Genomic DNA, 135,877 nt, shown 5'->3' on the forward strand with positions numbered 1-135,877 from the left:
ATCAGTCACTATATAGCACAGAGCCTCCAGCTTAGCTTAGCATAAAAAACATGGAGGCACACATTCCTGGCACATGGCGTCCTTATATGAATGCCGTATTTCTACCTGACATTTGTTGTAAAGAAAGGTAAAATAATTGCCCCTGTGGGACCTGTCTAGTTTGTTAAATCCTGTTGTGTGTGTTACAAACTCTTTTGCAGTGTTTTGTCTTCTAATAATCCTTAAATTCATTAATCTATCACATCAGGTCCTGATCCTGTTTCATTGTCTCACACCAGTACTTCAACAACACACTCCCACCAACACAGCCCACTTTTTTATTACAATGGACTGCTGATTTGTCAGCTTTAAAAAAGTGCCTTCTTGAGGCTTTCAGCTCATGTCAGGATTCATGCTCGTCCTAAATGAGTAGCTATGTATTTTCTACTGGTATTTGTGGGAGTTTAAATTGTTAACTACTGCCTCCAGGAATTAGCTGCATACCTGCACTCTCAACACACCGACTAGGGTTCTCACCTTTGTCTGCCTACTGGCATTTTATCAAACTAAAGCTGCTTTCAGACATGCACTGAACTCTGGAAAATCTCCTGATATTCCTCCGAGGGGCTCTATGTGAGAACTCAAATGTCCGAGTGAGAGGCTTTGGACATTCTCCGGAGTTTCTCCTGCCAGTGCCCTAGTAAAAACTCTGGATAATGTCTGACCGAGCGCATTTGAGAATTCAACAGGAAATCACAGTGAGCGTGTTGATGACGTTTTTTAACACGCGGTGGACTCAAGACAGAAAAAAACAAAATTGAATACAAATATCTCAGGACTAAAAAAGAGGAGTCACACATGTAGAACACACAGACAGAGATGTGAAGAGAGTTCTTGGTAATAAAGGAAAATGCAGCTGTTGATGTGCTATAAACAAAAACATGTGATCTCCACAGTGGATTTAATATGCTCCGTCCTGCCTCTGCATGCTTTGCCACTGTTCAGCTGAACACTCCGACTATTTATTGGTTATAAACACTGGCTGACATGTTTTCCCTTTGAGGAGCAGCTGTGTGACACTGTTCAGTAACCACAAAGTACAAATCAAGCCATATGAAAAGTTCATTTTGTGAATTATATTGTGACTATATCATATTGTGAGTATTGCAAAATGTGCTGAAAATGTTCGAAAACTAATAATACACAACGTGAAATAATTTAGCTATTCACGTCCTTATTGTCCTATTATTGTTATTGGTGTAGCTGCAAGATAAATAATTATCTTTTACTCATTCACTCACATTACATTGTACTTGGCATTATTTTCAATGATAATGCTAACCATTTTCATTGATCAGGGTTATTGTGGTACATTAACAGATGACATCACTTTAACCCAGCACTGAGGACCTTCTGCATTTCTCAAATTAAATAACTATATCCTTAAAGGTAATTAACTGTGATTTTAAACTCAAAACAACAGACAACACACATTATGAAAATTGATCTGAGAAACCCAAATAATAATCATCACATAAAGGGTTATTTCACCTCCACGAAGTGCAATTATAAATACATTAAATGTTTCTTTTGTTCTCCCCCTTTTGTTGGCGGTGCACAGCCATTGTCTTATACAGAACCTCCAGCATTTCCCATTATGCTGATAGCCAGCTCTCTCCAGAAAATGTAAAACAATGCTTGTGTCATTTATATGTATTTGTGTCATTTATGTATAATTTGATTAACACAAACATTCATAAATACAACCACGTGAATTTATGTGTGAATATGTAGTGGTTTCATTATTTTTAATAATTGTCCATCAAATGCACACTTGACTTTGATCCTTTTTGAAGAAAGGTCAAATCCCAAACTAGGCTAAATGTGCCCATGCTCTTTATAAGCTATTAGATATTATTAGATTTTAGCTGATGGTTAAGTGTGTGTGTGTGTGTGTGTGTGTGTGTGTGTGTGTGTGTGTGTGTGTGTGTGTGTGTGTGAGTGTGTGTGTGTGTGTGTGTGTGTGTGTGTGTGTGTGTGTGTGTGAGAGAGAGTGTGGTACTGGTCCTGTGCTGGATAAATATTTATCAAGTGCTTCTGCCTCCCAGTTAAACACACTCCTGATAGAAGGGATAGAGTAGGAGTGGAAACAGATATTGAAATGGTGGAGCTGGGTGTGAGAACTACAGCTACAACTGAGGAAGCCCTCCCTTGGACAGCTTTTTTAGGGGGTGTGGGGAGATAAACAGAGCAGCCCAGGGCATGATGGGAAAAAAAGCTTTGTAATAGCAAAGCATATTCTCCTGTCCTCAAGTGCAGCTTACCATATTTGCATCTCAGCTGCATGTGCTTTGAAGATTCAAGGATTGCTGTGGTTCTGGACATGTAGCAGGTTTTTCTGTTCCTTTATTGACAAACAGTGTTGTATGTACATGTTGGCACTACTGTACTGTATATGTTTAAACTGTGATATGTACAGCCTGAATGATGAGTCATGAGTTAAATTGGTTTTGCTTAATCATCATTTCACCTTTTGTTTATAGTGTAAATGGTCACACAGTCTGTGCTCTTGAGGATATGTGGAGCATTGCATTTGTTTATTTGCCCTGTCCATGCGAAATATAATGAAAGCAAAGATTTAGCCGCTGAGTAATTAAAATGATTAAGTATTGAGAGACTCATCGTCTGCCATTACAATGACAAATCTCTAAACTTAAGGAAAGCAAAATATAGAGTACCTTCATGAGGAGGGCAAAAAAATCAAAGCAGTAAAATGAGGAATGTTACCACCATGCAGAAAATGTGCACATTTTATGTGCGCAAGTTAATTATGCCACTTCAGAGGAGCTTGTGAAAGGATAAGGAAAGCTGCATAAATTTAGCTGTAATCCAGGCAGGCAGAACTCATTTGCAGGGATGGTCTTATCTGGGCACTGCAGCTTTCTCACAAAATTAACCTTGGATATTTGGGCCCAATTCAGCCAGCGTTTGATTCTCTCTCTCTCTCTCTCTCTCTCTCTCTCTCTCTCTCTCTCTCTCTGTGTGTGTGTGTGTCCCCACCCTCCATCCCCCACATTACTCACACACATTGCCTGCATAAACCCCTCCCCGTATGCCATTACACCCCTCCTCCCCTTCATACTCCCTTTTTGTTTATCTCTCTCTGTATGTTACAATGTGTGAGTCAAAAGTTTATTGTTTCAGTTTGTGTTGAAACAAATATGCATCTAAGAAAACCAGATATATTCCCCAAGCAAATTATAAATATAATAACAAAATAACAAAATAACATAATAACATAACATAACATAATGAAAATTAAGCAATAATCCATATGATGACAAAGTCTGAAAAGAGAAGGACCTAGGACAGAGCCATGTGGAACTTACATGAACTGTAAACAAAAGAAAGTAAGTGTAAAACAGTATACTGTATATTTATATATATATATATATATATATATATATATATATATATATACAAGTATGTGTGTGTGTGTGTGTGTGTGTGTGTGTGTGTGTATGTGTAATATATCATTTAATTAATAGGCTATCTAGCAGTCTACTGCTGCCTAGCAGTCCCTTTGACATTCATTGGAGTACAGTCTTTTTATGTACAAGACGTCTGTAACTGGTATCAGCAGACGCTAAATTTATTTAGTTAAACAGGTTAATACGATATTTTTAAGGAGTCTGAATATTGGTTTCCTTCTAAGAGTAGTCAGTCAGATCTCACTTAATGTGTAAATAATCAACTGTATTAAAATCAGAGTCAAGTGGCACAACAAATCATTTTTAGGTATTTTTTATCTTTTTAGTGATTCATGAATCTTTATACTGTGTTTCCTCTCCCTGACAGGAATAGTTCCCCATTGGGGCATATTGTATCTGCCTTGATCTTACAATCAGTGCTATCATACAGTATGGTGCTGTATGCTGTCAACTGTATTTAGTACCAAAGTGACAGCAATCATAAAGTATAATAGGCCGTGAATAAGTCATGAGCTCACATGATGCAATAAATCTTGTCAGCATCTGGGCATGGACCCAGTGAACTTATATTAGTTGCCTTTATCACTGTAATTGAGTTCTGCAAGAGAGAGACACTTTCAAGGCAGTCAAAATTATTGAATTGTCATTTGTCTTGCTGCAGAAGTGTTTTTCCTCTGATGCTGACAAGGTAATCTTCCTCGAGGTGCTCTGAAAGCAAGCTATTTTTCTGATGCTACCCATAATCCTCACTGCTTGCTCTTCTCACATCATTTTGGCAGTGCGTCATCAGGAGACTGATGGTTCTGACAACGTCACCTGTCCCCATCTGTAACACTAATGTCCCTGTCAGGTGTTGCCAGCAGAAAACATAAATCAGCCCCTCTGCCAGGCTGCTAATGGGACAACTCCTAATGTATGTATATCCCCACTCACATTCATTCTGTATGCTGGAAACATATGCTAATCATGGCTTGATGTCCGTGCTGCATGAGGCTTCAACGTCAGCCAAAAATCTAAATGAAAGATATTAGCTCTCACATTTATACTCAAAGTATACCTGAAGTTTTGTATGTCTGTCTTTGAATGAATCTTCCATTTTGAATTCGAGATATATCATACAAGTAGCCATGTCTAAATTTCACTTGTTACCTGGTTTTAATGTGGAAGATTGCGTGAGACTTACCAATCAAAACATCTACCAGTGTCTCATAGATGATCTTGCCTAGCTATTTTAGCCGTTTTTTTAGCTCAGGTTTGGTGTTATGGCCTGCAACATTACCCTTTTGTTGATTCTTGGTGCTTTTATCAATCTGTTTTCCAGCAACAGCAGGTAGCCGTTTTGGGTGAAATAATCAAACCTTAAATGCTTCTCATATTCAGATTGTAGCCTCAACCAATTATCTAAATCAGATTTTAGCCTCACATTTCCCCCTGTTTCTGCAGATCCCAAAAAATCGTGGAAAAAAGATCCACGAAACCGTGTTATTGTGTTTTCTTGCTTTTCAATTGTTCTCATCTTTACTCCATTCACAGGTGTATGTAACCGCATGAGGACTGAGGAGAGGACTGCTTCCTGTGTTTACTAGCTTATGTCTGCTAGCTGCCTAGCTGTTGTTACCTTATTCGTTTGGAACAGTCATGTGTGATTATTATTATTATTATTACAACCATCACTACTTGTCTTCACTAGAACAATATCATACATTTAAGATATGCTGCCCCCAAGTGGCCAGAAACAACAGAAAACACCTTAAAAACCGAGTGTCTTTATCTTGACATATGTCGCTTTTAGACATGACCTCCGTCCGGAGAATGTTCAGAGAATTGGGTCTGGACTTTCAAAGACGTTTGCCTTTAGAAATGTACAATGCAGCAGGAGGTGCTTTGCTCAGATGATTTCAGAACAACACAGAAGTGTCCAGAACGTTCAGGTGAGGGGTGGCACAGCGTGTAGGGGCAGGATGTAACGTATTCATTCTGCTGCGGAGATCACGTGTTTTAGTTTACACCACAGTGAAACCGGCACCGACTTTTTCATCCGGATATATTTGTTTTGTTTATTTTTTTTCCAGTTTTGCATTTGTCGCGCGTTAGAAGCATCATTAACACCCCCACTTGCTCTGTGTTCTCACATTGGCTCCTCAGGATTTTGATCGGTCTTAGGACAGTCCACAGAAAGTCCGGAGACTCTCACTCAAACATTTATGTTCCCACATACAGCCCCTTTCGGAGAGAATCTCCGGAGTTCTGTGCATATCTGGCTTTACAAATCATCCCAATACATTTGTTACATACATTTGTCATCATATCAGCAATAGCTTTTGTAGTTTTGCTGCTTTGCTTCCTCACATACAGCTGATATTGTTATTTAGAGACTTACTCACAACCAGTAAATGCAGAACAGTCACTGCTTTGATCCCACAGGTCAACCACTCACCTTTAAGTGCTTTGACATTTCAATTCGCCTCTTACCTCAGAAAAGGGTCTTCAATCAAATGGACTGCTTCCAATCCTCTCAGAAATTTCTACGTTAACTTGTATTTTTTTGTTTTAATTGTGATACACAGGCACTGTGGCTTCCACACTGCTGCCTGGTCTATTCATCAGGGAGTTATTAGTCACCATATGAGCTGAACTTCATTCTGCTGGAAGTGAAAATTCATTCCTAATCTTGTTGAGAAATTGTATGAACTCAAAAGAAGATTGTTTAGGACATAATGTTCGACATTGGAACATATTTGCTGAGCATGACTTCATGACAAAATGAAAGCTTGTCTGAAGAAAGATCCACCCATTAAAGTTATTTTCTATGGAGGTACAGTACGTGCATAGCAATGAAAGGAATGAAGACAGTTCCTCGCAATTTTTTTCTCTAATTGGACTGAAATTAAGTGGAAGAAATTGTGAGACAATTAACTGTGCTTTTTTATCAGGGTTGCACAGTCTGAAGGAGGTTCAGTGGTGGCCCGCCTGCGCTGCCAGCCACAATCTTTCCCACTGCTTTTCACAGCCTTTGTTTATCTCATTTTTCAATTAACCTCCACGATTTAACTCCCTTCATAAAGCCGGGTACATGTTTGCTCCAAAGAACAAATAAAATGGTCTCTTTCTCTCTCCCTCTCTCTCACATGCGCTATCTTTTCTTTTTCTGTCTCCGTCTATCCCTCCGACTCCCCTCTCTCTTGGCTGCGGTGTTCTTTCAGCCCAGGATGCTGAGCTTCACAGCGCCTTGCAGGGTTTTAGCAGGCATGAGGCTGTATGTGTCAGATTAAAGAGAGGAAATCTGTGGCGTGCAGGGAGAGCTTTGTAGATATGGCAATTTGGTGATAACTTCCTCTTCTCTGCAGCCTCCCTCCTCCCCACCTCCCCCACCCCTCTACCGCGTGCCTTCCATTTGGAAGAGACCACTGGAAGGAGGGCGATCTGCTGCTGCTGCTGCTGATGCTGCTGCTGCTGGAAAGCCTGGACAATCTTTTCCCCAGATCTGGTCCATGCTGCCAGTTATCAGACGGATTGGAATGCATGTTTATTTTATTCTGACTGTCTCCAGCTTTTATTTCGAACCAAACTGATGATGAAGTTTAAACTTTAATTAAAACTTGCTACAGACAATCTGTCCAACTAAAAATGATTTGCAACTAAATTAGGATGTGTCTCTCCCTTACATCGATACCTTCAATCAAGCCTATAGATTTTAAACCACTGCAAAACAATGCCACCTAACCTCAGAGGTGAGGGATCACTCCTGCTCCAACACTGGTTCAAAGAGATTGAACCCCAGGACACAAGTAGGCTACGCTGTGATTCATCATTACTAATGAGGAAGGAGGCCCAGGAAATACACAGCAAATCAAAATGAATTAATTGCCTGAAGAACATACGGTAGTAGAATAATTGCATTGCTTGTTTTCGGTGTCACTTGGGTGCCATTCCCTTTTGCAATCAAAGGCCAGTTTGAAAATCAAATAGACTACCATCTTGGGGCTGCACCACTTCTGACAAGGCTGATTGAATGAATGTATTACCCAGTGCCCAAAGAAACGCACATTGTTTGTCACAGTGCCCCTCCCCATTCTCCTCCACTGTAGGGGGAATGTTTATCAGTGCAGCAGGTCCATGGTTATGGATGATACAGGCTCGATGCAGCGAAGTCCCACCCAGAGGAGCCCGAGTGCTGCTTATTTCAGCAGAAAGCTTCAGTGGAGAGAAGGCATTTAGCAGCATAAGCACAGGACATGGTGGATGTGATGTCAACAGAGGGTCTTTAATAGATCAATCTGACCCCCACAGATAAATATGGGGTTTTATGATCTTGAACAGTGCACCGGTCCTGCTCCCACTCAGCAAGTCTGAGATTCTGGAGGAAATTGCCCTCAAGAATTAAAGGTGACGTGTCTGGTAAACATTCGAGGGTTGTGATACACAAACCATCATTCACTCTCAGCATGTTCATCAAATGATCCTCATTCAGTAAATATTCTGGTACGATTTTGAGTAAATGTGTGTTTGTTATATCAGTAACATCTATCACACTGACATACGTTCACAGAGCACTTTATTAGGGACATCTGTACACATGCCTATTCACACAGATATCTAATCAGCCAATGATTGGCAGTGATGCAATACATAAAAGATTTTGCCTTTCAATAACTCTGTGAGGCACGGTCACGACTGGCCATTGGTACAATCCCAGAGGGCTGCTGCATCAACTGGCTTGACCTGCAAGTGTGTTTATCAGGTTTCCTTAAGTACCCGTCATTCGGGCTGCCCAAGAGAGTGTGCTGCCAATCCTGATCAAGTGTTAACCCCCACCCTCACGACCTGATCATTGTTTTGGTAGCCACTCCATGTCCTCGTTGTTGTTAAGGCAGGGGAATTCCTCCCTCACATTTATAAAGCGAGGTGGCTCCAGCTCTGTTCAGCAACGATGTAAACGTGACACTTTCCGGGCGGGTGGACACGTACAGTTTCACCCCTCTTCCATGCTGTGCAATCTTTGAAAGCAGGCAGGTGACCATCATGGTGCTATTAACCCAGAAACACCAGGGCTGTGTCCCAAATCACCTACTAATCACAATAGGCCAATAGTCTACTGTATAGTGAGTTTCGCCATTTTTTAGTGGTGTCGGAATGTTTAGTGAAATGCTTTATATGCTATAAAGGGCAATATTGTATTGTTTCCCATAACATATCATGAAAAATAGTGTCCAACCGATGGTCACTAACCGAGCGATATAGCTATACCATCATGCTTTGCTCTTGCGGCAGGGAGACGAGAGGAGAGAGGGCAGAAGGTACAGCCCGACCTGTCGTACAAATGTAAATACGAGCAGAGCATCACAGCACAGACTGCGACAAAAAACTTTTTTTCTACATTTAAAGATGGTCAATAAACATGTTTTTTACCTAAACATTTAAAATTTACTGTGGGATATTTCATCGGCCAAATTTGTTGTTGTTGTTGTTGTTGTATGTCATAATCCTGTGACAATTACATCATTACCGGCACAGAGAAAATGTGCTGAGTAGTGTCCAAACGCGTTTTTTTTCTTTTTCTGATAAGCTCACTATATAGAAGCTGCTTTATATAGAAGATATGGTATAGGAGTTAATGAATGAGTGGGTGATTTCAGACAGAGCCAAGGACTACACCTCAGTTTTATAAGCTACACACACAGCACGGCTATGCTAACAATGCTAACTCGCTGCTAGCTGGTATGCAAGTCCACTGAGTGTGCTGTGCTTGGGGCAGGGAGAGTGAGCGGAGCACTTAAGTTATTTTTACAGACGCCCATTAAAATGTGGTATTTGTAACATACAATTAGAAACAGCTACCAATTTATAATTAGAAAAAAAATGAAATAGTGCAGCTTTAAAGAGAAAGTAATACAGCGAGTCTAAGTTCCTGACATAGTTTTGTGCCCCCATAAGATTTTGTCATAATTCAAATTGCACATGATATTGTTATAGCAGATATCGCATTAAACTTGTAGTTGCTTGGTGAAAGTGCCTGGTTACTGATCTGAGTGTTTAAAGTCTCCCAGCTCTGTTCACACTGATTCTATTCACGCACAACCAGTGAAGAAGAAAAAAACTGCAGCCAGAGACTGATTACCACTCAGGCATAATCCCCTTTCCCTGATTTCCCCTGATTTTGCTCTAATATATATGTGTATAAGTATATAATAGGAAGGAATTATTCAAATAAAACTGCTCAGTGGAAGTCTGTTCTGTTGCCACAGGCGTTTGGTAGGGAGAGAGGGGAGGAGAGACGAGGGAGATAAATGGGAGGAAAAGTATTGAAATGGGCTCCAAGGTTGTCGCTGATATTTCCCCTCTTCTCTAGCTGTCCCGCCTGCCTTCTCTCTCTCTCTCTCTCTCTCTCTCTCTCTCTCTCTCTCTCTCTCTGCTGCAGTTTCTCCGTTTCCTGTACGATGGTCGACATCTTAGCTTCTTTAGCTCATATCCTAGTTAAGCTTGGTAATTGACTCTGGGCTGTTTGGGCTGATCTCCTTAATCAGACTCTTGAGCAGGGAGCTCTCAGCCTGCCGAGCTCACACCCCAGCTTTGAAGTGATGACTGATAGGCCGCCGATAGTCGGTCGGAGCAGTTTGCATTCATTTGTAGGAGCGTCCGCCCCACATCAACATGGTTCAGGAGACAGGGAGCCGATGCTTCACGTGCAGGTGTATTATAAAGAGAAACAGCCCTGGAAGTGATGGGCGTTATATTATCGTTATAGTGTCCTTGCCTATAGATCTGCAGTAGATTTATTCCTGCTCCGTGCTAGGAACAGCTCCACACAGCTGCCTTGTCTTGGTCTTGTTAGCCTGGATTACAATGGCAGGCAAGGGGCCTTGATAGTAGTGAAGAGGAATGTAAAATGTAAGGCAAATTGACACATACAAGAGAGTAAAATACAGCAGAAATGAATGTTTCTCTTGTTAATACTAATACTAAATCACTGGATTACCTCTATGAAGCCCCTATCCTTTCAATTTGTATATTTAGTGGTGAATACAGAATGCAGTGATAACCACAAATTTACCTGAAGCTAGATAAGTTAGATTCTGAGAGTCCAGATTTTATTTACATTTTTTATATCATTTCTTTCCTTTTTTTTTGGAGATTATACTTTAATGTATGCATGTGTTGTGTATGTGTATTGATTAGGTTTTTGTTTGTCCTATTATTGCCTTACTTACAAAAGTATTCATCCATTTTAATTATCAGTTTGTGCGTTCAGTCAGTTATTATGCATTTGTTCATTGGGTGAGTTACTGATACATATATTTACATCTCAGGTTGGGTTTAGGTTGTAAACAGTATGTGAACACCCCAGCTAACGACTTACTGAAGTCATGTTGTTCAGATCCCATTTCATGACAACTTCACACCTGAAAACCAGGTCACTCTAAAGGGTTGTCTGAGTTTTCCTTGCCACTGTGTAATTCTTATTTATCTCTTTTCATATCTGAATCTTCTATTTATTCAGTCAGACATTCATTTATTCATCCTTACATGCATCAAAATTCATTGTATTCATCCATCCATTCACAATTTATTCATTTAATCATGCATTCATCCTTGCATTGATTCAACCATGTATACATTTATTTTGTCCATCCATTTAAATGTCATTTACTTATTTTAATATTCGTGTAATGTCTTTGTGCCCATATTAGGGCAAAGACACACAAAGGTGACAAAACAATGTCAACTCCTCTGCAGTTCAGTGCACATTAAGTGTTAACAGCCTCAGAGCTAAACCCACGTGGGTGTATCAAAGGACCGTTAGTGCCACTTCATACAGGTATTGGTGATATTTTGTGCATGTGTATATACAATATTTGTCTATTTACACATGTATATTTATTTACTTTAACATTGCATAAATGAAACAAGTTCATACAGCAGACGAAGGCATGTTGCTGCTGGGGTTGGGTCCATGATGATGACGTTGGGTGTATGGTGGTGATGCTGGGTGCGTGGTGATGATGCTGGGAACGTGGTGGTGCTGGTTGTATGGTGGTGATGCTGGGTGTGTGGTGATGATGCTGGGAACGTGGTGGTGCTGGGTGTATGGTGGTGATGCTGGGTGTGTGGTGATGATGCTGGGAACGTGGTGGTGCTGGGTGTATGGTGGTGATGCTGGGTGTGTGGTGATGATGCTGGGAACGTGGTGGTGCTGGGTGTATGGTGGTGATGCTGGGTGCGTGGTGATGATGCTGGGAACGTCGTGATGATGCTGGGAACGTGGTGGTGCTGGGTGTATGGTTGTGATGCTGGGAATGTGGTGGTGCTGGGTGTATGGTGGTGATGCTGGGAATGTGGTGATGATGCTGGGAACGTGGTGGTGCTGGGTGTATGGTGGTGATGCTGGGAATGTGGTGATGATGCTGGGAACGTGGTGGTGCTGGGTGTATGGTGGTGATGCTGGGTGCGTAGTGATAATGCTGAGAACGTCGTGATGATGCTGGGAACGTGGTGGTGCTGGGTGTATGGTTGTGATGCTGGGAACGTGGTGATGATGCTGGGAACGTGGTGGTGCTGGGTGTATGGTGGTGATGCTGGGAATGTGGTGGTGCTGGTTGTATGGTGGTGATGCTGGGAACGTGGTGATGATGCTGGGAACGTGGTGGTGCTGGGTGTATGGTGGTGATGCTGGGAACGTGGTGATGATGCTGGGAACGTGGTGGTGCTGGGTGTATGGTGGTGATGCTGGGAATGTGGTGATGATGCTGGGAACGTGGTGGTGCTGGGTGTATGGTGGTGATGCTGGGTGCATGGTGATAATGCTGGGAACGTTGTGATGATGCTGGGAACATGGTGGTGCTGGGTGTATGGTGGTGATGCTGGGAATGTGGTTATGATGCTGGGAACATGGTGGTGCTGGTTGTATGGTGGTGATGCTGGGTGCGTGGTGATGATGCTGGGAACGTGGTGGTGCTGGTTGTATGGTGGTGATGCTGGGTGCATGGTGATGATGCTGGGAATATGGTGATGATGCTGGGAACGTGGTGATAATGCTGGGAACGTGGTGATGATGCTGGGAACGTGGTGATGATGCTGGGAACGTGGTGGTGCTGGGTGTATGGTGGTGATACTGGGTGTGTGGTGATGATGCTGGGAACGTGGTGGTGCTGGGTGTATGGTGGTGATGCTGGGTGCGTGTTGAGGATGCTGGGAACGTGGTGGTGCTGGGTGTATGGTGGTGATGCTGGGAACGTGGTGGTGCTGGGTGTATGGTGGTGATGCAGGTAGAAAGGTGTAGCGATGGTGCAGCTTTGTGTATAATCCCTGATCGACAAAAGCCCTGCCACTGGCAGTTCATTTTGCCTCTGTGGTATCAAACTGTGTTACCACCTTCTTCTGCAAATGACATGCTGTCCCTCCAAAGATGTTTATAAAGGGAGTGATAACAGCTCCAAACATCTGGATATTCTGTTATCCCTGTTATCATTCTGTTATCGCTACAGTGAACGCTAAGTGACGTGAAAGTAAAAGGTAACAGGTGAAGAAGTTGTGCCCAACATTTGTTTTCCCTCTTCCCAAATATATTCATGTGTAAAGCGATTAATATTAAATTATTCTTTACATTCATTGAATATTTATACAAAGAGCACCTTAACACCACTTCATATAGAACTTCATTGTCGAGCTATGTGTAGGGCTGTTTACTCCACTATCGCTCTCTCTCGCACATTAACACATTGACCTGTCACAGTCATACTTACCATCACAAATTTCCACCAGCATTAATAGTCAAATAAAACGTCAATTAAGCTTTTTTTACTATCCTCGGTAGGCAGGCTGGCAGAATTCAGCATAAACACCCCTCCCACCCCACCCCCCGACCCCCAGACCCCCACACCCCCACCTCACCCTACAGATCAGCTCCAAAACGTAATCATCTTGAGAAACCTTTGGAAGTAATAATCCCACCAAGTTTGATGAAAACCTGCCCATCCATTGTTGACTTAATTTGTACACACACACACACACACACACACACACACACACACACACATACACACATATTAACAGAAAGGGGAGAAGACAATGCCAGCTCACATTATAATGACCACAATACGGGATGCTATGTAACAGATTTCAAATGTAATTCTTCGTTGACTTGATTTTAGATTGATATATCTATGTTATTTATTGAGTCCTCTTTTAGAGGCAGCAGATAAATAACACAGGCAGGTTGAGACATTGCCAGTTCATGACAGATGTGTCCAGGGTCAGTTGCCGAGCGCAGCACATAAAGGAAAGCTCCCAATGCTCACTGTATGTTTGGAGCCATTTCACTGATGTGTTGTAACATGGAAAACACTGCTGCAGCTAATAAAAGTAATAGCTAATGGACAGGTTGGATTTAGGGAACATAATGAACAGGCATTCACAACAACAGTATTGTTTGGCAGTGCTTGCTAAAGTGCTACAGCTTCATAAAATCTTCCCCTGGTTGATTTTATTAGCTGCAGCTTCGATCACGGACACATTTCTTTTTTTTTAACACAATCTCATCCCACCATCAACTGCATTTCAAAACAAGATAACCGTTCATTCAGGGTTCTAATTACACTGGTTATTAATAACACTGACAGGCACCATCAAGAGATGCCTCTAGCTTCCACTGGAAATAACATGAACAAAGGAGGATGTTACCCTCATATTTTCACTGGGGAAGGGGGTGGATGTCATGTGACTTCTGTGGACGGAATAATGTCGTTCAGAGGAAAGCAAAAGCAAAATATATCAGGTTAAATTCCTTATGCTGACTATATGATACACAATTTTCTCTTTTAGTTCGTCGTGTGTTTTTCATCAGTACTTTTCATGTAAGAATGATTTAAGGGGGGGGCGACAGCGTCATGTGACGCTACAGCTGTGGAGCCAGGGAATGAACTCCCTTTGGAAGAGCTGTCTAACAGTCAGCAGATAAAGAGAGAAAACAAAGCTGAGGCGGAACCTGCTGCCAGCACCAAGCTTTACTCCACCTGCCAATTAACTGATTGTGGGCAAGTGATCAGCAGCGGCTGGCACCCCAACCACTTCTACATCTTCCGTGTCACAAACTGCTTAAATCTGTTGTTCTCCCCACAAATAGAAGTCGACAAAATTCAGTTTCCCTTAACACACATTTACGTTCCTGTTTAGAGGCAAACGCCGAAGCTGCTGTTCTTATCCACAGCAACTGACAGGTCCAATAAACTTTAGAAAGTGACTGAGCCTTCTACAGGCAGCATGACAAAAATATGAATGACACCACTAACATTTGTTGTACAATACTTTTCACATCTGGCCACTCATTTCTCTAGTTTTCATTGAATTTCCAGTGAACAAACACACAAGGTACAGAGATAAACAGTAAACTGCCCGATGTAACATCATAAAAAGTTTCATGTGAAAAGGATTATGACATGGGTTCACTAGTTTTCCTGCAGCAACATCAGTAAATGCATTCCCTGCAGGTGCCCCCGCTCGTGTACAATCCCTCTGTCTGTACAAAGGCAGAGTTGGAACTGACTGCAGTTGATTTTCCGTGCATCCTGTTTTTATTGCATATTTAAAGTTTGCATACTCAAAATCCTGAATGGAAAAAATCTTGAAATATCACATAAAATATTTTTACAGTGAGCTGGGGTGAAAAAGTATCAAGAATATAAAAACAAAGTCATAACATTCACATAGTATTACTATAGTGTTCACTATAGCAATGCATGAAGAGAAAATAGTGCCAGATCTGTGTCAAGCTTTAAGGAAACCGGACTTTATAATTAATGCATAATAATAATAAAAGGTCATATTCCCATGATATTTGATTATATGATATTTTTTACATTGCTTTTCACCGTTGGATGTGTGGTTTGTGTTCTCTTTTAGGACATGCTCTCTCATCATTTTCTTCTTCAGTGGTTTTAATGGAATCAGCAACACCAACAGTTTGATATCTGCTATTGTTGGCAAAACAGCAGTGGAGGGTAAAATGCTTTCATTCACATATTCCACGACTGATATTGAACAACTGTCAACTGTGAGGTTGTAGCAAACTACTGGGATCTTGGTAGATTGTAAAGCCAAAGTTACAATGTAAAATGATTCCAGTTCCACTGATCAGACATCTGAGTAACAATAAACACTAATAAATACAGACCTGCATCAGTAAAGACGTGGACACGACATGGCTCTAAAAATAACTCAGGTTTCAAAAACGGCTTAAGAATAAAATCTAAGTAAGACAACTCAGGTTCGAAATGTTAATTGCACACGCAAAGCATAGAGATTGATGTCTAGGCTCTGACTCCATCACTTTTCCAGTTAAGATTATATTAATATAATGAGGAGTGATGAGCAAATGTATTTAACCCCCCCTGTTAAAGCCTACATGTGGATGTTGGGGCGGTGGAGGGGCTGAATGGAGAGGCAGCTAAACTGATGCAGGGCAACAGAGGCATTGAAAGGGAGAGATGGGAAATCTTTGCAGCTTAACTAGACCACCAAATTGGGAGGGTGTGTAAGATAGAGGGCCGTGGAGAGTGAGGCATGTCACACGATTAGAGCAGCGCAGGTGGAGTTGCCTGTCTGGACTAGCGTCGTGTTTGTTAGGCCTCAAGAATGTATATGGTCTGCCACACTAGCATAAACTGCTCCGCTTTGTTAACCAGCTAGTCACTAAGTCTGTCTGTACACTGGTGCTGAGCAGGTGGCGTACAGTGGGTTTATAAGAGCTGCTGCTGGGAACAAGGTGGAGACTGAGGTTGTAGTTGAAAACTGAAACAAAGAATTGTCAGTTGATCCATTATGAATATAAATATATGTATTAGTGCAGCTTTGGGATCCAATGTATTTTCTTCTATTTTCTTGTTTTTTTCTAATTGCATCTTTCGTTCGAAATTATTTTCATAGAGATACTTCAGTAGGAGTATTTCATATATTTTTTGAAATGTTTTTCACCCCACAAATGTATCTGCAGAGCTCTTTTAGGGTCCTGCTCCCCAAGTTGAAAAACGTGCTTGAGACAATAATGTAGGCAGATGAAATTGTCACTAATTGTAACAGAACAGTTAAATAAATAAAAAGGGACATTTCTGCAGAAACTATGGGAAAGTCATGACCCCAGTATTTCAGGACCCACATCAGTCTGACAAGGTTAAACGGTTTTCTTAATTAGGGTTGGGGGTGGTGGGGGGGACAAGTTTTTTTTTAATCGTGTGTTGAGATAAGCAGCAATTTTTAAAGCCTGTGAAAAGGTGGCTTAGAATCTGAGAAAGAAACCATATTTAAGTATTATTGAACTCTCATGTGGGTGTTACAACTCAACTGATCTGACTGTCACCTTCTGGTTCTGATCCAAGTGTTGATACTTCCTGATCGGTGAACCCAACATCTTCTGTTGTAACTCCCAAGTCATGTTATATGTTGATGTCGTATTCATTTTCCTATAGTCAGAAGCTGAGGAAATGTGTTTTTCTGGGCCTGTATGTGTGCGTGCGTGGGGGTTAAACAGTTCTGCTTAGTGAACTGAAAATGTGAAATTAACAAGTGTGTGTGAGAGAGGATTTCGTCCCACAGATCAGTGGAAGCATGGCACCGTGTGTAAATTCTGTGATGCTTCATTCTCTATCGGTACGTTGAGATGTCGGGGGGGTTTTTTGCTTTTTATTTGCTCTGGCTTACATCAGCCTTCAAGTTAGCTGTTAGTTCTACTGCCCTCTGCAGGATATCCGCACACACCACATATAAACATGCACACACCACATATAAACACACACACACACACACACACACACACACACACACACACACACACACACACACACACACACACACACACACACACACACACACACACACACACACTCTCTTCATCTCATTCAAAGTTCGGCACAGACCCATGACAATTAATCACACAATGCAACATAACACACGCTGCATGGTGTTCCTTGGGCCCCTAAATGGGGTAAATAACCTCAGCACTCACCATGCAGGGAGACGTTTCGTCAAACAAATATGATCAAAACAAAACTAATGACGTGTAAATTGTTTATGATGTACTCTGAAATGAGCATGGCCCAGCACAATGTCTGGGAGTAATCATAGACACGAGAGAGAGAGACATAATCAGGAGGAAATGAATATGAACATAGGCGGAGTGCACTCTGACACTCTGCGCCGTGTTGGAGCGGTCTGAAGGTGTGCGACACAAATGTGTTGTGTCTGACAGCGGGGAAACATGTGGTCCCTGCCATTTGTGCTCGGTGAGAAAAACGCTGTTTGAGGAGCAAACAAGTGACAGATGTGAAAAGTGCTCCTCCGTTTCGTAAGAGAGCAATCACAACACTGAGGGAAGGGTTCTTTGTGAGAGTGGGGAGCTCTGCTGAATGTCCTGACCTGACTGATATTGAACAGTGATTCAGTAAATGAACTCCATCATTACAATACATTTCAGGTAGTTAACACACACTGGTTACCAACAACAGATTTGTACAATACACACACAGGCATGTACAGTACATGCAGAAACAACAGCTATATTAAATACATAATATGTCTGTATTAAACAATACATGTTATGTTCACACTATTTATCTGCAGGCCTATTGGAAATTACACGATTTGTTCAATATCAATACAAATTTAACAAACAGGCGGCCAGTGTTCTGCAGCAGTCAGTGTGTGTGTGTGTGTGAATGGGGGAAGGCGGCGTCTTAACAGTCAGTCTGTGGGCCGAGTTGGAAATGTTTTCCTCTATAGTCCTCAGATAAATTACAGCAGTTGTCGCAACTGGGTCAAACTGTGAGTAAAGATGCCTGCCAGATCATTTTCATCATTTTCATCTCACCGTGTTGGACAGACACAGCCACACAGCACAGGAGCTCATGACAACAGTATTCATAGAATCACTTCCTATTTAGCAAGTTGTTGCTCAATGTAAAAGCATGTTCATATTCTTGCTGTAAAACTTTATGCCGAGTGGAATAACAGAGCTTTTATTTTGAAAAGTCGTCAACTAGGGTCTGAAGATTGTGTCATTTGCTCAGACCCCTAAAATAGCCAACATGCAATGTATGAAAAATAACAGTTTGATTTAATAGGATTTGATTTGTTTTAGACTTGCAACTCCTGCAACATATAAAAGACACACACGCATCAGTAGGGCTCCACACAATTCAATCAAGAATCAAAAGTAAAGAAAAAGTCCCAAAACAATGTTAATTTATATCAGTCAAATTAAAAAAGAACCTAATCTACACAATTAATCAAAACTAAATAAAGTCTAAGTAAGTCATAACGTGGGTGCAGATTAAATACAATAAACTAAAATAAACAGGAAATAATAGACCCACATAGATTAGGCAGACATGTTGTAACCCAAATCAAAACAAATGAATAAAGGAAATAAACGCCCCAGCCGGTGGAATGACCATGTAGGCAAAGTAAGGCAAAACAATGCAAGGAAAAGCAAAGCAGTAGCGCACTTGCAGCCTGTGATGAGGAGCTGAAGCAGCTTTCCAGTGAAGCGGGCTCAAAGTCCCTAGGATCATACATGAACCTTAAATTAAATCAAATTGTGTAAACACAGTAAATCTGGCACCACAGCGGGCTGCATACCGATTACTCAGTAGCATCCGTTGGCTCAGAGGAGAGGGGGGAGGAGAGGGGGGCCTGCGGTGCACAGCCGTACTACCACCTACAACAAAGTAGGTCTGCTAAGTAATCACACTGCACGGGAAGAGTGAACGTACCAACAGTGTCTTGAGGATCACTTCTGGTGAGGGGGGGGATCCAACTGAAACACCTACAAAGTCATAGGCTTTAATGAGGAAAGACCGAGAGAGGAGAACAACGTGGTACGAACATTTCAGCCACTCTCATTCATACCTGCGTAAAGGCCGGAAGGCAAACGGACCGGAAACGGGGTGTGCCGTCAGCGTCAGGGGAGAGCTCAGAAGACAGCTACTACATATAGTGTCCCTGTACTGTGATTGGCTGATAAAACCGAATAATCGATAGCACAAAACCCTATTCTGCCACACTAAGTTCCTGATTTTATAACCACGACATCATCTCACAGAATTGCTCGATTTGCTTGTAAAATCATTGCTCAGACAGAAAATTTGAACCCTGTAAAATCTCTCTCTTATTGTGTGTCTTCAACAGCGCACAGCCTCTGTCCAGCTAACAAACTGCTACTCGGCCCCAGAGTCGAACAGAGATGAAAGGTGCGCCTCACTGCTGCTGACTGTCTTCACCAGAGAGTGGTGTACGTCTGCTCTTTTGAAAAAACGTCTGTGAATCTAGTGTCAAAATCACTATGTTGGCAACACTCCCTGTAAGTTCCCCCCTAGAGGATGTGGAGAAGCAAACCTGTGTATATATCAGTGTTTAAAGTGCATTGGCACCAGTGTTGGCTCTTATCTCCAAAAGCTCTTGAATCTCATTGTACTTTACAGGTCGACATCTATGTTGGTGACTTCTGCGTATTGCTCCTCTTTTTCAACGAGAGATGTTTGATTTCCTTTATTTTATTTTTTTCAGTTTTACTTCTGTCTCTCTACTTGAGACATGAATCATTGTCCCAGTAGGAGTATTGTCTAGAAACATTGTGAAGATGCCCACTCGCTAGCTGTTAATCCTCCCAATAATCACCTGCTGTATTTTCACTCTGGCTCACTCTGCCTCACACTAGGGGTCTGGCCTGAAAAGCAACTCATGTCAGTTCAAAAACCAAGTCCTGAAGTCCAGTGAACTCTCAGTAGACCGATGTGATAAAACTGGGATGAGGCCCAGTTCAGGACAATTGCAAATATAAGATCTGGCGCTTGGTGTTCCGGAGAGGAAAGTGGTTACAGCAATTTCTTAAATGGAATAAGTTTGGAACCATTAATATCTGAAGCTAGCATTTGAATAGTCTTGAGATTGAACAGAACGAACAACTCGCCCAACCTTGAGGTGATGGTCTACAACAACAGAGACCACATTAGGTTCCACTCCTGTCAGCCGAGAACATCTGAGGCTGCTGCGGACCCGTACTCACCATCAGGGCTGTTTATCAGCACTTACACCCTCTAACAGGATTAGCAAACAATCAGCTGAAGGCAACTTTCAGCCTCAGTAACTCTCACTAAATCCTTCTTTTTGCCACATTTTCAACCTGTTGTGTTGAAGCGTGTGGTGTTCCCACCGCCTGGTGGGCTTTGAGCAGGCGGTGTTTAGCAGGATCATTCTCCAGTGTGCTTTATTAGAGATATTTTCACAACTAAAAGCCCATGAACACTTCATAGTAAACAATTTCTTTTTCTTTTTTTTCAGACAGACGTGATCATTTTACTCTGCAGTCATCTGGAGGTCATTTCCTGTTGCTTCTGTGTAGAAGTAGTTTAACACGTGCACTCTGGAATTCATTACCAAGACTGTATCTGTTCTCACAAGAAAGAGCACAGAACATTTACACAATGTGAATATTAAAAGCTATTGTCTTTATTTCTATTTGTGACTAATGGTGTTTATTTTCTTGGATTGATATAGAGATATCACATTATTGGACATTATTATTCGATGTTGAGGACCCATCAGCCAGGCAAAGAAAAAAAAGATGAGATAAAAAGTCATAATTATGATGCAAAAAGTCATATTTATTAGATACAAGATCATAACCATCACATGAAATTCAGTAAGTCATTTAAGAGATAGTAAGTTACAATTGTGAAATAAAAAGTCAGAATTATAACATAGTAAATAATTCATATTTGTGAGATTTGAGTCTTAAGAGATATTAAGTAATATCTGTTAGATAAAATGTCATAATTATGACATGAAAAGTCAAACATATGATAAAGTAATATTGATGAGATAAAATATAATAATCACAAGATAGTATAACAAATATTTGGTCGTAATGATGACATGATGACATATATGTGTTTCATTCAATGTCAGGAGGACATGCTTTTTTTGTATTTATGATTTGCTTAATTTGTATTAATATCTTGGTTCCAAGGTCGTGTGGAGGCCGGAGGTTACACTAACTGTTTGGCTCTTGATCACCTCCCTGACAAGGACCCTTAGACTGATTAACTAACCAACTATAGGAAGAGTCGTCATGGTTTCAATCTCCCTTCATTCACTGTTGTCCTGGGAACAATCAAAGCTTTAGAAATGTTTTACCTTTGCTCTGATCTTTGCCTCACCACAGTTTTATCGCAGTCATCTATACAGACTTCTTCTGACTTTGTGGCCTGGTTTTTGTCCTGCAGGACCTTGTATATTGGTCTGCTTTTCTAAACTATTCTCAATTCACTTTGGCACAGGTGGCCTTCGGTTCATAGGTTCACAGCCAAGGGTATGAATATGAGATTTCAGTATTTATCATTAATAATAAAAAAAAAAAAGTCACTTCATTATATTTCATATCATCTTGAGTGCTGACTGGGGGGGGGGAAACATTTTTATCCAATTAAAAACCTAAGGCTTTTATAAAACACAATTCCTGGAAAAATCTAATTAAATCAAAATGCATGTAAAATATTCATATGCTTAAAACAATCCATTTAAATTTGAACAAATTTCCATAATTGAATGTTGTGTAGGTCATTCTGAGCAGATGGAGCATGTCAGCACAATGTGACTTCTTACAAAACCTGTAAAACATTAATCTCAGTTTGAAACTTTAAAAGACTCGTAAATATCCGGGAGTGAACGTATTTGAAGGAGGAAACAATTTAAAGGACAACTGATTCATATCTGAATCGTCTGCTGGTCGTCAAGCTCAACATTTATCATTATTCTGATCCAACTCTTTCCAAGAAACTATTTTCAAACATGTTGAATTACTTTTATAAATAGTGTTGTCCTTAAAATGAACTATATGAGTAACATAGTGGTAGTTTTAGTGGTTGCAATGAGGATCAAGTCATAACATATCTTTGACCGGCAACTCAAAAAACATTATTGTTCCAAATTCTTCCTCACTACATGTTCGTCTAAAAGCAGTTTCCAAAACAAGTCTCTGATAGTCACAGTAGTTTCATGTATTGTACCGATATTTGCCAGGGACCATGTGGGTCCACCCCATGTGGGCCCCCCTCACACAACCAAAGCAGTGGTGCTCTGCAGCCGCCGTGCGACGTGAAAAACCAAAGCCAGCCCCTGCCAAGACGGTGAATTACCAGAGCTAATCCCACAGACGGAAGCTGCGGATCTTACAACAGGGAACAAAAGCTCTATTTCCTCTCTGACGGGGGCACAGACACAGCGGAGGTTTAGTAGCGTCCTCAGGGTGCTGCCCAGGAGGGTTTAAGACAGGACGGAGGTACAGACACAATGTTTTTAAGAGAGATGATAAGAAAAAGCTGTGGACTAAAGGAAAGCAAAAGAAATAGGTGAAGTATCAAGACAGGTTTATTTGTTGTAACCCTTTAAGGGGCCACATTATGATACCATAAATCCTCCTGAATTATTGTCAAGGACGTGCTGATAAAACAATGGAAACAGTCACAAAACTAAAAGCACAGACACTGATTATAGTCAGTATAGAGAATATTTATTTAGTCGAGCTTGGACCAGAGACGGGAGTCAGATGAAAGCCTGCTTTTCTGTTCAAAGTTGTGTTTTCCCACAAGTCAGCTGGTTCCTCAAACCACAGAATCTGTTTGTAACAATGTGTAACTCGATCAGACTTGGAGTTGTTGGAATATTTTTCTAAATATTTTTTTGTAGGAATGCCAGAACTTTTTGCACTATTTGCATTATCTTTTAGGCATCATGCCCTACTAGAGGCAAGGCTACCCCAAAGATTGTCAGAATGCTCCTCTAAATTAGTATTTCAAATTAAAAGACAATTGGTATCAATTTTGTGTGTGTGTGTGTGCGCGCGCGCGCATGCGCGTGTGTGTGTGTGTGTGTGTGTTCGTGTGTGTGTGCTTGCATGCATGTATGCCTGCATATGTGCGTGTGTGTGTTTGTGTGGCAAGAGAGTACATACAAAAATGTATTAAGGCTAAACTAACAGGTTTCTTCATTACCTGCTACTGCAACTTTTAAAAGCTGCTATTATCACATGAATATAAATCTACATCTCAGCTTCACAAACAGAATGCACAACCGAAATGTTGTTTTTTTCTGAATTATTATTATTATGATTATACTATTATTATTATCGTGGTAATTAGCGGACTTCAGTTATTGGTATAGCCATATTATTCACTTTTACTTTGCAGAGTGGAGCAGACATACAGTGTATTGACCTGGTTGTCCTTTCCCATTCCAATGCTCCAATCCAGCTCGTTTTTAATGCTTGTCTTCACAAAGGTCTCAGAAACGCACAACAGAAAAGCACTGTGTTGCTAAGTAGTTCTCCGAAAACATTCACTGTAACCCAACACAACATCTTTCTATTAAATCATGTGTTGCAATGTGCAGCGTTGCCAGAAGCTAATTTACCATGCACTGCTCTACCTGTTTTGATATCGATGTAAATGGCTGCGTCTGAGGGCTTGAGGAAACATGATTTCACCATACAATCTGTGAGCGCAACAGATGGATTTTCCCCTCCAGGAGCTGAATGAAGAAAAAGAACATTCAATATGTAATTACCTTTCCATAGACATCGTCACGGTCTTGTCAGGAATTCAATGTGCACCCATGACACTGGCGGTTTAATGCAAAAGAAATAAATGTTTGTGTGCAGGAGGGCAAGGACCACCTCAGCTGTTCATCATGAGAAGCAGGTCCAACCTCCATCTGATACTGGGAGACGTCTCACCATTCCAATGACGGTCGGAAGCATGCACACCCGCACACAAACACTCTCTCCCTCTCTCCCTCTCTCCCTCCCTCTCTCTCCCTCTCCCCTCCCAGCTACAGATATGTGGTATTTGTAATGCTTGTGTGAGACTCTGTCGCAATATATTTTTTATTCTTATTAACTGCAAGGGTGCAATTTATTTTCCTCTCAGGCGATGAAGGTGGTTAGTAGTGAGAGTAACTCTGGTCGGAGCTGATAAGCTGCTGCTCAGACGCAGGCCTGCCGGAGGGACCAGATTTACCAGGAAGACAATGTCCACCAGGTCAGACGCACACATGCACAAAACCACAGGCACGTGTGCACACTCATTTGTATAAACTATATGCTTGAGAGGACATAAGCTACATTTCTACAACAAACTCTAACCTTTACATTCAGAAGAAGAAAATCCCTGTGGTTTTCAAACTGGATCTGCTGTGAAAAACAATGACATTGATTTACTAAAGCCTATTGTCAACTAACATGGGGGTCAGTTGCAACGTCATAACAGCACAAACCTAAACATGGTGTCAAGAAGTGGACTTTCCATTTGGCAGTTTAGTATCTATGTGTAAAATGAGCTGTCTGATGAGTTTTGCAAGTTTTTTCATTTGCCAACGTTATAATGCAGAAGCAGCAGTGAAAAGCCATGGCCGTGATCATACCCGACCAGCTTGGATGACGGTGAGCAGCAATCTAAGTGCAAAATGGGAAATCTTCTGCGATTATGTCCTCACAACGCGGCTGGTGGACAGACCAGGGAAGGTCCGGGCAGCGACTCTGAGCAGTGACGTTGGAGCAGAGAGGTGACATGCACCCGAGAGATGAAGAGCGGTCATACTAGACTCATTTGAACAACTTCAAACCACCTAAATGTAGGATATATGAGCGCTTCATTTTTGGCTGCTGCAAACAGGAGGAAGGTTACACAAGTTTTGGGACTTGACTCAGGGAGAAAAACACTACATCTGAATATGGAGCTTCAAGAGATGTAAGGATATCACCAGCAGAACCGTGTCAAGGTCAGCAAGGTTCTGAAGAGAATCTGGTCATTAGCTACAACCAAGAGACCGTAGCTGTCTGTGTTATTGAAGAGAACTCAGAACAGACCATAATAATCACAGGAGATTTACAATCAACAAGCCTTGATTTGCATAAAACTGGAAAAGGTTACACAGTCATCTCAGAGAGTGTTTTCATCAGTTCATAGTTACACAACTTGTCTTGTCTGTAGTCACAAAATGCCCAAAGCTTAATGTGGTTGGAAAAAGAAACCCAAGGAAAAACAGCTGAAGAATAGTTGGAAATGGTAAAATGCATACATAAGGCTTTTGTCATCTACCACCTAACACCACTCAAAGAGTTTTTGTTTTCAGTACATTTTTTTTGCCTTTCACACACGCATTCATACAGAGCATCTATGTGCAGCCACAGCTTGTCAGGGGCAATTTGGGGTTCAGTAGGACACTACAGCATGCGGAAAGGGAAGACTGGGATCAAACAAACGATCTTCTACCCGCTGAGCCACAGCCGCCGCTCATCTCGGTTGAGTCAACCATATGCAAAGCAAATGGCACTTAGTGTCCATGGCAGGACACCACAGAGGAGGCTGCATCACTGCGTGTCTGTCAGAGCCCGGAACGCCACACAATAGAGATGCTGTGAATCTAGCTCAGAGAATTGTTCAAAGGAAGAATAGAAGAATGGTCCTGAACAAATTGTTCTTCCATTAAAACCCTTGTGTGGTGTTCCGGTCTGTGGGACCCGTTTTCAATGTTTGCTAAAAGAAAAATGCTGTGATTAAATATTTTTTTTAACCTCAGACTCATTGGCCTTGGCTCATTTTCTGTGATGAACATATAAAAGAACATATTTTCAATGACTGTACACTGTACACCCCACCTACACATTTATATTACATGTGTGGTGTTCGTGTCCACTGGACCCAGGGGTAAGAAAAGTGTGGAAACTGTACATTTTAAGAACCTCTGCTCCCTCATTCCTGCACATTCTACCCTCTGTCTTGCGGGAAACATTCTATATTTTCTCTCACACTATCCCAGTTGCAAATTGGGGGCGGGATACAACAAATACATAGCTTTGACCGTGTGGCTCCTTATCACAATCGATGAAGACGGTGAAAGGATTCTCTGCTCAGAGGGCTTTAGAAACATTTTTTGATGAGAGAGAAGCTTTGGAAGACAATGAAGAGGAAGTGTTTTCAGAATATGAAGATCATATTTCTGTCAATTCAGAGTCTGACAGTGAGTTTGAAGAAGAGGATGAAAATGACCATCGGCCAGCTCCAAGAAAAGCCTGTCCGCAGCCAGCCCCAGGACCCGCCCATCAGCAGCCAGCCCCAGGACCAGGCCGTCAGCAGCCAGCAAGTGGAGAAATATGGATGTCAAAAAATTATCAAATTGAATGGTCTTTTTGCCCAAGGAATGAGCCACCCCGCATGGCTACCAATGTAATAAGGATGCGACCAGGGCCAACACGGATAGCGGTCACTCTTTGAACATTTCATCCCAGATTCCATCCAGAAAATCATTCTGGATTGCACTAATTTGGAGGGACAGCGTGCTTTTGGAGAGAGGTGGAATGAGATGGACCAAACCCATTTATTTGCATACTTTGGGGTTCTTATCCTTGCTGGAGTTTTCAAATCCAAGAGGGGAATCCACAGAATCCCCAGAAACTGGCAGAGAACAAGCGGCAGAAAGACAAGCTAGCTGCCCTCAGGACAGTGTGGGACAAGTGGGTGCCCCGCCTCACCCTATTTTACAACCCTGGGCCTAATGTCACTGTTGATGAGCAGCTGATGCCATTTAGGGGCCGCTGCCCCTTCAGGCAGTACATACCGTCTAAACCCGCAAAATACGGAATCAAGATCTGGGCTGCCTGTGATGCTGCTTCATCGTATGCATGGAACTTTAGTAGCATGGAACTTGCAAGTGTTGCTCGTGTCGTGTAGCCTGCGAGAGTGTGTTCAATTTCTAATTAAGTTCCAAGAAATAAACATCAATACTGATATTTGTTTTTTCCACCCATATCTTGATTGTAATTGATGTTTCTTTTATTAATTGCATTTTATCACAAAAAAAACGAAAAGCACTTTTATTCATAAATGTGATTTAACAGGGGTAAATGACAAATATTAACCATATTAGCTGTCTATATTGCTTGTGATTGGGATAAAGTAAACATCTGTTAAGTGTTTTACATAAATTGTTATAGCTGTATTGATTGAAAGACCCAATAAAGCATCACATTATAAGCAGCGGCTGGATTGTTCAGGTATTTACAAACCATCGTTTCATTTTCAACATGCGTTGTCACTCGCCTCCGTTGTGGTTTTATTTGCGTTGCAGCTTTTGCAGTTGGGTTGTGGCTCTTTCATTTATGTTTTCCATTCATGCAGTTGTGTGAGACATCTCGACCAATGTAGATTTGAGTCCAAAGGTTCACTTACTTGTTAACTAGCATTGGTGTATACAAACAAGTATAAAAGATTATACTTGTTTGTGCATCAATGTTAATGGAGAAAACTAAGTAATTCCAAAGAGTTTAAATGCTTTACTTGCAATAATGAGTTTATATTTTACTGCTGTGGATCGTGCTATAAAGGTAACTCTTTAAAGACATTACTCACAGTTCTATCACCTAATTTACTTATTATTAATGTATAAGTAAAACAACACACGCTTGCACACTGACACAAAGCTCATGTATATCACTTTGACATCATGATGACGGAGGTAATTAACGTTCCTGACGAGGTAGAAAGTGATGATGATTACCTTACATGGTTTATGAGCACCACCAGACTCAAACGCTCCCAAAGTCATGATTATTCAGTTGTGCTGACTGTTTGTTCACACAAAGAGGCAAGAAACAGCAGCGTAATTATGAGGGAGAAAAACTACAGTTTGCAGTGCACAGTCAGGAGCACAGAGACGTCCATAAAGTGAAAGAAGCACTGCGCTGTCGGGATATGACAGCCAATCCATCAGAGAAATGGAGGCTGTGTCTAAAGTGCCAAGGAGACAGTGTCTGGAAGTTTTATAAATAGTTGCACCTTTTAAAGGAAATTGGAAGTTGTCAGACACATGCCATCTGCATTTTTTTTTGAGGATATCTCCAGTCGAGGCAGTCTTTGAACATGACTGAAACATCGTAACATGCAAAGTGGCAGAGCTGAAAGCCTATCTGGAAACGATTGGATCTCCCGCCGCACTGAGAGGAGTCTATTCACGACCCGGTAACACAGTGTCAAGATGCCAGGACTAATAAACAGACTTTCCATGACATCTATTAACCTTGCTTATACTTGTGCTGTGTATGTGTTTGTGTGTGTGGGTCCTAAAGTTTGTTGTGAACATCTACACTGATGAGGACAGCTGAGAAAACTCCTCTTAAGGGGCTCCTCCTTGATGTACAAAGGGGGGCAGTTAAGGGTTGGGACCTTAGGACATTTTTTTAATTACATTTTATGAAAAAGTCGATATAAGGAATTGAGCAAAGAGCTGGAGCAAATTAAAATATGTGTTTGAGGGGTAGTGAACTGAGCAATCGACCAGTGTATACGCTTTTGAGACGTTGAGAAACTGAGAAGCAACGAAAAGCTGGAGCCAACCGGGGCCTGTAGTACGAAGCAGGACTTGTAGTTATCGAGGTGACAGGTCCAACAAAGGCTCACCATCTTCATCAAGAGGAGAATCCAAGTGAAATGTAAAGAGTTTTCCATTATTGTCAAAACTTTACCTAAACACCAACAAGACTGCTATTATTATTATTATAGGCATTTATTTAATTCTTGTTATCCTTCGAATAATTACATTCATAAAATAATTTTAATTGTATCAATATATATCACCTTATATAGAAAGTTTTTACCCTGTTAACATCATAAAATATGATATTTCTCCTTTTAGCCACGACATGTTCATGTGTTTCTCTTTAAAACAATTCAATATAGAAAAATATAACAAAACATTTAGAATATGAAGACATAAAAGGACAGAAAGTGCATGTGTGGGGCATGTGTGTTTCTACTCAAACTTACACACGGATGAAGCAGAAGAGTCAGATTCATATGATGACACCTTATGAATGTGTTCCTCCTCATTGACAACGAAGTTTGTCCAGTTAGAGAGTTTGGTGATTCTGATGTGAACCTTCATTGAAGCCTCCTACAGGAAAGTAGGCAATCATTTGGATCATAATGGAAAAATGTGCATTTAGTTGTCTAGAGAAGATTCCTGAGATCTGACGACCACTGTATTAAAAAGTAGAACGTCTTATTCTGTGTAAATCAGATTGCCCTATTAGACTGAATTTGTACCTGTGCTGAAGCTTTAGTGTTGTCCCTCAGTTGTGAGTCGCTTTGGATGAACGTATCTGACAAATGAGCAAATGTAAATGTTAGTTTTGGTGAGAGCTGAAAAAGACACTTAAATATAATTTGTTTGGCGGGCCTCAGAAGTAATTGGTTGCGTACCAGTGAATATATTATTGCATTAAGACATCATCAGGCACTGCTAGTGGAGTGGTGATACAATTCACTGTCTAGAATGAAATGTAAAAGCGCTTTCACGAAAGATACAGTATATGCAAAACATGGTGTCACATGATTTACATCATATGAATGGCTAAATATTCCAATTTAAATGCAAACTCTTGGGCTGGAGGGGGCTGTACATCAACACAGACATTTGGTACATTTTACCACAGGGCGCATAAATAACGTCCAATGCAATTACTCCTCTTCAAATGAGGTTTTAAACCTTACTTGTCATGGTGCGTCCTTATAGTAATGTTTTTATTTCCCAAACCCTGTGTTATTCTTGCTCTCAGTGTAATTGCTTCTGTCCTCTGGTTCATCAAGCTGACTGATATCTGAGGTAGGACACTCCCTCAAGATCTTTGCTCTCTGCATCGAGCCTGCACAGCTTTTTCTCCTGCTCCCCTTAAAATCCAACTTCACTCAAGCCAAAACCATCCACTTCTGCTGCATTTCATTGTATCCGTACGGGTAGGGGTCATAAATGGTTGAGCTTAATTGTCAGTATCTTTGCGCACCTTATTTGTTCTTTAAAATAATAATAATATAATAATAATGTATAATTTAATCATAATTTATATAGCATCTTTCAAGAGACCCAAGGTACTTTACGTGGGTCGCTAGGGACCAAAAGAAAAAAGAAAAGAAAAGAATCCACTCAAAACAGTAGAGAAATAAGCAGCACTAATGGCAGGGTGCAGCGACAAAGGCCTCGGTGAACAGGTGGAGTTTGAGGAGTATTTTAAAGATGTCCAGAGATGCAGCATTGCAGATTTCAGCGTGGAGAGAGTTCCAGAGGGTGGGGGCTGCGACACAGAAGGCTCAGTCTCATAAGGTTCGCTGTTTCAAATGACTCAAGCATCCAGGATGTAATTTTCAATGAAATAGAGAGTAATTTATATCTATGTATTCCAGATTAAAATAGTATCACTGTCACGCCTGGCACTCCTGAACAATGTGACAAGCCTGGCATTACTAGATCCTGTATCTTATTTTATTTTATACCTTTTTATGACATTTACTGTCATTTTCACTTGATTAGCAATGTCTCGTTTCTTCATAAGCTTCCTAGCTATGTATATTTGGGTTGGTCTAAATCGAGAAGAAGTCCTGTCCAATAACACACAGTCACAGCCCAGGAGTGCAGGCAGGTGGTATGTGTTCGGGTTAACAGGGTGGAAGTACGGATGTCGGGATGAACCCATTTTACGATAACCACGGTTTCATAACGTCTCGGTTTCATAACCATAACAATTGTAAAAATTACGATATCCAACTATGGTGTCCTGCCTCTCGTGGGTCACGTAATTTGTGTGTCACCGTGCGGTGAAATCTCTCGCGAGTCACATTTTGTGTGTGTGTGCAGTGCGCTTGTTTGTGTGTGCGAGCCACTTGACTGAAACCTTAGTTGAGAAGAGGGAACTGAAGTAATTTTATTTCTACCATCACTGGACAAAAAACTTCACAGGAGTTCACAGCAAGAGGAGAAAATCCTTGATTACTTTCGGTTTCTGACCAGAAGGAGCGGCTGACACTATCCAGTAACGATAATCGTGAAAACCGTGAAACCGTGATAATTCTTCTGCCAATAATCGTGGCACCAAAATTTCATATCGTGAGATTTCAGGGTGGAAGTAATGGCAAAATACTATTTCCTGAATATAATGGTTCCAACATATTTTATTCTTATTAATGTTATTTATGTTTATATTTAGTTTTGTTCACCTATTTCCAAATGTGCCATCAACATGTTATAACCACACAGGTACACATTCTCTATTTCTATTCTATTGAGCTTGTTTGGAATACTTGTGTAGTACTAGTAGTAGTAGTATCTTGGTGAGGACATCATCATTATATTAATATCATAATTTTGAAGCACAGGAGATGGTTATGAATGAGTAAAAATGGTCTGATGTTCTGCTAATGAAGGTCATGTGATATCATCGAAAGCTTTACGTCATCTTGAGGTGAGATATTCCCACACCCTCAGTCTGGAAGCATGATCATTTCCATTTGGACCTGAAAGGAAAACAGTACACATTCACACCTCATGTCCCTCGAGTGAGTTCAATGCCAAAGGTTGAAGGAGAACAAAATAAAACTTTGTTCAAACAGAAAGCAAAGCAAGTTTTAACATTCTGCCCCTTGTGTGACTTTGACCAAAAATATCCAAGGTATCAACCGTGCAAACGTTAGATGAGTGTGTGTGGAGTGTGTGTGTGTGTGTGTTTGTGTGCAGCCCAGCCTCTGACTGAACTCTGGTACTCTATGAAGCCTCAGTGCTCAGGTTGAAAATGTTCAACTTGCATCTCTTTCCTCAGCACCCAGGCAGACTCAGCATCTTTCCATTCCACTTTGTCTGTGTTAATGATGCCTCCAAAATCCGCCTCTCATTCTGTCTCAGCGTTTGGTATTAACCCCCGACCTTGAACTGGGTGTTCACTTGCTGTCGTTGAGGAGACTGTTTGGATTTCACTCTTGGGTTTTGTTCCATGAATTTCTGTGGAAAAGGAATAAAAAAAAGGATTCACCACTTGAACACTCAAATGTTATTTGAATGTTCATGCCATGAGACTGATAAAATGGTTAGGTGGAAAAAAGAAAAAAAAAAAACTCGCTCCACATGTTCGCTCAGCACGATCCCTGTTCACAATCTGCATCATCAGGAGGCCCTGTCATTGCCATAAACACACTGTGTGGAATTAAATGTCCCATCTCACCCCCCCCCCCCCCCCCCCCCCCGCCCCTCTCTTTTCTCTTCCATCTTTTCCAGCACCATCTCCTCTCTCCATCATTTTTCTCTGCTCATCCCAACCGGTCGAGGCTGGTTTTGCCAGAGATTTTTGCCAGTTCATAAGGTTTCTCTATTATCTTGTAAAGGTCTCAACCTTACTATAAAGGGCCTGGAGATAATGTATGTTGTGATTTGGCGCTATACTAATAACGTTGACTTGAATTGAACCTAATGTTAAGAAGCTAGCTTTCACTGCACTAACTACTACTCAGGGATTGAATAAACTCCTATTTTCTTGGGAAAACGTGACCGTACAGTGAGTGTAATTCTATTAAATTCCCGCCTGGACTCACAAACAATAATACATTGATTCCACTTTCAGACCAACTGCTTGTCATATCCCTATAAAAATTATCTCGCTTCATCACAGGCTTGATGTTGATCAGAGCAACAGCAGGAGAGAAAACGATGAAAACGCTGATAGTGATGATGACATTGATGGCTACCACGATATCCGCAAAGTGTTTTGATGCAAGCTGATTGGAAAAAAAAACCTTCCCCTCTCCAGCACAATACAGGGCCATTTGTCATCAAGCAACGACAGGTGTAATCATCCTTTTTGTTTGCCTGGCCCATCAGTCTTCCCCTTACCATGGATCAGGATCAATCTAGGCTCATTTATTTTAATCGTTTCTTATTTGCTAAATTGGCAAAGTCAAAGGAGGACAACAGAAACAAAGCACATTTTCAACATGAGCCCAAGTGCAAGTTTATGTGACTGCATCATTTAAGGAACTTTCCCATTTCTTCAGTTTGGGGGATTATACATATATATATATGTGTGTTTGTGTGTGTGTGTGTGTGTGTGTGTGTTGGTCTTATGTTTAAGAGTAGGCTTAAAACCTTCCTTTATGATAAAGCTTATAGTTGGAGCTGGTCCAGGCTTGTCTTAGACCTGCTCTTAGTAATGCTGCTATAGGTCTAGAAGGTCGGGGGACACATGACACACGGAGCTTCTCTTTCCAGCTTCTCCTTCCTCTTCTCCCTCTTTATCACATCAAAGAAATGTATATCTCATCAATACATGTTACTGACTTGACTTCTTCCCCGGAGTCCCTTTGCCTTATCGTCCGCAGATCCAGGGCCGCGGCTGAGGCAACATCGTGGATTATGATGGTGGATTGCAAATCAGAGATCGTGATCATATTGGAGGGTCCTGTATCATGCTGGCATCTGATAGTGGTGGTGGACCACGATCGAGGTGGCAGCTGACCATGGACTATGATTACAACAAGACTGCTTGATATATAATATTTCTCCTCAGATACTCGACCATTACTGACAATAACCCGTTAATTAATTTACCTTCCATTATGCTACAAACTGTTTATTCTAACCAATGCTGTAAATACCCTTATCTTTCTGATTTTCTCCATTAAACGTGGCATCTGTCCTGGGAGAGGGATCCCTCACATGTCCCTCTCTCTGAGGTTTCTACCTTCTTTTTACCCTGTTAAAAGTTTTTTTTTAGTAGTTTTTCCTTACTCTTGTTGAGGGTTAAGGGCAGAGGATGTCACACCTTGTTAAAGCCCTATGAGACATATTTTGATTCGTGAATATGAATAAAAACTATGCAACCGATTTGCCTGACATTTTGTGAAGCAGTGGGGAGAGACCCATGGTAGAACCCTTTGAATTTTGGTGTGGAACCAGATGAGGGTGTGGATGCAGGAATCTTCCTAGTGAATTTAAATGTGGTTTCATAAAGGTACTGTATGCATGATGTGCACAGTGCTATTGTAGTTGTTTGATGTATTGGGATGCATTACATTGTTTAACTGTTACCCAGGAAACAGATATAGTCAGATATAACAGTGTATAAATGTTTATCATTGTTAAAAAAAAAAAAACATGTTTATTTGATATGTTGTGACACATGTTCATTTAAAAGCAACCTGTAGACCTGGGGGTGGTTTGAAATTCTCATGTAGTGATTTGTCACATAATTCTTGTTCATTCATGTTTGTCTATATTGAGTTTGTTTTAGTCTTTTTTTCTTCTTTTCTGTTGCCCTGTTTTTGTTGTTTGTTCTTTTCACTCTTTTGTACGCCTCGACATGGACTGAAAAGCCTGGGTTATGTAATGCAGTTGATATCAGGGTACTGGATTTTGTTGTGCCAACAGCCAATATTGAGTGCTGAAATCTAAAATGTCTAAAAAGGGGGGCTCCAAGCTGAAGACCCTGCAGCCGGCGCAATGGCACCGTCAGCGGTGCGTCAGGCAGAAATGCCAAGCCGGCGGATCCACCTGTGCTTAAACCTCCAAACTGATTACTTATATTTTTGCAAACAAGCCACAGCTGAACACACACATGGCTGTATATTCATTAATTCAACACAATTTAGAAACCACTTTACAATATAACACTCAACATTTTAACCCTTACATAATGTTTGGGTCCAATTTGACCCTTTTTGACATCTGATAGTAAAGTTTAACATTACAAATACCCTAAATGTCATTCTCTCAGCCTGACATTTGATGACATTTCCTATAATGACCCAAGATACACAAACATTTTATACTTATACTAGACGTAGAGATGCTAACTTTTTTTGTACATTGAGGCTGTTCCAGGTCAAATTTGACCAGTATCTATTGAAATGGATTTTAGAGCCACCAGCGTCAAATCAAGGAAAATGGTGGTTTTAGGGAATCTTGAAAGTGTGAACTGTACGTGCCATGTCTGTGTGTATTTTTTATGGAACAGTGATGACAGAGTTCAAGGGGGACAGTGACACTCTCACAAGAAGTGTCTTTGTTCCCAGCACATCTGCCCAGGTTCCCTCAGAGACAGGCACCTGCTGGTCTTTGAAGGGTCATGGGGGAATCGCAGACAGTGAAACAAGAGTTACCCAAGAGTAAAACAGCATAGGAGTGATCATATAGTCATAAAGAGGTCAGAGGGTGCCTTGACTAAGACACGAGATCTGCACCTGCAAGCACAAGCGATCTAATAATAAGCTAATTAGAATCCATTTATTCTGAGCTAACTGAGATCAAAGAGGTGTTGGGTGCTCATAAGATTCTAAAGGTACGTGAGCTGCCATTTCAGGGACTGAGGTTATGGCAGCAAGTCATACTGTGCAACAGGCCCTTGATCCGATCTTCCAAGATGAGGAAGCAGATAGTGATTAAGAGGAGGAAGACAACATGGAGGAAAACTCTGATTACAGTCCCTCTGACGAAGATGACTCTGAGGGAGAGGAGCAGGCAGCAAGGGAGACATTTATGTCGAAAAACAATGTTGGTCCTCACTTCCACATCTAATTGAAGGCAGGATGGCAGCGGAAAATGTCATTCGAGTGACTCGGTTTTAACGATTATAATGGTTGTACATGGTTATATAATAAATCCCAACAGTTCCAGAATATACTTGCCTTTCTCACCTTCAATAAAATGTATTCAAATCATTATGGCTGTTATGTTTTCATGTCTTAGGTAAAACAGGACATGATATTGTGTGATAGTAGATGTTTTTCTCTGAAAACAGGTGGTGTAAAACCTAAAAAATACACTCTCCCTGCTCTTTGAAACTTCAATTAAGGATAAATCATCACTTTATTAATGTCAGTTAGGCTATTTATACATTCTAAATAGATCTGTAGTTCAAAATATGGCATAGACAATTTTTACGAGGGCATTCTTGGCCCGGGTCAAAAATGACCCGGACCATACTGTGAAGGCATGAAATGAATGAGTATGTCAGGGTTAAAAGAATAGCAGCTGTAGTGATTGAAAAAGTCATTAACATTCCTCCACTGCTGCAGTGGATGAAGTAGAATAGAATCTATATAATACCAGATAAAGAGTAAATGAAAAAACAGGGCAGTGGGTGCTCAATAAAATGGTCTTTGCTGGTCTATCAATCTATAACCTATGTTTCTTTGTGATAATATCCAAATTTTGATTCATGTTCAATCACCACTTCAATGCTACAGTCACAGGGTATGTGTTTACAAGCATACTGGTTTCTTTCTTCTCACTTCAATTGATTCTTTCTCAGCAATTTTTACATATTTGGGGCTGATGTGTCAGATAGCACTCTCCACCACCATCAAGAAAATAACACATGAGGGAACATCTTTTGAGAGAATGTTGTTCATCCCCCTCAGTCAAGTGTCTGAAGAGGCTTTGGGGACTCTGGAGTTATGGTTTGTTTTCTTGGTAATCATATTGAGACACTTGTTGTTTTTTTTTCCTTTAACTTGTAAACAGCTGTATTTGACTCTAAAGGATTCCAATACAAAATTCATTAGAGAGACGATTTATAAGCTCTTCTCTGTTATTGGTTGTAGAATCAGGTGGTGACACCGTTCAGTCTTAAGCTTTCAATCATATCACATATATAATATGTGTTTATAAATAAAATATATTTTATGTTTATGAATACATATATTGAGCTGTCTTTCTATACACTGATGTTGTGTGGTTGCAATAATATATATGCAGCCTTACATGTAAAAATTCTTAAAACTAAAACATTAAACAATACATATATATGTTTTTTAAAATATATTTCTAGGCCTATATTGCTTGTCTGTTTTTTTTCCTGTAATCATCCTGTAGCTTCATCCTTTACTGTCTGTCCCCATGGCAACAACATCCAGTCGTGTGTACGTCACTGCCGTGTGTTCCATTGTCCACATAACATGCTGCTAACAGGAGACCTGCCTCGTTCCTTGTAGTAAAAACGAACCACAGAGTGAGTGCTGCTTTCCACGCTGCAATTTTCCTCTTAGATTCTGTACGATTGTGTGGATTTAGATTTGTCGTGTGCCGAACAATAACATCATTTCCAGCCTCGAACTGCTGCTAACTAGCAGCTAGCCGGCTAAGCTAGACCAGCAATGCTTTGTGACGAGCAAGTGCTGTTGCTATTAATGCAAACACTGATGTGTTATACATGTAGTGTGTAAATCCTACCCTTTACTTTATGTCCATGCTCATAAATACGTGAAACGGCCTCAACGGTTTACATAACAACGCTGTAATTTGAATGCTACTGTTACAGCTAACGCTAGCTACGAGTAGCTAGCTCCCCTGGTTGACGAGGTGAGGGAACGACGCTGCTTGAAGCAGATCGAATAACTATGTACGCTGCAGCTTTTGAGGTCGACATAGTCTCCGTGGTTAACTTCTGTTTGGAGGAACAGGACTTGGCTAACAGCAGTTTGTAGTGTAGTGCTGTGCAGTTGCTCGATAGCTGCGGAGCTACAGTGGTGCGCTCTGTTTGCTAACACTATGCTAACGCTAAACGTAGTGTTCATGTGAGGAGCGTTCGTGAATCTCATCAGGCTGTTCGGCGAAATCCGATCAAACTTTTTTTTTTACCTTTTTATTGAATGAACCATAGTGTTTCAGCCTCACGTTTGCACGGTTTAAACAGACATCTGTCGCGGGGGCTGTTTGCACAGGGAGGGAGAGCGATCAACACCCAGCACTCACAAAGCACTGATGGAGAGAGAGCTGGCCAGGGTCTGACTCAGGACATCGGTGCTCAATAATAGAATTAAGAACAGGCAGAAGAACTGTAAATGGCAATTAGGAAGACAATCTGACACGGAACACCGTATTCCACAATCCACAGAGAGGTTTGGTGTTGCTCAGGATGCACCATGTACCATCGGGGCCACAGTAGTTATACAGGGAGGTTTAGGCTGCAGATTTACCCAACTTTGAGAGAGGCATGGAGCACAACATGGCTGATGCTCTCACCATGTGGTATTCTGGGTTGTATCTGCTGTAGTTTAACCCAATGTGAATCTGCTGGCACACACAAACAATACTAATATCCTACTCATGTCCACTGGCACATATATTCCTTCCCGCTGACCCACGTGTTTATGCTGTATGGTTTGTCATTGCTGTGGGCCACTTGGCTTATCATTATTATCATCACGACAGATACTGCCCACCACTATCATATACTGATGTTATATCATTGTTGTTTTAATGTCATATGGTCATCAGTACTAGTATGCCAATTTGACACGCGTTCTGCTTCTGCTCTTCATCTACACATACGCACTGAAACAAGAGGCTGCAATTTGTGTTTCAATGACAGTCACTGCTTAACCAACAAGTATTGTTTAAAACTGGTATCCGATGCCATAATGTTACACTGGAGGGTCGGTGTTATTTGCTGCTCGGACATGCGTTTGCTCAGACCTTGTTTTCTGCGATTCTCTCCTGTCAGTGGACCGCAGTTTGAAGCGCCGGCAGGTGAAGCCACTCGCTGCCTCCCTCTTAGATGCCTTGGATTATGACAGCTCAGATGACAGTGACTTTCAAGTGGGAGATGCCTCAGGTAAGCATGGACTGTGAAACATCCTGTCGCCTTTTAAGTTGCACAGTATGTCATTTCATATTCTTACGAAACATCGCAATATATAGCTATTGTGTACACCAAAAAATGGTTTCCAAACATTTAGCTTGCGACAAGAGTCTGTATCCTGTGATGACCAAAGTTTTTTCAACATCATCTTCCTGGCACCAGTTTTAATGAAGACCACATTTTCCACAATTTTGCCAGTGATTTATTTACTGATCTTTGTCTAATGTAGTTGTCTCTCCAGTCTCTCAAGCACCTCTTGTCCATTACACCACGTTTATCGGGGCCAGTTTAAACTTCTTGTCGTGAGTTGTGGGTTCACTCAAGCATCGGCACTGAAGCTTAGTGAGTAGCGATCTGGAAAACTGCCTACCCTGCACTTTGTCCAAAAAGGGCAAATGCAGACTCACCAATAGTTACCTGATTAATGGAAAATGGTAATGTGGCAGTTTTTCTGTACAATATGTTTACCTAGGTTTTGGGATTAAAGTTGATTTATGGAAGAGTTCCCCTCATTTTATAATCAAAAAGATAAACTGTAATTATACTACAGCTACTAAGCTATCGTTCCATTTTTCAAAGGAGGATAAAACAGGTTTGGACCTGTGTGTGGAGACAGTGTTTACATAGTAAATGTTAGTATTTATATATATATATATATATATATATATATATATATATATATGTATATGTAAGTATTTTTATTTTTTTGCGTCTGTTGCACGTTAAAAGCATGGAGACTACGGAGTGTCTAGCTGGGACATTTGTGATAACACATGCACCTCCTTCGGAGAAAATTATGGTAATGAAAGGGCAATGAACTTTTCCCAGTCAGCATCTGAAACCAAAGTATCGGACTGGATTATCTTCTTTGTATTAATTTGTCATGTGCTTGTGGTTTATTGGTTAATTTTTTCAACTCGTATTTTATTCTTTTTTGAACACTCGGCTCTATCACTGATATCTTCAACACACAAATATAAGAAATGTGTTGTTCACTGCCCTGCCCTGGCTGTGTCAGTTCAGCTCACCTTCACAGCAGCCGCCCCTCACTAAACTCTCATATCAGCCGACATTTGTCTGTTGTTTTATTGCATTTGTGCATCATCTGTGATGTGAAAACAGCACAGTCAGAGAAAGGAGGAGTGTGAGTGCTGTTCGTAGCTTAATCATAAAATCCCAGTGCGTCGTGCAGCATTTGTCCTGCCTGGCTGCTGACCACGCTGTCGGCCCAATGCTCAGTCATACCGGGTGGCAGTAAGGGAGGTTGTACCCGCGTCTGGTACAGACGTTGTTTTGCTGACTTCATTGAAAGTCAGCACCAGAGTAGAGATGGTTGGAGAGGCCAATGGAACAAACTGCCCTGCCCGTCCGTGTCCAGGGTCATGCTGCCTTCCTTTTCCATCACCTACTTACAGTGGCAGGAAAATGTCGGTGAATCTGTTTTCCTGCATTGATTGGTGATAAAGTGTGCTCTGGTCTGCATCTGTGTCGCAAGTATTGACACATACAATGTGCTTAAGCTGACAACACACAAACAATTCTAACTGTACATTTCATTATTGAACGCACTCACTGACATTGTTCTGTATGACACACTGATGTTGAGTTGTCACATCTTATAACCAATATTGCAGAATAAACAGGTCATTCTTAACGCATCACTAGTTTTTCTTGCCCCTGTACATCAGTTAGCTGAGGTTTGTTTCGTAAAGTTAACACCCTGCTGTGTTGTTTTCTTCTGCATTGCTCTCGAAAATATGCAGCCAAGTATAGTCTTCTTGACTTTCCCTGTGTCATTTCGAGGCTTTTCCAATAAAAACTGACACTATGACCACAGCTCTCTGATAACATTATCAGGATGAATCGAGGGAGCAAATGGCCGAAGGGGATATCATTACATGAGACACAAATATTCATACAGGATAACCTGAATAGAATTTGGTGGTCAAAGGTCAAGGTCACTGTGATCTCACAAATAAATGTTTTCCTTGTGAATGCAATATCTCCGGAACGCATTGAGGAAATTCTTTCACATTTGCCACATTCGCTTGAAGTTGGATTTCAATTTTGTAGACAAAAGTCAAAGGTCAAGGTCATGGTGGCCCCACAAAGTATGTTAATTGAAGGAATGTCTTAAAATTTGGTACAAACGTTCACTTGGACTCAAAGATGAACTGATTTGATTTTGTTGCCTGGAGTTCAAAGGTCAGGGTTCAATGTTCCTGTGAATGTAATAACTCAAACCTGACTTGAGGAATTGAGGAATTTCTTCAACTCATCAGTTGTCACCTGATCAAACGTGTATCAAAGATGAAGTGATTTCATTTAAAGGGCAAAAGGTAAATGTCACAGTGACTTTATATAAATCCGGAAAAAATAGACACATGTAGATGCAAACTAATCTGGTTGGTGGAGGCATATAACCACAGTTGAATACAAAATATAATTAAATTATAATTAAAAATTATAGTTTTAGTTTTGAGTTAAATTTAAAACCCACCTGCCTACACAATTCCTTACAGATGCTTGAGCAACAACCAAGCCTTTGAAAATGACCCTATTCCTACTGTTCTAATCTGTTTTGATTCATTTGTTGTTGTTTGGTGTTCTGACAGGATCAGACGGCACAGGCAACGGCAGTGATGAAGAAGGGTCTAAAGCGAGTGCTGCAGGTACAGAAAGCGAATCGGACAATGTTGCCTCTGCAGACGATGGTATAGACGAGGAGGAGGCCAAAGACCTGGCTGCTGATGAAAACTTAACAGGAGATGAAGAGAAGACTAAACAGCAGCCTTCGTCAGACAGCCCAACCAAAGACACCCCTACTGTCCCCCCGCTTAAAAGCCGACGCAAGAGCAGGAAAACATCAGAGCCTGAGCCTGAGACGGAGCCCGAGCCCGCTCCAGCTGCTGATACCGCTTCCACTTCGGGCTCTGGCAGTGTGAACACTGATGAGAGTCAGGCAGAGCCCAAGAAATGGAATTTCCGCAGGAACCGTCCCTTGCTGGACTTCACCACAATGGAAGAGCTAAACGAGATGGACGACTATGACAGCGAGGATGATAATGACTGGAGACCCACAGCAGGGAAGAAAAAAGGCAAAGCAGCTACCCAGAAAGGGGGCACTGATGAAGAGGAGGGTGGCAGCGCAAGTGACGATGACGACGACGATGATGACGATGATAATGATGATGATGACGATGACGACGACGACGATGACGACGATGACAAGGAAGATGGTGATGACAACAACAACAACAACAACAGTAGCAGTGATACTGACAAAGAAGTGAAGAAGCCCATGAAGAAGGCGAAGAACACCAGTACCTTCGATGAAGAGCTTACGAATGACAGCATGTCCCAGGGAAAGGGCAATGAGGTAAAACTCCAGTCTCACAAAGACACAGTAAATGGAATGACAGATGTTTGGTCGAGCGTAGAGAGAATTTACTCCAAAGCAGATTTAAGGCTGCACTATTCACTGTTTTCACACTAACAGTGGGTCAAATTGACTGTGCAATATGGCAGGCATCACTTGTGGAGACAAACACAGAGAAACACATGTTTTAGCTTGTTTTAGCTCATCTTTTTGATTTTCATAGGCTGCAAGCTCCCTCTCATCAGCCTTGTTGCCAGCAGGAATAAAACAGTGCTTTCATAAACAAACTGTCCTCTACCTGCCGAGCAACAAAGAGCAGATAGGCACATTTAGCAATATATATTTTTCTTAAGAAGTGGAGGACAGCAAACCAGGGCTCAAAGGATAGTGGCTGCAGAAGAAGGCCTCACTTTTTACAACCATGTGGTACAGTCATTCTCCTTCAACATCCACAGCTGTAGTTCCCATGAGCAAAACACCTATCCCCAAAATGCTCCCAGCTGTTCAGGGCTCAGAGTAAATTTGTGGGCTCACTCATCACTCCTAGTGTACGTGTTTGTGTGTATATCTGTGTGTGTGTTTGTTCGTTGCTCATGGATGAGTTAAATGCAACTCTGGTCATATATGATTCTATATAAAAAAGGGTTATTGTTCTAATAAAAGTTGTTCAGGGGCTGGGAAATTGTTTCCTGCCACAATACTAGAGCAGCAAACAAAATACTTGTCAGACATGTGAGAACTGTGGCTTTGAGAAGTTAAAAGTATCCTAGAAAGATTTACATAGAACGGCCATTTTACCAGAAAACATGGAACTGCAGCAGTGTCACAAAATCACATCTGAATGATAAATATAAAGAGCTAAAATTAGCTTTGAAACCATGGTGAGATCCCTAGTCTTGTTTGCCTGTTCCCATTGCAGATACTGTATTTGCCTGAGAATTATAACTGACCCTTTTTTAAATTAATAATTATATCAAGCAACTGCATCTTTTATTTTATACTTCTTACATGTGTCTTTCATTTTGGATTCCCCAGGATGCCTTGCTGGACCGGTCCCAGACCTGGAGCACTCAGCACATCCTCATCTGTTGTGTCTGTCTGGGGGACAACAGCGAGGACGCAGACGAGATCATTCAGTGTGACAACTGTGGGGTCACCGTGCACGAAGGTAAGCTACATAGCTGGTTCAATGCATCATTGTGTTGACATATACAGAGTGTGCCTAAAACCATAAATATATGTCAGGCAACAGTCTGGTTAAAGATACCAGGTCCCTTAAACTAGAAAAGCTACTAACAGTGAACTCTGTGAGTACATTAATGATTCAGAGACTTAATGTATCTGGAGTTGGCTTGTTAGGCAGTCCATATTCCCAGGCTGTCTATCAGCACTATGAAATTACCAGATAAATGTAATTTATTACTTCATAAACTTTGACTGTATTGCGACTACATGTGTCTTCACATATAGGGCCTTGCCTTGCCACAGTCTGTCACACCACTGTCCAGTACTGGAACACAGGCAAATGCATACTTCCGTTTTTGTAAGTTTCCAATTCATACAAACAGACAGTGATACACATTTTACTGAGCAGTCGCCCTCTCTCAAGATATCACTTTTTATGATTTACTTTTTATGATTTTATTTTTATGATTTTATTGTTTATAGATCTCAAAATTTAGTATTATTAAATTAAAAATATATTTGGCTATTGTGCCTTTGTATTGTAAGAATTGGTCAAAAAACATAGAGGTTTAAACGATTCAAATATTTATTTTTGCACATTATGTCTATAAGAAGGCTAACCAATTTGATAGTCAAACCAATTTGCCATTTACTGACAGTTTTTGAATGTTCAGAGGGCAAATCGCTCTTTCTAGATGAGGTTGTGAACTCTCTGCCATAGTTACTAAAAGGCCAAAATGAGAACTCGCTTTTTCACAATCAAATGTTGTTCGTTTTTTTTGACAAATGTTAATACAATCAAATTTGGAATATTCATTGACAGCCCTTCTTCACCCTTATTTCCTCCAATACATCCCTGTCCATTAAAGGGACATTTAATTTGCCACAAAAAACAACCAATCAAACAACAACAAAAAGAAAACTATGTTATTACCACTTTTGTAGTGGTATACATGTAGATGGTTATGATTCAGTATATTCAGGTTTTGAGACTTAAGTCCTGACGGCAGAGTGAAAAGCCTCCAGTCACATCCAGCTGCCTTCTAGACTCTCAGTTACATGTCATTCAGCAGCTGTGTAAGCGGTTCAGAGAGCTCAGATACAAAAAACAAAAACTATGGCAAGAATTTTCCTGACTGTAGAAACTAACTTGTATTATTGCATACTTGGCTGCTGACTCACACATGTATTCCCCTCAGTTCTCGTACTTTGTAGTTTTAAGTATTGCACTGTGATCTAAGGTGTTGCTAGCAGTAATGAATTCAGGCCATTCCATGCATTTATTTTGAGGAGAGCTGAGCTGGAAGTTTGCCACCCTGAGATCGAGCTATTTGATTATGAAGAACTGCTGCTGAGGCAGGGTCGTTTCACCTTGGCAGTGGAAGTGTGTTCTTTTCTCCAGTAACAGCAATTGTTGATGTGGCCATGTTTTATAAGAAATTTATTTTAGTTTAGAATTTCCTGTGCAGGAGCCCCTACCCCATGAACTGAATAAACAATGCTTGGGTAAAAGTGTGTCCGCTGACATTTGGCGTACTTGAGTTGACAAAGTACCGCAGTTGTTTTTCTTATGATTTTAAATTCACCATGCTGATTCTACAATCATTATGTATGTTATTATTTACACTGAGTTAGTGTAATAACAGCTAGCAAAACAGCTACCCGGTTAGCATGTTAGCATCTGTTTTTCAAACAATGGCTTGAAGTCACTGGTTTATCACACTCAATGAATATAGAGTGACTAACTCACAGTTTCCCCTACTTTCATTTAGCATCCACTGCTCCAGGATCAGGGCAAACACATTATGAATTGGGTATCCTTGTACCATACTGTATTACCCTGCTGCATGTCCTCCCTCCTCACCCTGCTGACCTGCGCTCACTTTACCCGTTAACAATAAACACCATCACTAATCAGAAGTTATTAGGGTCTGAACAGCATTGAAGTTTACTTTGTGTCACGAGAAGTGATGCGCACAGCCAGGACATCAGGGTTTAAGTGACTGGAACAATCCGGATTCATGATCCGACACTGTCGATTAATAACTGACTAAATGATTGTTTGGTTTGTACGAGGAGCGACAGAGACAAGCAGAGATGCACCTCTGCTAAAAAGGTGGACTTAACATGTGAACTAGGTCTATCAGACAGAGTTGCTTGTTTAAATTTAAGATGAGGTCAAGAAGGACTTTGAGGTAGGGATGAGGGATGAGCTGTCGGTATATGGAGTCAGTCTTGACCCTCGACTCCGCTGCTTCACTTTGTTCTTGTGTTCACACCAGTTTCCTTACACATCACTCCTTCTCAGAAGAGAAGAGAGGCTGACATGAAAGGTAGGCACTCAGGCCCTGGGTGAGAGATCAAAAGATGGAGTGAGCAGGTGTCCACAAAGCAAGCATGTACATGGAGCACATGGAGAAGTTCTGTTCTAACTGGCCTTTCTAACAATTATCAAATGCTTGCCAGTACAGCTTTTTTACTTTTCATAATATTATAAAAGAGCCCTACCTTTTTGTTATGTGTCATTGCTTCATAGTAGTGCTGTGGAGCCTCATCCGGGAAGCCTAGTTGGAAATTATTATCTTGAACATTATTATTCTTAGCCTCTGTGTCGGGAAGAAGACAAACATCTTAGTACATCTGAATCATTAAGAGTACAGCATGTCTTTTAAAATTTCAAAAGTTCATATTTACAGAGATATTTATATTGTATAGATACAAAAATATGGGTTTGTTGTATCCCTAATATCACCCTTGTTTGGGAATTTCCCCTTTTTTCCATAGTTCTGAGTATTACATTTTGTATAAAGTATAAAAATGGAGATATACGACACATAAAGTGGCTTGTCAAGGTGTTGTGTCCACACAAGCCTCCAGAGCAGCTTGAGTTCTCCTTGTCATAGATTCTCCCAAGTTTGATATTCCCTCATTTTGTTTGGCATTTTCATGTGGAAGAGCGTGCTGTCCAATATAGGTATTCATTTGGGTGGAGATCTGATGAATGAAAGCCTCAGCACGATTATGTCATTTTCTCTCTCATCAAACTATGAATGGCTCTTGTGTCTGTATTGAAGCATCTGCATTTATTTTTGGCTTTTTACTCATTTATTCATACAATGTATGCTTGCTCATCCCATGGACAAACAACCCCCCTCCATTACCTTTATTTAATGTCTTTATGCACACATGCTTTTATATTTCTACTTCTGAATGTATCCACCTGCTTTGTTGACGGCAAGCAGGAATTTTCTTGTATTCAATCTCAATGCAGTTAAAAGTACTTCTCCTGGTTTAGTCGACTGTACCTTACCCCTTCTTTTTTTCTGCCAAGCTCGTCATTTCTGACAAGGATAATCTTTCCTTCAGGGATTATGAAGCTATCCTGTAGTCATCACTTTTTGTCAGCTTAGCTCATATTAGCCAGCAACCCGTGGCTTAACGGTCTGAGCTTTGTATCTCAGTTCAAAAGGAACATCGAAGATTTGTGCCACGGTTCAGCCCTAAGACGGTTAAGCCAGTATGGTGGTCATTCATAACCCCCAGTTCCACAGTTCAAAGTCCAATCAGTGAAGATGAGGCACCCAACTCTTGCCAAAGGTATTCCAGTCATACCTGTTTACTATATTGGACCAGCACCCTGCTCTTGCCACACACTGTGGACGAAAAATTGAGGTAGAAATAAGCAGTAGTTACACCCACATCTTGGGTAATTAGATTCTAAGTAGGTCTTCTGTTTTGAAGGTCAAGATGGAATCCAGCTGTGACATAATTTGCCCTGTGGAGTAATCAGTGGCTTGATTGGTTTATCTCTTTGAGTTGACCTTAAAGAACGGACCAGAAACCTGTGAAAAAACTGAAAATACCCCCGGTCCCAAAGAGGTCAAAATTAGTGATTCTGCATGACACACAGCAAGAGGTCTCTCAATCAGAAAAGGACATGAACCCCCAAACAAAGTTAGAGCGAAATAAATAAATCCGTCTGCCCCAGTGTTTGCTTTCAATTGGCTGCCCAACTCCCCAGTGTGGCACATAGTGACGAGCATGCAGAACACTGAGCTTTTTGATTTGTGAGTCTTTCCCATTTCTTAAAAAGCCTGAAGGCTGGATGACTGAATTAGGAGTTAGAATGTTATCTCCCCTATGGAGGCAGAGTACAGATTGCTGCCCTCATTGGTAGGGAAGAGCACGTTTGTCTGGTGTAATAGCTGCCATAGAAACCACATCATCCTCGTAATTGTTTAGGCAACCTCAGAAAATTAAGAGGACAACATTGAAATGCTTTCACTTTGCTTCTTCTTGCTTCTCTAAGGCTACATTTTTTATTAAATGTTCGTTTTGTGGTGCTGCAGTGTCACAGGAGATTGACAGCTCTGCACAGAAAGCTGTTGGATCTGTTTCCAATTGAGAGAGAGACATACTTCCCTAAGAATAAAAAAAGCTAACCTTTTGGTTATATGTTCTGTGGAGTACAGTAAACAATATAAAAGGGTGCAGATTTGTGTCAATTGAATACACATTATAAAGCAATGCCAGTATTTAACTATAGTGATTGGTCCTTAAATTGTAGCAGCTTCAAGACCAGCTCTCAAAACGCTAAACCAGAACAAAATTCATTTTGCACTGCAAAGACAGTCTAATGAAGGTAAATTTTAGTTTTGTATTTCCAAATGTCTGTTGTAATTAACAGCAAAGCTGTAGGAAGAGAGAAAGAGTAACATAGGGGGCAAGAGAGCTGCACACGGCTAGGGCAAAACACCAACATGTTTCATGTTATTTTGAGAAATGTAAAAATATAGTATGTTGGGGTGTCAGAGTCTATCTCTATGGCTTGGCTGGCCCGCAAATTATATGAAAATGAACTTTACTCTAAATACAAAATGATAAGCTTAGCTGGAACCCCTCTATTCTTATTTTGTATATTATTGTCATGGTTCTGTGCTTTCAAATGAGCTTCTCTAGCCAATGAAACACTTAACTCACTGGCCAATGTTTCTTTTGCTTCTTGAGTGGTAGTGACAAATTGTGATGTTCCCGTTACTGCTCTATATGAGAGGCGATCAAATGGAAAATAGGATGACTGATGTTACCTTTAATGAACAATTTAATTGACGTTGCCATACCGGCAAACCCTTTCTGTGTTTCCAGGGTGTTATGGTGTTGATGGCGAAAGTGACTCGATCATGAGCTCAGCCTCTGAGAATTCGACCGAGCCTTGGTTCTGTGACGCCTGTAAAAACGGAGTGACTCCGAGCTGTGAGCTGTGCCCCAACCAGGATGGCATCTTCAAAGAGACGGATGCTGGGAGGTGGGATACAGCAACACACTGACCCGGTGGTCAGTTGCCAATTACGAGGCCAACTAGTGGAACGCGTTCAGAAACAAATATCACCTAATGACCTTCACTGGTCAAAATGCTGCAGGCAGCTAAAGGCTATCTAAATTGTATATATATTCAGTGCATGGGAGAAAAGGAAGTTAGAGAGAGAAAGAACTGGTAGAGGAATGAGAGAAGGGGATGGAGGGAAGAGAAGAGATAGAGGAAGAAAAGGAGTGAGAGAAAAGAGTGTGTTATGTGAAGCGTGGAGACTTCAGCCACGTTATCGCTGATAGTGCTCCTCAGCCAGGCTGCACCCGAATTTACTACTTCACTAGAGCATGAAAAACACAGCAAATTAAACTGTGAAGCGGTTGCTTGCCAGAGATGGATATCTTTATATTGGACTTCGGATTCTCTTCCCTAAAGTCCGCATTTGAAATTGTGTCACAGCAAACTGTAGTCAAGAGTCTGGGGCTACATAAATCTATGAATCCATTTCTTTTTGAAGTGTCTGGGCAAGTCATTGCAGCCAATTTCATGATATTAAGTTTCTTTTGTTTGCAGTAATCCCTACATTGAATGCAAAAGTATCCATCATCATAGATTTTGATCATTTTAAATGACATTCCTTGAAATCAGCATGCAGCATTTGATTTATTTTAAATGACACCTTTGATGTCTTTATTTATTTATCTTTATCCTTAAAATAGCATTGAGGGATGGTCCTCATTTACTGTGTTGTTGAGTAGAAAATTACTTTAAAGATACACAATAATAATAGATGCAAAGTAAAAGAAAGAAGTATAAGTACAATACATACAAAACCTCTTGTGAAAAATCTTCAAATCAAGATTTTCTTTCCTACTATGTATTCTGTTTCTCTTGACCAAACCTGTTCATCAGTCAATTTGATTTTCTTTATCTCCGTTTTCAGATGGGTGCATGTGGTTTGTGCACTTTATGTTCCTGGAGTAGCATTTGGAGACATTGATAAACTACGACCAGTGACGCTCACAGAAATGAATTATTCAAAATACGGGGCCAAGGCAAGTACTCTTTTTACATACTGATGCAGCTTATTGATGCATAGCTTCAGTTAAGTTTTACTGACAACTTTAACATGCTGCAGGACCCAGTTTCAGATGTCCTTTTGGATTACTTTATCCTGACTTTTATTTCCTAATGCACCCACCAAGCAATTTAGTGGGAACACAACTCTAATATTAGCCAGAGCCTCCCTTTACTCTCAACTACACTTGCTGCCAATCATCTGTTCTACCACATCCTAAAGTGTTCATGAAAGAGAGTCTTGCTTTGTGACATGGAACATTAGGCTTCTGGAAATAGCCATTAGAAGATGGTAAACTGTGGCCATGAAGGATTGAACATGATCAGCAACAATACCCAGATAGACTGTGACATTCTAACCATTAAAGATTGGTATTAAAGTGTCCACAAAAGGCTGCAGAATATGGTTTAGTGTTCCCCATATCAATAACATTTCCAGCAGATGAGTGTGAGATGTGAATCAAACAAAGAGGGATATTTGATGTTTTAGGCACTGAAAACAAAAAGGTTTAAGAGGCGACATGCAAACAAGCAACTGCACAAATTCCCGCGGTCATTCTCCAGAGACGTTTGTCCAGGGGTGGCAACATTCACTTATTCTTCAGCCCCCAACAAATGCAACCTCCCAAGGAGAGCACAATTGCTTCCACACACTTAAGCTGCCAAATCTGGTGTGTCTCCCATCTAAGCATCTACCGAAACTAAACTAAACCCAACCTGGCCAAGGGATCCAGTGGAATCAATAGTGTATGCATGAGAGAGGAATGTGTGTAGTAAAGAACTGAAAAGGAACCAAAGCACCATAACCAGGCAACTACTCACAGGCAGGAAGAGAGCAAGAGAAACCCTGGAACCAGCAGCTTAAGCTTTATAGACTGGGAACAGACAAACAGATTATCAGTACAGGCAGCATGCCATCACAAGGTAGCAGCAAGGTAATGTTAGTCGAAGAGAGAAATCTGTTTGCATATGGTGGGAAAGCAGGTGAAATGTAAGTTGAAGTAAAATTATGAACTGCAGTCTACAGTTACATAGTTGAATTGTGGCAAATGCTTAAAATGCTACTCTTCTTGCTGCTATACACGACAATGGTGCTGAAAGTGTGTTTGGACATTTTGAACGTCAATTAAAGAGACTTGAATTCTAGTTTCCAGGGCATATATTTGTATAAAAAAGCAATCCGTGTGACGATGGGAGACAAATGTTAAACGTTTCCTTGTCGCAGATGGCACTTGAAGTCTCTCTCTGTTGAACTATGTTGCATGTAGGAATGCAGTTTCTGTGAAGATGCCCGTTTTGCCAGGACTGGTGTGTGCATCAGCTGTGATGCAGGAATGTGTCGGTCCTACTTCCATGTGACCTGTGCACAGCGGGAGGGGCTCCTGTCTGAGGCTGCAGCAGAGGAGGTAAGCAGAGCAACCTGGATATTCAATACATGATAGCATATCACTTTGTGAGGTGTTAAGGGGTTTCAGTGTTGAGTGATATGTTGTTGGTCAGCTGTCGGAATGACACACTAAAGTGAAGCAATATTCTATCTGTGTTCTCTTCACGTAAAATATTTCAGGTGCAGTACCACTCAAAACTGATTGTAAGGCTTTTATTAGCTAAACTTCTGTCCCACCTACGAAAAAATCTCATCTTTGTTAGATTTACACATAGGATGAGTAATCACAAGAGATGTCCTACCTGAATAAAATTACTCTACCTCTAACAGACACTTTGGACATTCTGATTTAACTGTGAGTGACTCATCGTTTGGGGTATTGGTTTATCAGCGCTAACAGAAATGTTTTAAGTTCCAGCCGCTCTGAAAAACTTACACGATAATGTGATCATGCTGATTTTGTCTGTCAGGTCACTGCTGCCTCAGTCCTCCAAAACGTGTGAGCTAAAGGCAGCGTGATTAAAACATTGACCACTGTGTCCTCTATGACACCTTGCAGTGATTCTTGAAGCAGAGTAACATTTCAGCAACTATGATACCTCACCAATTTAGCCGATATGCTGTTGTTTTCATTTTTTCAGAATAGCCATTGGCTTGCTGGAACTTTTAATTACTGGACACAAAGGTTCAGGTTATCAACAAGTCAAACTGTTGAATCCATCCACTGCAGCACCAACTTAAATGCTTCCAGGAAGCCAAAAGCTGGAACAACTACTTCTGCGTTTGTTCTTGTGACTCAGTGAGAAATGGAGGCAGCTTGGATGTGAAAGTCCGATGCAATAAAAGCTGTCCCTGTTTTCTTAATTAATTAGTCTTTCAGTTTTATTACATTATTGTATATAATTTCTTCTTCCCCAGGATATTGCAGACCCATTTTTTGCGTACTGCAAACAACATGCAGACCGCTTTGACAGGAAGTGGAAAAGGAAGAATTATCTGGCCTTGCAGTCCTACTGTAAGGTCTCTCTGCAGGAGAGAGAGAGACAGCTTACTCCTGAAGCTCAGGTAAGGTTCATTCACTCATATCGGCTGCAACAGCCAAAGCCCACAACAACTTTTCAAATGTGCATCCGTGTTTGTGCCTCAAGCCATTTGCCCAAAGCTTGGCCATTTTGCTACTGGGTGAGCGTTCAGTGGGGGAGTGGAGATTAGACCAAGGGTTGGCTTTGCAATTTATGTCCCAGTTATATTTATGTAAAACTGTTATTTCATGTTAGAAATTGTGACACTCAAATTGTATAATGATTCTGAGGGGCGGGGGTGTAAAACATCACTATTTCATCACAATCAATATATAATAACAGGGGAATAGTCATCCGTGGACAAGCAAGAGAGAACAATTAAATCATGAAAATCCTAAGTATGGTTTTTATTTGATGGAAACAAGTCTCCTTAATTATCTTGGTTATTGTTAATGAAATACAGATCATATGAAATCACAAGAAAATGCAAATAGATTTGATTTTAGAAGTTTGGTTTAAAGTGTTGGTCTGACAAATCTCAGTTTCGAGATTCTACAGCCTTAAACACTTGGCCCACCCCCTCCCTCCCAACAAGAATCGAGACAACCTACCCCTACACGAGAACACGCAAAAACGGAGGGGAAGGGCTAAGGGGTAGGGAGAAGGGGTTGAAATGGGATTGGGCCTTAGTCTATGTAATTGTGTGTCACACCTGCAGGCCCGAATCACCACCCGCCTGCAGCAGTACAGGGCAAAAGCAGAGTTGTCCAGGAACACTCGGCCTCAGGCGTGGGTGCCCCGGGAAAAGCTGCCACGCCCTCTCACTTCTAGTGCCTCAGCCATCAGGAAGCTGATGAGGAAGGCAGAGCTGATGGGCATCAGCACCGACATCTTCCCAGTGGACACGTCTGACACCAGCGCCAGCATGGACGGCCGCAGGAAACACAAGCAGCCTGCCCTCACAGCAGACTTTGTCAATTACTACCTTGGTAAGGACTCATTTATTTGCCAGTGTTCTTTTGTCAGTTATTCTTGCATAACGTGGGGTAGAGATGCCTCAATGTTACTGCTTTCAGACATGCACTGAACTCAGCAGTTCCTCTATATTCAGGTGCATGTGTGAACGCAAATGTCCGAGTGAGACGTTCTGCAGTCTTTGCAGACTTTCTCCGCCTGGCCGCCTGGTATAATGTCTGAAGAAACCCAGGATAAGACACTGACGTCAATAGAGTTTCTGGTGTTATGAGCTGACACCGGTGTCTGTGAAAATCACATGATCTCCGTAGCGGAGTTAAAACGTCACTTCATGCCTCGTTCTGCTGCACCCGGCTGCTCCTAATGCAGAGGATTTGTTGCTATTGTGAACGCGTCTGGGCAGAGAACCTCCCACTGTGTTGTGCAGGTGTGAAAGGCAAATTCTGGATAAACTCTGTAGCCAATTCTCCCGATTTTACCCGCAGGTCATGTCTGCAAACAGCTAACGTGAAAAATTTAAATAGAAAGCTCTGCTGTCCTCTTTTTAAAGTCTTGTTTACAGTGAATTAAAATCCTAATTGATGCTGTAGCTATCTACAACCAGACAAGAGCGCATAAAGAACATGGCGTGGAAATTGATTAGCTTGGATTGGTAAAAGGATTACTAATCAAGGCAAACTGAGCACACTGTTTCGAGCCTTTTTGAATATTGATCTGGCTTTCAAAATATTTTTTTTTTTCACAAAACAATGAGTAAAACCTTTTTAAAGATTAAACTTCACTTAAAAAAACAGAGTGTTTTATCTTAGTATATAAAATAATTGAATCTGATGCATTGTTTTTTTTCCTCTTTTCAATCGCCCTTCATTGTCTTACAGAGCTGCTTCAGGAAGAGCACTGAGCTTAAAACATGATTCTTATGTCACTAAAGCATCCATACCTAATTATTATTTTAATATGAAGGTAAACTTTCCGATTTTGAGATCCAAAGAGCAGGAATAATCCTTGGTGTCGTGATTGAAATTTTAAGAAAGCTAAACACATCTATCTAATACTCTATAATGTTAATAGGTTATTCATCATTTTCTCCCCCAAAAGTGATTATTTTGCCAAATGTGGAGCAGACGCCATGACAGTAACCTTGAGAGCATACTCTATTAGCCTGCAGCAGAGCGCCTATCTGCCATCAGTACACTCTCTCATGTGCTCTTTCTTGGATATAGATTGCGATCTTGCTATTGATTTTTGTCCCATTGATATTCAGAGCGGAACATGCGAATGATCCAGATCCAGGACAACATCTCCGAACAGAAGAACTTAAAAGACAAGCTGGAGAGCGAGCAAGAAAAACTGCATGTGGAGTACAACAAGGTGAGCAGCAGAATCCACCCTCGCCCGGTTCATTGTTCAAATGTTTAAAAACAAATTGCTTATCTGAAAATTTAAATGGACATTGATTGTGTTATTGAACTATTATGAAAGTAGATAATAATTCATACACTCATAATTAAACATATAGCTATATAAACCAAGAATTATCACCTGAGAGGACACCTGTGTCGTTATTAATTATTATTAGTTATTATTAAATTGTGCTACAGCCACCTGTGTCATACAGTAATTAAAATGCAGGTGAAGTGACATATTGATTAATTGAGGTTCATTGTGGCTTATTCATTTCATTTAACTACTTTAATATGGTAATTTGATATTATTTATTCAAAATCTAATCAGAGCAATTATACAAAAACAATTCAGAAGAAAATCTTATTCTAATAACTATGTCTATGACAGCAGCTCTGCAACGCAAGGCTCAAGAGTGCTCTGAACTAAAAGTCACTGTGCCTGCATGCTCTGTCTACTTTGTTCGCCATCTTAGTTTAGCTCATTAGCATTTTAATGTTTGCTGAGTAGGACTAAACACAAGTTCAGCTTGTGCAGGAGGTATTTAGGATCATACACCAATGTGCAGGGAATTCTGACCTGATGATGGTGCAAGAAAATTCAGAGAATCAGAGTTCATCTTCATGATTGATTTTGCCTAAGGTTCACGATCTACAATATCAATCCAAAGTCAATCAATCAAGCAAATTGTATTTGTATAGCTCATATTCACAAATCACAATTTTCCTATAGTAAGCTTAACAAGGTGTGACATCCTCTGCCCCTTAACCCTTAACCCTCAACAACAGTAAGGGAAAACTACCAAAAAACAACTTAAACAGAGAAAAAATGTAGAGACCTCAGAGAGAGCTGAGAGTGATGGATCTCTCTCTCTCTCAGGACAGACAGAAGTGCAATAGCTGAACACATCAACATAATTACAATATTTACAACATTCATGAGAAAAGAGGTTTATCAGTGTTTAAAGTATTAATATTAACGAAAGGGTCTGAGAGAAATTAAGGGAGCAGCAATGACAATTGTAGTGATGGCAGTATTTCCATTAATGGAAAAATATATGAGTAGGTTTATTGTATATCTAAGCAATCTAGTTGTAATTGTAATCCATGATAAGATACCACCACGAACCACCATCTCGATCCACGATGTGGCCGCAGCCCCGGTCCTGGGTCTGCAATGATAAAACACTACGACTCTGGGGAGAAGTCAAGTCAATAACAATTATCTATGAGGCGTTAATGTTACGAAGAGGGAGGAGGAAAGATAATTTCCATGCGTCATATGTCCCCCGACAAAATTTAAGTCTTTAGCAGCATAACTAAGAGTTTTAAGCCTACTCTGAAACGTACAGAAGGTGTCTGCCCCCCGAACTGAAACTGGGAGATGGTTCCACACGAGAGGAGCTTGTAGCTAAAAGCTTTGGCTCCTACTCGACTTATTGAGACTCAAGGGACAAGTAAGCCTTAATTGTGGGAGCACAGCGCTCTATTGGTGTTCATTTAAAAGATCAAGGCAATAGATTTGGGGTGAGAATGTTTTTAAGACGAAACAAAATCACTGTGTTATTTGGTGAGGTGTTTTAATGGACAATGTTCAGCTCAGCTTTTAAAACTGCTTCACCATATTATGGCCTCACTCAGCTACATGATAAAACCCCTGTAAATCCTGGGCCCGTCTCTCCTCAAACATGACCTCTGCGAGGAGGCTGCCGCTCCATCTGTCAACATGAGTAAGGGAATACGACAGCAGAGTAAAAGTCACAAGAGCTAATGTTGCGTTCAGTCTTCTGCCGTGCGTGTTAAGAGTTATTAATGGAGTGTGTGTTGCTAATTGCACTGCTTGAGTTGGTTTTACATGGCTTTGGCCTTGGAGAAAATGCCAGTGATGGAATTTCATTACAAGTCTGGCTTTAACTGATATATAGTCACGGAGCCCAGTACAAGGTTTACCCGTGACACAAGGCCCGACTCCTGCACATCATATGTAATGTTGACATTAAACAGTTACACTGACTGCAACATTGGTTCAAAGGTTCACCTGCTCCACTGTATAACATTTATACGACTTATAAGGTTTTATAGTCACTTATGTTTATACCAAGCTGTGACCCTTCCCATTACTGCTGTACCCATGTGACAGTGAGCCAATTAAATCAAAGCCAGGGGGGCAGCATTTTTATTAATCTTCCACAAATCCAGGAGGGTTTATATTTATGTGGCTCCTCTGCCTGGACGGTTAACTATAGATCTATTGTAGTGTAAAATCAGTTTGCGTACGAACAGTACATAATGTGTATGTTTTACAATATCTGATTGTGTGTGTGTGTGTGTGTGTTTGCACTAAAATGGGCTGAAACATTGGTGTCCTTGTCTCATGTTGTCTCCTCTCTTCCACTGCAGCTCTGTGAGTCTCTGGAGGAGCTGCTGAATGTGAATGGAGAGCTGCGGGGTGAAGGCCAGGCCATGTGGACTCTGCTGGGGGACATCCTGGGCCAGGTACTACCACAGTCTCTGTCTCTCCACATACCATGTCCTCTTCTCCTTTCACCTCTAACCGCTCTGCTCAACACTCACAGACTCAGTGTTGTGAACATTTGAAGAACACTCTTCAACACTGATGTTAGACCTTTTTTGCCGGTTGCAAGTAGCAACATGCATGGCCAACAGTGGTGTGATACTGAGGTCTGTAATGTCAAATAAAGGCAGGTTGCAGAGTCCTGCACAGATCCAACCTATTACTTGAACTTATTTCTAAATCAAATATGAGTCCCATGACCTGACCCATAATTGTAATGTTAATTTAACACTTTAAAACTTGTCCAAATATGGGTTTTAAAGTTCATGCAGTCATGGCTGGTCTGAAGTTATCTGCAGTTTTGCATGAAGTCCTCTCCCACTTTTTTCTTTTTTTTAATGCAAGTAACACATGGAGTTTCAGTGGGGGTCTTGAAAAGTCTAAAAGCCTTAAAGTCTTAAATGTGTTAAAATAATACAAACTGAGTTTGTAATATCTCAGATATAAACACGCTGTAATAAGACTACAAACATAATCAACATGGAACTGATAACTGATTCTCGAAGCACCCTGGTCAGAATTGTTTGCTTGGATTTGGGAAACATGGACACCTACTGTCTCTGCCTGTTCTGTTTGTGAGATAAACTTGGCGTTTTAAGGGTTATTCTCTACTAAGCTACTTCACCTTATCTTTACATATTGGAAAGTGAAAGTAAAGCTGGGACCCTCATATTCCTTCACATCCGTTGTATGTGACATTGGTTTTATATTTAATTGATTCTTGTCTTAAAAAGGTCTTTAAAAAACCCTGGACACAAAGATCACAGATTTTTCTTGTATCCAAAGTGACTCTCTGTTTCTATCAGTCAGCTGCATTCCACCTCTTTCAGTTTCCTGTTTTTGCTCTGATGTTCTTTCTCCCACTGGCTGCATTCAGTTCATATAAACCTGCTTCTGTACCTGTGATGTAATATTAACTTATTATTTTAGACCCTACAAATAATTTCTGTGCGATACCTGTTAGGACTCCCGTGGTGTTCATAAAAAAATAATTTTATTTTGTGCTAACTCATTGACCTGTCATTTTCCATAAACTCACACCTGACTGTGAAGGTAAAATCGGTCTTCCACTTCTTGTTCCTATGGCAACCAATTACCAAGACGTGCCACAAAGGTTTAAGAGCTATTTAATGTCTGAGAATTACAGAAATAGACTGAGATCTCTTTTTTTAAGGATATAACAGACTCAAACTTGAATCTACTCACAAAGACACTGTGAGGATTTTTATTGATTTTTATTTTACATATAATTTCAAAGCTCCCGCTCACAGCTGATACCGACAATGTATTGAGCCATGTGTTTACCAACAGTCTAACCACTGAGTTGCACATTAACAATCTGTAGGTTTTCACAATTATTTATTGTTTAACATTGCTATTTTTACAATATTGAATTACAGAATTTATATTATAGTACAACAGTCAACTGAAGACATATAAGAGGGACATTTTACAATCTAAAAACATGTAGCGGCTGTGGCTCAGGGGTTAGAGCGGTCGTCCTCTAACCAGAAGGTCGGCGGTTCTGCAGCATCTTATTTTTATATTGGTTTTCCTCATTTTGATTATTTCCCAGTCCTTGTATTTTATATTAATGTTTTATTAATTTAGCAAGGATTGAAAGGTCATTGGTAAAAATAGTTAGTTTTTTAGGTTTAGCAGAGAGCTTTACCCGGAGGATATGCTGTTTGAGTAGGTGGACAGTTCATTATTCTTTTGTAGAGTTTAATGTGACTGCTCCCCGTCTGATCTACAAGGAGAGAGCTGCTCTTCCACAGCAGTCATAAGCAGCATTGATCATTAAACATGCAGGGCAGTATGACAGGTACCAGGGAGTCAGGGAGAGGTGAGGGAAAGATGAGTTGCTCGGCTTCGGAGTGTGTAGAGTCAGAATTTTTGTAGTTTATTTCAGTCAACTGTTCAAGCAGCTCTGAGAGGAGAGAACAACCTGTGCAGCTCCCAGGTCATTTCAGACTACGTTCACATTCATTATTTTTAATAAGTTATAAAAAAAATCTCTGTCCGTACTAACAAGCCTGAAATAATAATAAAAAATAATAGTAATAATAACTTTATTTGTATAACTGTCAATACAAGTAACAAAGTGCTTTACAACAAACAATGTGAAATTCACAAACAATTAGAGTAAAGAAATATTAACAAATAAAGATACAAATAATGAAAGTCATAGATATCTTACAATAAAAGTTTGCTATAGAGATGTGTCTTAAGAAGAGAGATAAAATAGGTAACCGATTCTGCTAGTCTGATCTCTTGGCAGATTGTTCCAAAGGGCCCTCACGGCAAACATTCTATCTTCTTTGGTTTTCAGCCTTGATTTTGGAATGGCTAGCAATGCTTTACCAGAGGATCTCAGGCTGCGTCCTGTCTCGTAGCGAGATAAAAGGTCAGAGATGGGGCGGCGTATAGCTCACCTGGTACAGCTGCCGCCCCATCACCCGTAGCGACCCGGGTTCAAGTCCGACCCGCGGCCCTGTGCTGTATGTCTTCCCCCACCCTCGGTCTGCCCCCCTTCACAGCTTACTCTCTCTCTCTGTCCTCTCGAATATATATATTTTAAAAAGTCTGAGATATAGGGAAGGGCCAGCCCATGTCTGGTTACATTTTTGGGATAGTGTCAAAAGCCGAGCGCCAGCATTCTGGACTAATGGTAGATGGTGGATTGATTTGATTGATAAAGGGAGTTACAGTAGTCGAGGCGAGAGGAAATGAGGGCGTGAATTATTTTTCCAGGTCTGTGTGAGAGATAAAAGATTTAACTTTGTGCAAGTGCTCCATGTCATCACTGGGTGATATGCTCATCTTGAACGTTGCTTATAATTGTATTTATGTATTAGTAAGGGATAAACTATAGTTAAAAATTAAACATAAGTAGCTTTTGGTGCAATGGTTGTAGCGAATGATGGCAACATGCATGATCAATAAAAACAAGGATCAGAACATAGTTTTAACATATTAATCTTAGGGTCCACATACTAGCTTTCCCAGATTTTTCAAAAGCATCTCACAGTCCCCCTATAAATATATTATATTGTATTTCACAGCTAAATCCCTAAAAAGCCTCATTAAAAGTAGAATCGTTGAGAGTATGAGCCTTGTAGATAAATGGTGAGATGATGTTAATATGGTGGCGAGGCAGCAAAATGGACAGGAACGAGAAAGAGACTGGCAGTGAATCTGCAATGACCACCATAAATCACCTAATTATGAACACGCATGGTTTAAGTAGCAACATCAGTCACAGCACGGCCTGCTTTTGTGCCATCTATCTGCCACATTTTCATCTTCTATTTGTCATCCTGCCTGTGCATTTGCAGAAATTATTGATGTCCCCAACTGGGACTCTCATCCCTCTTCCAGTACACAGTCAGTGCTTTTGTTCCTTATGCTCTTCGAAGTTTAGCACTCCTGGCAACTTCACAAAAAAAATTACAAAAAATAAACGCACACATCCTCATTTTCCACCAACCTAGATATAACGCTTTGAGGCTCAAACAGCTAGGGTAGGAACAGTCATATGTGTGCACTCTACTTCTGTATTGATCAGTAGAAGAAAAAAAAAGCTTAATAGACCTTCAAGCAGATATGCAGGGGTTTAATCATCTCATGCAAGTCGGGACTCGAGGCACACTAAGGGAGAACAAGAGGCCAAGACCATGACAGATGGAGGTGGAAACAGGTGATTTGTTTGTGTGGCTGGATGGGCTGAGATGCCTTCCAAAACAACGCCAGGATTTACTCCAGTATTGAACTACAAGGGCCTGGGTGTCTGTACAGTATATGTGCTAAAACTAATCTCAGTAACTCCTATTGCGCCCACATCCCACGTCTTCAAGTGTCTATTAGTGTGTTCACTGCACCTAGTAACCTCAGCAAAAGAAGAGGCAAGAAAATACAACACGGAGACGGCCTGGGCATCTCGCCAAGACCTTTTCTGCAAATTTGCAAATGCAATAACACAACGCTAACCACCTGTAATGGTTCTAATCGGAAAGAAGCTAACTTCCACCTCAGTTACATGAGAGCTGCCCTACATATTGCAAATGTTATTGTAACTGGTTTCTCTTACATTTGTGTGTTGTGTATATTGTCGTTGGCAAAGTAGGAATAAGCATATTTGTGTGGTTGGTGATTGTTTCTCAGCCATGATGTTGGTAAAGCTCAGTCAGACACTGTCGCTGACGGGTGGTTCAGAAACAGGAGCATTGGATTCATTCAAACTGCATCAAAATCTATAAGTGCAGCCAGGGGAGCAAGATTTTTGTTTCTATTATCTGTACTACTGTCAGATCAAAATGATTTAGCAAGTATGACAAAATTTTACTTTGTAAATGTTCCCTACTGCACCTTTAAACTAATCGTTGATCTAAATAATATTCCATTTTCTATGGATTGACAGATCAGTGTTTTTGTCTCTTCTTTAGTGGAGAACCTGGGCTTTTGAGCTGTTTCTTGTATATGTTGCAAAGAAGAAGCTGATGTTTATTGGAACCAGAACATTTCTCGAATGTGCACGTAACAACAAACAGCAACACTCAGACAGGCTTGCTTCAGTGCCTGTTAACCTTTTCTCAGGCAAAGGTGGAGGCTGAGCAAACACTAATCATTACGTTTCAGAAATGCCTCTTGAAAACAACGTTACATTATCAAGCAATCATAAAAATTGCATTTTTCCTCCTTGTTAAAACAGTATTATCGAGAAATTTAATACGTAAAGATGAAGGAGCTTTCTGTCTTCAAGTGTTTTTGAGTGTTACTCTGTGCAACCACTTGATATTTACAAGTTTACTCTATTGAATATGACAAAAATGCTGTGAGCCACAGAATGTGCCCAGTTTGCTCCTGCACTGTTGTGTTTTGATGTGTTTTCCCTGAGACACTCAGCAGAGTGGCAGGAGGCCACACAGCTTAAAGCTTGTCTGTGTACCCGACTGCCTCCACTCACTGTTTGCTGTCTAAAATGGACCTTTAAACTTCTTCATCTGTCCGATAAAGCATGTTAACAACGTTGAAGCTGCTCCATATCAGCAGCAGAGAGACTTTCTTGTGGTTGGATGCAGGCAGACTTGCAGTCCTGGTTGGGGAGATAACCCCAGTAGCCCCTTGTGCTTTGGTCACTGTGTCCCCCCCATCTATCAGGTCTCCCTGCGGTGACACTCCCTCTGTGCTACAGGCAGAGGGAACATGCTCAGATTAGAGCTTCCTCGGGGGGAAACTTTGTCTGTTTAGTGTCACACTTGGTCCCTATGAGATAAGTTTTCTAATTAACCCGCATGGCAGCAATGCACCTGAGATGCAGTGAGAATAAACAGACTATCTGCTGCTCCTTTTCACCTGCCACATACAGCAGGTTCCCCTCTCAACTCTCCACACAACTCTGCTGGAAGGGAACTTTACCGACTCTTTATTTGGACTGTCCAAACTCTGTGCTAACAGTCAATAAGTGTCACTTGATTCTTGTTGAATCTGTATACATCAGTAACTTCAACACTTACCTGAGCAACACCAGCATATAATTTCACTTTTCTTCCTGGGGTGCAATTAATGATGAAGGATAAAGTTTGTTCTTTCAGCGGCACAAACTCTTCCTAAATCTGATTGGATGAGCAAACTACTTGTTGAGCTGTCATTGGTTCATACTATTTCTGAATTGTTTCTCCCAAGCTATCCATGAAAATCAGGCTAGTGACCATTGGTTTTCGTTGTGGGATAAAATGATTCCACTACATGGGGAATGATAATTCTTACAAAGCACTTGGACTGCTAAACTCACTATACATAGTCAGTAGTGATTGATTTTGGACAGAGCCCCAGACACATCTGAAGGATAATAAAAGCAAACAGGATGCGCCAGACCACAGTGAAGTTTGTACTTTTAGTGGGGTCCACATTTAAAACATACACTCAAATATCAAACATTTAAAACATACATTACAATACCAATATCAAACATTTAAAACATACGTTACATTACAAATATCAAAAGTTAAAATACATAAAAATAATGATCATACAATTTTACATTACAAATATCAAACATTAACATAGTGGTTATGCAATTTTACCTTTGTCATGATATAAAACACTGATATATCCAATTCCATAGAAGCGAAAACTGCAAACCATGTAAGAGAATACTACACATTTTTTTGTACAGTACATCACCATCTAGTGTCACAAGTATGCTGTTCCCAAGTGTTTTATTATTTGCTTTTTGAACATACATTTACGTGTCACGTTTATGATTTCTGTTGGTAGTAGGTTCCATGACTTCATGGCTCTGTATCCCACAGTGCGTTTAAGAAAATTGGCATTAGCTCTGGGGAGTGAAAACCTACCTTCTATTACTCGTCTAGTGGCATAGTTATGTGAGGCTACATTTTTATTTAGTTGCCTATACTGATCTGCTGGCGTTTTAGACTGCAAGAGGCGCCATGTTGATAAAAGAAGTGCAGCAGCCATCCTGTCTTCAACTTTTAGCCAGTGGAGACTGGCATGCATACTCTGTATGCTGGTTCTGTAAGGAAGTGTCGGAATAGGCTATTGAATACTGAAAATAAATCAGTTTTTACAAAATTTTCACATTGTGGGTCATTTATGTAGACTGATGAGAGAAAATGGCAATTTCACGTAATTTATTACTGATTGCTTTTCATGGCTGTTACATGAAAATATTAATGAAACTGTTTTTTTGATTGTTTTTTTTAGAAACTAAACACTCCAGCTGTTCTGAAAGCCCCAAAAGAGAGGAAGCCCAGCAAGAAGGAGGGAGGAACCCCAGGGAAGTCATCCAGCCTGCCAGCAATCCTCTACAGGTGAACACACAGCGTCCAGAGGCATGCTAGGGCAAAGGCAGATTTAACCATGATGATTAAATGATAAAGTGATGACAGTGAAACCAGGGTGCACTTGTTTAATGTGCTGGCTTTTGTAGAATATCATGAAATGCCTGGGGCAGAAACAACATGCTTCATTGCACATGTCCATCATTGGGCCTCATCCTCAAAACATTCTTCAATTCAAAAATGTCCTAAAAACCCGAAGAAAAAAATTAAGATTCTGACCTTCACCAACACAATCCATGCACACTCAAGAGCAAACATACACACATCTGAGTGCAGAAATATTTGTGCAAAAATAACTGGTATTGTGTAATATAGGATTTAAATAACAATAATATAATATATAGTAATTATGAAAACTATAATTATTTTCATTACAAATTTCATTTAGTAATACTTCATTACAAATCAATTATATTGTTTGGGAATCATGAGATCTAATATCAATGATTGCATGATCCTATTTACAGGCCCAAAGTCGGCCTGTTTCTGCACATTAGGCCTACTCACACATCTCTGCTCAAAGATACTGCCAATCATGGCGTCTTCTGTTGTTGTGATCCTCAACTGATGGCGCACCAGACAGTGCTGTCTGTCCAGTAATGATTGTTGAGTCCGGCTCTCCACCACTTTAGATTTTCCTCCGGACCTTTTTAAATTCTTTCTCAACTGTGCGCCCACAGCCTTGCAGTCTCATGCCCTTTCATAGAGACTAGTGGGCGTTCCCGTATGCTAATTAGGAACAACTAGCACTCATTTTGATTTAATGAGGACAATAAGATTCATCATTGAATACAGGTGAGAGCAAATCTGTGGTTTAAGAACGCCCTAAATCTGATGTTTCTCAGGAACTACTTGAAGAGAAACTCATAAGTGAATGTGTGAGTTTGTGTGAGTTTGTGTTTTTGTATTTAGTAAGACAAAAACATACTTTCTCAGATGCACATTTTATGATTAAATGATGGATTGTACCTCAGCATCTGATCTGATGTGCTCCTGCAGCTGTGGCATCTGTAAGAAGAACCAGGACCAACATCTGCTGGTGCTGTGTGACACCTGTAAGCTTTACTACCACCTGGGCTGCCTGGAGCCACCACTTACACGCATGCCCAAGAAGACCAAGAACAGCTACTGGTGAGACATTGAAACACACTATGCACAGATTTTAATCAAGGAATCCACAGGAAATAACACGGCCTTTACATTATGTGAGCTTAAAATCTGAATTGAAAATTCTGTAGAGTAAATTGTCATTAGCTGAGAAGTTTCAACGTATTAAAGTGTTCTTAGCTCTGTACAGACCAGAAAACCACTCTAAGCTTGAGGTAACAGCGGCATAAACCAGACTGCTCTAAGAAGCCATTTGTGAAGGTTACGATTCCACAGAAGCAACATTTGCATATTAATGTGGTGCTCCGGGAGGCAGAGGATGTCATGATTGAACATGACAGTGAAAACGACACAGTGAATATCAGAGGAACAGGGCAGGTAGAGGCAGGGCCACTGTATGTAAGCTGTGGGTTTTTTTACACAAAAGCTTTAACACAACATACTAATTAAAGGACAAAAAGCAATAGATATACAGTTCACACCATATATATTTTAGACAGTTAAACACTTTGTTCTTCAGACTTATTTTCACTAAATTCAGTTTGAAATGAAATAATAGATAATACTTTAAAGTGACAAGTGTCAGCTTTCATTTGAGAAGGTTTACATCAATATAGGAAGAACGTTCCTCAGTTTATAAGTTCAAAGGTAGTCTCACACATAATGAAAATCATCATATTTCATACTTGGTGTAAAATTCCTCTGCGTTCAGTAAGGTCTTGTCCCTATTCACTCCTCAGCCCTACCACTTGGCCCTACCCCTTAGTTTTGTGCGTGGCCGTGAAGGGGTAGAGTTGTCCCGTTTCTCTATGTGATGTAGGGGTAGTGGCCATGTAGCCCTTCAAACAACCCTTAAACCGTAGTGTATTCAGGACCCCCCTAGAAACGAAGGGATAGAAGGAAATACCTTATATGCTACTATAATACTTTACGAATGAACAAAGCGAATCAAGATGGCCACTGCTGCAGGTAAAATGCTCAGAAATCTAAGTATGAAATCTTGCGAAACAACCACACATTTTTTTTAAAACCCTGCGACCCTTATTTTAATCCAGTAGCAATGGAAATGTCATTGAATCGCTCTGACAAAGGTCACAGAAAAAACTGCTGTCAAAACGAGCATGTAAACAGAGTGAGAGTAACGTCTGTAACTCCCGTGTCCCGTATGTGAATAAAAAAATTAAAATACTCCTCCAATCATGTTATAACGTTTTTAATACTGGGCAGAAGTTTCTATGGACAGGATAACATTACAGTGAAATAACTGAAGTATAATAATGTTGGTTGATATTGGTTGTTAATATAATAACGTTAGTTGATATTGTTTGTCACTGTCATAACGTCGGTCGGCTGCTGATGATGTAGCGAGTGATGGCCTTATTATTAGGGGAAGATTAACTCGCCCTCTCCCCTGTGGCTCTGTTTGGAGGGGGACACTCCGAGCGAAGGGCACTTCATATCTAGGGGTAGGGCCAAGGGAGAGGAATTGGGACAGGGCCTAACTGTCTAAAGTCATCAGTCATCAGCAGACACATACCTGGTGATTCTCTCAGTTTCACTTCAGCCTTCTTCAGCTCTAGCGGCCTCTTGTATTGATGTGAAAATAAAAAAAGAATTCTTCTGACAGTTCGAGTCACAGAGCACTTTCATTACGTGAGTGTGAACCGGGTTTGATTCTCATTCTCCATCAGATTTGAGCCGTAATATATCGCGACGTTAGAGTTTGTTTATTCATATTAATCCTGACATTTGAGGCCAGGCAGTGGCAGTAGGATTATCAAGTGATGGATGCGGAGATGGGAGAAATGTTAGAGGCTCTACTCTCGATTACAGTTCCTTATCTAGAGAGGAGATTTGGTGATGAAAGAGGAAGAAGCATTTCCTCTTGCTCTTGTAAATTGAAGAAATGCAGAGATCACTCTGCAGTTACATGTCAGGATGTGTTTGTGAGTGTGTAGCGCAGTTTGTTTGTGCATGGACTAAGTCACTTGCATTCAGAAGAAAATGAGCACAAAGCTCTTTTCATTTATTAGAAACAATTGTAAATAATAGATGTGTGGATGCCAGAATAATAATAATTATAGAATTGAGACTGTGGCGTTATGTCACACAAACAGAGGAGGCAGAAACTTGTTGTAAGGCAATGCTCATTCCCGGGTCTCACTTTGACTTGATGCAGTAAATATCAGTATTATCTGGTTGTGTATGGGCAAGGACCTCCGATAAGGTTTGTTTATAGTTTCCAAAGGGTAAAACAAATCCAGGAGGTGAGGATGTTTATCTCCATTTCTCTTCACCTTGTGGATGAAAGGTGATGGGATGTGTGATCCATCGTTGGCACTAAATCACAATGACGACTCCCATCTCCTCTCAAAATATACTACAGTTTCCGAAAAGGTTTCAGGATTTGACCTTAGGACTTAAACTAGAACTTTAACTTCAAGTACCCTTACAATGCAGTGTACTCCAACTCTCCTCCAATAGATTCTACCTGGAGGAAGTTTATAAACTTTTTTAAGAAAGATTCCACTTTACTTTATGATTTGTGAGTATTAATCTGTTGATCTTAATTTATATACACTTTGTATTAAGGCTATTACAAATGGACTTAAAGGACTTAACAGTTAACCCAGGTTTAGTTCCTGGTACTGTTAGTCCACTAGAAATCCTTATTCTTCACTGACAGCAACAACATCACTGTTCCTCGTCCTCATCAGTTTGTCATTAAGAAGACACATGACAGTGTATGTGAAACTGTATGTTTCTGAATGGTCAGCGCTTATTCCTGATAGGAGGCCTAAGTGGATAGTTCACTGAAAAATTTAAATTCACTCATTATCTACTCACCACTATGCCGATGGAGGCTGCATAGCTGTTTACCCCTGACACTCCAAAAGTGTTTTGTGGACTCAAACTCTTCACCCCCCACTCCATCGGCATAGTGGTGAGTAGATAATGAGTGCATTTTCATTTTTGGGTGAACTATCCCTTTAAGTGCTTGTCTGGATGAAGCTTGCTTTCATTTTAATTATCCCAGGTTTACTGAAGTGTTTCCCCTAAATAATCTAGACTGTGGCAGCCTACCATATTTTAATTCGTCCCGCCAGAGATTCATAATGAACCAAAACATTTATACACTTCTCATAATAACAGATAATAATAATAATAATAACAGTGTGTGCAGCAAGTGTAGTAAGTGTGCAGCACTCTTTGCTGTTCTGCCACTGCATGCTCACACTACCGGATACTTGTGTTATGGTCCATAAGGTTTTTAATGTCCAGGCAGACAGTCAGACCTCATATTTTCAGCTGCAGTTATGACATGAATTGCAGTTCTCTCTTTCACGCGAGAACTTATCTTTCACTCTTTAGTCTGTGTACCTTTCACTGGGAATCTGTAGTGTGTGAGGGTGACCTTCAAGTGCATACATGTGCATCCCCATTACCATAATAGATTGAATTAATACTGTGGGAAACACTGGCCTGACATCGACAGTCATAGCACCATGCAACAAACATGGTATAATTGACAGGGCAGTGTTTCTTTTACTGTGTGCTCCTGCTGTATATCAACCAGTGCATGTGTTTATTATACATTATCACGGATGGAAGGATTGATTCAGATTTTTGCTTTGCATACCTCTTATTTAAATACATTATCTCGGTGTAAATAAAAAAAAATGTATATGTCTATTACATTTCTATCAAAGAATGAAAACAGAAATTTGATAACACTGTACCGTCTTTGTCATCAGCTCATCTTAGCACAAAGACCAGAAGCCGAGGGAATTTGTTGTATCCCTATAAATATCCCTAATACACGTCTTGGATTGCTCTATAACACTATCAGAGGACAGTGTTAAGTATTTACAAGAACATTTTACGACATTAGCTGCTCTCTTCCTTCCCCTCAGGCAATGCTCCGAGTGTGACCAGGCCAGCAGTGATGAGGCCGATATTGCCATGGAGACGCTACCTGATGGCACCAAGAGGTCCAGGAGACAGATCAGAGGACCAATCAAATTCATCCCACAGGAGATGTCGCCAGAGCCCAAGAAACAACAAGTGAGAAATGTTAAATGTGATCAGCAGAAACAAATTTCTTCAAGAAAACCTGTTGTTTTTTTTGACTAAAAAGTTATGCATGCAAGTTAGCATCCTCTAATCTAATCAGAGTTTTACTGATGAAACTGTTTTCTAACTTATCGATATTTATTGATTTCCAATAATTAACTTGAGTTCTCATTAGTCTCAGTCTTTTCTTAAGGTTATCACAAAGATGCACAAGGTGGTAGTTGTTCCCCAGAGCTCAAAATCAACATTTGTAAGCTTTTGTTGCAGAAGGCAGTGTGGCGGCATACAAAAGTCAGTAACGCACAAACTCTCAAACTAAACAAAATCTAGAAAACTTGGGTGTTATCTTTTGCGGGAGGGTCGGCGGTCAGACGATTTTATATAATCAATCTTTAGGGCGTCCACAGTCTACTTTTCTTTGTGTAAATCAAGACATTAACACTCAGTCTGCCCCAATAATGTGGACCCACGCTGCGTTCACACACCAAATACTAGATCCGTTGTTCCCAGACAAGGGGTCAAGGGGGTCGCAAAGGAGGGAGCTGTTGCAAAAATCAAATAAATCAAATTCAATTCAGAAATGGCATATTTCAGCCAAATTTGTTTTAAGCTAAAAAGATAAAATATATACTTACGTTTGGAATAAAACACTAAAAATGTAATCAGCCTATCAATTTTCTTGATCCCCCTGAGATCACGACTTGAGATGGGCGGTCAGTGGTTGCATGTCTGTGGCACTGTGAGCTGGACTAGGTATCTGCTTGGATCTGCAAAATGTGCTCATGTCTCCATCATAGTCCCATTCTTGTTTGACATATTGAATAACTATTCAAATACAGTGAGTGGAAACATCCCCCCAAAAAATGAAAAAAAAATGATGCTGGGACTCATATTACCTTTTATTTACTGAAATTTACAAAGTATCTTATATTCAATGATTTTTCTGTCATTTATCTGCAGAATTGCATTTATTGATATGACTTTCTGTTATCATAGCATAGGCATAAGTTTGACAGCGGAGATATTGATAAATGTGTATTGGGGGCAGTTTACGTTCATCAACAACATAAATAATTACCCATCAAAACTTCCATAACGTTTTTACCATCCTCTGTCAGAACTCAGCGCAACATGCTCAGATTGAACCGATATCCCAAGTATACAGAGATGACAGATGAATGTGTAACTGGTCAAATTTCTAATTGCTGGTTAATGGTTAAATGGTCACTGATTGACATCCCTAATGTCCATCAATCTTAAGAAGGTTTGTTGGGATTCTACCAAATAATCAAAACTGAATCCTTTTAATTTATCTGTTCGTCTTCAAGATTGAGCAAAACCCCAAAATCTGACTCAATATAGAATAATGACAAGCCAACAGATAAACAATAGATATGTTCATAATTTTAGTTACACGCAAAAAGAGTGTCCATGTGGCCATAAATCCTCTGTTAGTTTCCACGTGACTTTTTCCATTGTCCATAAAAGAGCGACAGCGTGAGGACTGTGTCGGCTGGTGGTGTAATTTTTGTTGTCAGCTGTGAGAGGGAACAGAACCCTCTTTCCACCCCTCACTGGCTCTCACTTATCTCTACCGACCATACTCTGATCTTGTGATACTGAGCTGCCTCCTCGCTCCCTCAAGAAAAACCCTCCAGATTGATATCCGACAGCCTGCTGTTGAGGAGGGGGTTGGTACGAGGGGGGTGGGGGTTGTCTGTCACTTCTCTTTTGTTTTTCCACTGTCAGTGTGTGACCCGGTGCCACTCACCTGGGATTTGAGGGAACTTTTCTCTTGTAACTGAATGCTCACAGTGGCGTGAGAGCCACTGAAGCTGCTCCAGTCTACAGTCTCTTGTTACAAATAGAGAAATTAACAAAGTGAAGGAGGAGTGTCCGAGACATTTCTCCACACTCTGCACTCTATCTGTCTCAGAGGGTAATATAGAGTAGTGTTGGAGCACAGTGGCAGTCTGGGTTAATTTGTTTTTCTGTTCAGGTTTAGAAACCTGCGTCCAGACATGTGCTGAGGACTGCTGGAGCTCTCAGGGATTAGGCAGCTTCTTTTTTTTTTTTATGGAGCCACAGCCACTCGGGCGAAGTACTTCAGTGCAGCATTTATCTTCAAATGCAAGGCGTGCAATGGCAGCTGCTAAAAGGGCCCTGCTTTGCATGTTTAATGCTTTTACCAGGGCACCCAAGCGCTGGCACTTCTCTAAAGCCATGTTTCAATTTATCAGGACTGGCTAATCGACCTCCTGCTGGCCTCCGAGGCTGCCGTGTGTGTGTCTGTGTGTGTGTGAGTCAGGCAGTTCATATGTCCGATAGGACTGTGTGCGTGTATGCGTGTGAACACACATGCATATCCTGGCTAAAAAGACTAATATGGCCCCAGTGCTAACTTAACAAGTCTGACTGTTACTCATTGCCTGTAGTGAGTACTGCCTACTGGAGTAAAACCTGTAAAGTCAACCTGCGAGCTGGATTTTATTTTTGCATGTTGTGTGCGTACTGTCGCAGCTGTAAAATTAATGCACCATGAGACTGTCAGATTTTACGCGGCCCTGCTGAACGTAGCCAGACTGAGCTTCATTCAAGCACAGTTCATTAACACACATTTGTTCTTCAGTGTGGGAGATGTAAGTGAAACATGACCTGTGCTTTGGGAACTTTATCATGGATTAGTTTTTAATCCTGACTGTTTCTCACTGTCAGTAGGTTTAAGTCCAACTCATGCTCCTCGGGCTTAAATCCATCAGTGCACTAGTAAAGTGACGGCTGTGAAGAGATAATTCTGAATATGAAAGAAGTTAAACAATCAAAATATGTCCAAAGAAAATTGTCAGTTTCGGGTTTGAATAATACACATGAATTGTGTTTACCATCGACCCTGTGTGTTGACACGAATGTGTGTCTTACTGTCAGTGATACATGATGCATCACTGAATGAAAACATGAAGGTGAAGATTTCATAGAGCAGATGAAGCTTTATTTGATTATTTTTTGATTATTACTTGAAATAACAGGAAACATCATTTCAAAAATGTTTGCTTGCAATCTTAGTTTTGACGGAGACAGATTTCTTTGTGCTGTAAATGTATTAATGAAAACTAATTTTTACAGCTGATTCGTTTTCACTAAGACTGAGTGACATTTCATATCAAAGTTTTTTCATCCCACAAACAATTAATATATTTCACCGCTTGATTATATTGGACAATTTTCAACCGCTTCTGTCTATTGGTCTTTGACTTTGTTTTACTGTTTGGGCCCAAGTGATGCAACGCCACACATAGAACCAACACAATTTAGGATTCCTATTGATCAATAATCAATATCTGTCACTGATAAACATTCCCTGAGAAATCAGGGTATGGGTGAGGGCGAAGGAGTGGGTGGGTTGATGGCGTTTTTTACATGCGACAGTTCAAGAAATTAAAAAAAGAAATTTAAAAGCGGTGCACACATTTAAGATACCGTTGAGGATGTTAAGAAAGCTTTTGGTGATGAGAGCCGATGTCGGTATCAATTAGCAGTAAACCAAAAATACGTGATCTCACATGATAGTTAGATCCTGCCTCCGCCTGCCGCACCACCCCTTGTCTGAACACTCCCTAGATGTTGTGAATGCGTCTGAGCCGAGAATCTCCCGCTGCGTTGTTCATGTGTGAGGGACAACCGCCAAAGAAAGTCTAGACCCAATAATGCGGACATCATCCGGAGGTCATGTCTGAAAACAGCAATTGTGACTTTGCCATACACTTGTAAATAAAGATAAACAATAGGTTCAGACGGTTCAAGGTTAACATTGACATCAGTCCTGAGTGATCCAATCACAAGTGGTCAGCTGTGTTCAGTTTTAAACACACCCATGATCCATTGAGGACACATATGAGATCTGATCACTTAGACCACATTCAGAGGCGTCTGGGATGCATGTAGCCACATTGTTTTTGTTATGTGAACGCAAATGCATCCTGGGGGCAATCTTTCACATTTATTGCCCATTTATTGACTCAGCCCCTCCTGGCTCCTCTGTCTCTCTCACTCACTCACTCACTCACTCACTCACTCACTCACTCACTCACACTCACACACACACACACACACACACACACACACACACACACAGAGATAGATATACGTGTGAACGGGACCTTTGTGACAACGAACATGGGGGCAGCCGCTCCATTTACAGCAGTTACTGTACCAACAATGAGGGTCATAAAATCTATAGTTTGGAAAAAAATACAAATGGGCAAACCTAAGAATCCACAATAAAGTCCTCTCCCATGAGGAGGAGTTCAGTCACCTTTGCTTCTTTATATATTCAATATTAGTGTCCATGACTTGATCCAGGTCCGAATTTGTGGCAGGATTGAAAAATGTTGTTCCAAACATGAGTGTAACAATTGTTTAAAATCATAGACACAATGTAAATGCTACCATAACTGCCTTCAGTAAACATAAGGGGGAGTTGTGTCACAGCTTTTTTATCCACCTCATCATTTAGTATTTTTTTTTAATTGCCAAATAATTCTAATGATTTCAGCTGCAGTTAAATGGTTCTTAAAAAGAATAATATGCAGAAAAGTAGAAATGAGTGAATCTTCTTCAAGACTGGATTGATGCAAGGATATCGCCATTTTGTAACGTGTATGAAAATTAGAGGGAATTTAAGATAGAATTTAGGGTTCGAGAGCTAAGTTAAGGTGGAAATGAAATGCTCCCGCTAATGGGGCCTGTTTTGCTGCTGCAGCAGTCCACCACAGTGCTCGCATCAAAACCTCCCATATGAACATATGCCATTAATCATTTAGAAATTAGGAGAATTAAGTTAATATATCTAGTTACTGCCGCTTCCTATGCTCTGTTAATTTCTCTAATCCTGTGTGAAATGATTCATGCTTGTTAAAGATGCACTGATGTACTTAATTAAAAGATTGATTTTGCCTGGTACTCATAAACTGCCTGCAGTTTTAATTTCCTCACCTGAGCAGAGCCTGAGATTAGCTGTGCAGTGTGGCTGAGCGTCATTCAGCTGAGCCAGCTCTCACTGGCCTTATAGATTACCTTCACAGACGCCACTTTAAAGCCGAAATTATTAAATAATGTCGTGCCTTTTGTCTGGTGCTGCTTTTGCATGAGATACGGTGAAGGTCTGCGGCTGCCAACTGGCAGCATTCTTACAGTTAGCATTCTTAATGATAAGTGCTCCATCTGGCGAGCAGTGGCGAGCCAAAGGCAACAGATGGAATTGTTTTCACAATCTGTTTAAATATGTTGTCGATTTTTCTAGCCCTTTTAAACCCTCCTTAGCAGCTCCAACACTTGCTTGCTTGCTGAAAGGAGGAGGTGTTTGATTTCTTTTTCCTTTCATGCTCTGTTCTTTGTCCCTCAGACCTGTGCGGTAGATGGTGGCATTGCTAGAAGTTCATCCAGCACTGTTTAGTTTTCACAGAAATAATGAAGTCACATTCTGTGCCACAGCATGAGCAGCAATGCAAGTGATTTGCTGTTAATGCTGCTGAGTGTGGCTGCTTTCATGTGTTCAAATCAAGAGATTAGTGGTTACAACACAGAGGGGCGCTGAATCGATCAGCTCAGCTCCTCACAATCTAGACCACAACATCTTCGCAAGTGTTAAATTGTACAATCGCATTTCATGTGAACACATATATTTACTCCCACTGACTGAGTGGAATGTGCCCCTCCCAATATAAAGGCTTCAGAAGTGGGGGGGCAGTGAAGTCAAGGTTTTTTTTTTTCTGTAACGGAAGCGAAGAACAAGACCACAGCTGCAGACATTTCATGTCCACGAAATAAACAACGAACGCTCAGTTTGTCAGAATAGGGTGCGTTCATGTGTTCAACGATCATGTTACTCATAGTAGGAAGATGATTGTACAAATATGTTTACTATGAAGGTTTACATTCACTCTTCTGCATTACTACATTTATCAGTGCTTTACCACCCACAACTGCTAGTCGCATAATGTGAACTGTGCCACCCACATGTTTCTCCCTGTGTGTGTGCATTGTAAAAAACAAAGCAAGGATCCACTTTACTCCAAAACCCAAACAGAACCCAAACTGAGAAACAACAGCTGTTAAAGGTCATATTTACAACACAAAAGATGGGGGACATTTATTGCAGAAAAAACATGAACTATCTAACTATTATACAAACCAGTTCACTTACACACCTTGTAGGCCTGCTCATTATCAGGTAGGTTTTGCCCCTAGACAACTCTGGCTTCATGTTTTACGGAGACAGATAAGTGTCTATCACAGAAGTACTTGTTTAAGCCCTGAGCTGTGTCTGCAGAGCTCCATCTCGGCTCATAGTCTCATAAATCATATAGAATGGGGTTGTTGCCTGAGAAACAAAATCCTGGGCAAAAAAAGTTTCTAGAGAAGTCGGTGCAACTTGCAAAGCTTATCACTGTGAGTGCATTGTAATAACCAAAGGCAGCCTAGATCATTATTTTTATCAGCTCAGACCTTTGTCAGCCGCACAGTCAGGGGACACTGTTTACAGAGATTGTGGAGAGTAAATTAAAACTGAAATCACAAAGATGAAAATATTACACCTATGCTCTGATCCTAAGAAGTTGTTTAGCCACAAAGCTGAATGAAAATGTAACTGTGCAGTGCATTATGTTTCTGAACTCTGCTTAAAAGTGAAATGTTTGTGTTTCACAGAGAACCAGAGGACAGAAGAGGAAGAGAGTTCCCATCTGTGAAGACAAAGAAGACAAAACAGAGGTTTATCTCTTTATGCTGCTATTCAAAGACAATGCTGTTGTTGTAGTTTACATGCTACTGACATATTCTGTTCCTCATGAACCAGTTCAGCTCTGGTCAGAAACATCGCTCATGTTTAACCCCCTTTACTTTCTCGAGTTATAAAGGTTTATTTGTCTCAGGCCAATTTATTTCCCCATCATGTTTTCTCTTGTTAAAACTAAGATATCGGTTGATGCATTTCATCAACCCCTGTCAGCTCAGTAAGTTTTTGGTATTTGTCAATATTAAGTCAGAGAAATCACTACAGTGTAAATGCAAAGCAAAAGCTCCAGCACTTTGATCTCCAGTCTTAGAGGTTACACCTTTAAACTGCAAAGCTGCAAATCTAAGTCCATAAATGTCAGTTTAACCCTAATAGTCACTTTGATGAATTGAATTCAGGAATTGTAGTTTCTGTCATTCCCCAGTTTAACATATAATTTCTGTTTACATCACATTCTCCAACAAGTGCCCATCCAGCTCTCGATTCTAATCAGCCGTGTTTCCATAGGAACCACTGCCACGGGAACGCCGTCAGCGGCAGTCTGCACTGCAGAAGAAACCTAAAGCCGAAGACATGAGAACCGAGTGTACAACCTGCAAAGGACCGGGTGACAACGAAAACCTAGTGAGGTGAGAGAATGTGTGTGTGCGCGCGTGTGCATGCTTCCGTGTGAGCAGGGAGGTGGGGTTATTTTACATGATGTGTGTGTGTGTGTGTGTGTGTGCGGTGATGTGTGTGTGTGCGGTGATGTGTGTGTGTATGTGTATCTCATGAGGCAGCCATATCCTCCTGGTGATTAAAGTTCAGTCTTCATTAGGCTCTGGCCGCCTGTGCTGTGCAGAACGAGGGGGCTGAGGGTATCTTCTCCGTAGGCCTCCTATATTGACCTGCCACATACATTTGCACAGTTCATTAAGGCCTAATGAATAGCTCAGTTTATTCTGCTCCTGCCTTGGGATTTCAGGTGTCAGGCATCTAATAAACAGGATTCTTTTCTGATATTGGAATTCTGTGGAGGGCAAAAAAAATCTAGATTACAACAGGCACCCAGTCAGCCCATTGTCATGCGATGAATCTCTTACACAAAGATTCTCTCCATTCTCACCAGACCTCTGACTGAACAGAATTCACAACCCCTTTATGACTTCTGGAATGACTGTGTTGAAACAACTCACCATTTGAGTGCGATACTCTTTCACCATTTTTTCCCATCCTACAGATTGTGTAGTGGCAGTCAGAACAACAGTTAAACAGTTATTTTACTTATTTGACTACGTCATCCGCCACCTTTCTAACCACTTTTGATGCAAACTCATCACTTCCGCCATCTTTACATGATGTTTTTATAAATCCAGAGTGTTGTACATTCTGCAGAGCTGATTGCATCACTTCAACAGTCCTGCCATGCTAACACCACTGCTATCACTTAAATCACAAATTCAGTCCAACTGCGTCGACGTTTTTCAGTGAAAACTAAATCTCCCTTTGTTCAAATCTTTTAACAGTTCAGCAATAGAAATAACATAATTCAAATTTAGTGACTCAGCAGAAAATTAAATTGCCTTCTCTAATAATTGTAGAATCATTTAAGTTGCTTTTTTAAGCAAAAATCAAATATTCTCATTATTGTGTGATGTTTTTTATGCCAAGTGATGGACCAGTTTATCAGAAAACAATCAAGGGATTAATCATATTAATCCTAATTAATTTTGCAGCACTAAATCCCCTCATTTACAGGCAGACTGTTGGTGTCAGATATTTGCAGGAATTGTCAATTGACTTTGCTGTGTTTTCTTTATCCTCTCACATTAAAGCAAAGGCAACGACACAGTAGAGGCACTTTGAATCAATCTGTGAACATGTTTGTGTAAAATGGAGAAACTTCAGACCAGCATCATCAATCAATAAATCAATCAAATTTGATTTGTATAGCCCATATTCACAAATCACAATTTGTCTCATAGGGCTTTAACAAGGTGTGACATCCTCTGCCCTTAACCTTAAGGACAAACTACAAAACAAAACACCTTTTAACAGGGTAAAAAGAACGTAGAAACCTCAGAGAGAGGGACAGAAGTGCAATAGATGCCACGTGTAATGTATATGTAGTGTAATGTAATGTCATATGACCCTGATGTCGTACTAAATGAAATTAACGCTGTCAAACTGTACAATATGCTGAATTTAAGATGTAAGGTAGGTCATTTCACATCCCACCGCCCCCCTTAGTTTTACCTGCCTGGTGTTATCAGCATGCCTTTATTTTTTCTTGGCTTATTATTTAAGATAATTCATTATTATAATATTGTTTTGAATACTGTTTTTTATCCACGATTTCACATATGAAGTCCTCTGTAAGCCTGCTTTTTGAGTTGTACCTTTTTTTTATTCAATTGAAATAGCTTTAAGTTAAGGCCACTTAGAGATAAAGGCAATGGTCAAATCTAATCTGCACAAGTGAATAAATACCTATTGTAAACTTAATTTCTATCCGTACAGTGACAGCTTGTTCAGACTTTTTAAAATGAAACCGTGTCCATTGAAAGACCATGAAAACACTCGAATACCAACGTGTTTGTGTTGTACTTGTCGTGCTGTTGAGGCAGCGTTTAAGTTGTGAGGGTGTTGAGGTGTCGGGTTGTGAGGTGTGCTGCCCTGACTCTTTCTATCTTTGCATTGCACAGGTTGTGAGAGCCGGGGCAGCCACCTCACCTCCCATAAAAACTTGGGACAGATGACCGTTGGCTTAGAGACAGAGAGAGACAAATTGAGGCGTTTGAAGAAAGGCGCTCGGGTCAGGCTGGAGAACGAGACCGTCACGCCACCCTACAACCAACTCTGATCCAAACTGGACCAACAACTGTCCAACGAAAATTCAGTGGAACTGTCTAAATCTAAATTATGGAATCCAAACCTCCAAAGGTTTCTTTAAGCCAATAATGTTTGGTCTATGTTGAATTCTCATCTGCTTTTTATACACCACAAGTATGTTTTTTTGTTTTTATTATTTTTTCTTTTTTAAACAGTTGTGGCTTCAGTTGCATCTATGCAAACGTCTGCATCTACAAAGTTCTGAATAAGTGAAAAGGGGTTTTCTGTTTTTACAGTTCATGTGTTGAAACATTTTGGTGACTAAACATAAAACCGTTCTGCTTGTCCAGTGAAGTTAGAACCAACAGATTGATGCAACTATTTCATATATATCATTTATTAGACACTGTGCCCTGTAATCTTTAAAAGTTCCATCATTGCTTCCTTAATGTTTTATTTTGAAATAGGATGTTGGGGTATTAGACAGTGTCAGTGAGCCATCAGTCTTAAGTATATACCAATGCTCTGTCAACTATGGTCCGATTGCTATGGAGTACATGTTACACAGGCAGAGGTTTCACAGTCAAGGTATAACACCTACACACAGTGCAACATAAAGTCACCACTGAAGATCGACTGGTTTCCAGGAAGGTCGCGATTTTTAGGTCTTACGATATTTTAGAATGTGTTGAAATCTGGTTGTGCATAATTTATGAATGGCAGCTAAGTTCCATTCTTTACTCCGTGGCAAACAGAGTGGCTTGTTGGTGGTGTTGCAGTGTGGAGGCACAGCAGAAAGCTCAAGGAGCTATAAAAGTCACCGCTTGGCTCTCTGTGACAGCAGCTGACTTCCGACTCCTGAATCAACCCTCTCTATGCCTCTAGGCGCTCGCCTGCTTCTCCCACACACGTTGAAATACCTGAGATCAACAGATTTCTTTTTGTCATTGCTCTCAGTCTGCTGCTCTGCACTTGTGACCTCCCCGTACGACTTCTCATCAGTGCCAATCAGTAGTATTGATTGAAGTCTTTTTCCACCCAAACACTCGAAGAATTTCAGTGTGAATTTGGTTAATTGCAGACACACTTGAACCTAGTCTTTCTAAGGTGTGAGTTTTGTGTTGTGTTTTTTAAGTAAGCGAGGGACCAGGAGTATTTAGAAAAGTAATTGTTTATTGGAAAGCCAACTCTTTCTCGTCTTAGCAGTAAAGTAATGCTACCATAAAGCATCTGTAGTAGATACAAACTAGTGTAGTTAGTGGTAATAGCACCTAAATATTAGTCCAAATGTCTTTAGTGTCTTTAGGCATTTAGAAGTCTTCCTCTGTCTCCATATCTTAAAGTGACAGTTAAACTGACACGTCCTCAGACAGAAACCAAGCTTTGTCTCCACGTCCCTGGTGGCCCATAGTCAGTGCTGTCAAAACAGCTACTTGCTGCTCTGTCAGGGCTCATGACAAGTGTCACATTCTGCCCTCATGTGTCACTCTCTCGCCTATCCAGGGCCCAGTATGCATGCTTTTGGGAGCAGTCAGACTCGTGCGGGTTCTGCTGCCTTTTGCTTCTCCGGTGTGTGTGTGTCCATGAACACCACCACAGTGGGTTCGTCCTCAGAGATGAGATGCAGAGTGACTTGCTGACTCCTGACCAGTTCTCTCCCATCACTCATATTCAGTCTGTCTCAGAGACCATGTGCCACTTCTACAATGCATGGCTTTATCTGTTTACCCAGATCTGTATAATAACTCAAAATAAGTGACGTGGTCTTGTAGAAGTTGAATGCCAGGTAGTTACGTAGAGCGAGGATGTGTACAGTATTTATTGAAGAGGCCAAACGTGTTCTTTTCTTTTTGTACCTTCATACTTGATTATACGTATTATCATACGCTTGTGTTGTGAACAAAGTTGAACTCTGATTTGTGGTGTAGCCTTGAAGCGACGACCATATTTTCTTTTAATTGTCAAACATTTGTTTACAGACATGCTTTGGAGGGAATTTTTCAGACTAATGTGTACTGTGTTACTGTGATACTGTGTGAAGTAAGAATATGAATGTTGCTGCTGTTGTGTATGTGAAGTGTCTCAGCCTCTGGCCTATAGCTCTTGAAAATTAAGCGGAGCTTTAATAAACTCTTGACTTTTTCACCTTATTGCTGCAGTGATAAATGAGTGTCAGCCAGCTAATTAATCGTTCTAAAGGTGCAGCGGCGGCGGTCCGTTTGTGCGTGTAATGCCCTCTGTCATCTGTGATTTATCACCTGGGAAGTGGCCTTCTTGTTGGGAAACGTTGCCTCTCAGCCCTCAGTACGGTCTAATTCTCTAATTCGAGTCTTAAAAAAACACATCTGAAAATGACACTTAAGACATAGGATACTAAAGCTGACAGTCCAAAGATGAATATGAGAATTAATGAGTTCTAAGATATTTATCAAGTCATGTAATGATGGAAAATGACAACACGGATAATGCAAAGGTGAAGGCACCTGTGTGTGAATTGAAAGTAATAGAAATATTAAAATTGAGACGTCCCTGTGAAGTCATTCAAATCCTCAATTTGGAAGATATAGAAGCTTGAAGATGCTTTTTTTCATACCCAGCTAAGAATCTGTCTAATTTAGATTTAGAAATAATAATAAAAAAACAGCCTCCATACACACACAATATGTTTAGATTCTACCCACAGATTCTCAAAGGTTTTTGAAAGTGGTTCATGGTGGTTTTGAAGTTCTCGTTGAAATATTGTCCTGTTGTAAAAGTCAGCCTGTTCTCACTTTCATTTGCTTGACCGACTCAAGGGAATTTGCATCTATTACTATGCACCGAGTGAAAAAAACTCATCTGTAGCATGTTGGTTGGCCGTTGGATAAACAATGAAATTGAACTGAACCAATATAATCCAATAAATCTAATTATTTTAAGTCAGGCTCTAAGCTTAAATGTGCTTGGTAATAGTGTCAGAGTGAAGTTAGAAATGATCCACGACAAATTGTATGGCATCAGATCAGCTTGAATGTTCATTACTGCCCATGGAAATGTTCCCCAATATTCTCAGCACCAGCTCTTTTTCTGGAACAGAGTTTTACCAGTTGATGGAAGCCAAAAGAAGTGGCTGTTGGACCTAGTGCATATCTTTTTTTGGGGGGCTCTTGAGATATTTTGCTGCTGTCCACAGTCGAGTATAAAGCCAACATCCACTTGCAACTTTGTTTTTCAAGTGGATGGGCACTTTGCTCTTTAAACAGCTCTGGGAGAAGACGGAAAGAGACAGATTTTGGTTTTCAGCAAGGTGTCTGCATCATTTGGTGGCATCTCTAAAAGATGGGACCAACTGACCGTGGCAAACTGTAGATGCCCCAATCCCTCATCCTCAACCCCAGGGTCTCCGGGGACTGAACAGCAGCTGACAAACCATGAGATGAGCTCAGCTACAGCTGGTTCCTGGTTAGGGGATGAGACTGAGGCCACGAGGTGCGGGAGGAGGAGGGGCCCAGGGATAAAGAGAGAGAAAAGCTAGCAGGGAGGTTCTGGAAAGCAGTAACCTTTCCGATGATGAGTGCGTTTCCCATTACTGCTCTGACACCGGATCCGGGGAGATGATTTAATGGCGGCATTTTGTTTTTGCTGACTTCACCCTTTTTCCCCCCCTATTAAAACAGAAAACACAAGAGCTGGTACTGTGGCTGTGTGGGAAGTGTGGCCAAGCAGCTAAAATCTATTACTCCCCTGCTTCTTTCCCCTTCTCTTTATCCCACTGATTCTGCCACAGTGTAGCTCTGCTCAAATACTTCCTGGGGTACATGCTCTTCCCTCCTCCTCCTTTAATGGTTTCTGTCTCATCCTCTCTTAACTGCACTCTTTCCTCCTACCCCAATTTTTAATCATTACACACAGAACATGAACCACAAAAGCCGATGGGTGCTTTATATATCTTAATTGAGTGTCTCATCATAGACTTGTTTTAAAGTTGCAGTGTGATACAAGCCGCGTGTATTTTCTCTTTGAATTTCTTTAGTGATACTCTGGTAGAGTAGACCAAGTTTTTCGGCGAGGTCAGAGTCTCAGTGTATCCCACGGAGGTGAGGACACGGAGGCGCTGCTGAAATCGAGTCTTCTCAAGCGTCGTACTCAGTTCACTGAGGCCCCCTGCTGGAAAACATGACAAACTTGAGTCAGACACAAAGCGGCAGGAAACGACTGTAGAGATCCCTCTCTTTCCCTTCCATCCCCAGCTGTGAATGAGTTGTGTCCAGATGATCTAATAGAGGCAGTCGCTCTGCCTGGGCTGTCTCCGTAGGTCCTTCTTCAGCAGTCAATGCGTTACTTCCCCGTCTTGTAAAACAATGGCTCTTTTATAATGTTGCAATGACCCAACAGTAAATCAAAAAGTAGGGGCCTCACAGAGTCCAATAATGCACTCCTTTCTACAGAAAGACACCAGCGCACTTTGTCATGGATGAGAGTCAATGGGTAAGCGCTTTGTGTCATATTGATTCCTGTCACGTGAGCAGTCCCAAGGTAATTGCATTGCCCACTTGTGATAAATTTACTGCCTTGTTTCAGCCACTTTGTTGCAGACACCAAGGCTGCAGGAGACAAAAGAAGTTATTGACGCCACAAACCTACTGTCGATACACGGGCGCAAAAGTGAGGGTACAAAGCAGTGGGGAAGCAACAAGCAGCGGTACCTCCATAGGTTTTATATCTCATTAATCTGTGTTTCAGCGATGTTGATTTGTGTCATTGTTTTTTGTAATCTGATTTGATTTAGAAAACAAATTGGCAACATGAAAACCGAAGTATAATATACAAACAAAATATCTCCTACTTAATAGGTTCAGGCACAAAGAAGCTAATCAGAATAGTTAAGAAAGAATTGAAGAATGAATAATCCCTTGACAAATACACATTTCACTGATATGTTAACATGAAGTGACAATAGTTACGTTTTTTACAGTCTAGAAAAACAAAATCTTTCTCTTACAAATACATTTTTTTGAAATCCAAATGAATAACTAAAACAAACTCATTTGCAATTCGGTCCACTGAAAGGCTTTGTTCAGGCATTTTCAGATTTAGCATCATCGCATAATTGTAACATCTGTCCACATGTAAATCACATGTAACAATTTTGTGCGTAGCTATTGATTACAGTGTAGAGCAGCTAGCACATCTGTTGACATGTGGACGCGTTCGTGTCTGACAACAAAAGGGAAGCAGCTGTTCTGAACCTCTGCGTTCAGAGGCGGTGACAAAAGGCCCCCGGTCAGAGGGTTGGGATGTGATCATCTTTCCAATGGGAGTGCATGTGTTGGAGCAGTCTCAGAAAAACCATTCATGGTGTTACACCAGGACTGTACACAAACAAATGACAGGAGACGTCTCATTTTCCTCTACATTTGAAATTAATTTCATGTAAATCATTTGTTTGAACACAAAAAATGTTTGCTGGGAGCACTTCCTATCCTAAACCTATTATAATGTCACTAAGTATTAGTACAATTTGTTGCTTTCCCCTGCTTCAACATGTTCGTTGTCCCTAGTTGAATTATCTTGTCATACTCAACATACTCAATCTAATGCAGTTTTATCTTTGTCCTCATCAGTGCGAGTTAGTTGTAGTGATACATCAGTGAATATTTCTGCAGGCTATATGAATGAATGGATGCTCTGTGCATTTGCTAGAGTGATGACTCTTTACTCTTCCTGAGACCTAGACAGAAATGTGACATCGGTGTTGAAGAGGTGGATGAGATCAAACAAAGTCGGCTCAGATTTGCAGGCCATGCGACCCATTCAGCGGGGGAACGGGTCCCAGGGTGATGCTGTGGGGGGCGGAGGGTCTGCGAACTTTACTCAGAGATTAAACACCAGATGAAAGTGGACACGAATCGTCAACTGAGAGCAACACGTGTAGCGGACAAAAGCGATCAATCATGTCCCCTCCACCACCTCACCTCCAATAAGATTACATCAATCAATAACCTCTCTTATGAGTGATTGGATTTGTCAGCTTCAAAAGTACAAGGTGTGGTGTGAGGTGGGGTTGGGGGGGGGTTGCTCAATTTTCCCAATGATTAAAGCAGGGCCCAATTGCTTTGATAACATCAAGGACCTTGCAGTGGCTGGGTGTGTAAGGGCAGTGTTTGGAAGCAGATAGAGGCGGGTGGTAAGGCTGTGTGACTCAGACACTGAGAGGCTGAGAACATGCTACGCTGAACAGCCAGAGAGGCTCCAAATTCACCAGCCTCCAAGGGAGCAATGCTGAGACAGCAAGGTGTCTTTTATGAATCAAACACTGGCCAGATGCATGTTTCCTCACCACCTGCATAGTCCAACGGCCTAATGCTGACTGCAACCACAGACTGTAGGAGAGCGTGGACAATGGCTGTGTTCAAAATCACTCACTAATCACTACAAGTTTGCTATTTTTCTAGTGCTGTCCTCATGTTTAGTGACATATTTCATAGTATTCTACCCAGTGGGGATTCTAGAGTCTATTGGGGACCAAATCCCAAATTCCCAGGTGGGCCCCTTGAACAGCATTTGTCAACATCATGTTATAGATAGTATTACACCGACGAAGGGTAGGAAGTGTAAATCTTTTTTTGATTTCAAATATTTCACTTACATAAGTAAATTTTTCAAAAAACAAATAACATTAAAACCTTCTAATTTTCAAAATATAAATATAAAAAACAATAATAACCCACATTATAAAGCCAGTGCTCATCAACACTGGCATTATATAGTGTTGATGAGCACTGGTGCTTAAGGGTGTTGATTCAACACTAACATGCTAGCAGACCAAAAGTTATAGCCTGTTAGCTAAAGGCCTCAAGAGAGATTGACCTGAACTGGGCGATCTTCTTTTGGGACAAAACATCCCTCTGCCAGCTTCCAGCAAGATAGGATTGTGCCTTTGGCCCAGATCTCCCTCAACATCTTCTATAGCCTCCTGAGAAGTTTGAGGCATTTTTTGTATACCTTATACGGTATACCGCTTGGGCCTGGGCCAGCTGAAGCTTTGGCTTTCCGGATGATGGCTTGAATTTCCTGTAATGTTCGCTCCTTCACATTTAGCACAGTTGATGGTTCTCCAGGTCTGCGAATGGTCGGATTGGCACAGAGTTCTTGGCACCTGCCTGGATCATTGTGAGCTTCTCATAGGAACTCCTCTACCTCTGGTCTTCAACTGGTTAGTATGCCAGACTTGGGCTGGCTGGCTGGCTTTTTTTCATTTTTCTTCTTGCTTGTTAAGTTCTTAACATCTTCTCTTTCAGCCCGGCGAGCTGGTTTTAAATGGCTTGTTGAGCGCTTTTATCTCCCTTCTCAGGGGGTGCATCTCCCCTTTTCTCCTGTTTGGTTGCGGTGGTGGTTGGGGCTGCCCTCTCCGCTTGAATGGGCCAAATTGCTCCTTGATTTTTCTGTGGGCTGGACCTGTTAGAGCGGTTTCCAGGATACCGTCCAGGTCTTCGTCGAACTGTGTCCACATTGTGTCGTCTGCTGATCTAGGCCATTTGATCATGTCTTTCCTTGACAAATGGATTGGGGGAACCGGAGGGGAGCTCACTTGGTCTAATCCCCGCTGTCACTCTCAGGACTCAGGTGCGACTCAGGTGCATAGACATCTTCAGCTCTGTGCGGTGCTCCCTGGCTGGAGACACTGCTGTTCCACACATAGACTTGCTCTGGTGTATCTTGATCCCTCTGATGTTTTTGAAAACTTTTCCACAATGATATCTTGCTGTGAATCCCCCCCCCCCGGTCAGTGTTGTTTGCTTCAGCTTTCATGAAAAGTAATGCACAAACAACAGTTACTTACCTAGCAATATATAACTTCGTTGCGCATTGCGCTCGCTATGTTGACAGGAAAAAAAGACGAGCGGAGAGGGTGCAGAACGTCTCTCTCTCTCTCTCTCTCTCTCTCTCTCTCTCTCTCTCTCTCTCTCTCTCTCTCGTGATTGTACTCCTCCTTATCATTATCAAAAATATCAGAATTATCGTGAGGTTGAAAGACAGACAGGGTTATATTTATTATTTTATTATTTCCAATGGCATAATTTTTTTTTTTTATGACCAGCACGAGACAAATCTGTGAGTTGTGGCAGTAGAATATGTCATAAAAGCAAAGCAGCGCATCACAGCACAAACTGTAGTACATTTCTACATTTAAACATGGCCATTTAACAGGCTGTTTGAAATATTAATATTAAGTGTAAAATAAATATTTAAAATGTATTATTGGATTTCCCACTAGCCAACATTGTTGTTGTTGTACGTCATAATCCTGCGACAATGACACAATTAGCGGTTCAGAGAAAATGAGCCGAGTACTTTCATAAAGTGTTTTCTTTTGCAGATGAGCTCACTATGCTGCCCTTTACATAGAAGTCCCTATATAGTGAGAAGGGGCAAGTGAATGAGTGGGTCATTTCAGACACAGCTGATGTGTCCTTGATGTAAGATTTAAGTAAGATAGGCATTCGATGGCTCTTAGTTGGAACAAGCAAGCAGTAACCATGATTCCTTTGAATGTTGGGCTAAGACACAATTTGTTCAAGCTAAAATGCCTCAAAAAGTGTGTCCCTTGTACTTGTATGAACTGCCCAGCTGTAAACCTCAGTTTTGCAGAAAAAGAGGTTTGAGCCCACCCACATGGATAAATGGAGATTAAAAACCACATTATCTCACACATAGAGAGACGAAAGCCTGTCTGCATCAGTGAGCAGTAGGTGCTTTCACTCAAACATCTTCCCCATGATACACAACAGCCATTACAAAGGCTTCATTAAGGTACAGTAATCAGGGCAGCATGTGGGCAGTCATGACAGTTTTTTGCGTAAATGAAAAGAGCACTCCTGTGAAGTTTGGAAGGTCTTCGAGAGTCTCCAGCAGCGAAACTGAACAGTTTGTCCCTTTCCTTTTTGCCTTAGTTGGAGATTCATGTGAAATCAATTGCCAGTTTGTGTGCAACAATGGGAGTGTGCTCATTAGTGGAGCGCGCGCTCTTTGGTCATATTTCTTCTATTTGCTAGGTGGCCAGAGGGCACTTTAAATTCCCATCGTTCCAGGGCAGATATGCATGCTCAGCCCATCCAAGATTCTTTCTATGTGTGTGTGTGTGTGCGTATGTGCGGGGCTTGCAGTAAATGTGTGAGAGAGATCCACCTGCTTCGGCATATTTGAGCTTATGTGCAGCAGCTGTTTGTTTATGCGCCTACAACTCATAAGATGCCAATTATCTATGCCAATTAAATTTCTACTCTGATTTGAGTAAATCTACCATGCTTAATGTGTAAACACTGCAGGTATAATATTATACCTGCTTTGCAGCTTTTTTTAGTCTAGTGCCAGAGGGCTGCATTCCATGACTTAATGCGAATTAGAGTTTAACTATTCTCAGTCTAAATGGTGGTTAAGTGCCCACCGTTGGTTGATCATTCTGGTTTATTACAACCCAGGTGTGATCTTTGTGTTGTGGCCATCGTTCTTAGTGATAACAAGTCACCACATTCATCACAGAGATGTGCGATCATTGTGTCAACATGAACAGTCATAAACGCACCCCCAGGTAATTGTTTAGCAGAAAACGATCGTGATTGGAAATGGACTGTTTTTATACAGAACTCTTCTTATCGCCCATTCTAAGCACTTTACAGTACAATATCATATTCAGTCATTCACACACACACATTCATAAACTGTCTGCACAGCCATCGTGGACAACTTGGGGTTCAGTATCTTGCCCAAGGGCAATTCAGAATGCTGACAGGAAGAACACTGAAGAACACTGAAGAACCACAGACCTCCTGGTTAATGGACGACCTTCTCTATGACTTAGTGTTTTGCAAGGCGGACTGCTCTGATTGGTGAATCTTGCATGAAACCTCAGTGATTGGTCAAATATGTCGAAAAGGTGCTGTGATTGGAAAAAATTGCAAGGTCGCGCAGAATGAATTTGTGTTGATTATTCTGGAGTGATATTGTATATTTTATACGTTCTTTCAGCAAGTCTGTTTTTGCTGTTATTGAGGAAAACTCTGTCTCATAGTTTATGAACAATAAGGGTAAAACTGTATTTATTAAATATTAACTATGTGTGAAGGTACTAGCTCCTCATGATTCAAAGTGAACAAATTAAAAATGACCCTCAACAGGCAGATCATTTCCTCTTTGTTTAGACTGAAGGTGAGTGTCAGCCTTTTTGTCAAAGAATGAGACACCACTGCCATCCACTATAATGCATTGGTCTATAGATCCATTAGATCTGGTACTGTCAAACTACCTAATTCCTTTCTGCACACACGTCCAACACAAAGCTGGCTTCACTGGTAGCTGATATCCAAATGCTATCTGCCATTAATCATTTACAGACAACTTCTTGGACAAACTGTACAATGGGATTTCACAATATTCATCCTGAAACCACGGCATGAAAAGCCTAAACAATCCCAATAAAATGAAACAGAATCATAGTGAAGGAGCAGTGATCCCCTGCTGATTCTTCATTTTATTAACTGAGGTGAGGAGGGGGGGATCAGCAGCTTCTTAAATGCCGTTACTCTACAGGGGTCATAGTGGTGTGTCTGTTAAAAGGAAAACATAATTTAAAGGTACAGTTAACCCAATTTTTTAACACCGTTCAATTGAATTGCTTAAATATACTATATTTTGCACCTTAGATCCATCAAGTAAAACCCAAGGTAACCATGGCAACTACACTCACATCAGTTAATAGTCACAGTAAAAAGTGTACCTGTAGCTATTATCTTCATTTTAATGATGAAGCGTTTCTCATGCAACATATTTTTAGCTACTTTTCCTTCCAGGGAAGGGCTCTCCCACCCATGACCTTACTATCACCATCGACAACTCTGTGGTAGCCCCCACCCAGACCACAAGGAACCTGGGTGTGACACTCAACAGTCAACTCTCCCTCACCGCTAACACTGCTGCAACAATCCGATCACGTTCATACATGCTGCACAAAATCGGGAGAATACGTCCCATTCTCAATCAGGAGGCGGCAAAGGTTCTGGTCCAGGCTCTGGGCATCTAACGCCTAGACTACTGCAACTCCCTCCTGGCAGGTCTGCCTGCTAGTTCCATCCGACCTCTGCAGCTCATCCAGAATGCAGCAGCTCGACTGGTCTTTAACCTAAGTTCACTCACACTACACTGCTCCTCCGCTTCCTTCACTGGTTACCAGTGGCTGCCCGCATCCGCTTCAAAACACTAGTATTAGCGTACCGTGCTGCGAACGGATCGGGTCCAGTCTACATGGACATGGTCAAACGTTACACCCCAGCCCTTTCACTCCACTCTGCATCGGCCAATCGGCTTGTTGCTGCCTCACTGCGAGCTAAAGACTCACTAAACACTAAATAACGACTGTGTGCTGTCCTGGCTCCTAAATGGTGGAACGAGCTCCCCATTGACATCATGACAGCAGAGGTTTTTAGTTGCACTTATAAATTGCACTTACATGTAGCACTTGTAGTTTGGCTTTTTGAAGACTAATTGGACTTCTTGCTGTTCTGGGTTTGTACCCTAATGGTTGAATGCATTTATCATAAGTCGCTTTTGATAAAAGCGTCAGCTAAATGATACTTAATATGATGTAATTTAATTCTTACTTATCCTTTAGTGGTAGTCGGGGGGAAAGGGCCAATCACTCTCTGATTTGACCCATAAAAATACTCCTAGCAGTTACATGTTATTATAAGTTATTATCAACCCTGTGCACAGTACTTGAGTTGGAAAAGGAACACTATTCGAAAATAGCAAAAACAACAAAACCAATGTAGACATGGAGAGAACATGCAAACTCAACACTGGCCTTGGTCAAATATAGCATTCAAACCCAGAACCTTCCAGCAGTGAGATGAAAGTGCTAAGCACAGCCCTACCGTGTCACCCAGTTTACATGTTATAACACATGTGTTAATAATTGACCCTGTTCACAGTTTTAAATATGTATTTTGTAATGGCAGATTATGGGGGAAATTATGCACAGGATTATTTAGATGTTAAGCACATACAATGATTACCATTTTCTTGATTTCAGTTTAGCATCTTAGCATGCTAACATTACCCTACAGCCGAAGTATTACTCAGGACTGCTTTATATATGAAGTTGTATTGTGGGCTAGTGCTGAAACAGTTGACTAATGGATTGGATTGTTTTGACAGAAAATGTATTGAAGACTACTTCAAAAACTGCTTAAAAATAACAACATAATAACACTAGCAATATTATTATTGATAATAATAGCAATTTATTAACAATGTGCTGCTCAATGTGCGTCACAAGAAAAGAGGAGGTAGGAAAACAGAACATATTAAGACATTGACGGGCATTCAAACAAGAACATTTTAAAAAGCTCAAAAAGGGCTCATATCATTTAAGTGAATTCATCATTAAAAGTTGATCATCTTTGGTTTTTCAATTTGTTTGGTCAGAACAACACGATGTCATTCGGGCTCGTGAAACATCCAACAACAGAAGAAGATTGGTTTAAAAAACAAACAGCATTGACCCACAATAAAATGGGTCTGAGAGAAAAAGAGGAAATTGACCTGTGGGAGAGCCGATTTTTTTTCTTTTAATCACTTATGAGGCTGACTGCCCTTCAACAAGCTCCCCCAGCCCGGTAAACACACACACACTCCACAATTAGAGCCAGTTATGTCCTAATCAATGAAGCAGATTCACATTCTTCAGTGGAAATCTGATAACAGCGATAACAGCCAGGAGGTCAGCCTGAACCCTCTCTATTCATCTCCATTACTGAGGGGTTGGAAGACCGTAGTGACAAGTGTATCCACCTGGCTCAAAGAGACGTTTTAAGGCCTTAATAATCTAACCAGGACAGAGTTTGAAATCAATTGCAAATGTAAAATTATTAATGAGCACCACGTGTGAATGAAATATCAATGTCAGACTTGCGGTGCTAGGAAACCTGCCATTCCACAGTGGAAGACATTCTCACGGGTGAATTAACTTTGAGACCCTGTGGGGTTATAGTGTAGCTTTTATCAGATTTATTTAAAGATTTATTCAATTGAATAACTGAATGAAATATCTCAACAGCTATTGGATAGATTGATTGAAATGTGGTATTGATTCTGTATTAACGTCTCCTTATCACTTTGGTGCAGGTCTGGAGTTGAAGTACTCGTGACTTTCCACTTGTTTCAGCTGTACCTTGTGTTGTTAGACAGCTACTGCTTCTTCTAAAGCCGGGCAGACACTGGGCATATTCCTTAATCTTCTACATCGTGTAAGCTCACACGGGCGCCTGTGGCTCAAGGGGTAGAGCGGGTAATCTCCCCCATTCAGCTTGTCGAAGTGGCCTTGGGCAAGTGACTGAACCCCAAATTGCCCCTGACGACTGTGCCGGCAGTGTATGATTGATGTATGATCGACAAATGCTGCACATAGATGCACTGCACGAGTGTGAGTGTGAATGGGTGGGTGGTAAAACTGTACTGTGAAGTGCTTTGAGTGATCATCAAGAGAAGGGAAGTGCTATATAAATACAGGCCATTTACTACATGTGTTTAAGTTTATTCAACCACACAACTACCAATGTTGAACAAAGGGTAAAATAAGAGACAATATTGTGTTTTTATTCTGCAGCGGAGTTCAGATTTATATCACAGCAGAGTCTCAGTCAGGATTGGACTTTTACTTGCATCTAAACTGATTTAAGTTGTCAAGGCAAGGGGGAGGTTGCCTAGGACCTCACAAGCTATCCTGCGATTGGTGTAATGATTTCCTTTGGGGTGAGTTGCCCTAACTGGAGGACAATAAGATTTTGTTAAAAGTAAATGTGTGTCTGAAACAGTGGCATGTGGTCCTATTAAAAACATACAGGAATTTTCCAAGCTATTTGTAGTTTTCTATGACGTTAAGTATTTGATTTGCAAGATGATTATGTATTTATATATATATATATATATATATGCATAAGTATCTCAGGTGAATAGAAATGCATACATTCTGTTTTCTTCACATTGATAGTTAAATTATTATAATTCAACCAGTCATAAATATTGTCGACCATTTGTTGGACTATTTGCACAAAGATAGTCACTGATATACCAAAGAGAGAGTAAACTCCCTTATTGCAGGTTTAGGGGGAAATGTTACATAAACAATTCAACCACCTATGAGGAGAGCATCTTTACCAACGACGAGTGAAGTTGAAGTTTGTTGTGTCCACTGTATCCAAGACTTCGCAGAAATAAAATAGAAAGTTCCAGTGACAGGACTGTTGTTGAGTTAGGTACATATTTGTTCAGTAAATGATAATAATGCAGACATGGTTGATTGGGTAGAGCAGGAGCTGCTGAGGAGATAATTTCTTTCAAGATGATTGTTCAGTTGGTTTGAGAGAATCTTTTCCAATAATCGTATTACCAGGAGAATGGTCTGGAGTGGCCTCTAATTCCAAACACGAGTTGGATCCTCAGATAATCCGAGCTTTTTTTTTGAGACGACAGGAAAGATAGAAAGACTGATACACAGATTAATCAGATGGTGGGAAAGAGGAATAGAACTGTCAGCATGAGTCTTAAAGAATTTCATATGTAAACCATAAATGTCACACACATGAGAATTATTTTAAAGAGTTCAATGTATCAGACTACTCATTCTGTTCAACCTCTGAGAAAAAGAACAGGAGGTAAAAGTATACAAGTTAGATGCTGTTTTTTAACAGATGTAACACAATAATCATCAAAAGCACTTGCAATCTTTTTAGCTTCAGCGATTAGAGAGACAATAGGTGTCCTTCATAATGTTCTAGAAAATGATTTTGTTTTTCGTTTTTGGTGGTTCTTTTTTTATGAAGACAGCCGTAGCTGCTTAATTCAGCAGTGCATTGGTTTCTGATCTCTGGGAGGATTCTGCAGCTACCCTCTATTTGAGTAGCTGCAGAATTTTCTGAATTTATCCGTAGTAATTTAGTTTGCTGAGATTGTACCTGCAGGCAGTGGGAGGTTAAGTGTGGAGTGGAGATTGATGGACAAAATGGCAATTTTGTCCATTTAAAATTAAATCTACAACACAATTAGCTACTCTACCAGTGGCGAGCTGAAATTGGGTTATGCCATTGTCTGAAGAAATAACTAATTTTGTCTGCTCTTTTTCCATCAACAAAAAGCTGAAGCTTTTCTTTTAAAAGCATTGTATTCCCTTTTTTTCGCCTCAATAGTATTGTAGGAAACTTTGTCACAGTCATTGTTTAATAATCATCAGTGTGGTTTTTGTCATGTAGAAAATGTTTGATGAAATTAAGTTTTGTTTACTGTGTCAGTCGACTTGTGTGACTGGCTGCTTGCAGGGTTGCTGCAGCCTCTTATTGGTTCCACACTTCCACACTCATATATATATACTGTAAAATTGACAGTTTAGGATACAATAAGCTGCCTTCTCGTTCATTTCTACACATATTAAACCTGCACTGTTGATTTTCAAAGTGTCTGTTAATACTTTACATTGAATTCAGTATATCATCATTCTGTGCAACCTCTGGATAATAGCATGGTAATCGTCTTCTGCAGGCATGTTGTCTGTCAGTGTGTGTCCTCTGTGGTCTGACCCATGTTGAATCATCTGAAGACAGAGGCTGTCCAGTGTTAGGAGACCTGACAGGCACTAACAAGGCCTGTATTTATCTGGTCACTGATGTGAACCATTGCACATTCAATGGCCGTGTAAGGTCAAGGGAGCGGAGGCATTAGAGGGACTTTGCAATGCATTAACAAAGTCTGACCGACAGACAACTGGCTGCCTTGTCACCATCCATCAGTGCTCTGGAGCTGGCCTCGTCACTGAAGGAAGACCGTGGCTTTATTTATGTGACATGTAACATGTGCCCTTCCTGTCTGTGCCTCAGGTGTGACGAGTGCCGGCTCTGCTATCACTTTGGGTGTCTGGACCCCCCACTGAAGAAATCCCCAAAGCAGACAGGATATGGCTGGATCTGCCAGGAGTGTGACACTTCCTCCTCCAAGGTGAGTGTGTGCATATATATCTTTCAGAATGCAACAGATGAGTCAGCTTGTGGTTTAGCTCGCCTGCTTTGACAGAAATTAAAACCTGCATCTTTCCTTTTTTGGCTTGTGTTCTTGAAAAGGAAAATAGTTATTCCCAAAAAGTAATGTATTCAATTTAATTCAATTGTATTTGAATAGGGCCACATCACGACATACTTGTTGTGATTCTATATTGTTGTTTTGTTTTTATGTTTTGTTGGTACCAACTGAAATTACTTGTCTGTGTGGAAATAATAGTTTGTTATATCACCTCCAAAAGTCTAACAGGCCTCACTTATAACTGCAGCACTGCCTACCTTGTTGTTATACATATAATTAGCTTAAATGAGCAATTCTGAAATAGCTCTGTTATATCAGATGAACCCACTGAATCAGAATCAGTATAATGACTGTGACTTTGCAGAAAATGATGCGTACGGTCCAATAGTATAACGTGAATTGTCAATCTTAGTCCTTTACAATCAAACAATTATCTAGAGCAAACAAAGCCAGCTGACACCTAATAGACCCCTGACTTCTAATAAATCATAACCAACACAACAGTGTCCACTTGCTACCAGTGAGTCAGCAGGTTGTTGAAGTAACAGGATAGAAAAGGAATATCTTGTAAACTCATCGTAGTAGAAAAAAAGGGCTGAATAGTTTAAATTCCCCGAGTGGAACACAGACGTGTTGGTCATGATGGTCCTGCCAAATTTTGTTATGTGATCAACTGGTTGATTAAATACTCATAGTTCATACAGTATGATGTTCACTAGTTAGTAATGCACCAAGGAAGTTGACTTTGTTTCTATTAATAATTCTGGAATTGGGAAGAGTTGTCTGGTGAATAAACAACAAAATAAAGGTTCTGCTCATGGCTAGTACTTGAATAAAAATGAATAGGACAACATAATGAAAAAACTGTCATTTAGATGAAACCAGCAACATTTTCCATGCACTTTCTGGGAGTTGGTGAACATTTCAGTGTAAAGTAATGCAGATAGAATGAATTAAAGCAACTTAATTAGTAAACAAGTAAATTATATCATAGATACATACAAATAATTACTCAAAAAAGCTCAGTTTGGGACTTGAGATTTGACTCAGTACTCGCCTGACTTGACTTTTTCCAACGCTTAAATGGAAAGATTTGAGAATTCCTTGTGATATGTAAAACAATGACTTCACACCTCTGCTCTACACTTGAGCCCACATACTGGAACACGGTGTGAACACATACTTATACTTCACATGCTAATACTTGGTTAGATTTAGCCTTTTAAGTTTCCAAAGAGAATGCAGCTTGCACTCACCACATTATCAATACCAGTGCGCTCGGAGGTTCCCACCATGATGTTGCTTATTCAACTCTTCAAATTTGCAGTTCAGACTGAAGCTATAGCAGGCAGGAGACATCTGCTGACCACAAACTCCCAGTAGGGTTACCTGGTCCTCTCTGTGTAATGAGGACAAAAGTCTTGTCCTCAGTCACTCTCATAAACGAGCAATGAACACACTACCGATGATGAAAACAGCTAATAAACACAGCACAGTACTTGTTCATATTTGAAAGCAGAATTAATTTTTTCTTTCTTACTTGTTTGTTTGTTTTTATTGAATTATTTTGCAATAAAGGGTAACATTTGGCCGCCTCTCAACCTAAGTGATAAATGTATCCCAATTTCCATCTCACTAGAAACTAGCAGTCTGTCCTGCTTGGCTAAATCTATGTGGGAAATGGGGTTTGATTGATGCTGGCAAAGAGGAGGTGAATTATAAAAGCCATAGTGGAAATGCTGCATCATAGAAATGATATAAATTATTTTATGAAAAAAACTAAAGGTTAAAGCTCTCTTTCACTGTGAAGTAGTCATCATATAAAACGATGTGTTTCAATATGTACTACTAGGGTTTTTACCTGAATGTAGGCAACAATTCTACGTTTCTGTTTGACATTCAGTAGTGTATACACACAACACATATTTGCTGATATATGAAATTACATATTGAACTGATTAAGAGAAACAAATTGCTGCCCATAGATGCACTGTATGAATGTGTGTGTGAATGGGTGGATGTAAAAACTGTACTGTAAAGCGCTTTGAGTGACAGACCATTTACAGACCACTTACCATTAAGTTATTCCAATTTTAGCTATGCTGAAAGTCTTATCTGTGCTCTTTGGTATAATTGACCTGTACTCATACCATTGAATAACACATGAAGAAAAAGATGAATGTCGCCTAATTGTGGTTCTACTCAATTGCAACTTGTTGCGAGCCCAAGAGAAAGAGGAGCAACATAACACTGGATGAAGAACAGGCGAAAACGAAGTTCGAAATAGAATAGCAGCTGGGCCTCCTGGTAAGGGCTTCAAAGTAAGCCTGAAACCACACAACCAATAACTGGAAGAGAACCCACGTGTGAATTTAATAAAGTAAGGACAACCAGTTCTAGTTTTAGCCTGACACAAGCTAATCCCAGAGCCACAGATTAAATAGCGTCAAGTATAGATCTTAACACACACATACTGGCAAAAATCAGCCATTGGCAGACAGCGAGGTGCAGCTCCTCGGTCCTTATGTACTCTGCTGTGAACCGAGAGGCAGCAGGTCCTCAGAGGCACCAATAACACACAAGCAGGGAGGATCCAGAGCAGAGGCCCTCAGCCTGAGGAGCACGTTACACAATCTATTGCATTCACGTGGGGGGGATGCAACACAGCAGTAGTTCAGGTAATTGTGTCCTCTAAAAAGTAAAGTGCTGTAAGTACAATCTTTAGTAAATGTTATAAATCTTTAATATGTCCCGCTAAGACAATTTTACACTCACTCCAGTCTGGGCAGACTTGTAAAACATCCAGATTTCTAAAACCTAAATGATAAAATGCATATAACTTGCATTGTGAGTTTTAATTTCCAAAACAAGAGTTTGAAAGCATGCAAATAGCAGCAGTTGGATCACAATTATGTGCGAATTCATATGAGGCTGTACTGCTTGGGCATATCTAACATCTGACTGGCTACATTTGTCAACAATAGCAACAGACAGAGTTAGAGAAATAAATTCTAAATTGGTATATTTCTTATATTAATATTAAAAAGCTGCTGCTATCAAAGGCCACTAGTCAGATGTGTTACTTCCGTTGGATTGGTTAGGGCAAAACCAAACCAAATGATCCCACCTCCCAAACAGAAATTGGGTCAGTCTGATTGAAAACAGTGAAAAAAAAACAGCTGTTAATTGTAATATTAGGTGATTTCAAAGATACTGTGTGTGGAAGTGTTTTCCCTTTGGTGCTCCTACCGGTAGTATCAAACAAGACACTTAAGTTGACACAGCATGCCGCTACCTCCCCTTCACACTGATCCAACCCAGAGAGCAAGACACAGACAAAAGGTAGAATAAAAGACTCTTTTCTTACTTTTTCTTTTTCAGACCCATTCACTTTTTGATGACTTTATTGTGTTATGGATCGAATTTTAAATGAATACATTTGCTTTTCTTGCCCATCAGTCTACACTCCATATTGACAGTGAAAAAATTGTTTTTCAAAGTTATTCAAACTGAAATCATTCATATAAAACAGCGTTAAGACCCTTTGTCACTCCAAACTGTGGTCTGGTGCATCCTGTTTGCTCAATTTGCTCGTGAGATTTCTGTAACTGTCCGTGTGGGGCATTGCAATTTATATTAAACATGTCGGCGGTGTTTGTCGTAGGTTTATATAAGACAAAACTAAAAAGTAAGTGCATTATTTTGGTCACTTGCTGGTACGTGCGAGCGCTGTACTGTTCTTATTAGACGTGGCAGAACGAGAGCTAGAACAGAGGCAACAGCTTTTAGCAGCAGGAGTTGGAGGAGTTGGAGGAGGAGGAGGAGGAGGAGGAGGAGGAGGAGGATGACACTAGGATTAAACAAGACTGTTTGGAGATGTGCTTACTGGCAGCTTGAAGAGACAGTCGAGCCTCCCTGAGGAGCCTCAGGTCCAGCCCTATTTAATCAGACCCTGCCAGAACATACTAATACTTTGATATGTTTGCATTTTTAAACAGAACTTTAATATTTGATGACACAAAGTGCAGTGAACACTTCAGAATTCCCACAGTTGTCAGCGTCAGGGTTACATATGCACATAGATCAAAGAAAATACATTGTAATCTGAAGTTGTACAGTTTTGAGTCAAGCAAATTTCATTTCATTGGATTTTTATGCTGATTGTCTAAAGCATGAAAGGGTGGCCTGTGATGGGAATTAAAGAGGGCAATCAAAAGTAGTAAGATTCGTTATCTGCTCGTGAACACAAAAAGTCACAGCCAGTCATTTCAGTATGTGACACAATGTACAAATTAGGACTTAAGAGCAGTGCAAGAGTAAACCTTTAAAAAAGTAATTGTACATCTTCTTGTTATGTCAGGCTGGTAGATTTGCAGATACCATATGGTTCAAAGTTTCATGGTTCAAAGTTTTTTTTCCACCTGATGTATGGATCGGACTGTTGAACAATCAATGTCATCATCCTTAAGTCGTGGTCTTACTACCACCACACCATCTCACACTCTACCACTTTACTTGAGGCCAACATAATTGACCAATTGCCAGAATTCAAGAATGTCGCCAATTATGGTTTGAGCTTCGCTCTGATGCTTGACATTTGTTCATACCAGTGCTGTGCCTGTCAGGTTCTACAACATCATATAGAACATGACAGTTGTGATGTTTAAGAACCCTCTGTCAGTTGCATCATTGCGCTGTGATGATAGGTCATAACAACAACATTGTCTTTCGGTTGGTAATGGGAAGGGAACTTTGTTTTTCTGTGTCAAAGGTTTCATGTCATTACATATATAGCTGCTTTCAGACATGCACCTAACTCCGGAGAATCTCCGCACTTTCCAAGTGAGAGCCTATGGATTATCTGCAGACTTTCTCCATCTGGCCTCCGAGTATAATGTCTGCAGAAAGAATCCAACACAGCTGGGAGATCCCCTGCTGGATTCACTGTGCTGGAAACCTCCCGCTGCATTCTGAGTGGGTGAAAAGCAAACTGCGGGTGAAGTCCAGACTCAATTGAGTCCCTTGACTTTGAATGCGGCTTGAGTTTCGTTTGAAGCAATTTTAGTGGTTAATAAGACTAGAAAAGCAATATATAAACTCAGAGCATTTACAATTTATTCATAATTTATTCTATAGATCTTTAACTGTTAAAAAGGAATAGTGAGATTGAAACAAGTCTCTGCTACTTTCGCCCCCCCCTACCATCTCTTTGACTTAGTTTTCATTCCTTCTGGACTTTCTTGTCCCTGTGAAGTTGCTCCCATCCTCCTCCTCCTCCTCCTCCTCCTCCTCCTCCTCCTCCTCCCACTTGTTTACATCAAATGAAAGTACTTCAGGGCTCTGGCTCTCTCTGCCCCAGAGCAGGTCGACATTTCACTGGTGACAAGAGACAAGCTTTTCTGTGTTGATGTGACAAATTAGTGTGAACGGTTTTTTTCTCCATTTCTTTAGCAAGCTAAGATCCTTCCTGTACATTAACTATAAGCCCATTAGTCTTTACCAATCAGTTCATGTTTTACTTTGGAAAGTATCTTATATGTATACATAAAGGGTGAATGATTTCTGATTGAAGAGAACTTTTGCTATTTATTCAGCACATTGAAGAGACATGTTTAAGCAACAGATGGATGAAAGAAGCCAACACGTGTACAACATCTCTAACATTTCAAGGGCTCCATTTTGAGAGACAGTTAAGAATGTGACATTTTTGAGAAAGCGTGGTGTACAAAGTGTCTCTGTAATAGCAAGTGTGTGGAGATAATTGACTCTACTAAGGGCATCTAAAAAGCACTCTGAAGATGAGAGCAGTATTTAAGGAAAGTTTTATTATCTACTTTTAAATGCCAAGCCATGCACCGTTTTTGCCTGTGGGGGGAGAATGTTTCGTAAATGTCAACATTAAGTGCAGAATATTACCTGATCGTCGCGACTGAGATTCAGCTGCTGGCAGAGATAGTGGGCGGTGAGCCCCTCTTCCTGACAGGCTGCTACAGAGAACGGTACAGGAAGTGATTTGTCAGAGCACCCTGCAGCCCTGCTCTTATCTGAGAGGAAGATGCATGATATCTGAAGGAAGAGGTGCAGGAAGGAGCACCGAGTATCTTACAGTATGTGATGCTGGCCACAGCTCTGGTTTAGGTCTCTTGTTTGAAAGCCAGCCAGCTTATGTTTTCCACTGAAGATTCGAAAGGTTTGCTTGAAATATTGGCAACATAATTTGAACCGATTTTCAAACAATACAATCCAAATTATTTTCTTTGTCATCCATCAAATTCTAAATGCCAGATTGTTAATACCTGTCGCAGATTGCCACAGTTAAAGGTGGGGCAATAAGTCGTAAACCGTGGCAAGATGCAATGAATCATAGAAATGGAAATAGCGGCTCATTAGTTGTGGTAGATATGGAAAATGAACTCAATCACAATATGAAGAGAAAATGTAAATGAACAAATGTAAATGAACCTGATAGAGGTGTTTTTTTGTTTAATCTAGCAAATGAAATACCTGACAAATCAAAGCACTTTGATAGATGCAAAACTTGCACAACAAGACTAAAGGGGTCTATAGCCAGAATATGTATTTAAAGCATGGCCTGTTGTTGCTACTCAGAGCTGATATGATGGCTGATATATGGTTGTTACGTTGTCTCATTGTGTCATAATGGGTTGCGGAATTGATTTGCAAAATTTTCAATTTCTGCTAATCACGTATAATTAAATCTACAACACAAAAAGTGTAAAGTGATTCCTGAAGCCATTGTTCCGGTATGTGAGAGGGTAACATCCTCGTTCTTCTACAAAAGTGCAATAAATTGATGATTCCTCCAACTGAACGTCATTACTGAGCACGCTAACACATCTTTTTCATTTAAAAAAAAAAAAAAAAAAGTATTTTTGCCAATTGTTCAGAGGTTTAAACAAAGCCTTTGAGCATCTGCAAATCTCCGGCATATGGAAAACACATTGTAAAAAATAGACTTATCATATATTGAGCTCTTGGCTTAACTTTGAGGTATTGGGGGGGTCAACAAAACTTTGCATCTTTATTGCGATCCTCAGTTCATTTGTATGTTGAACGTGTGACCAGTCCTTATACAAATACACCAGAATGTCATTAGGGTTCAGCCAAAGAAAACCAACCCTAAGACACAAGTCTTTCTGTTACCGTGGGTGTTCTCTTATTGTCTCTCGCTAAAGGTCACAGTAAATGGGATTCTGTCTGTGAGGTTGTGATTAATAACAAAATATCTTTTTGATGATGCTTTGTGTCTCTGATTTGTGTTGTTGTGCTGTTTGTCCAACAGTAGAAATTACAGAGGAGCCGCTGGTTTACAGTGTTGCGGGAAAATGCAGGAGCTGAGCGTTGGTGCTGTTGCACACATTGTAGCTGTGCAAAGGGGCAATAAAAGGTTTATTAGACAGGCTTGAGTTCATTATAGACGCTGTGTTTCTCTCAGCCTGCTCGACTTAGATAAACCTCGCTCTGACCAAGGCCACATCCCTCCCGCTGTCGCCCCCAGCCCTCACAGAATTGATTTCAGCACTAAAGTGACAGTCTTGCCATAATATACGGATGGCCTTTAATTCAAGCCTGTTACTGTGCCAAGGGGTGCTTGTTTAAGGCTTTATTTACACCCTTGCAGCGCTGCCTGGCAAGCTGGGCTCCACGGTGAATCACACCAGAAGATTTGGATAAAAGGTTTGAAATGCCAAAAGCTCTTAAAGTTGCTCAGGCAGTGTTTAGAGTACTCAACTGTGAACTTGTGTGGGATGCACTACTTCATCTGCACTCAGACTTGTTGTCATCAAAAGGATTGGAACTGTGGAAATTACTGTCCGTAAAAGTTTCATTCTCTCCACTTCCTCCGCAGACGTAGGCCTGCTCCTCCTCAGCTAACAGTTTGTAAGTTCTGTCATGACCTCAGAGAATTCAGCTCTGTTTGTGCATATAATGACAGTTATGTGCTCAAGGTTCGTTTTTTGCCTTTTCACACAACAAGGACCCGTGTACTTTAAGATTCTGTAATTATTCGATAGTGTGTAGCCGCTAATGTACATTTTAATGTCATTCCCAATTCAGTGAAAGATTACCTTTACAAGCTGTGCCATCAATCAGAGGCTTCATCACTTGACCTGTGAAAGAATGTAATTAAGTTAGCCTAATTGAGTTAATGAAGTGTCACACTTGGCTGACTTTACTATGTGGACTAAATTGAAATAAAAATAGGCATCATTACTCATCACATGGTCTGGTATTTAGAGTGCAGGGCAGGCAATGCTTTCTTTACCGGCTCCTCGTGTTGTGGGTGTCTATCTTAGTGGAACATTCTGACCTTTAGCCTGTTTTTATTTTCTCAATGAGGCATCATTCCTGCCCCGTCTGATTGGTTTAATCAGGATCATTGGTGCATTCATAGAATGTAGATAAATCCATGTGTGTGATTTGAATTTGTTTTTCCCTACATTCTCTTATCTGTATTCACATTTAATCTTAATGCCATAAGGGATACGCAATCGATAAGCCCCGCAGTCGAGTTTGCTCGTTTACTCAAGCGAATGAGGTACTTATAACATGATGACCTCGTCAATGATGGTTGTCTTTTAGACGTGGCCAAAGTTTAACTACAGTTTAATATGATTTAAAGGCGAGCAGGGGCTGCTAAATTAGCCTGCAGGGAGCACGCGACATGGTCAGTGGTGGCCAGGCAGGATGCCAAAGACGAAGGGAAAAATCAATGGCTGGGAGTCACCTCAATCACTTTAACTAGGCGCTACAGACGCCCACGCCCCTCTCAGGGGCCAATTTGTGGAGTAAACAGGAGTGTGTGATTGCTGCTGGGGTCCCTGGTGGCCCCGACAATCCATTTCTCTGGACCATTCTAATAACCCTCTTAGCGGAGAGTGTACATGAAGCCACTTTTTGGACCCCCTCTGTATTTTATGGCCATAAACAGTGTAGCAGGCGCTGAGCAGCCACACCAGCAGCCTTCGTTAAGATAACAGGGCTCCTGCTGCGTGGGTAGAAAGCATCTATATTCTAGGGGTATTCTGCATCCACACAACAACACTTTCCTTCTATAGAAATACATAATAAAGTTTACTTTAACGTTTCTTTTCTCCGAACCCACCACAGTTGAATATGGTGTTAATAGATACATGTTTAGCCTTAACCTCTGTTCAGAACTGCTCCAACTTTGAGTTTCACGTTTGAACTTAAATTGAAGTATTTAATGATTCCTCAATACGTTTACAACGGTTGTATCTATCTCCTATTTGGAAGTGTGTTCGTACAGAAAAGAAAGAAAAGCACATGTGTAAAACAATCATGCACAGTGTAAAGGTATAAAACAAACAGCCTTAATAGTTATTTCAGCATGCACTTAGGACCACTTAGCTCTTTTAGTAACTGTTTTAGTTTGTATATTGTGATGCCTGGAAGTTTAAGGTTGGATTTGTATATCAGACGTAACAACTCTCACACATAACATGATCGTGTCCGAGCCTCGGTCTTCATTGATAATCACAGGTAGTGCATCTTGTGTCCTGCATATGTATAAGTAAATATGAGCTAATAATGAACACTCTATAAATAGACAGTAGGTAATTCATTAATGATGCAGGACCAGCTATGCAAATAAGGCTGTTTATTTATAAAATAGTCATGTATGAATGAGTTTATGACATTTTTAGGGAACTGGTCTAATGAGGACTAATGGATGTGGGACCTGTACATGAGACATGAATGATAAGTATGTTGGCCCATGATCCTCCAGTTTTTATATTTTTAGCTCTTAGTAGCACATGTTCGAAAACACAACGGTGCCTCATTCAGTCCAATGAGACAACACAAACAGACACGGACACAGGTCGCAGTTACACCAGCCAAATGTTACATTAGGCTAGTTCTCAAATTATGATTATGATTAGATGTTTGTCCTTTAGAGTTTCCACAGCTATAGCTGAAACATGAGAAGCCTGCTAATGTGGCCTGAAAAATGTGTCCACTGCTCTTTGTTGAATAAAAAATAACAAGGAGCGATGCAAGGTTTCAATAGGATATTCATTCAAATCCTGGGAAACAGATCCAAAATGGAGCCAGCTATTGGAACCCAACCTGCTCCAGAGGGCAACACAGTCCAGCTTCATCAAGTAACGACTTCCTTCAACCAGCCAAAGTAGAAAACCAAGTAGAATACATGTAGGCATAAACCTCATGGCATTGTTCTAATTAAGCTATTTACCTAAGCCTTGAGACAGACGGAGAATATAATTGTATAATATAATTAGTAAAATACACACAATTACTGGCTTGATGTTAAATTCAGCATGCATTTGTTTGATTTTTCTAAAATCTGAGCTCTTTATTCTTTAAATGAGACACAATTCATAATGATGTGGGATCGGTGAGACTGAGCTGATTTGCTCATACAAACATGTGTCGAGCCACACACTTATTGTGCAGACACCGATACATTTAACAAAATGCTGGTGTGCAGGACTGCGTCTCATCGGTGCTATAAATCACACTAATGGGGATGAGCAGGAAGCCTCTTGATCATAACAGAAAGGTTTCATAAACTGCAGCGTGCTGAAGTCTTCATTCCTCTGCTCCCAGCTTGGCTTTTCTTATTGCTTCTGTACATGTGCTGTATGTCAATGCTGCCTGCTGCAGACCTCCCTTCGCCGCACTGGCTCATTACTGGAGCCGCTATTTGGATGATTTGCCATCACTGAGAATGTGGACGCTTCAATCTAGGAAAAGCTCTTCAAAGCGGCAATCTTGAAGATTTTCATTTAAATGAATGTCTATTAAGTCTCTGTCGCTGAAAGAAGTAACACAGTGGTGACTGAGGTTATGACCAACAGATAAAAGTATTGTCTATCTCTATCTTTATATTTGCAGTTTTATGAACTGGATGGCTGTGGCTACATTCCCAGATGAACAAGCTGTGTAAATTTGCCCCTGATGCTGCTTCGCATTAAAATAATTTAACTGGTTAAAACAGGCCGACATTTATTATGAAGTGGTTTCAGGAAATGTAATGTGTTTCTCAATGAGCTCAGCACTTATTGCTATCGTTCATCAAAAACCCCAAAACACAACGGCCATTGCAGATCAGTCTGAAGCAGTGAGGAGGAGCTGCAGTGAGCTGCTGGGTGAAGAGCCGTTAAACCTCCAACTTCAGCAGCATCAGCATGATCAGCAGCTCCTCTCTCTGTGCCCTGCTGTTCACACACTGCTGCCATGTGCAACTTTAAAATCAGATCACAGAGTGATGGAAAAATGATTAACTATTAAAACCACAAGTATTTTTTACTGCCCCCCAGAACCCTGGAAGCTGTAGCTTTAAACCGCGGTCGCTGTTACAACCAGGAACTACAGGGGTCACCTAATCAATCAAGACTGACATCTGCCAGACTGCCACTTTATTTCATTTGTTTTGCTTTTTGACTTGAAGCTGCAGTTTAAAGTAAAGCAGTTATTTTCAAAATGTTGTGGAGGCTCAGTTTGGAAACCTTTTTTTTGTATCAAACCCCAGGAGACTGAAATACTGGTTGTTGCGTTTATGAGGGTAATCTGTGGGGAGATTAAATCGGTTTTTTTAATAAATGAGTTAATACTTACTCCATAAATTATTACGAAAATATATATAGCATTGTTAATGATGAAATGTTTTAAAGCAACTTTTTCTTCACATGCCAAGAAATGAGAAGAAGGGCCAATGAATTGAATGGACATTCCACGACAGCTCTCTGTAAGGGAAACACTTTGCCTCTATAGTGTTGATGAGGAATCTGTGTTTCCCATGCCTCGTCATTTGTGTACTTACAGAGTAAGATTTGGGGGAATCTGCATATTTAACTTATTATACCATATAAACAAGTCCCCCCACCCTCTGTATTCATCATAGGAGAAGTTTTTGAAATGTTGAGATGAGTTGTCAGCACTGCTTCACATATAACACCGAGGTACACAGCCAGTTTCCCCACAGTGCCTGAACACAGAGAGCTGTTTATGAGGCTCTGCTCTGTTCTAAATGCTTCAAATTGGAAACCGAGGAAGTCGCTTTCCCCTTCCTGACTCTATATCCTCTGCTTGGAAGCATCTGTAGTTATTGAGGCAATAAAAAGGAAAACCTGCTTGTGCATTTTACCTCTGATTAAATTAGCCGTTGCCTGGTAAGTTCACCTCGGTATCAGTCATGCCTCACTAAAATGGAAATACGTTTTGTGAAAAAAATTGGACATTAAAGAATGCCCTTTGTAATAAATGAAATGGGAATTGCAAATATGCACCGTCATGAAATTTAATTGTGCTCTCTGGTGACTGGTTTGTGGGTGCTAAAGCAGGAGTGCAGGAGAAACGCTGGGTGCAGAGGTGGTTAAATGTAGCGAGTAACGTACTGCCAGAGCAGGCTAATGAAGCCACTGTTTATGACCCACTGCGACTGTGTCATCTCTCGAATGGCAAAAAGATGCCAGTGCACACTTAGAGGCACTCAAACACACAGGCACACGTTTAGCACAGCCACCAAACCAACAGGGAAAATAGAGTTTAAAGACAATGGTCATATAGAACAAGTGTCCCTATAGTGAGATGCAGGATTTACGATTTGCTGCTGTGGCATTTTAACCGTTAAAATCATTAGCAAGCTTATATACACACCGAATGCCCCAAATTATATACATAAATTAGGCATCTTGCAATTATTCTGAGACAGATTTCTTGAAAAAAAATGTGTGAGTGCTCATGTGCCAACTAATTTATTAACATGTGGAAAGAACCGATGAGTTATAGATGCAGTAAACACTTCATTACACTTACAGTAAATGCATTACTCTACCTAACTAACATACAAAATGTACATGTCAGCATAGTAAGCTCGTTCACAGTTGATGTACAGTCCAATCTGATGCAGGAGTTTAATTTGTTTTGTACACAGCGGTTGAAATGAAAAATAATGTCTGTGGTTTTGAGTAAAACACCCACAGGTAAAATAATAATTTAAGAACTGTTATCAGTAAGAAAAACCATCATCCAAAGAATTTATATTAAATAGAATCAAATCCAATGTATTTGGCATTTCAATCATTTCAGCATCATTAAAAATGTAGAAGAAATTGCATCTACTAGAAAAAACATTGTGTTTCCAGGAATATGTCATCAAAAGTATGAAATGAAGATGTAACTGCTTGACATAAATACAGGGAATCATACAGTGGCTTTTTAGAGTGAAAATCTGTAACGAGTCACAGCTACATAAATTAATGATGACCGGTTTATATCTCAATGTTTTTGCATTTAAACTGGTATTTAAATAATTACACTGACCCTTAAACTAAGATAAGTTTCAAGCCAAATCTGGTTTTATTGTTAAACCCAAATTAAAACTGGAATTAGCTCTCACCTCACAATAATGCTTGTTGGTTCCACTCAGCCTCATGTGGTAGCATTGCACTGCGCAGAGGTCTGCTATCATGTGTGCAGCTGAATATTCCGCTTTTGAGAGCAGTGAATCCATCATAGGTGAGAGGACACAACAAAGCACACGCACGTTGTGATACGCTCATAAATAAATACAGCGAAAGCAAAACAAAACATGATAAGAAAATCAGTCACACTAATTAACTGCTAATTCTTTTGAGGACGGTTAAGGCTTGATAAAGGACGGCAGAGCTTATTAAAGTACACTCAGTGTTGCACATTATTCCTTTACAGTGGAATTTTAATCCCAGTCTGTGAGGTTGATTGCATAGGCTGTGCAGTTAGCAGATCTCTCTCTCTCTCTCTCTCTCTCTCTCTCTCTCTCTCTCTCTTTGTGTGTGTGTGTGTGTGTGTGTGTGTGTGTGTAAGTGTGTGCACATCTTCACATTCAGGAGTAGCAATTAATGTTGTAAGCAGCAGGGACCTGGGGCTGAGCAGCGGTAGAGCTGGATTGGTAGTTGTTGCCATCTAGAGCTCAGCCCGAGCTCTTCTCTCTCGGCGTCACATGACAGAGACGACGCTCCGCTCCTGCCCTTTAAAATGGCGACCTCAGCTCCAAAGAAAAATGTGACATTTCCTTATCATATTTGTATATGCTGGTGCCAGAGGGCCTGCCAGCCTATAGAAAGTAAGTGGGGGAAACAAAACCACCCTCCTCCCGTCTCCTCTCCCTCGTTTCCCCAGAGGGATTCAATGGAGATATCCCACAATGCCAGAGCCCATCAGCTCCTGCAGGCCTGACGGTGGGAGAGCGTCTGACTCTCCGCTCTCCACAAAGCAAATGTCTCTAGCAGGGGAAAGTGATGCAAAACCCAGTTCCACACTGCAACTTGAGCAGTGCACAGTGAGAGAACAGGAAAAGGCTCAACATCGCTGCTACGTGTGTCTGTGGATCAGACACCGTAACTTCACTTTAGACCTGCTACATATTTTAACACGATCCTCAAACAACACACACAGGAAATATCAATGTGCAACATTGTTACTACACTGGAATAAGGACATGCATTTGCAATAAAAATGACATAACAACCCTAAGAGTAGAATCAATAGCACCATTAAGACTGTCTTTAAATATACAAATTATGGGATACAAGTGTAAATGTGAAAACTGTCATTATAAACTCATGAATCAGTAATTCAAAACTAAAATATCTGTAATGAGCTACAGCAAAATAACTTAACTGCAGTAATTATCTGAATTAATTCATGAGCATTTATCAGCGTCTGGTTAAGTACTACTGTTAAATAGAATAATAATGGACTGTATTTATATAGCACTACTGAAGTCTGTACTCAAAGCACTTGGCAGTATAAGTCCCATTTATACAACGCTTGTATTATCTAACATCATATAATGTCGATCCCTCCCCGGCATTTGACGTTCATACCTGACCATCACAAAACTTGGTGGAAAGATGCTCTATGAGTCAGGAAAGAATTCATCACATTTTGGTCTGTATCTGGATCAGTATGTGGATCCAGGATGTTTTTTTCAACGGGCGTTTTTCAACATTTTCGTGGATTTCTCAGGCAATAATTCACCGATCTTTATGGGGGGAAAAAAACAGACATCAGGGAACTCATACTTACTAGTGTCTGCAATTTGGGGCGGATACAAATATAAATCTCGTACACCAGAGACCAGCTGATCACACTGAATTTGGGCAGCATGGCAACCAGAGCAACAGAAATCAGGAGGAGGACACAGAGGATTCAGATTCATGGCCCGGCAGTCCCCTGATGAAACCACAGATTCACTAGATTCACTAGATCAAGATTTTTAGTCGTATCTGCACTCACTCGTAAATATCAGTCCCCTAAACATCATTAGTATTTATAGTAGTTTTTACTTGTTTACTGTGCAATTCTAATGAAGCACTTTCCCTGCAGGGATCAATAAAGTTGTCTGGTTCAGATTTGTTGTCTAAGTCGGGTTAGTTCATTAAGAGAAACAGACTTGACTTTAGCTTGAATTGCTAATTCACACCTGATAGTTCCCACAAAAGGCGCTCATGTGTGTTATTTGAGATGTTGAAGTATCAGGAACGGTGATAAGTGAAAAAAGATGGGAGCCATTCAATGAAGAGATGTCAGAAATCTAAGTTGATTGGCAGAAATGTAGACACAGAGAAGCATCAAGAGGTTAAAACGATCAGCTCCATTTGCTTTGCAGAGGAGATCATTAAGGTCCTGTTAAAAAGCTCCTAAATGCTGAGACTGAAGGAATTCTAACCTAACAATATAACAGCAGTGGGCTATCTATCAGTGAAGACGACAACAGGAAGTGCTGCAGGTTAGCAAAATGTAATTTGAATGCAGTGTATTACCATAAAATGCGAAATCATAGACAACTATAGCTCATGTTGTTGAGCAGCCCATCGTGTGTCTGCTGGATGGAGAACACCACATTAACTCTAGAGTCAATAATTCATACATTACAATATGTTGCGTTCCCACTTTGTGGCGAGGTGACCATGAAGTGGCTGGATGCAGTTGTAAATGATGGGATCATTCTCAGAGAGGTTTAGATCATCTTCAAATTGTACTGTAGTTTCAGTGCAGCGAAGTGATACTATGACACGTGGGGGAGCTGTTTTGAAGAATTAAAACCTCGACTGACTGATAAAGGCTTTCCACCAGCAATTACACCCCTATCCAAATAACTCGTCCGACGCTCCCCAGGTGACATGAACATTTCAAATATGATTAACAGCAGTCTCCTCCATCTGTCTGAGGCTTTAATTTGCATGCGGCACAGGCGATATCTGTAGACTCACTCCATAAGCCTGACTATAAGAGCAGATAAATGAGGATAGGCTCTAACGCAGGGCAATCTTCAGATGTACTATCACTTCCCGCACTGCACTTCATTGGAATTCAAGGAAACATGAAAACAGATGAAGATTGGGCCGTGTCTGTCTCCGCTGCTGGCCTCCCACCCAGACTGGAGGAGGCTGCTCTGCATCCAGATAGACAGCAGGATAATACCAGCAACAGTGAGGCTGCGGAGCACTTAGACCTGTCTGCTTTCCCCCCAGCTGAGACGCGACTGATACGTGGCTGAGAGGTTGGAGCGAGGTGGATAAAGTGCACGTGACAGATCCAGAAAAGGCCCTGAGAGGCCAGGAGGACTGTGTCCCCCCCCTCTCCCCAGGGACACACGCTAAATCAGTTGAGGAGGCTCAGGAGGCACATCTCTGGCTTTATGAGATAGTTAGCATGCGCTGGCCCCTCCTCCCCTCTTGTTTCCCATTTAAGAGCTGACTGGTGCTCCGATAACGGATGGTGCCACAGGTAATTGGAAAATTGGCAGGCCTGTCAGGGAGATTTGGTGGATGGCATGAGTGTATACGATGGCGGAGTTCATGAGGTGTCACCCCACAGCTAGATTTATATATCAGCCCTATGGACCATCACCACTAAGTATCCAGAGTTCAGGAAAAAGTGGCACATTTTTCTCCGGGGGAGACTGCATATCAAGACGGCTTCAGAAGCTGCGACAAGGTTCCTGTTAGTAAAGCGATGATATATGAGCCGCCCTTTACATTACCCCGGACCTTAATTCACTGTCTACACACACCTTAACAGCTGCTGCAAATAGCTCTGCACAGCCACCACTCTAAATTATTTACATTAGATTCCAGGAAATAGACCAGTTCAGCTCATCTTCATCCCAGTCTCTGACAGTTTAATTCTCCATCTGCGATACAGAGGTTTACACGACAGAGACACTGACAGGGTGAGTTTGGGTTTAGATAACTTCAGATATACTTAGGGTACCTATGTGACAGATATTGGGGCGACTGTGAGCTCCTGAGCCCTCTAACCAGGAGGTCAGCATTTTAAATGGTTATCAAGATTAGAGTGTGTGTGTGTAAGTGTTTGTGTGTATACCTTCATTATGCATTATATATTTTAGGTAAGGCATCAGAAAAGTTTTTATTAAGGTCTTTGTGATGACTTAAGATTTAAAATTGCTCATTATACCATCCAGAGAGCTCTAAGTTGTAAGTGACCTTGTGATACTCTGTGTAGAGTGTGGCTGTGACTTGTCGTGATGACAGTGTATCTGCATATAGCTAAAAATCAAGACATCAAAGTAGACAGTGAAATTTACATGCTAGATATTCATTGTCCTTCAAGAAGCTGTTGTTTCTTAAGGAAAAAAAGAGAGTTTGAGTTGAATCTTTTGTAATTTCACCGACCGAACACATGAAAGAAACATTTGACCAATGAACTCCTGTTTAATCACATGACATTCAGGCGATAAAATAAGTTGTCACTCCACCAGGTATATATTATATATAACTACAAAAACATATAAATCTGCTCGAATATGGAGGATGGATTTTTCACTCATTGCTTCGTTGGCATTTCACTTCAGAGCTGGCTTGAAGACTCCACAGACGTTAATGCTGAATGGGCACCAACATTACAAGTGCTGTGTTTCACTGATACTCTATGAAGCAGTATCAGTGGGGCCAGTTGCTCACGTTCCAGTCTCCATAATTATGTATCTGTTCTACACAAGTTAATTGTAGCAATGTTTTTTAACAAGCTCCTGCATCAGGTTCACGTTTCCATTTGTCCATTGCTTTGGTTTTTGACCAAATATCTGCAAAGAAACTAAAATTATATTCCCATCAACATCAGATTTACTTTATGTTTAGTGCTGCTTAGACATGCTAGCATGCTAACAACCAACACATCATAGCATTATACCCGCTAAGTTGAATTGCACTCAGTGAGGGAAGCTACATTGTCCCACAGCTCCAGCCACAATCATGGGAGGTGTCACCACAATATGGAAATAACTGTACAACCTTCTACCAAACCGGATTTCATTTGGTGTCTGGAGGCCAAACACAATTTCAAATTTAGTTATTTATTTGATTTGAAAATAAAAACTAAAAGCTACAACATTTCACCGACATTGCAATGCAACTCTTAAACCCAGCTGTAGAGTTTTGTAAAGCACAACGTGTGTTTACCCCCACACCCGGTCCCCTCAGCATCATGCCTTCTGAACCTTTTCAAAGTCTAGTTTGTCTGTGTTCAAAACTGACCACATTCCTAAGTTGTTTTTTTTAAGCTGTTTCAAATTTTCACGTTGGCAGATGGATCACAATGTGCTCAGATTTTGAAATTAGCAATATTTAACTAACAATATATGTATGATTGAGTGAGTAAATGCATATTGGCGTAAAAGCAGGCTTAAATGGCCGAGAATTACAATCTGCCCCGTGTGGGCTCTGCGCTGGAGGAATGTGGATTCATGAGGTGTTGTGGTCCTCAGATCGTAACCTGGTAATCACACATTCTGGTGTGTAGATGTGTTTATTAACCTTTGGAGAGGGGATAATTGTATCTGTCAGGGTCGTTTAATCACCGCTGCAGCTCTCATCACTGTCACTTTCACTTTGTCTGCTTTACTAATTCTGCTGGCTCCTGGGCTGGCCCACCGTGATTTCTGCTCTGTGCTGGGGCATTGGCTGGACTGTTAACCATCGGGGGCTGAGTCCTGCACATTCCTCTCCCATCAAAACACAAAATGCTCTTCTTCATGAACTGTTTCCATGAATCTTCTTTGCATGTGATGGCTAAACATTGCTTAAGAAAATGTGAAAAGTGGAGATGGAGGGAGATAAATCATCTGTATTGCTTTTCTTGTCCTGATCACCACTCAAAGCACACACACATTATGCAGTGCATCTATGTGCAGCATTCTCTCTATCACACATCACTCATACACTGCTGGCACAGCGGTCAAGGCCAACTTGGGGTTCAGTGTCCTGCCTAAGGAATGCAGACCTGCTATTGAACCAACAACCTTCTGGTTAGATAACCTGCTCTACCTCCTGAGCCACAGCCGCCACTTTTCAGAAAGATGGTTGAAAGAAAGCGTAGATGTTGTTGGAGCAGAACCTAATTTGCACTTGATTAGCCAGTTGACGCAATAGCCACATTTTGTATATTTTGAATTTTGTATATTGAACCACTTGCTCGTTTGTCTTCGTGAGCTAATGCTCAGGTTTTATAAGCTGCAGCTGCAAGAAAACAACATTTATTGCAGTCCCTCATTTAAAGAAATACAGCAAGTCACAAAACAGCAAGTCTATACACACTCTTGGAGAATATGTGTTCTTGAGTATTAGCTCATCAGAATGAGACATGAGTTTTCACTGCTCCAGCCATAAAACCAAATCTTTTTATGCCAGACTCTACACACATGTATACATGCATCGGTGTGCATACATCCCTGCAGTCGCTGGAACCGACTTGGATCAGACAGCATCAGACTTTCACTTCTAAGTTGCTTCTCACCCACTTCAGTTTTTCTCTGTGAATCAAAAAGGCTGATGTAGTTCAGACTGCCTGTGTGATATATAACGTGTGATGTGTCCTGTGTTCGCAGGAGGAAGAGGAGGAGCAGCACCAAGAGGAAGATGATTCTGTTAAAGAGGAAACGGCCGAGCAGGAGATTCCAAACTGAACCCCCATCGTAAACGCTCTGTGGCTTCACCCTCAGTCTATAGCACATGCAACTTTCTACTAGCCTCCCAAAGTTTGTAGACAGCCAGCAGTTAGTTTCCACTTCAGAGAGCTCCGCAACCAGAGGTGTATTTTAGAAAACACTCTTTCAGAGGTGATGTCTTTGGATTCAAGGGCAGAGCTTGTACTTTTTATCGACGGGGCTCAACACACTGACATCTTCACGAAGCAGCACATTAAAGCATCCAGCCGCAGGTGCACACACACACACACACACACACCACAGTGCTTCTTCTGCAGCAGAGATATGTGTCTGACTGTTACCGCCCAGCCACCTGATGTACTAATGACACTTTCCATGCAATCTATTTTCATACACTAATGTTCATCAGGCAGTGTGTTCACACAGAGTGTCCTGTTTACAAGGTGAAGCTGGCCGAGCGGGGCTGAGCCCGCAACGCACGCTCCCACCGGTTTGACGGCAGCAGTGACGTGCTTTCCACTGTCTTTGAATGCATCTCACTTGACATTCGACTGGAGGATTTTATTTTTATATTTTATGTATATCTTCTTACTCCCCTCATTCTAAATATATACTTATTTTCGCACTTATTACTTACGCTCATGTGAAATATTGAGTTTTGTTTTCCAGTATCAGTATCTCAGTGCTATACCCAATAAGCTGTCATTGGATTTGTAATCAAATCCTCCATGTTTATGAAATGTGTCCACTCAGAGATTATATTTAAGTTCTTTGTAAAGTGAAATTAGTTTTGGGCTCTTTTTCTTTCCCAGATGGTACTTTGACCTGACCGTGGCCCGTGGCCTCTGCACTCTCTGAGTCTCATCACTCGCTCGTCAGCAAAGTGTAGCAGAAGAAGTGAAGCCACAGCAGAGAGAGCAGAAGTCTAAATAGTCTAATTATCAAATCAACCACTGCAAACACTCTGATGCTACATCAGGAGGACTTGCCTCAAATAAGAGGCAGTGTAAAGTTGATTTTAAGTCACGACATCTTTTAGTTCATCAGAGAGCCAACGGATGATTGGATGTCTCCTCCGGTGGAGTAGTCGACTGCTGTCAGGCCAAAGCACTGTCACATTGTCACATTAAATCTGACCCTTAAAGTGCCAATAAATCTGAACTGCAAAAAAGTATGTCTTCTCTTTCACTGATATTTGATGCACATTAAATGTAAAAATTCCGCTGTGGTTTTCTGCATTTGTGGTGTCTGACTGTAGTGACTCAACATTGGCAGGTAGTTTCATTCATTTCATGTGTATACACATGTATACGCTCCATCAGTTTTTTCTTACACTGAGGCTGCTGTCAGCATATATACAGATGCAAATCCATACACAGCTGTAAAATACGACTGTATAACAATAAGATATGTTTCGATCTATTTTAGATTCAGGTCTTGTCTATATTCTTAAAGGCTGCAGAGATACTTGAGAAAATTTATTTTTTAACCGTGCGTAATTTCATTTTCTGACACTTCTTCATGACATCAACAGATATATTGGACCCTGGTCAGACTTGTTATTCACATTCGTCCTGAGTGATGTGATCACAGGTACGACTCAGGTACAGGTCTTAGTCCACCCAGTTGAGACCTCGGTCCCGACCACTCAGACGACATTCAGAGGTCTGAGGCCTGCGACGCATGTAACCTCATCCTCTTCACTGTGTGAACATGAATGCATCCTGGGCCACATATGAAACATCGGCTACTCAGCTGACGTCTTCTGACCCGCTACAGGTTCACAATGAATCTATAAGTGTTTTTACTCTTCTCAGAGTTCCTATGTTGATTTGTTTGTGGCCATGGCCACAATAACATCAATGACCACGCTAGCAGACAAGTTGACAACAGACACATCTGTAAAGTCAGACTGGGTTAAAAAAAATATATATATACACTACCGTTCAAAAGTTTGGGGTCACCCAGACAATTTCGTGTTTTCCATGAAAACTCACACTTTTATTTATCAAATGAGTTGCAAAATGAATAGAAAATATAGTCAAGACATTGACAAGGTTAGAAATAATGATTTTTATTTGAAATATTAATTTTGTTCTCCAAACTTTGCTTTCGTCAAAGAATGCTCCATTTGCAGCAATTACAGCATTGCAGACCTTTGGCATTCTAGCTGTTAATTTGTTGAGGTAATCTGTAGAAATGTCACCCCACGCTTCCTGAAGCCCCTCCCACAAGTTGGATTGGCTTGATGGGCACTTCTTGCGTACCATACGGTCAAGCTGCTCCCACAACAGCTCAATGGGGTTGAGATCTGGTGACTGCGCTGGCCACTCCATTACAGACAGCATACCAGCTGCCTGCTTCTTCCCTAAATAGTTCTTGCATAATTTGGAGGTGTGCTTTGGGTCATTGTCCTGTTGTAGGAGGAAATTGGCTCCAATCAAGCGCTGTCCACAGGGTATGGCATGGCGTTGCAAAATGGAGTGATGGCCTTCCTTATTTAAAATCCCTTTTACCTTGTACAAATCTCCCACTTTACCAGCACCAAAGCAGCCCCAGACCATCACATTACCTCCACCATGCTTGACAGATGGCGTCAGGCACTCTTCCAGCATCTTTTCTCCTGTTCTGCGTCTCACAAATGTTCTTCTGTGTGATCCAAACACCTCAAACTTTGATTCCTCTGTCCATAACACGTTGTTCCAATCTTCCTCTGTCCAATGTCTGTGTTCTTTTGCCCATATCAATCTTTTCTTTTTATTGGCCAGTCTCAGATATGGCTTTTTCTTTGCCACTCTGCCTAGAAGGCCAGCATCCCGGAGTCGCCTCTTCACTGTAGACGTTGACACTGGCGTTTTGCAGGTACCATTTAAAGAAGCTGCCAGTTGAGGACCTGTGAGGCGTCTATTTCTCAAACTAGAGACTCTAATATACTTGTCTTCTTGCTGAGTTGTGCACCGGGGCCTCCCACTTCTCTTTCTACTCTGGTTAGAGCCCGTTTGTGCTGTTCTCTGAAGGGAGTAGTACACACCGTTGTAGGAAATTTTCAGTTTCTTCGCAATTTCTCGCATGGAATAGGCTTCATTTCTAAGAACAAGAATAGACTGGCAAGTTTCACATGAAAGTTCTCTTTTTCTGGCCATTTTGAGAGTATAATCGAACCCACAAATGTGATGCTCCAGATACTCAACTAGCTCAAAGGAAGGCCAGTTTTATAGCTTCTCTCACCAGCAAAACAGTTTTCAGCTGTGCTAACATAATTGCACAAGGGTTTTCAAGGGTTTTCTAATCATCCATTAGTCTTCTAAGGCGATTAGCAAACACAATGTACCATTAGAACACTGGAGTGATAGTTGCTGGAAATGGGCCTCTATACACCTATGTAGATATTTCATTAAAAACCAGACGTTTCCACCTAGAATAGTCATTTACCACATTAACAATGTATAGAGTGTATTTCTGATTAATTTAATGTTATCTTCATTGAAAAAAACTGTGCTTTTCTTTGAAAAATAAGGAAATTTCTAAGTGACCCCAAACTTTTGAACAGTAGTGTATATATACATAATGATCTACACAATTACATACATGTGTATTTGCATGAAAACATATGCAGGTGTTGAGTTATTTTGTACACACACACACACACAGGGGTGAAAATATACCCTGCTTCCACGTGTGTGGAGTAATAACTAGCCCAGTCATTAAACTTTCATCCATGTACATCAAACAAAATGGTGACATTTTATTTCAAAGAAGTATTTGACTGGGTCCCAACCTCCACTGCCCTCAGCTGTCAGAACTATAAGGTGCAGGGTCATGTGGGTTTGGATTTTGCCTCCTTGAGTCGATCCAGGGAATTTTCATGGAAATCAACTGTTATGGTTCTGTAATGACCATCGCTGAAGAACAACGGATTTGCAATGTATTCTGGGTAGACTCACATGAACACAGCTACAAGGGAATGGTTGTGACAACATCTGAGAAACATGTCATTCTGAAATAAAAACTTGTGACCACTGTGGGCTAAATATCAATCCTGTAATTGAGAGGAATCTTACACATCAGATCTTTAAAACATATGACAGGAAGTAAAACATTATGAACAAATAAAAGCTTTGGAGACACTGCCACCTTTTTTTTTTCCTTTGCTCTGTTGCCCCATAAACAGCTCGATTGAAACTGATCAGAATCACACAGTATGGATAATGTGCCATGAGCTTCCACGGCGTTTCACAGGGTTGGTTTCCCTCTTCAGGATTAAAACTCTTCCTTCAGTCTTCACTCACACAGACCACAGAGCACAGTATAGGTCCATGCTGAGTAGGGGGGGGAGGAATATGTGAGCGAGGGGGCTCCTACATATCTTTACACCCCCTCCCCACACTGCGCTCCTCTGCAGTGTGTTTCTCAGATCTTCATATTCCATCAGCAGTCAGACCCGGGACATCAACGCTCTTGCATTCTGACATTAAGGCATCGAGGGGTGTAATTCCAATTTGTTTCAAAGGAACTATTAATTTGCCCATTTCAAGGCCAGACAGGAGGGAAGCCCTGTAAGACTGCTGAACCGTGAAAGACATTATCTGGAGAATTGATGATGGGAGGCGCCGGCGCCTGCAGACATTTGAGCCGGGCTCCCCGCGGTCGAGCTCCCAGCATGCCGTCTGAGAGCGATGTCATTAGGCGTGTGATAACAGCGATGGGCACACTGATGATAGAGTGGCCGCTCTGCCACCCAGTGCCCCGCCAATCTCCCATTTACACCCGGAGCATACTAAACAGCTCCTGATGGCGAGAATAACGCACGGTGCTTAACAGGCAGCTTCTCGCAGCAACAAAGAAAGAACAACACTGCACGCTTTGTTGTGTTTCCACATCCACCACGCATCCTCGCCATCACAGGACACACGCCTCAGGATGCCGAAGCTGCTGCTCCAGTGCAAACACATCTGTCTGTAACAGTCACACAGTCATATACGCCTTTAACGCGTTGAAGGGATTGCTTTGTGTTCCACCTAATGTCTCAGATCTGTATTGTGCAGTGTTATTATCGTATTACTGTTACATCAGTGACTTGCTCATGACCAAGATCTCCATTTATCAGTTGCAGTATTGGTAATAGAGACATTTTCAACTACGTTAAAATGATCAGTGTCATTTCATGGTTGGCATTAATAATAGAGAGACATCTTTTGATTGTAATTCACACATGCGTTCGGGAATATTAGTGTCATGTTTTGTTATTGTGTAACTGTTCAACCTGTCCTACTCTGTTCAGTCAGAAAGAAGCAGCTTCATTCAGTAAGTCCTTCTCATTGTAAGTGTATTTTCCTAGAAGGCAGTAAAATAAAAAACACTATCGGTTTATGTTGTATTTTGTTTGAATTAGGGGTTTTCAGTTGGTTCGTTTGATAAGTTTCTTATTAGTGTCATTGCCACACGTGCTTAACATACAAGGAAAGATAGAACACAGAACATAAATTGAGATGAATTTAAATGATATTTTGTACAAATATTCATGGTGCCCAGAAGAATCACCCTGACATTGGTGACCCTCTGGCTTTCCCTCTGGCACCATTAGCAGGTAATGTGTTATTAAGGGCCACAGAGTCACACGCAGAGAATCATTTCTTGAAAGCAGGCAATGGGAGACGGCACTCAGGTTTGTTTTATAATTGTTGCAACCAAAACACAAAAACCTTTCGGACCATGTGCGCAGCGACTTGTTTTTCCAACATCAATCTTGCATCAACCTAATTTAAATGTACTTAAGTACTTTGAGTATGTTCTTGGTCTGTGTTTCTCTGTTTTAATTGCTGAGGATACTTCCTCAGATAACATCTCCTCCAAGTGGAGAAAGTGTTTGGATGACCTTTTCCACATTTTATGATCTCATACTCTGAGAAGAGTAGAACATACTTAAGATTCAATGTGAAACTGTAGCAGGTCAGAGGACGTCAGCTGAGTAGGCGGTTCTTCATATGTGATGCATTTGGGTTCACACTAGATTATAGGTTACACGCATCCCAAGCCTCGGATCTCTGAATGTCGTCTCAGTGGTCGCAATTGAGGACTCACAATCTCTGTTGTTTTATTGCTCCAGCTGCTGTGTGTACTGGTGTGTGTGCCTGTCAGTGTGTTCTGTAGAGTGTGGTACTGTTGAACAGTCATGATCAGTGTGTATTTGCTTATGAGACTTCTGACTTCATACCAACACGCTAATGATCAGATCAAGTGTGTTCATCTTCTGAAACAAAAGGAGCTTAGTGTGACGTAAGCGGCACACACTGCAAATCACCACAGAGCAGAGTGATGAGGAAATCACAACACGCCAAATGTCACAATTACACTTAGTGTTCACGTAATCAGTGAGGCATTGGTATTGATATGTGATCAATACCAGCTCACGAAGATACAGTAAATTATGCTCCTTTATTTGTTTAGCTTAGTTCATGTTGATGTTATTGACAAACTGGATTACCAGGAAGGTGGAAGTGTGTCTTATGATACTCAGAGGCAGAATTCATCTGTAACCACTGTTTAGCCTCTTTTTTGACGAATGAACAGTCAGACATGAACCCAATCGTCCCGCTTTGCTTACATTCTGATTTAGGTTGAATCTGCTGACGTGACTTTGGTCTTCCTTTCGTGAGTATCGTCTTTAGAGTCCACATATCGTTTGGGTCCCTTTCCCACCTTCTGGGTTCAGCCTCCATCAGGAACTTTCATCCCACATAGCAAAAATAGTTTTAGCTCAGATTCGGCCCACATCAGGTCCATATACTGTGTGGAATGATCGCACTTGGACGGTCTGCTCCTGTTTGCCAGCTCTGGGCCACAGGTGAGCTATAGCAATACCACAGGTGCTAAAGGCATCCTGAATTGTGCTATAAAACCATATTTACCATTTACCACATGGGCCACTTTAGGTTGACGACCAGATTAAAAGTTGCCGAGAGCATTGCACGTTTGCCAAAAACGACCCACATTTGTTTTTAGATATTTGGGCCACATTTGCTATTTTACAAGCCGGCAACTTTAGGCTCAAATCCATTTTGTCTGGGCCACGAGAAGACCAGGAGTGATGCATCATTGCCTGAAGTTGCCACATGTGTATGCTGTCTGAGATTGAAGCAACTTTGCAGGGACAGACTGTTTCTGATTGACGTTCTGAAACTAAAGAGATGGTGGGAGCTGTGCATACAATGCTACACTTTTGTCTCCGAGTAGCGCTCTGCACATCTCATATAACCCTCATGTGTTCAGATCCCCTCTCCTTCACCAATATTAGGCACAAGTGCAGGACATGATCCCTCACCTACAGCTTGTAATTACTAATACAATAATAATTGTTCATTGTACGTCAGTACCACTGCTTGACATTGTATTTGTATAGCCCATATTTGCATATTACAATTTGAATAGGGCTTAACGAAGTTCAACATCCTCTGCCTTGAAAGAATACTGACTGTAAAAAAATGTAGAAACTGAGATTCAGATAAAAATATGTCATCTGTGCTGAAATATAAGATGAACAGAAATTGACAAAGAACTACCTGGAAATTGGGAAAACAGCACATACCAAAATGACCCATGACATGTTTTGAAAGTGCATGTAATTCATGACATGTTGGTAGGTGAAACTTAACATAACTGATATTTCTTGAGGACATTGTATGGAACACTGCATCCTACACGTTCATAGTTCATGGAAGAACATCGAAATAAGCTCAAGGTAACAAGGTTTAATTCCACACGTACAGTAAGTGTCCACCACATGTGGGATAAGACCCTGACATTTTCTCTCGCCTCTGTTCTTTTCCTGATTAGACCAACAACCCATAATTCAGTCAGTTCCCGTACCGGCAGCTGTTCTGACAGATCCAACAAGCAGCAATCACAGCTCTTAGACAGCTTTATCATTTTTTACATTTAAGTAGCTGTGTTTATTCACAGTCCATTTGAACGGATGAAAGAGAGGCTCATTAGTTTAATTATATAATCATTGTATGTGTAAAAATATCCTGCCATTTTTATGTTAGTTACTGATTGCTTTTCGCTTGTGTGGTGGTTTTATGTTCATGTTCGGATTTGACAATTTGTGTCATAATTTTTGTGATCTTAAAATACTTGGATTTGACACTTTTATTTAGTTTTTGCCTCTGAAAGAGCATTTAGATAATAGTTATAATATAGTTATATAGTCATAAATGGCCCTGACTGGCCCAGGTCTTTGTTTTTCTGGGGCGTTTTTCTACTAAATGTGGCCCTCAGAGCCAATACAAAAAGGAAAGACATCTGGTAAGAGCCTTGTCCTTGGCACATGTCAAATTTACACCCACATAAAAAGGTAAATACCCTACAAGGCTGCACAGATACAAGCTGCCGATTGTCCTTCCTATTACAGCTTTATGGAAGGTGTAATTCATACAGCCATCACCCACCAGTGAGCCTTAACCGAAAATGGTCTCCCTTCTGAAAATGATCAGCCCATATACCTCCAAAATACCTCAGCCCTATAGAGCACTGGATAAGATGATGGAGAATTATATGCCCACTCGTGTTATCTGTTGCTGCAAGTGGAGGTTTCTTCTATAACTGATTCTCCTTCATGGGGAAAAACACTGTGGTAAGTCTGATCTGCTCTGACTCATTCGTATACTCTCAATGAAAGTGTTTAATCATACCTGTAAATTCACCGTCAGAAGAGCACATATCAGCAGTAAACGGTATCACAGACACACACACTTGCTCTCGCGGTGTGTCTGACTGATGAATGCATAGTTGAGTGTGTGTGTGTGTGTGTGTGTGTGTGTGTGTGTGTGTGTGTGTGTGTGTGTGTGTGTGTGTGTGTGTGTGTGTGTGTGTGTGTGTGTGTGTGTGTAGGACAGAAGCGCTTGGTTGGGGGTCAGCTACACAGTTTCACCCGTATCATAAAACACCTCAGAGGACACTGCTGCTGCTGAGCACTGCAGACCACCTCCTGCCTCTCAATCCCTTCACGGACAAACTCATGAATTGTGTCCCTTCTCCCCTCCCGTATGCTGCCAAAACAAGAAAGGGAAGGGTTAATATCATGTAGATATCTGCACATGTGCAAGCGTGGTCTGCTGCTGATATGACGGAGGTGGAACAACAGCTTTAGCAGTGTTGAGGTCTGTAATGAAAGCCGCTGTGATTGGCCATTAACAACTGACAGAGACATTTAAACCTAATTGACTGTGCTACACCAGAGACTGTGAAGACTCAAAAGAATAACTGAAAACATAAATCACAAAGTGAGAATGATTTCAATACAGAGTGTAAATATGGACTTCCAATTAAAACCCAGGTTAGAAAATCAGTCTCCATGAAGTAACGTTTGATCATCATATGATCCAATTAATCAATAAATCAACAAATAGTTTTTCTTAAAGTCTGACTTGGTCCCTTTAAAGACAGAGTTTAAATAATTGGTCTCAAGAAGTTAAACATGTTTTACATGACTTGATGCAATTGAGTGATCAATTAGTTTGAGACTTGAATGATTTGAGAATTTGAGTTTTATATCTAATGACTTAAAAGTAATTGTGTGTTTGTGTGATGTCGGAATAATCTGAAAAACAAGTTCTGGCCTGGAAAAAATCACTTGTATGTCACCTTGCTTCGGAACAACGACTGATTTTTTGTTCACAAATTGCTGATGTAGTCACATAAAAACCAACTGACTTAATTTTACATCAGCTTTGTGAACTGTATAAATATATTTAAGTATTTATATATCTGTCACGTCCATTTTTTTTCTTCTTTGTTGTTATGCAAATATTGGAAAGAGGTGTCAGGGTGTAGTTTAAATACATACAAATATGACACATTTTGTTTACAGTGTCCATGTTTTTTCCACATTCCGACTTAGCCAATTTGAATGACTGGCAAGTTTAGCTTAGCTAACCTAGTTGGCTAGCATACTTAGCTTAGCTTAGTTTCATTGACCAATGTGCATTGTCTCTGTAAAAGTAAATAATAATATCAATAACTATAATAGTGATAAATAATACTTGGAGTTACTACAACATCTACCCACAAATTAAAATCATCGCCAAATAATTTTGATTATTTGTTTTTTTTCACAGACATTACAGGGTGTCATGGGTGCTGATCTCTGTCACGGCAACATGCATCACTTAGCATTTACTCTTTAGCAATTTGTCTTCAAACTGCTAAAGAGTAAATGCTTTATATCAAGCTGAGATACAGAGCTTTTAATTCGAAATGTTGTGAACTTGCGTCTTAACATTGTTTCGATAGCTTAACAGACCTCTGAAATAGCAGACATGTAATGTATAAAAAGATAACAGCAATTCAGTAAATTATTCAAACTTATATATAAACCACACACATGAACAGTAATAAACAAATTCACTTCCATTTTATGAAAAAACGTTGACTAAAAAATCCTCATTGCAGATAAACCAGGTAGGATGTTCTCACTTCGCTCTTCAACATAGATTGTTTATAAAAAGCTCTGCCCACAACATCCAGCACATAAACAATACAAAAATTGGCTGTGTATTGTAGACCTGTTTCAGAAGGACTCAAAAATGACAAGAAGTAATTGTGAAATCGCTCCAGAGCATTAACACAGGTCAAGCAAACAGCCCGTTCCAAACAGGCAGGTGTAGAGCGGCCAGTGCACTAGTAGTTCAAATGTTCTCATGATGCATTTCTGTGGAACTATACATTACACGGTCTTTTAAAATGTCAGTATATTGGTTTATAACTGAAACGTTCAGATAGACAGTGACTCATGTAGTAGAATTGCAGTCACCCTTTTCAAATAGTTGTTTTTACTTTGACTAATATACAGTGAATTATTTAGCATCCTGCTACTTGACTGTATCCTCCGGGATTAAATCATCTACAGGCCTTTCTGTGCCTTCTGTTTTAATGTGATTCATTACTATGAATTTAAGAATATAATTTAATTAAGTGTCTTTACTTCACAAACATGAGTTGAGGATGTTACAAAATGTAACCCGATTCCTGTTACTATGCCAACCAAGGTACAACAAGGTTGAACACAATTAATGTTTCACCATTTTGCAGACAAGCACGTTATTGTGTTCACTTATGAACAAACACATGGATTTGGACAGTTATTGCTTTTATTCCAAAGCAAATAAGTGTCCGGTCCTGACGTTTCTTGTTTTTACAGAACATTACACCCAGGCATCCAGATTGTAGGAACATTGCTCTGTCTGTGTTTGCTCTTTAAAATATGACAGGTTGTAGTTTTTCAATCCACCTTGAGCATCCAAAGATAGAAAATGTGCGAGAGTAAACATGTCAGTAGCTTCAGGGCTCGTGTCAGAGTCATGCTGAGGCTGCTCTCACTGATTTTAGTCTTGTCCTGTCTCAGTTTGTTTGAGCACGCTTATTAAATTGGCATACCGTTGTAGCTCTCTCCATGACCTGCCACGGATAAAAAATCTGTTTACTGTAAATTGCGCCCCACTCCCTCTAAAATACCATCTGCTGCCCAAGCAGTGCTGCGCTCCCAACCTCTAAAAATAGCCCTCCTGATTGGCTCCTGAGGAGACGGGGGGTCCACATCAGCCTGAAACCCCTAAACACTTTTGTTCATGAGTCTGTTTTTGACTTAGGGCTGTTTTCTTCTCCTGCAGTTCACTGACACAAGTTCACTGATCTGAGACAATTTACAAGGAGGAATGCCACGTGGTCATTGAAATCAAAAGATCGTATACATGTTCTCAGCAGGGTTTCCCTGTGGTAATATGTTTAGTGTAATGTTTCCACCAAAGGGGGGCACTAGAGGAAAGTAGGTGAAGTGTTTCAAATAGAAAGGGTTCATCCTGTGGGGAGCAGGAGTGTGCTCAGTAAATTTTACTTTCATTCCACCCATCAGATGTAAATAGTGTGTATTTATAATGATTTTCTAGACTTGATCACCACTCAAAGCACATTTGATGATTTTAAATTGAGTATTTTTGTAATAATTCGAAGAAAGACAAAAATGTTTGATCCATCAGAAATGCAACTTTACTTAAAGCTGATTATTTAGAATTGTAAACAAACCTTCGCTGCTAAGTGTAGGACGGACCAGTACAGACAGAAGTTTTAAAATTATCCCAACAAACATTTCAATGCTGAAAATGTGTTGGTCAGGAGTTGAAACATATCTTTGAAATGGAAATGGAACCAACGTCAGGTCACAACATCAACATCATCTCAACAGGCATTGAATTTTCGCCCACTCACTTATTACACAAATATATATATATATAAAAGTTCTCTGTAACACAGTGAGGATATGAAATTTGACTTTAGTAGTACTATATAATACTGTAGTAACATTTTAGTTAAACAAGTGGGGTTGTTTTGTTGTGTATGTGTAACCTGTAGTACATCATTTCAAACTGCATCACACAATAGACCTGTCACCCGGGTGGATAAAATGTTTGCAGGGAAAGAGTTCAACTTTGACTTTCTGGATTTGTAACTGCTGTTTGCACCACACTGTGTGTTTTAAGTTGTATTCTTAGACTGTATGCAAACAATATGCTTGTGTATGTTGGTGGTGATGATCGATGCACACAAAGGCGAGAGAATGATGAATCCAAAACAGATAATATAAGTTCATCTGTTATGGGACCTGATGTTTCCTCAGAAGAGAACACAGGTGATAAAGGGAAATATTAGCTGATATTCAAATTATTAGGATGTTTCCAATAAAGACTTGTGGTTGGTGCTAATTACAGTAGAATGGTTTATACATGTATGTAGAGTCACTGCCAGTATAATACAACACAGTAGTGAAAACATAGGATTATGTTATATTCCGTTTCTGCCAATAAATCCCTTTCACATTTATCTTACATACTGAACCTTTAATGAATAACCTTATTACTACACTACATCATGTCATAGTTTTGTCATAAAAAGTTGATAACTGTGGCAACCAAGACTTTATCTGTTGAACTACTGTATGCTAGTGCAGTGCCCGTTCTAAATCTGTCTGTTTGGAATTGATGGTTCAATTGTCCTGTGTTGTTGATCTGAATTATTCATTGTCATTAGTGACTCCTCAAACTGTTCTACAATATACTGTCACTTTGTATTGTTTGTTTGCTGGACGTCGTGTGCAGAGCTTTTTATGAACAGTCTGTGGTGAAGAGTGAAGTTAGAAAACCTTCTGTTCATCCTACCTGGTTTATCTGCAATTAGGGTTTGATATAGTCAAATTAAACTGATGCAATGTTCAGACCCAAGTTCACAGCTTTTTTAAATAAAAGCTCTATAACTTGGTATGAATCATAACAGCAACAAATCAAGCGCTTTTACTTTTAGACAAATTGCAAAACAGGAAGTGATTCTACAAATGCTGTTGTCATGAAAGCGATCAGCACTTCTGCTGTGTATCTGTGTAATTTCACCATATTGGACGGAGGTCCAATATGGTGAAATTAAAATAATAGAATTATCAGAATTATCTGGTTGCAATTCTGACCTGATTTGACCCAGTTGCTGACCACTGCAGTTGTTATCAGAAGACATAGAAGAAGACATGTTCAACACTGCCCCCCCCCCCCCCCCCCCCAAACTAACTAGTCACCTGTTTATTACATTTTTATTGATATTGAACACATCACCTGTCCAAATCCCACCAAACCCAGCACTGCACTTCCTCGGCCAATTCACATGAGACATCCCAAATGTGAGGTGAATGAGATGAATGGTTGGCAAGATATGTGTTCCACATACTGACAGACAGACAGGATGACAGACAGACAGACAGACAGACAGACAGACAGATAGACAGACAGGATGACAGACAGACAGACAGACAGACAGACAGACAGACAGACAGACAGGATGACAGACAGACAGACAGACAGACAGACAGACAGACAGACAGACAGACAGACAGGATGACAGACAGACAGGATGACAGACAGACAGACAGACAGACAGACAGACAGACAGACAGACAGACAGACAGACAGGATGACAGACAGGAAGACAGAATATCTCACAGCTACTTTGAGGAAAGTAAATAAGGAAAGTTTCCAGGAAATTGGCGGGACAAATCAGAACCCATAAAATGAAGCAATATGTATACTACAGTAAAAAGGAAATAAAAAATAGCCAAACTTCAGCTGGTGCTAAAGGAAGATACTTAATTTTGGGATCATTTAAGTATCGATGCTAATATGATGCTATACCTGACTTTATTTGAACAAAGCTGGGATGCAGAGGTCACACTGACACAACTGTGCCTTACAGGTTTCTTTCATGCCCCATTTCACCTCCCATCATAACCTATGTCTGCTTAGACCAATTATTCAACATGCTGTCAAAGTTCATTTCATCCTCAGATTGTAGGGATTTCAGAAACCTGAGTCATTTTTAGTATGTGACTTCTTAAAAGTTTGAATGTCCTCCTGAAATTTAAGATGGTTTCCAACAACCTCCTCCCTCTGCTCAGAGAGTGGGGCGCAATGACACATACTAGAAAATGCCCCGTGAAGTGCAGAACTTTTCCAGCACTGCAGATAAAACAGGGGGAAAAAGTCAAGGAATCTATAAAAATCTTCCAGAGGCAGAGCCTGTATCTCCTACTCTGCACTTATTTAAAGGTCACCGGTGGTTTTACAAGTGGAGCTAATGGCATTCAAACAATTCCACGAATTGGCTGATCTGTCACTGAAGGCTTGTTTATGAGCCGTTTGCTCGTCCCCGCGCGCCTCTCCAACCAAACTGCTCATTTCGGCCGTCATTAAATACACAATTGCTCCGATTCATCACTGAATTAGAGAGACTCCGACAGTTCCCGGCAAACTGCTGCTTGGCTGCTGATCCAGGTGCAGCCATAAGCTATTATTGTATTAACTGATTAGCAAAGATGATAGAGGTCTTACACTGTCCCACTGCCTGGAGCTGCAGCACAGCTTAGCCACGAAGTCTGATGAGGAGAAAACTCTGCAGACAAAAATGTATCAAAACGTCTTCTATCAGACCCGAGGAATAAAAACATCCCAGAGACACATTCAGGTGTTTGTTTGACTTCACTTTGTTTCTTTGTGTCAGTGGATTTTTAATTAGTGTATGCCTCATATGCAGATTAAACCCAACCATTTCAGAAAACTCGTAATACAAGTATGGTTTTGCTGTAAGAAATACTTGCTCACAGTTGATACCATGTTGCACCACTTGTGAGCAAAGGTCACATGAGCTCAGAGGCTGGGATGGAAGACGACCACATGTGCTGTGCTGTATATGCCCATGATGGTGGATCATGGATGGTGGTGGCAGCTGATGGTGGATTACGATTACAACTAGATTGCTTCGATATACAAATGTGTGATTGATTGATTGATTGATTAAGAAATTAGCCAGACAAATCAACAATAAATCAAACTACATTCCACCACAATGAATGGTAAATATAATAGAGGATATTAGCCTAAATTCTATGTTTTACAGGTTTCCTTTTACATATTTCTATGGGTTGTGCTTCTTTTTCATGAATATTTCTGGTAGTGATTGTTATGGAATTTCCGAAGACACTGTCTCCTGTCCTCTCTCTGGGGCATAGTGCAGCTGGCTGTCGTGTTTGGGGAAGTGCGAGAGCTTGGCGAAGGTCAAAGGCTTCGCTCCCTAGACACCACAGATATGAGACTGCATGAGCAGGTAATACTGTCTCCAGTACTAGAAAATACATTTGATTGTTTAGGAACTAGCTGAGCCATAGATTAAATGATCTGTAGAGGTTTAAAGTGGGACTGCAGGAAAGCAGACTTCAGAATATGAGCGGACATCATGCACAGTTGTTGTATTGATGAATTCTGATTTTCTCCTTGGCCAAGCTTCAATACATATTTCAGCATAAGTAGTCAACGGGCTCCTGAACACTTTCTTCACTGATGAGTTGACCATTGATCTGCAGATTTTCCACAACAGTGATGTTTTGCACTTATTCCTGCCCACTGATCTGCTTCTTCAACATAATGCAATAGTGTCATACAACAGACACTGCCCTCTGTATGATGTGGCTGCACCACATAGCCATTCATTAGAACCTCCTCCACATCCAGCACATACACACAGTCCACTGAAGTCATGAGATAGTCACTAATGTTGCTCGTACAGTGTGAATATGAGATTGTCGATCTTAACGCTTAAAGACAACGCAAAAAAGGATGACAGTGATAACAAATAATAACAAGGCCACAGTCCATAGGTATGTCAATGAGTTAAACAAAAGATTCACAATGATAAATCCAAAGTACATCAAAAGTTCCAAGTAACATACTGACAGAATGTGTGACTATTTTCAGTCCTTCCTGTAATAGAGTATCTAAAAGAAAAACCCTTGTCAAATGGGGGTCCGTGGTCTAACGTGTATAAGTTTGAGAATCACTGCACTATTGTACATAGAATCACAAAAGATGAACTGCTTCAATCCATCTGGTGACAATGTAACTCTCTGTATGTCTGGTTCATGCAGTATTGTGTTTTAAAAATGAAAAAAAAAATCTGTTATTCACTCTCTTTCAGGGTCAGTGAGGAAAAGAATATATCTACTTCCCCTATATCATAATATTGAGAGTTCCTGAGCTGAAGCTGATTTTCCTTTCCGTGGTGTCTTCACTGCAAAACACACCGGGCTGACATTAAGGAACAACAGCCATTGAAGCAGAGCACAGTGCCGAGGACAGATGCTGATGCTCAGCTTGATGCCGATGTATAATATTGAGAAAGGTCCTTGGTCTTTTCCCAGCGTTTTTTAGTGCAGTTCTATCTCTCCCCTCCAGCTCTGTGGAGGGGTGATAGGCCAGAGGTCCGCTGTAATTTCCCTGCGTTTTCTCATCTTTATCTTCTCGGCTGGTTTGGCACCGTATGAGCGGAGCGTGTCCTACACACACCCATGAGTGTAATCTCACATTGTGTAGCGGCTCCATTTAAATGAGCCTTTCTCAGGGTCATCACCCCACTCTTACTCAAACACACCTCTTCACAGAGTGACTCCGGGCTGCAACCTACACTGGCCGTTACACACAGCACACCGAAACACACACTACACACACACTACACACACACACACACAGCAAAACACAAAAACAGACAGCACACAACTATGCATACAGCACACACAGCAATATACAAAGCACATACAAAAACACACAACAACACACACAGCACACACAGCAATGCAAAAGGCACATACAAAAACGCACAACAACACACACAGTACACACAACAATGCAAACTGCACACAAAACAATGCACAAAGCACATTAAAAAAACCGACAACAACACACACAGCACACATAGCACATACAGCACATAAAACACACAGCAAACACAAAAACACAACACACACAACAATGCACACAGCCCACACCAAAAACAGACACAGCACACAGAGTCAGTGCAGAGAAGGAGGATTGGATTCACTCTCCACTACACATCATTCTGCATTTGTATTAACAGCATGTTTTATTATTAACCGTTTTCTTCTAGTGCAGCTTTTGACTATTTGAATGGTTTTTGCACAACAAAGGAGCTCAGAGGAATAAAAGAGCAGCGACATTAAGGGAAACAAACCCCAAACCCAGACATGAAAACACTCCAAGGAACTGCAACGTTACAAATACTTCAGCTTGCTCATCAATTCAATTCAATTTTATTTGTATAGCACCAAATCATAACATACATTATCTCAACCACTTTATATAATATTCTAGAGAAACCCAGCGGTTACATGAGCAAACGTTGCATAGAAAGAACTCATTTTTAGGGCCATCTGCCTTGACCAGTTTGGGTGAGTGGAGAAAAATGGGAATGAGGGGAGAGGGGAGAGAGGGAAGAGAGGAGAGGTCGTGGGGAAAGGAGGTGGGGGGAGAGAGGAGAGAGAGACCAGGAACAGCTGTGTAACCATCGTCTCTCTCTCTCCCTCCCCCTCCTTTCCCCTACCGCTCAGTGTAGATGGCCGCCATGAATTTCTTTCCACTTGCTCATTGTTGGTGGAATACATATAAAAATAAAAAAATCTATATATATATATATATGAGACATGGATGACACAGACCAGGAGCTCACTGTCACCTATAGTGACGTCATCCAGCTCCTAACAGCAGCCTGAAGACTCTGATTGGTTAGAAGCACGAGGCCCTGGAATATCTGTGCACTGCTGCCAGACTGGTCTCTGGGTCACAGAAGCCTTTGACAGAACCTTTCAGTGTTTTACTGCAAAATGTTTTTTTGAAAAGGTTACACACTGCAGCTTGAATGAGAAAAGATTTGTTGATTCCACAGAAAAGGCACAACATAAAGCATCATGGTCCATCACATCTATATGATGGTAGAAAGGTGAACGGAGGAACGATAACAAAACTGCAAACACAACAATATGCTGACCCTTAGGAAGAAGTGGACGATCGTCTGCTCTACACATCCATGTACTATTACCCTGCAGGTGCTGTGAGTAGGTGGGTGTTGGGTCTGAAAACAGTGGAAGAAGCAGCAGCGGCACTTGAGCATTAGAATGTGCTGGAGCCCTGTCAGCTGGCTGCGGGCCTGGGCTCACAGCGGGGAGCCCAGGCTGGACAGCTCCTCACCACTGGAAGGCAAATCACATCACACCCACCGTCTGAACCGCACACGATAAGGCTTCATTACCATAAGTTTATTTTCTCCTGTTCAAGCGGCTGCTAAAACAAAAGAGCAGTTGATTATTTTTCCTTGATCATTGTAGCATTCAAGGCGTCCGCTTTGAAAGGGGAAGTGGGGGGGTACACAATGAAATCCCTCCCAGGGAGACGGGGAAGGCTGACATGCATACAAGGCAGGGAGGACGGATGGATTCTAGAGGTGGGACCAGCCTGTCCAGCCTCCACAATGGACCCGTGAGACAGACACACAAAAGAGCTGAATCTGACAGTCAGTCCACTCCGATGTGTCCCGTCTCCAGAGATGACGAGCTGGCCGCTGGCTCCTCCACCTTCACAAAAGCCTCCTTCACCATTGTACTGAATATTTGACAGATTTGACACATTAGACTCAGTTCAAAGACCTACGGCCACACAGGGAATAGACTCATTTAAATAGGAGAGGGATCAAACTTTACTGTATGTTTGTATCTGTCTGTTTTAGCTTCCATATGCAGCCATGCAGAAACCGTACCTGGTTCTATGTGCTTAGTGGTCATAACTAGTAGGCAAAGTATACGCTGCCCTGCAGGCAGACTTACCTGCAGGGGGAGCTGCAGATGTGAGGTACAGGGTGAGTACTGGTGGTAATACCATGATAAAGAATAAACCAGTCGATCAGCTGTATGAACACATTATAGATAAACTTATATTCTGCTAAATGAACATTGAGAAGAAGGGCAGAGTGGGGTGACCGCACAGTCAGTTCCATGCACCTTCATTACAGACACCTCTACAGACCCCACTTGGTCTCTATAAATCAGTAGTTCCCAACCTTTCCATCTAGTGATCTCTTAAAAAGAAGATTATGGCCTGAGTGAGACTATGAAGTGTGAACAGTTAAACCAAAAGGGATTAATATGCCTCCAGCTCCCACATGAGAACCCACACCCCCACCTGCACCTGCACCTGCACCTGCACCAGCACCAGCACCAGCACCTGCACCTGCACCTGCACCTGCACCAGCACCAGCACCAGCACCTGCACCAGCACCAGCACCAGCACCTGCACCTGCACCTGCACCTGCACCAACACCTGCATTTGCACCTGTTCGTGCACTCGGTCCTGCACCAGCACCTGCACCTGCACCAGCACCTGCACCTGCACCTGCACCTGCACCTGCACCTGCACCAACACCTGCATTTGCACCTGTTCGTGCACTCGGTCCTGCACCACCACCTGCACCGCAGCAGCAGCACCAGTAGCAGTACCAGCACCAGTAGAAGCACCACCACCAGCGCCACCACCTGGAACAGCACCTGCACCAGCAGCAGCACCTGCACCAGCACCAGTAGCAGCACCTATAGGAGCACCAGTACGAGCACCACCACCTGCATCTGCACCAGCATGATATGGCTTTGCTGTTGAAATTTATTGTCAAAATAATCAATCTTGAATTTAAACTTTCATCATATTTCTGATAAACCTCAGACGCACATGTTCAATGTATCATTGAGGATTAATATGTAACAGTAACAGCAGCAGTAAATGTGCATACGATTTCACAAGTGTTATTTTTTTTATTAATTTTAGATCCATCCTATTCATTCTGAGGTTATAGTCAAAACATATCTTGTGAGGTCAGTGACCTTTGCTCATTAGATTTATTAATCTTTAAGCCCAAATAAAAAAAAATTCCAAATCTGACAAAATGCCCTCAAAACAGTCATGAGATATTGTGTTCAAGAGACTAAAAAAGAGTTTAGTGAAATCATAGCAGCCTTGGCCTTTGACTCTTGACAACCAAAAGCTATGCACTTATCTCTCGAGGCTAAATTAATATTTCTGCCAAAGTTGAAGGAATTCCCTCAAGTCCTTCCTAAGAGTTCATGAGAGGACCAATGTCTGGTGAACAAAAAACCTGGAAACAAGATGCCTGCTTGTATTCAAACATGGTATAATTCACTGGAAATGTATATGTGGCACTGGAGAGGAGCGAGAGATTCATGTTGGGAAATTAAATGGAAATATGTTATTTTCCAGGTTTGTCATTTCATGGTAACCATTGGGAATACTCCTTAAATAACAGAATGCAGTGTAATCTAGCACAAGTTACACAGAAAACAAGAGTTAATAAATAGTTGTTGATTTTCAAAGAAATCTGTACAGAATTGCTCCACAGTATATAACACCTAACAACGAAACCTTTCAAATGATAATTTTATTATTAT

The 135,877-nt window shown here is 40.9% G+C and overlaps 1 protein-coding gene across 2 annotated transcripts; it reads left to right on the forward strand.

The window, feature by feature from the left end:
• The first annotated feature begins 37,204 nt into the window (after window positions 1-37,204).
• phf14 (PHD finger protein 14) lies at window positions 37,205-116,214 on the forward strand. Of its 2 annotated transcripts, XM_034601135.1 has the most exons (18): window positions 37,205-37,332; window positions 38,827-38,937; window positions 41,580-42,343; window positions 43,379-43,511; window positions 48,674-48,833; window positions 49,780-49,891; window positions 51,182-51,319; window positions 52,219-52,365; window positions 53,041-53,311; window positions 54,562-54,668; window positions 57,101-57,196; window positions 64,005-64,111; window positions 65,141-65,272; window positions 69,163-69,313; window positions 76,028-76,090; window positions 76,623-76,744; window positions 94,832-94,949; window positions 114,934-116,214. In XM_034601135.1, coding segments are annotated over exons 1-18 (2,811 nt in total). In that variant the 5' UTR covers window positions 37,205-37,331; the 3' UTR covers window positions 115,012-116,214. The 2 variants fall into 2 exon arrangements, with proteins under 2 accessions (XP_034457026.1, XP_034457027.1); XM_034601136.1 differs by lacking the exons at window positions 94,832-94,949; window positions 114,934-116,214 and adding an exon at window positions 78,800-81,076.
• The last annotated feature ends 19,663 nt before the right edge of the window (window positions 116,215-135,877 follow it).

Source organism: Hippoglossus hippoglossus, chromosome 11 (genome assembly GCF_009819705.1).
Source record: "Hippoglossus hippoglossus isolate fHipHip1 chromosome 11, fHipHip1.pri, whole genome shotgun sequence".
In the NCBI taxonomy this organism is placed as follows: domain Eukaryota; kingdom Metazoa; phylum Chordata; class Actinopteri; order Pleuronectiformes; family Pleuronectidae; genus Hippoglossus; species Hippoglossus hippoglossus.

What these genes read in the sequence shown, in the direction of transcription:
- phf14 (XM_034601135.1), top strand. An exon ending in AGCTTACTCCTGAAGCTCAG is followed by an intron (nt 52,366 to 53,040) that starts GTAAGGTTCATT and finishes TCACACCTGCAG; the next exon opens with GCCCGAATCACCACCCGCCT. An exon ending in GTGACACTTCCTCCTCCAAG is followed by an intron (nt 94,950 to 114,933) that starts GTGAGTGTGTGC and finishes CTGTGTTCGCAG; the next exon opens with GAGGAAGAGGAGGAGCAGCA.